This window comes from Lissotriton helveticus, chromosome 10 (assembly GCF_964261635.1).
Source record: "Lissotriton helveticus chromosome 10, aLisHel1.1, whole genome shotgun sequence".
NCBI classification, from domain to species: Eukaryota; Metazoa; Chordata; class Amphibia; order Caudata; family Salamandridae; genus Lissotriton; species Lissotriton helveticus.
Window position 1 is genome coordinate 158,064,602 of NC_136071.1, and position 144,179 is coordinate 158,208,780.

The following is a 144,179-nucleotide window of genomic DNA, read 5'->3' on the forward strand; positions in this document are numbered from 1 at the left end:
ATTCTAGTTGTAACTTCTATGGAATTGTTATGAGCTTAACATTTTCCTGCTTACATTATTGTTTTAATTTACTGTACTCATCTTAGTGAATGTGTGTCAGCTAAAATATATCCAAATACAATGATAACATGTAGCTTAGGAAATAAATAAATGCGTTTTTGGTCAGCACATTCTACAAAGATGACAAGTCAAATGGAATCAAGCGTAAATATAAATGAGCTCTAGTCTAGCTTTACAATGTAATTACGATGGAATTGGGTGTTTACTACAAAAACAGTCACTTTTGAAAAAAAGCACATTTTCTATTTGTTCCTTTCTTTTGGCATTCTCATGTTAACATTTCCACAATTTAAGACACCTATTTAAAGTAAAATATTTCCCGCTCTCCCAGGGAGGTGGCTAAAGGGTCCAGTGTAACTGATTGGAGCATCAGGGGAGATCCTTGCAGCATTATAACCTGTGGCACAGTGGAAACTTTGCTATAGCACCATAGTAGGGTTCCAATATTAGGACTGCCCATGTACGTCATTTAGGGGTCTCCAGAAGTTACAACACCTGTGACACCTGGTGTGCCCCTTGTGACCCCTGGCCCTGCCTTGAAGACACCTAGCCTCTGAGGTACCAAAGGCAATGCCAAGAACAGAACAGAAGTTAAACTATGCTGAATTGTGCTCCGGCTGCAAACTAAGACATTCAACTCTTACCTCTGAAAAACAAATAACTATACAGTAGTGCAATGTATACTCCACTGAACAAAATTAAAAGTTGAAATAAAACATACACATTTTGAAACAAAATGTAGCAGATTTTTAATATTGTGAACACATAGAAAATGATATCTTTGAATAAAAACCGCCGCGGTGTGCTGTAGTTAGTGACAATGCCCTACAAGTGATGCTATTCAAAATGTAAACAATTCTAAGAAACAATTTATATCATGAAACTTGTTCACATTTCACTACATAAAGACATATTTGTGAACAAAACCAACAATGTTTTAAAAATCTTTTTGTGTGTCTTTCTGTAATTTTCAGTCCATTTTATGCTTAAGGTATATTTCAGGTACAGGAATACATTATTACAATTTGAGGTATAAACAATTTGGCTTCCCAGAGTTATTTTGTGTTTTAGTAGCACAAAATGTTCTTTTTTTAACAAACACAGAGTTTTTCATGCAATAAAAAATTTGTAATGCTACTATCATGTCAGAACCCTATTTAAAATGTAGGTAGTATATACAATTGATATTTATCTCAGTAATCTACTTGCATCACTAAACACATTATGTACTTAAGAGTTTTTAACTTAAGCAATGTATGTTATTGTGATGCCATCGGATTTAGGTCATGTGATATTACTTCTTGTGATGTCATTGGGTCAAATAAAGGTTATGTGATGCCACTTCCACTACCCTGGTATTTTGGTGAATTGACACCCTTGGGAATACCCTTACCTCTGTGGGGATTGACTAATATTTCCAGTGCAGGGCCATCACAAGGACAGGCCAGCTGGGGCTCTTTTGTCTGAGCCTATGCATTTTTAGGGCCTCTTGCTCCAGTACAACATTTATTTAAAACAAATTTAACATGGAAGCATGGCCTGTTTTGTGGTGATGCAGCTCTCCGGGCCCCACCACAGGGTGGAACAAAATACTTTGTTTTACCTTTCCCTTGCAAACATTTTTCAGGTCTCGGCTCTAGACAGCGCATCCGGTGTCTTAAAAAAGACATGCTGTATATACTTTGTGGGTTTTAGCCCACCAACAGGCTTTCTATTTGCTGGCTCCATTGTCACTTTCCTAATCGTTCTCCCTATTTGTTCATGGCATGCATTCGTCATGCCTCTTCATGTGTTTAGCCCTCCCCAGAGCATGGATCAACTGCTACTATCTATCCACTCCTCCCATTTAATGACTAGTTTAGGAACTTCTTTTTTCTTTGTTAAAGTGCCTTCCTCGGGAGTGGTAGTGTTTTCACTCGCTCTACGCACAGCACTGTTTCTGTAAACAGCCCTGTAAATCATGTTCTTATCTCGTTTATTGTCCTGTCCCCAAATCACTCCCCTCCCACTGTCTCCTTCTCTATCCTGCACCCCTGTGTCTGCTTGCTATGTTCTTTTAAGACTGTAGTGAAATGCTCTCCCCACTCTTCATTGCTTCTAATCTCGCCCCCCTATCACACTCCTCCTGCTGTTGCTTGCTCCCTCCCATGCCACCATAGCTGCTTGCCTTGTTCTTCACAGACCATAATGGATCAGGCCTGTAAATCATGTTCTTATTATGTTTTTCAAGTCACAGCATGTTTTTCAGTTACCAGGAGAGCATTCGCGGGGAGAGAGTGGCAAAGTCAGCAATTCCCTCCATGGTCTCCATTGGTTTGCAAGGTCTCGTGTCCGCTTAATTTCAGCTGCTCTTCACTCACTCATTCTCACCCCTTCTCACCTCTGAGATAGTTACAAAAAACAGGAACATGTCACAACAAGCTCGCTGTTTACAAATGATCAGTAAAAGGATTACTGGAAGATTAAATAAACAAAGGTATTTTCAACAGACAGCCCTTTGCCGTTGAGAAGTAGGTTTGGTAAATGTTGATGCCAGCACTCAAGTAAATTCTCATTACTCAGATTTTGAAACTGCAACCTACCAGGGCACATCAAAGAGGCACTTTAAAGGTGCACAGTGACTAAGCCCTGTGCAAACCATAATAGCAGTGGTAAAAAATAATACAATACTAGTACGCAACACTTTAAGGCTGACATATCCAAGTACTAGTTACGGTTACACGAATTGACAGAATTAATGTTATCATTTTAGAACATCCAGAGGCCAAATGAGCCTTGCCAGGATCCGGCCATGTGACACAGTGATAAGAGTACAGTGGCCTAATGAGTTGGCTTACCACTTTCTCACAATGGCCTTATCATCTAGGTGGTTATTGTAAATCTGATTTACAGACTGGAAGGGAGATATGGTTAGACCATACCATGTTTATGTCAAACCAAATAGACACAACAGTTACCCGCAAAATACCATGTAGTAGGAAGAGGTAAAAGATTTATTAAAGGATTCCTGATTTGAATCTATGTATGCAATGATCTCTGCATTTTGATGATTGTTGACCCTGCTACTTCTTGCCAGTCAGATAGCTCAGTGGATTGAATGCCTGCAGCAGGCATGTGTGTGTAACATGCAAATCACAAATATGAATTGCAATAAAGCAGACGGTACCTTCTGTTCTTGAGAGGTGAAGAAAATAAGTATCATGATTTTACTAGGTAATTTTGGTAGCACTCATTAAAGGAAATGGACATATGTCAAATTCTGTTTTGCTCTCTGTCAAATGGTAAACTTATTTTAATTTAATTTAAATTCATGTATGCCTGTGGTCAAACAAAAGAGTATTGGTGCATCAGCTGCGAGGACTTGGGTGCTGCATCTGCTTTGGGAACACTTACCACCTGCTATGTAATGCTGAAACACAGTAACATTGACAAAGTCAATAACTCTTGCATTGCTGAGGCCGATTGGCCTTGACAATTATTGTTAATGAGTGGATTAGCTCAGCACCAGGATGCTTTTTTTGCTTTTTGCCTACTTCATAAGTATATTAAATCATGAATTAAACATCAGATCCTTTTCTCGCTAGAGTTTTTACTTCGGGACCCAAAAATGCTTCTGACAATCCTTTTCCAATCTCTTTCTTACCCTAATAGCCAATGTAAATTTACTCTTAAAAAATAAATGCTCAGGCAGTGCATTTTCAGTTGGGTGCACAAAAGAAACAATCGTATTTTTCAGGGATTTTCAGAGATGAGGTTTCTTATGTAGACAATATGTTTGAAATGTAAAAAAAAAGGTTAAGAAAATCAAGATAGCTCACTCATTTATGTAAACTTAATGGTTGTGTATTGTCTGTGGGGACAAACTAGTGACTGTGCACACAATCCGTTGTTGTCAAGTTAAGAGTCTATGTAAACCATAGATATTCACACACTAGTGTGGATTGCTCAGTCTTTTGAAAATCAGCCCAAATTTGGAGTAATACTTGTATAGAAAACTTTAATTGCAAAAGCAAATACAATAAATTATGGCTATTTTAAAAAAGTGATGTGGAAATTTTATGTCTGTGTTATAAAACTTGCTTTGACCGTTAATCTATCTTAATACAAATTCTACATTACTTTTTAATTATGTGTTTAGTGTACTACTTGATTTTTTGAGACAATATGATTGAATTTGTATTAAATTGTATCTTCCACTGGAGGAATCTTAACAACTGGACAATGATAATATGCATTTTCTTGCAGGCGGTGTGGTGGCTACTTGCTGTGCTCATGATGTTACAGTGCAGACAAATCCAAGAGTTCAGCTTTGGGCCCCGAACTCTGAAGGATGCGCTTATCTCCACCAATCCAGCCTTGCAGGAGCTCTACGCGAAAGCCTTCTCTAGTGCCGACAAACTCTTCCTCTCGGAGGCCTACAACCCACAAAGGACGCTGTTCTCTACTCTTCAAATAAGGACAGCTTTTGATTGGCTCATCAGTCACCCAGACGCTCCGCAGGACTTTGAAGATTTTTATTACACTCTCCTGCAGAGAAAAAAGAACCCTTATCGAAAGCACATCTACCTTCAACCGATAGGTAATAGTATAAAGGTACCATGGAAAAAGCATCATAGTGCCTCAGAGAAGATCTGAAATGAGAGACATATCGTAAGGGGTAGATGCATCCTTTTTATAGTTGAAAAATTGCAAAGTTATCTGCATGCGCTTTACCTCCTAGGAATAGAAAGCAGTTGGTTGGTTAAGCCTAAGGTGCACAGGTATACAGGAAAAGCTGAAAGATTGATGGGCAGCACACCTTCTTTCAGTCTTTAACAGAATAATGTAATGATTAGTTGCGGACACTATTTTATTGGACTGAGCTAAAATAAAGTTTCAAAGCAGTACAATAAAGCCAAATCATTGTACAACCATGAAATTTTATTTTCAGTTAGTTCAAATAACGATATTAGTTCCCAGAGTATTTGAAGTGGGTGGCAAACTAAAATCCCTATATTGAACAGGGAAAGATGCTTGCGCAAGCTTGACCAAGTTTATATTTACTCAGGTACTGTATTTCTAGAAATAGGTTTCTGCAATGAGAAGTTTGGGTATAAATCGACTAACCTTTTTCATCATCAAGGCGTTCTTTTTAGGTTTCGCCTACTAGACAGAGTTGGTTCTGTCTGCTGCTCGATGTTTTGGTAGCTTCCAGTGGGTTTTGAGCTCTGCATTGCCTAGCATTACTTTACTCTATTGTCACTCTCATTTGCTTGTTTCTTATTTGTCAGCTTGTGTGGGCTTTTCTTCCTCGTCTTGTGTTTGCCCCTCCCTTGCAGCATTGATGCATTACTTGTGCCCTTCCAGTGCTTGTTTTCCAAGCACTACTTTTTTTTTGTTTAAGCCCTCCACGAGCGTGCATGTGTTTTCCAGCTTTCCTCCTCATGTACTTCTCTCCCCTGCTGTGTTCCTTGTTCTAGCCTCTCGCCCATGTGCTTCTCCCTGCCACTCCACATTGCTCTCTTGCACAGATTTGCTTATCTCCCACATGCATCCTCTGTGTTCCTTCTGACACCCATGAGTACCCTCCAGGTTACTTTGGTGCTCTTTCCCTCTATATTGCTTCCCCCACCTGAGCCCTATGTGTTTCTTCTTCCCCACCCATGCTTTCAGTGTTGCTTCACACCCCCCTCTCCCCTTGTTGCTTCCCCCACAGGGCCCTTCCGTGTTCCTTTCTCCTCCCAAGTTGCTCCCATCCCTTGAGATGTATTACCCCACCCGCTTTAAAAAAGTACGCTTCAAAAAAAGTGGCCCTGCCTTATTAAAGGTGTGTGCATATGAGTTACGTGTGCCAACAAAATGACGTGACCGGCCGCATCAATTTTTTTTTAAAGAAAATTCTTCAGCCATTGTGCACAGCATCAGGGATGCTGCTGTGCAGTTTGGCTAAAAACCACTGGCCAAGCTGAATAAGTCCCAAAGGCAAGACTTATTGACTTTGCCAATGCTTGTTTCTAACAAGCTTTTACGCCTTCTGGGAAAAGTGCTTCTGACCAAGGAAAGAAAGTACATTGGCAGAAAGTATATCACATGGTTGTTTCCCAAACTGGGGTCCGCAGGTCCCCAGGGGTCCGTGACACATTCCCAGGGGGTCCTTAGGCAGTAGTTTCAAAAGCACTGCAAAGTTCCTTGTATAATTAGCAGTTTCCAAGCAACAATAAAAGTGTCAAAATAACGCCAGTGATTAATGTACCTGTTGGAGAGAGTGAGAGTTTTGTCCAGAGGTAGCTTTGGCTTATCTAATGTAGCATAGAGGGTTACTATTCCTACTGCAAAGAACGTGTACCATGCATTTTAAGAAACAGTATTTTACGTGCATAGGTAGGTGTGTTACTGCTTTTGTCACAGAGATTCTTTTGTTACTGTGCAGTTCATAAGTGACAATCGTAATCTACCACAGTGACCTATAAATTGTCATCGAAGAGCTGTATGCAAACTGCATGGTACAAGTTAGTAGCTTATGTTTTTTTTCCAGTCTTTCATTATCCTCACACTGCTAAAAAGGTTTATTTGAGTGGAAATACATTTTAATGGTTAAAGTCCATGCTAACCACTGTGTTATGTTCTGAATCCAATGTGTGTGCTTCTCCTGACGAAGCACTCTTTAAAAATGCCTACCAGTATGAATGACATGTGAATCCTAAACCCTTAAAGTCCCCTTTGCCTTATGTAACATTTTCTATACACTGATTTACACGTATGAATCATGCCTCTATATGTGTGTGATGTAAAGTGCTCTGACATCCTACAATTGTATGAGAGATGCTATAAAACAAATTAAATACATGTGACAGAGGGGCTATGGAGAGATGAGAGGCACTGTTGGAGGGTGATAATAAGGGAATCTTTAAAGAACCCCAACAAAGATTGCGGTTACCTGGTGCATAGTAAGGTCATCATTTACTATTCTTTAAAAGCTAATACAAATCAATATATAATGATAAATGTGTTGTAGAACCATTGTTTCCTAAATTATCTTGGGGGGAGAGACTCCCAAAGCCCCCTTTGTGGTGGTCAGGCTCACTCACTGCACTTGGTGTGCACTGTATGGGGACTGGCCTGAAAACATTTGCCAGGGCTGCTTTGGGCTTCCAGTCTGGCCCTGGCAGGAGCCGGAGCCTTGTACTGCAAAATAAGACCAACCATTTAAATGTTAGTCACAGAGATGCAGCACCAACCTTCCCATTAAAAGTTTTCATTTTTTGCATTCAATATAAAATACTAAACTCCTTAGTAATTAGAGTATTTGTTTTGTGTGCACACGCGTTTATTTTTTTTCAAATTACTGTTTTAATGTTTGAACTTTAAATCATACAAATTGCTTGGGGGTCCCCGGCTTCTAGTGGTGACACAAGGGGGCCATCAGGAGTCAAAAGTTTGGAAACCACTGGTTTATGGTATGTCACTGTTGCAACTTAGTTCATTCTGAAAATCTGTGAATTTCAAGCGAGGCAGAAATTTGTTGCAAAAGTTAAAATAACCATCTCAATCAATTTTCCGAACTTTCTTTATGAACAGTTTGTTTATTATTGTTTGTGATGTCACAGAACACCTCACAATATTACAGCATAGCATACATTAAGTGAAATGATTTCTATGGTAACAGTATGTGGTTTTGTACACTGCCTTTTGCGGTCTCTTTTGTTGTTTTAGTGTTGAATGTCTGCCAAATGGACCATGTATGACTTTTCTTCTGAGTTATAAGATTACAGAATTCTTTTGAAGTGTCTTCACTTAAAATGTATATGTAATCTTCTGAGTTCTTACAAAATAGTACCTATGTTCTGTTTCCCATCTGTTTGGAGGGGATATTGCACATTGATATTGATTAAACTGGTAGCGTTAGAATAAATGATTAGATTTGTTTGTCGTTTTCGAGAAGGCATTTGGAAAATTATTAAGATTTTACATGCTATTGAGATTGATCTTAATTTATGATAAATTAAGACTTTTTTATCTTGAATTGTGAGCAGTCATTATTATTTGCTAGTTCTCATAATTGATGGTATATCATGTTGTCTTACAGAGTTTAATTCTTCTCTGTTGTGGTAATATGCTGAATGGTTTGTTGATGAAAAAAACAATGTATAGAAACTAATCAAACCGTTAATTCTTCTCTTTGTTATTAGGCTAGTGTTTTGTGCTACTTTCCCTTCCCACTATGTTTATTTTTGATGAGGTTTTGTGCAGTATTAAAAATGCCTGTCTGACATTTCTAAATGTATTACAAATAAAAGTTTTTTTTGTTGTTGACATTTTGTAAAGTATTAATGGACAAACGGTGTATTGTAAAACAGAATTAATCTGACATATTGTATTTTTAGCATTTTATGAGTTAGTTATTTTCCTCTTTTTGGCCAATTAAAATGCATGTTAAGTTGTCATGAAAAGAAACATTTAGATAAAAATAGAAGTTTTGTACTTATTCTCTTGAACAATTCAACATGCATTCTGATCTTCTTTTAAACAGTTAATAATTAGAAATCAGTCTTCTTATCAGTTGGCAGTAGAACACTAAAATGAGTTAATTGCTCAGGCAAAAACATACAAAATAGTCAGAGTCAAAATGTTGTACAAGGCAAAATGTGATAGTAAAATGGGGGAAAGATGTTCATAACTACCCTATTAGACGTTAGTTCATCCTGGTGGCACCAACCTATCTGTTAGAGCTATTAGTGTACAGTGGCCTCAGCATATAGTCAGCAAATATTCCTGCTCATTGATGTTTATTTAGAAGTATGAACATTTGTGTCTCTGTACATCTTATCCTCAAAATTCAGACATCCATGAGTTCATAATTTGTTGACTTGCCACCCTGAATTTTGTTTTATTAAGTGTCTATATACAAATCTATACCTTTCCTCTGAAAATTAAGTGCCATTAGACCACTCCTTGCTTCTTATTCTATGGCATTGCTTTCCAGAAAAAGACCGGGTTAGAAGAATGGATATCATACACAACTTTACTTACCCAATGATATTAGACAAAGTGAGGTTTTCCTTTCACTCAGAGGCCTCGTTTTATGAATCTTGTTGTATTTTTAGTCACTAGAGAATTAACAGCAAATTATAGAAATAAGGATCTCAAAGCTGTTAAACCATAAGTGTTTTTAAGAAATAGAAAGAATAAAAACATATTTACATTTTCAACATCTTACAATTTGATTGCTTTAGCTAAAGATTTGTCATTTTGATTACAAAAGTCTACTCCCGTTCAATTGAGCCATGTCATTTACTCCTATAAATGTATAATACTAAATGTATATTCATAACAGGAGCCATTATTTTCCCAGCTGATAATTATTGATGTACACATACCATGAGTCCAGAACATGATTCAGAAATATCACTTTCTGCATCTTTGTAGACTTCCGACAATAATTTAGCTCTCCAAAACTATGTGCTAAGCTTAGTCACTTTAATAAAAGGCCTAATTTCTAGAACGATAAGTCTGCGAAAAAAGGTGTACATTTTTCAATGGAACCTCGAAATGGGTCAAGTAGTGAAGATGTTCCCCTCTGCTTGCTCCTAAATAAGTTTCATAGGGGCCGATTCACAAACTGAATTTTGTAATATATAATGAACTACAGTAAGACTAATTACTGCAACATGCAATTCGCAAACCTGTGATTGGAATTTTCCACCTCTCCCAAATTTTCAGTGACAAGATTTCCTCACTTTCAAGTTTATGTCTTAGTAGCAAATGTGGAGGCAACACAGTGAGTGGCTGGAAAACAGGAGGGGTTTAAGGACATGTAAACAGGAGTTTAGGAACATACATGCTATAACAAACAGCCATCTACAAAAGAGTAAAACCTTTGCTATTCAGACTTTACACTTCTAAAGTTACTACAGCCCAAAAATGTAAAAAAACAGTTCTAAATTTACCCACGCCCACCCTAAGTCTAGCACTACACAACCCAACTCACAGGTATGCAACACAATCCAGTATAAAATAATGGAGGTGGTGACTTAAAATAACACTCTACATGAAATAATATTAAATAAATACAATTATTAATATTACATAAAATGTATATTAAATTAAAATCATGTTTTATGATGTAAAAAAATAATGACCTTACTAAAAAATATTTACATAAAACGTGTAATAAGCATTTAAAATGACTTTAAACTAATTGTAAACAACTTTTTAAAGAATGTACTAAATATTGATCATATGTGAAAATGATAGCAGGTGTGGGATTTGAAAAAATATTTTAAAAATAGTATTTATAAATTGAATATAAATATTTCCTTATTTAATATTTAATAAACATTTGATGAGTTAATGTGCTGTAACATTTTACTTTGTGTTAATAATAATCATTATAAATTAATTTACAATTTTTTTTTACCTTGAGATACTTTTAATATCTTTGTGAAAAAAACCAATAAATTGAATTGATTCAATTTGAATAAACGGTGTCACTTTTCTCTATACTTTACTAGTGGGAATGCTCTGCCCCGGTGATGGAGCTCTCCACCTACGTAACAAAAGTTACTAGTAGTAACTTTACATTTGTAACTTCAGTGTAAGATGTGACAGGTAAGACTACACTTAGGTGTAAAACTATAGTCGGAAATGGTGAATTGCAAATAAAGTGTAGTCCTACATTTACAGTAGAAAATGGTGATTAGCATAAAAGTGTAGATTTATACCCAAGTTTCAAGAGCAAGTTTACATATGAGTACATCTTAATGTGTAACTACCTTTAAGAATAGGGCACTTAGTGTGGCGGAGTAGGTGAGTTATTGATGAGGAGGGGGTAGAAGAGAACAATGGATCGAACAAGACAGTGATGAGAAGGGGTTGTATGCAACAAGGGTAACAACCACCCTCCAGGTCATTACGAACACCATATGCAATATGAAATTTCACCTACTAATCATTGTACTCAGGTCTGTTGGTCTAATGAGTTAAAGTGGAGCAAAGTAACACTACACCACCCAGAATTTATTAGGTTATCGCATGAAGGTCCAGGACTGGAGTTAAGGCAGATAATGACTTGGAGGGAGGTGGAACATTGATTAAATAGAGAGTTGGGCAGTAACTGGTAGTGAGTGGATGGAAATGCAATATACCTGTGTCCCTGGCAATGACAAGAAGGGAACTGAAATGGTGATGCAGGTGGAAGCAGTTCTGAGTTGGGCAGAACGTTTATCGTATAAGGTCTGAGGCAAGATATATTCAGGACCATGATGGGCATATATGTGGAGCATGGCCGGATACTAACAAGGGGAAGTTTGGAGAGATGCAAGGCATTTCCCATCCTCTTTCCCCCATGTGCACTCCTAAGAACGTTCTTGGTGTGTTTACAGAGAGAAGAGCCCTGAAATATCATTTGTAGATGACCATATATGTTTACAGATTAACTGCTTGAAAACTGAAATATAAAAGATATGGAAAAAGCATGAAATTGCCTCTTTGATCCAACTTTTTGCTCAGTCATTACAATGGCGAGAGGAGAGGAGTTGGCCTAACGGCTAGGGCGCTCGACCTCGAATCTGGGTAACTGGGTTCAAGTCTCAGCAACAATGCTGAACATCCTGTGATTCTGGGCAAATCACTTAATCTCCCCATGTGTCCTCATGTAACGCAACTGGTGTTATGTAAAGCGCTCTGATACCCAATACCTTCAGGTCAGGTTCGCTCTATATAAAACTCTGTAAAACAAATGGCACATATAAATGCATGTAACACAGTTTTGGCTAATTCTGGTACTTCTGCTTTCAGATCTGGATGAAGGGTCAGCTTCCATCTCACTACTGGACTCTCTCAGAAGCTGTGTTGAGTCTTTCTTCCTGGGGCTGTGTGTGAAGTGCCTGCCCTCTGTTCCTATCTCTTCCCTTAACTGTCACTCGCGACACAACCAGGGGTCAGGGAAATTACAGATCCATGCAGGTGAGGTGAATAACAATTCAAATGACTTCTGATTTGTTTGGGGGTGGCCACTAAAGAGTCTACTGTTTATCAGCCAATGCAGTTGTACTGATTTTAACATCCGGAGAGTGGTGCAAAGTATGAGTGAATCTTGCTGAGATGCAAACCGGTGTCCAGAAAAATAGACACAGGACTGAGGGGTAGCCTCTCAACCCTTTGGACTATCTATCCACCTTATGTAAGAGCACATTCTTGTTTAGTCCATTTTCTCGAAAAATATATTGTCTAAGTAATATATTAATTGCTGAGTGGCAGATGCCTTACTTCAGAGCACTGGATGCAAAAACATAACTTTGGAAAAAGAAAGAAAAGTACAATGAAATAATAAAATTGGGGTAATTTATCAAAGTGTCTCTGATTGATCAAATGGCAGTGATAACCACAGATACGTTCAGGATAGCATGACCCATATTTCTGAAGAAGTGAGCAATGAAATAATGTTCACAGGGGGGGATATTATTTGTTCTGGAGTTTTTTCTGGACTGCTTTTCTCATCATGCGTGAGCTCCCTCTGAATATTTTGTGTGTCTTTCACCTCTCTGGGAGAAGATGTGTTTACTAGAAGTGACAAGGGGCTGTGGCTAGACACATTTATGACGTTTCTTTTGCCAGTAACATTGGGAACAATTAAATAAATGTTTAAGAGGAAAGTTTGAGGTTCTTCCCTTAGGAATTCATGGAAAGAGATGTGAAAAATGTGTAACTGATGGGCCACTATTGTCGTTTAAACAGGGTTTAAAGACAAGGTGGTATCCTGAAAAACATGTATGTACATTCATGCATTTATGTCTGTGTATGTGATATTGAATATTTGATGGGCAAGTGGTAATTCTGGAGTGTTGGATAGTGACAGGTGGAGGCTGTCCTGCAATATTTGATACTGACATCTGTAGGAAAATGTGGGGCAAGAAGACATACTCCTTCAACTCCCAGTGGTGTGATGGTTATTTTATTGAATAAACATAATTGAAGCTCCTACTGGCATATACATCTCTTTTCATTGGCAATCTGGCTGGCACATTGACACACATCCATTTCACACCTCCTTTGTGACCTGCATGCATAAACGTTTCATGAATCTTTGTGGACATTCCACACATTGATTGCTTGCTTTGCCACTTGCAGGACCCATCTACAAGTACCGGTGCTAGTTGTTTTTTAGGTATCACCTAAGACAGTGCATGCGTTGTTGCTTGCGATACATTGTATTGAGATTTTATGCAGTGTGGTACAATAGGTGTTATCATCAAACACATATGCCAACAGTAGTATTGCCAGTATGGTATAGCATGACTCAGTACATGCAAACATTTGTACATGATGCCATGGCAGTACAGATTTAAGGAACAGAACATAGTAGGCCATCCAATACAGCCCCAATGGGGGGCTTCTATAATCCACAAGCTTCCTAGTGATGGAGCACCGTGGCCTTGGCCCTGCCACATTCGATGGTCGCCAGTTGCCAGTTTTTCGCGATTGGGAGGGCCTGGCCTTCCAGTGCATTGCCATCATAAGTGGTGTCTTTAACAATGCTCGATCAATGAAGCGGGTAGAGGCGCCACCAGCTTTCTGGTGCTTATACAGGCTAGTAGGCTGATGGTCACATTGTTCAGGTCAATGTGACCTGTGGCTCTGGCGAGGACATCCGTCACGTCTTTCCAGCGGAGGAGGACGATGGTGGAATCCAAAAACATATGTAACATGCTGCCTCAGTAGCATAGCAGTGTGGACTGTCGGTGAAAACGCAGGGTAGATTATATGTAGTTTGGCCAGGGTAAGGTATGCTCTGTGGAGAAAGTTATGCTTTATATTTTCAAAGCAGGTATAGCAGCAAACCTTTCGTGGGCATGCTATTATTGTATCTTATTCCTTTTGGGCTAGTTCACGACTGATGTCTTGCTCCCAGGCTTGCCATTGCATCTCTAGGGGATCCTGAGTTTTATGTGAATTGGCCCTAGCAAGCCAGGTGACTAGTCGGCGGCAAGCGCCCATTGTCTAAAATGTATGTGTTAGCGGGTGTGGATCAGACTCTGTGTCCACTCTGCGCCACAGTCGCCCCCGATCTCCCGTTAGTTGTCTATACGCCAAGAATTGGCCCACCGGGGGATCTGGGTGCTTCAATTGATCAAATGGGCTGAGGGCCCCATCATGGAACAGCTCCTCTTGGATGTCCACCCCCACTACTTCCCAGAGTTCCACACCCCGGGCCTTTTTCTGCCCGGGATGCTTTATAGAGCGCAAGGTGATCTCCCGAGAATATTGTGGCATGTCCAGCATGACCCGTGGTGCCCTTATAATGCTCATGTGACACTCTCAGTCCACTAGTGGAAGAGGGTAACACCGAATTGAGAAGTAAGAGTCCTCGGATGAGTTGAAGCGCCCAGTCCTCAGCTCTCAGGCCTATCTCTGCCAAATGGTGTCCTGCCAGTCAGCAGGTGGGCAGTAATGCGCCGCCAGATAGTAATACTCAAACACCAGAGCGCCCAAGCCCCCTCGCTCTGTCAGAAGCTGCAATTTTTAAGGCTACTCTGTGTCTCCCCTAATTTCATATGAGACTACAGAGCATTGCATTCAGTAACCTGAATGTGCTTCAGGAAAAGCTCACTGGCATGTTAGTTAAGTAGTACAGGAGTCTCGGGTGCATCACCATTTTAGATAGACACTTGCCCCTGCATTGTGAGAGGGATTGAGCACCAAAAGATAATTGGGGGCCGGAGGAAGGAGACTGCCTTCATGAGGTTTCCATCGAGTAATTCTTGGGGTGAATGGTATATATTAATGCCCAAATATTGGAAAGTGCGAGGTTCCCAGTGGAAGGCGTGGGTGTCTACTTCAGTATACTGTGTGGGGCAGTCCGGGTCGAGCGGGAATAGGCAATTTGACTCCCAGCCCTGAGGCAGACCTGAAGGGGTCCAGTATTTGTGCAATGTCATCTTTACCCTCGCTGATATACTTAGCATAGGCCAGGACGTCATCAGCATAAAGGGAGACAGAATGACCGTGCCTCAAAAGGGTATACTCCATGTGTGGTCTGGCTGGCAGAGCCACTGCGCCAGCAGCTCCATCGCCAGTGCGAAAAGCAGGGAAAGAAAGAGGGCACCCTGACGTATGCCCCTGCCAACTGGAAAGGGGCTGATATTCTGCTCCCTATCTTAACCTTCACTGTGGGGTTTGTGTATAGGAGATTGATCATGTCCTGCAACCTGCCCCTTAAGCCCATTGTGTTCAATGCCGCAAACATGCAGTCCAAATCTATGGTGTCAAAGGCTTTTTCTAGGTCCAAAACCAAACAGGCAGCATGTGACCAATGATACAGGGTCTCCTCCAATATTCTATGCATTCCTACTGATATTGAGAGTCATATATCTACCCAGTATAAACCCATTTTGGTCCGGGTCAGCATGTGGTCTAGTAACCATGTCGCTATAACTTGCTTAGAATCTTGAAATCGCTGCCCAGTATGGACAATGGTCTGTATGAAACTATCTCAAGAGGGTTGCATCCCAGCTTCAGGGGCCATACAAGCAGTGCTTCTCGTAGAGTTGGGGGTAGGCTCCCAACAGTGCGGATGGCTGTGTATAGCTTAGATCCTGCCCATTAGTTTCCATTGGTTGGCTTCATCATCACTCTCATTTCCTTGTTTCTCATTGGTTAGCGCGTTCCAGTTTCACTTTATCTGTGTGTTTTTTTCCCTTTCATGGAGCATGTACCAACAACTGCTTCATGTTGGCGGCTAGTGTCTTTCCACTGGTGGTACACTTCTAGAAGTACTTTTCTTTAAATTTAATCGGTGGCATTCTGGAAAGTGCATGTGTTTGAAGGCTGTTTCACCTCCTCCTTCTCCAGTTCCACTCCTTGTTGTTGCTTTCCCTTCCCCTGCCAGCATTGTTGCTCAGTCGTCATTTCTTGTCCCATCCACCTCCCCCATTGTTGCTTGATCTAGTTCACCCTTTAACCTCCCCACTCACACTCTATTGTTGTTTGCCCAGTCATCATTCCACCTCCTGCACTGGAGCCATGTCTCCTTGCTTGCCCTGTTCCCTCCCGCATTTTTGCTTGAGCTGTTCCCTGCGACCCACTTCCATCAGTCCCCTTGCCCACCTCCCCATCATTGCTTGCCCCATCCATATTCCTCCTCACCTCCCCTTTGTTGGTCCGTCTCCACACCCTGTCCCCCGTTATTGCTTGCGCCTGCCCAGATCTGGCCACTTCATAGCTCTTTTTTTCCTAAGCATTGGTAAAGGCAATAGGACTTGTCTATGGGAGTGCTACGACACTGTTTGTGTTGACCGCGCTGCAGCGTTTTTTTGTTTACTTTTAGTCATGCTGTACAACATCCACGCTGCTGTACAACATGGGTAGACCCATTGGCTTTGCTAAGGCTTGTCTTAATACTTTATTCATTGCCTGTCTTCAGCTTCTTTAGGCCCATAGATTGCTATATTGCCTTCCTGCGTCCTCCCACATAACAATGTAGCAGCTGTACTGACAGTGTTTTGCAGTCCTTGCTGGTGGAATGCCCAAGGGCAGGACCTAACTACTGCCATGCTCAGGTAGTACACTTGCCTTTCTTCAGATGCCTAGAGCGTGACGACCTTATTGTGTGTGACTCTCTGGTGCTTTGGCAATTCATGCTTTGTCCTACAAATATCTGAAGTTTAAGGCTTCTCGGGCGGCTACTCGGGTCATGAGCATAGACCATAAAAGGATAAAGAATTGAATAGAGATGAGCTAACTGTACGTGACCCCCCCCCCCCCCCACCCCCCCCATGAGCTTAGCTGCCATACTTTGGGATATCATTTTGGAGGACATAAAGTAGTATTGTTGTAGAGTTTAGCATCTAGAATTGGGCCTAAAACATCTCAAATGTGAATAAAATGAGCATTTTCAGGGAGTATTCATATACAGTTATAACACACAGAAAGGGCTGAGCTTTCGTCGCACTTTTCCTAATAGGGAGTTGGACATTTCAGGGCAAATTCACAATGACATGTAAAAGAACATAAAGGACAGAAGAAATGTAAAGGACTGGGGTACTCCTTCCCGTACTGATAAATGCTTTTGTAAATCAGGCCCTGTTGAAGTGGTGGCTGCTATCTAATGCCAGTGGGGGGACGGGTTGCGTGGGGGGGGGGAGGATTTTTTAAAAATGAATTACCTTTGTGCTGGCGCCGCCGACTCTCGGTCCTCTTCGCCCACTTCGCCCGCTTCCAGGGCAGGAACAGGATACACCTAGGCTCCCCATAACAATCACAATTCTGTAATGCAGCCTTGTGATTGGTCTGAACTCCGTTGTTTGGCGCTCAGGCAGGCAGTGGGAGCCTGAGCATGTTCTCCACCCAGGCTGTAATGCCGCCTGGATAGAGAACACGCAAAGGGCATGTAACGGTTTGGCCGGCTCAAGACGGCCTGCCCAAGCATCATGCACACTTGGAGTGGGCAAACCACACCTCCCCTGATAAGCTGTATGCTAAAGACCAGCCTAGAACATGGCCTTATCCTTTGGGAAGTGCATGAAAACTGTATAAAGAAACCCTTAATCTTCAATCCCACTCACTCAATAAGAGCCCAGTCTCAGTAACTTAGGGTAGAGCTCAAGTAGAGTGATGCAGCTGTGATGCTCTTGTTTTAGAGTCCAGTCACTACGATGAGTATCTACCAGATCTGACCGGGTGTCCTGAGAGCCTAAGGCTCAGTATCTTGGATGGGTAGTGGCTGCCCTGCATGGACTGGCTTGCTGGAGCAATATGAGGCAGATTGTAGTTTAGCAACAGTAACCCATGTGGCAGACACTGCAGAGGCATGGAGCACACTGGAGATTGTTCCTAACCATTTCTTCAGCCATGCGATGTGCCTCTTGAAGGTTCTCAAATTATGACTGTGTTTTTCCTAGACCCTAATCTCCCTGCCCATTTGTGCTTAGTAGCAAGGATGCCCTTAGTTGCTTGACAGAGGCTTTCCTTCATGCTTCCAACCTTCCTGGTTTTTGTAGCATTAATTATATATGTATGTGGTTGTGTTTGTATAGCACAAACCAAGTTGAAAGGCAGTGGAGCGCTCTGCAGGGTTAATCGCAAAGATACAGTCAGTGTGTGACTGGAGGGTTTACTTGCTACTAAGAGTGGACATGGCCCCTTTCTTCATTGTTATGTGGTGTTTGTTAAACAGACTGTTTCCTAAATTGGAAAAAGCACATAAAATGGTTACTTCTAGGTAATAAGAAAACGTTTTTAGAAATAAGATACAATCAATGTATTCTTGATCAACCCAAAGTAAAAAACAGTGTTTTAGTGCTTATAAGAGGCAATTAATGAAAATCTATTGGGCACAAGTCAGCCCTTATCCAAAAAGCTGAGTCTGTACAACATGAAAGTGGAATTATGATTTTATCATAAGCAGTGCTTAATTTGAGCCGGTGGTTCCGGTGTTTGACACAGGCACATAATTGTCGACATTGGCTCTTATGACAGCAGGCCACATGGTGGCGCTGTTTGTCTTATTTTTTTGAGGAGTACAACACCTGTTGTTTAATAATTAAATATACATTAAAATCACTATTACCTGCCACCCAAAGCTATGCGATTAGCTTTAGCAGCATGTAGTAGTCATTTTAATATATACACTTGTGTGAGTGTGATGGCTAGGAGTGATAGCATTGTCATTGGCAGTGCTAGTGGGGGCAATTGGTGGTGCAAGATGCTGTGGCCTCCTTACAAGGGCCCTGGCACTTCTTTTTTTGCATATTAAGCATTGAATATGTACAAGTCGGAAAAAGGTTTCATATCATTTGAGAATACAACCATTCTACTGTGAAATATTGGAGTGACGGTGCAGTGCTCTTTTGACAAAAAGTGTGAAGAGTGAGCACAACAACAACAGAAAGGATCAACACAGTGGAGTTGTACCATGAAATAGGTAGCCAGGCTGCCAGGAAAAATTAAATGAGTGTATCTAGTTGACTAGATGAGTTTAGCATGTTTCACAAAGCTTTATTCGACAGTGTTGTCATAAAAGCACATATTACAATACAGTCAAACAATTTATAAATTAGCTAAAAAATGTTAAAATACAATTAAACCATTCTTTAACCATTGAATAAATAATCACACACATATTAAAAACTCTGAGTATAAAAATGTAACCAGTTAATTCATTCGTCGGCCCGTAAACTATTACACAATTTATAGACCAAAAGTGACAAGTAGCGCAGATAGATGACCAGAGCAATATGCAAACATATACCCCGATGAAATTAAAGCAAAAAAGAAGGAAAACACAAAAAAAAGTAGTATTCACTCATCAGAGCCTAGGTGCAATGTGCTCAACCTGATTCGCCAAGCCCACCCCAAGAACTTTGCGACAGCTAGGGAAATTGGAGGTTCAGGATCAGAGCACAATATTCTCAAAGCTATTGCGTGCCTTCTGATTCCCATCACTCTACAAATAGGTTTTAACCAGATTTTACGTGGCACAGTGTACAGCGGGCAGAAGAAAAATATGTGCCCCCACTGTTTCTGATTGGTCAGTACACTTGTGACATTTGTCATTGCTTGCACCCCCCCCCCCCCATCTACAAGTGAATACACGGGTTGGCAATGCCCCTACTCTAAGTTGAAAATACAATTTCCGATCATTTACTTTCTCGATCGTATCCCAATATCTTTCAAAAACTGGGAGAGACTTAAGCTCGAGAAAGCGGCTGTAAGATGGGTTGAGAGGCCTCTGGAGGTTTCTGCTGTAAATACCATTTCCCAATAGCGTTCCTTCAACTTGTCCTTCGAGGGGAATGTTGCATTAGATGGATTGGTCCAAAGTTCAGATAAACCAAGGTTCCTCAAGAGGGATCTGATTTCGTTAAACCATTTTATCTTGTGGGACGAATCAGCTCTTATAACGTCCATAGGACCGCTAGAGTAATGAGTAAGTTCCTCTGTACACCAAAGCCTCCGCCAATAAAGGAGGGGGCGAAGTTTTACAAGATGTTCCACAGGCTTCTTACCAAGGTCAAGTAATAGTGGTCTTAGGGGAGTGCTTTGGGGGAGGCTTGTTATTTTGCCTAAAAACGCATTCTCCAATGTGATCAAACCCTTTAAATTCCCAAACCCCCACAGCTCCGCTCCATAGAGACAAGAGCTCAAAACTTCCGTCCCATAGATATCCAGAACTGGACTGATGGGTTTTGTGAGCGAGGTTTTGAACTTGGTTAAAAGAATTCCAGCCTGTTGTTTATGCGACAAATCTGCCCGGTCTAATTGGCAGTTCCATCGCATATCGCTCTGTAACGTGACCCCCAAGTATGTAAAGGAAGTGACCTGTTCCAGGGGCATATTATCCATAAGTACATTTTCCTTGAACGACTTATGCACGTTAAAGGACATGAACTTTGTTTTTGTGGTGTTCACCTCCAAACCACGCAATTTACAGAATTCTTCGAAGAGCTGGAGGGCTCTTTGCAAGCCACTAGTTGTCTTGGAGATTATTAGGGTATCATCCGCAAACATGAGGATTGGGATGAGTGTTCCTGCCAGCCTCGGGGCATCCGTGGGAGACAGAGTGAGGAAGTCAGCCACCCCGTTGACAAAGAGCGAAAACAGGGTGGGCGCCAAAAGGCAACCCTCACACCCCTGCCAACAGGGAAGTCTTCTGTCACTTCGCCCATGCCCCCCCACCGGACCCGAGCAAAGTTCCCCTCATGTAAACGGATGATTAGGGATAGTAGTTCTGGAGCCATCCCCATTTCCCTCAAGACCTGCAAAAGTTTCCCTCGCGGTACTAAATCGAAAGCTGCCCTTAAGTCGACAAATACCGCGTAAAGGGCACATCTACCTATAACCACCGTCCTCCAATACAGATTGATAAAATGAAATACTTGGTCTATTGTACTGGTTCGAGACCGAAACCCTGCTTGTACAGGACTTAAAATATCAATGAGCTCAATCCAAGTCTGAATCTTTTCTAAAACCAGTCTGCCCATCACCTTCTGCATAGAATCTATTAGACTGATTGGTCTATAATTAGCAGCTAGGGACATGTCGCCCTTTTTAACCACTAGATGAGTTACTATTAATAACAAACAACTAGGAGGTTTTTAGGTGTTCCAGAGTATCTAGGCGCACAACCTGGGTGACCGCAAGGTGATGGTGACAGTAAGTGATCAGTATAGGCAATGAGGCGAACGGTAACCCTCACAACCGCTCTAGGAAGGACCCCAAGGGATCCCCACAGTAACAACAAACAGCAAAGCCCCTGCGCTATACAGTTACAATTAATACTTGGTAATAATGGTATCAAATGAAAGTAGTGAAAGTAATTTGAGCACATCAATATGAAATCTTGGACTTCGAGAATAGGTAAGCATTAGTTTGACATATATCAGTACATAAACGTTCTTTTCTTGATGTAGCATTCTTGTTTATTGTTCCTTTGCATAGGCCAATAATTAGCAGCTAGGGACATGTCGCCCTTTTTAACCACTAGATGAGTTACTATTAATAGTCCAGACTGTTGGTAGTGTCACAATTACCCAGAAGGACCTAGTGTATGAGTGTTTTTTATGGCTTCCCAGGTTCTTAGGGCTAAAGGGCAGCTACTTTTATTTCATACACTTTCCAAATAGACAGCAGTCCTGAGGGATGTTGTTCCAGGGAGAAGAATTCAGGGATAGAACAAGCAGAGCAGGAAGAGTCAAAAGAATGCAGGAGGAGTGTTACTGAGCAAGAAGATGAGAAGAAATAGACCTCTTATAGTGTGTTTTTCCTCTTCCTCTGTAATGCCACTGTGGCTACAGGTTGCTGGGAATACAATTTTGAGGCAATACACTTCCAGCCTTTGCCTGTCTTCTGATGTTTGTGAGCACAGGCAAAGGATCTCCAACTGTGGTAGGAGAAATGGCGGGATTGGAGTTGGAAGACCTCTGTACCACGAATCGCAGCAGTAAATGACAAGACCCTATCCTAAGATAAGTTACAGCAGAGAGTTCATGAACATTGTGAAGTGGAGTAGAGGTCATACTGAGCTACCATGCAGACAATATCTGACCAAGTGAGAAGGATGCTAGACTGACTGTGGTGATACAATGAAGGATTAAAAGCAGTGGCTACTCTGTCCAGTCACCTTGGCTGCAAATGTAGAGATACCAATTAACACTAGATAACCTATAGTGTCATGTGCAGTTTAAAGCTCTAATGCAATATCTTTAACGTAAATAGTCATGATTGTTAGTCTGAGACAGTGATTTTCCAACATCAATTATTTGAAACCATATCCCCTGTGGTAGTGACAAACTCACATTAAAGCTGGATCCTTAAGTACAGTCTACAGCATGGAGTACATGTCTAAATATACCTAAGATGTATGCTACTCAACAGATCAATCTAGGAAATAAGGGTGAATGTGTACTTTTCTGATCCAACAACTTAAACAACATTTAATTCGTGTTTAGAGATTAACACAGTGTTGGACTTGGCCTTTTCTGCAGAGTCATCCCCATTTTCCCTTCAATCCTCCTGTTTGGCTGACTTTGTCTTTGCTGGCTTTAGGACTCTGCGCTCTTTACCACTGCAAACTGGTGCTAAAGTGCTTGTGCTCTCTCATATGGTAGACTTAGCTTATTCCCAATTAACATATTTAATTTGCTTGTAAGTCTCTAGTAAAGCTCACTACCTGTCCTCAGGGCCTGTATATTTTAAAGTTACTAGTGGGTCTCCAGCACCGAGTGTGCCACCCACACGTGTAGCCCGTTAAAAGTGTCTCAGGCCTGCCTTTGCAGACTGTGTGTGCAGTTTTCAAACTGCCATTTCAACCTTGGAAAATAAACCTTTTGCCAGGCCCAAACCTTTCTTTTTAATACATGTAAGTCACCACTTGGGAAAGCCCTGGGCAGTCCAGAGAGCTGGGTGCAGTGTATTTAAAAAGTGGGACATGTACCTTTTAGTTTTAGATGTCCTGGTAGTACAAAACTCTTACATTCGCTTTTCACGTTGCAGTTATCTTATTACATCTAGTAAGTGAAAATTCCAAATGGCAGCAGATAACCAGTTCATATTTTGTGTGCTTGGAATTGTAATGAAAAATCTTCTCTGATGTTGAAGTCGGATTTAAATTACAATTTTGAAAATGCAACTTTAAGAAAGGTGTCATTTTCCTGCCTTAGCCATTCAGTGTCTGCAGCCTGTCTCTGATTGGGTTTGATTGGGCTTTGTGTATTCCTCCTAGAAAGCTGCACACAATAGAGAGCTTTGGTGTACCTGATGTGCCTGGATGAGCCATCACTGACAGGATGGGAGGACGGAGCTTGGCACAGCCCTACTTACACTTGAAAGGGCTTGTCAAGCCTCCACACAAAGGGTTGTAGACCCCCAATAGTTAGTCTGGAGCCAGGATAGGAAAGGCAGGATGCCTGTGGACTTAAAGGGAAACCTCTAGAAGCTTCTCCCACTTCAAAGGTAGGCCCAGGAATAAATATTGGACCCAGACACCAATTCTTCAATACACTTCTGGACCTGTGGATACTCTGTCAGAAAGAAGGACTGCTGTGTTGCTGAAAGGACTGCTACTCTCCTGTACTGCTGCTCTGAAGGACTGATGCTCTGCTGTGCTGACCTGCTGACTGCTGCTCTCTTGCTTGGGTTAGAAGGACTGGACCCCGGACCCCAGAGTGACTCCAAGGGCAAGTTGGCTGGCCTCCTGACTAGATCCTCAGGGGCCAAAGGCTCCCACAACCTTAAACCCAGCACCTGGACTCTGCCATCTGTGATTCATACTCTGCTAAGTGGTGCCACCCCAGTCCTGGACCCTTGGAAGTGGGCCTGAAAGTGCTCTGTCAGCCCATATGTGGATCCAGCAGAACAGACGCATCTCACCTTCTGCGCAAACCTGAGAAGAACTGATGCATCGTCTCTGCTGTGAGGAATCTCTCAATGCAAGGACTCCACATCCACCTCCCAGCCCGCATCGGAAACACCGCTGTGTCAAGCTTCACCAATGCAGGCCCTCAAGTTACAAATCTCTCATCGACAGCAGGCTCAACAACGATGCAGGATCTCGCATTGCAGCTTCGTACCTCTGCGGAACCAATGCACCGCCTTGACTGCACAATGCATCCTTGACGCAGGACTTCGCAACACTCTGTGATCAGCATTTAAGCTGCTCTGGTTTAGTAAGCCTAACTGGGTCTCTGTCACGGTGGGCTTGAACTTATTACTTTGTCCAAGTCCAGCACAACCAGATATCCATAGTGTCATTTTGAGCTTTTTGATGCTGTATTTACTGACATCTTTAAACCTGCATATCTCCGGTTCTACTGGCTGGATTTTGGTAATATTTGTCTTGATTTATTTATTTAAATCTACAGTTTTTTAAATTGGCGTGGGATATTTCTTGTGTTGTGTTTTCACTTTATTACTGTTTGAAGTGCTTCAGAAATACTTCACATATTGCCTCAAGTTAAGTCTTCCTGATCTGTGGCAAGCTACCAGAGGATCTAGCACAGGTTAATTTGGGGATTTGCTTGTGCCTCACCCTGACCAGGATTGTGATTGTTACTTAAGTAGGGTTTTACCCTACTCAATCTGTAACCCAGTTTCTCACATACTAAAACTTTGCTTGCTGGCATTAAATATGTCTGGGTTTCTCCTTTCCCTTACTAGTGTTGTGTAATTACTGTTTTATTATGTACTGGAATTATAATAATCCCAAATGGAGCTCCCCGAGCAGTCCCAACTTTCAAAATTAAAGAATGAGCTAACTAATACACTTTTCTTATATTTTATCAAACTGTTCTGCCTTTTTTAGACAGTATCCTGACTTACCTGAAGAGGAACAAGCCTGTGGATGCTCTTTGCATTTTGGCGCTCACACTGAGTGACCTTTACCCATGTGAAACCTGGAGCTACACCTTCAGCAAATCTCTATTGGGACAAGGTGAATTTCTAATAAAAGGCACCCAACTTTGTCGAATTTTCTGTACAAATAGAGTTTCATTGCTTCTTCAAGATCTGTATGAGGTTTGCTACTGCCAGACACGGCAATACTTATTTAATAAATCTTTCGATCAGTATTTAAAAAATTCGACAGAATGGTGAAATAAGGTATTGACAGAAAACTAGTATGAGATACATGAAATGCAGCATGTTTAAGTGAAAATAAATGTAAGACTATTTACGAGCATAGGAGGGCCAGACGATGAAATGGAATGTGAAGAGGGTCGACTGAGTGAGGTCAACACATTGTTTACAGGGAGGAACTTTAAAGTAACCTGATCTTTTTGAAAGTTTTCATGCTACAGTTCCTATATCTTCTTCTGTTTTGGGGACACCCGTGCACCTCAAAAAGGGCCTTTTCAAGGAGCATGCACTTATTCTTGCCCCAGAACCACCCGTTTAAGATTGGAAGGCAATGGGTCCTCCATTCCTAGCCAATGTCCTTTAGGGTCTAACACCAACAACCCAACCCTTTATTCCAAGCGCCTTGACACCCTTAGGGGTAATTGATCGTGCTTTACAAATACCGGTATTATTAATATTATTATGAAAAAGCTGTTAAAAATATATTTTTCAGCATTTCTAATTACATGTTTGGCCAGTGCTTTTGCAGAATAAAGGTGTGGTTGTAAAACCCATAATACAAAATTCGACAGAAAAGATACTCAATGAATTGAGCCAAATGAAAAAACCCCACTACATTTTCTCAAAGATCCAACTTAAGGACTAACATAAATTATCCTTTTTATTCTTATCACTGTGGATTTCTTACAACCAATTGAAAAAAAAATGTGTCACTTCACATTTCACATGACTAGTATTCTACAGTATTCACCTAACTTTTCAATAAATACTTTCCTGTTTGGAACAACATATTATTCTGGAGAACTGAAATGATTTACCTTTTTACAATGTATGTTAATAAAGCAGTAAATATAATATGGTCTAACCTTGTAGTTCAGGTAATTTTTACAAACTACTCAGACTTGTTTTCCTTGCGTTTATTGACTCCAGAGCCAGGCCGACAATGAACGTCCATAAAACACAAATGTGTACACTGAAGTGTGAGAATGTTCAAAGTACTATACAATGTTCCATATAATATGAAGCCATACACTGACGCATGATACGAAGAAAATCACTTTCAGCTGTTATCTTCTATTTTGTTTGCTTAAATGGTAATGAAGCTAACTGTTCTTGCCCTAAACTTAATCCAATAAAAAATGCACTTAGAATAAAGTTAAACATGGGATCATGTTTAGGCAAAATTATTGTGCTCTACTACTACATCATTTATTCTTTATTGATTCATTTTGAATTGATTTTGATATATATAAGTTTTGAATTGATAATCCATAAAATCAAACACCCATCATACTAATTAAAAAATACACACAATGCATTCTTAAACAAAAATAAATACAATAACAAACTTTAATTCAGTTAATAAGGGACCATTTTGCAAAATGTACATTTTTATCAGAAAATACCATCATAACATAATTGATATCTCTTTTGATGTGCTAAGCACAAACCTTTAGCTCTGTGACACTAGGCCTTTCATATATAATTAAGAATATTGTATTGAATTGCAATACAAATATTAATCATTTCACTACTTACAAGCATACAAGCAATATTTTTAAGAAACATTATGCATATACTACTTCGTTTTTTTATTGTATCGCAGACTTAAAATTATTTAGTGTTGAAATATTATGCACTGGGTTTACAATATATTTCCTCAATGTTTATGATACTTTGTTTAATTCGTTCCCTATAACAAGAGAAGCAGAAACATTACAAAATAGATTTGAATTTTTTACAGTATTCTTATCACATATAATATGATCCATGCTGCCTTAAAAAGTTTACCAGCTGAATGATTCAAAGCAGGGCCCTGGAGTTATGTGGCAATGGGGGACTAAATTTAGGGGCTGGGTTGATTAAAATTTGGGAATCCATATTAAGACTAATTCACAAAGACATTTATGAGTATGTGAAGTAGTAGTCCTCTAGTTCTCTTTTACATATTTATTTATTTATTTATTTAGAAGGTTTTATATAGCGCGAACAAGACTCGTGCGAGTATCAGAGCGCTTTACATGACAAGTAGAAAATATATAGAATATATTACGATATAGTGAACCACGGAATAAGTAAGTTATGCATACATCCAGATCAAGAGAAGACAGTGCTAAACTGGTGCAAAACAGCAAAGATAAACAGAAGGACGAATATGAGCGAAGAAAAGCAAGTAATACAGTGCAGTGAATAGACATAGAGTTCACGTGAATTGAGTCATGAGGATAGCTTTCACTTCTCTTTTGAAGGAGGCAGAGGACGGGTTCATTCTAGTTTCACTGGGCGTTCCATATCCTCGGAGCCATACCGGAGAAGGACCGGTTATACGTTTTTTTCTTAGCAAATCGTTGAGGTTGTAGGAGAAGAGTCTTGCCACTCCTGGAAGCTCTGCTGCCCGCTGAGAGCACCAGTTTCTAAGCTAGGTATTGTGTGGCGTTGTGGTAGAGAGCCTTGTGTGTCGTACAAGCGATTTTTAAATGAATTCTGGCTTCAAACGGTAGCCAGTTGAGGGCTCTCAGGTCTGGGGATATGTGGGCGTTTCTCTTAGAACCTGTGATGAGTCTCGCAGCTGAGTTGATCGTGGCTCTTAGCGGGGCTGTCGATGACCTAGGGAGTCCGCATAAGGTTACTGCTCCGTATTCCAAGCAGAGGATAACTAGGGCTTGAACTGTTTGTTTGAAATCAAAGGCGGGCAGATAGGGTTTCAGTTTTCGCAGGGTCTTTAGTTGGAAGTTGGCTCCCTTTGTTGAGGCGCTGATGTGTTTCTGCATCTAAAGGTTACTGTCCAGCATTACCCCTAGAGATTTTGCTGAGTCGAATATGAGCGGTTGTTCATTGAGAGCTGTTAGGTGCTTCATCCAGTCTATGATAGTGTGAGTTTTGTTCGGGGGAGCGATTACAAGGAATTCTGTTTTGAGGGAGTTAAGTTTCAAGTGGTTTTCGGGCAGCCAAATTTGGGTTTTTTGTAGTGTGGCGTTGAGAGATTTGATGTCTTCCAGAGAGTGGATTTTGATGTATATTTGGGTGTCATCAGCATACATGTGGAAGTGTATCTTGGAGAGGCTGAGAAGATCAGTGAGGGGTTCCATGAAAAGGTTGAATAGGGTGGGAGAGAGGGAGGAGCCTTGTGGAAATACCAGAGTGACAGACGAGGGGATGGACAAGGAATGGTTGACCTTGAATCTTTGGGATCTATTTTGGAGGAAAGAGGCGAACCAGTTAAATACACTTCCAGACAAACCCATTCTGTGTTTCAAGAGATTCAGCAGGTTGTCGTATTTGACGGTGTCAAAAGCTGATGCCAGGTCGAGTAGGATTAGAAGACAGGCTTCATTTTGGTCAAGGATTTTTAGAGCGTCGTCTAATGCATGTGTCATGGCTGATTCTGTGCTGTGACCTGCTCTGAAACCCGATTGAAATTGGTTCAGCAGGTTGAAATGATCAATGTGACTGTTCAGTTGTATGTTAACGCATTTTTCCAGGAGTTTGGCTAACATAGGGATGTTAGAGATCGGGCGATAGTTATTAGGGTCCGCGGGGTCCGCTGTGGGTTTCTTTAGGATAGGCGATACCTGCCCCGTTTTCAAGCTGTCTGGAATGGATCCTTGAAGAAGGGAAGTATTAATGATCTTGGTCCAGAGGGGTAGTAAGAGAGGAGTGAAGTCTTGTATGTAGTTTGCCGGGAGCGGGTCAGTGAAGTGAATGGAGCGCTTCAGCGCGTTTAACGTTTTTAATATGGTATCTTCAATGTAAGTGTTGAAGTGGGACCACGATGCATTGTTTTTTAGTTTAAATAATGGGAGATCATTAGCTGGGGCACCAGCTAGGGACAGTGATGGGCTCTCTTTCAGGTATGAGATGGATATTAGGTCCTTGAGTAGATCTGATTTAATGGATTCTGTCTTAGAGGCGAAGAAGGAGGCAAATTCATCACAAGTGGGAATAGACAGACCCCCCAGGATATAGCGGCATGGATTAGCAAATTTAGCGGCACAAAAATGGAAATTTAGCGGCACAAATATGGAAATGTAGCGGCAATTTTGCGGCATTTTATGTGGCCATTTTTCCTACAACAAACACAGATATCTTAGTTTTTTTAGTTATTTAACAACATGAAGCTATGTATATTTGGTTTCTTTACAATGTAGACACTTTGGGGTAGATTTACAAGCCCCTTGCGCTGCTTTTACGCCACCGTTGCGTCACTTTTGTGATGCAGCGGCGGCGCAAAAGATGCACCATGGTGCGGGGTATTTACTACGTGACGCATCTCCCAGATGCGTCACGTTGCAAAACCCTGCGCCAGAAAAGGCGTACCATTGCAGGTCAGTTTGTGTCTTGCAATAGCCTTAGAGCTTGGTGCCACTGTACCTGCTGCACTAATGATGGCTATACCTATCGCCCCTTTTATTGGTAAGCACGTTAAATAATACAGTGTATTTTGAACACGACCTGATATCCCACCGGATGCCCGTTCGACAGACCTAAACACTGGAGAAAGAGCAGTCAAAACCGCCAAGTGGTCACTTGTTAAACAGTAGCGAACTGCATGTTGGTACTTGTAGTTTCGTTGCAAAATGTCAGCCTGCAAATCGTCTCCGATTTAAAAGCGGGGACTGGTTGAAGTTGACACCCATGACATGGGGCCACTTGACGCCCGTGTTAAATTTCTCGCCTCTAGGATTTTTCCCATGGCTCACTCCCAGGGGGAAATGGTCTGCAATAGGTGAGCTCAACCCTCTGACTTCATCCCTTGTCCAGCGAGCCTCTGGAGATACCCCGTCCCATGTGCGCCTCAGCTCTCTCGGCTGAGTGGTTCTGTCTGTTTATCTTGAGGGACAGACATCTCTGCACGGCGCTCCGTCTCCAAGCCAGCGAATAGGGTGACCAAATGGCATTGGTGCAAATTCAGGACGGTGAGTGTAAAAATTCAGGACAAAGGGTCAAAATTCAGGACACAAATTCAGGACACCAGCTCAAAATTCAGGACAAAACTTCAGGACAATAGGTACGTTTTACAGACACATCAGAGGTCGCGCAATAGTATATAAATAAGCCCAGACATTTCCAAACATATTCAACCGTTTGCAAACCTATCCATCATGTATCCTTCCATCTATCATTTCACTCATCCATCCCTTCATCCATCCCTTCATCCATCCCTTCATCCACATGAAGGCAAAATGGCGGCTGAAGGAGTGCTCTAGTGAGGAGCGCTGGGGCTAGGGATCTCCAAATATGGATTAAATCCCTGCACAACCCCAGAACAACCCCCAATACAGCCCAAGACGAAGCGGAACAACTGCTGCATGTTCCGGAACAAATAAAAAACGAGACGAACAGAGTAGAAACAAGACGCAGGAAAGAATGCAGTACCTGGTCGATGGTCAAGGCTGCCTCCTATCCTCGGACTCCTAGATCGTCGGACCCCATGTGACGCGAACAGCCTGATGGGGAGCGAGCGGAGAAGACCCACAGCGGACATTAAATAAGAAAGGAGCCACCCGATGCCTCCCTGGTTCGCGCTTGGCGGGGGATCTCGGAGGAGCCATCGGCTACAGCTCCGGGGCCGGTAGACACATAGACTGGCCATCACAGAAGACGGAGCTGAGAGACCGCGCTGACCTTCGGAAAAGGTATGGTCATCCTCTCCCCCTGCGCAGCCCCAACAACCGCTTACAACACCCCTAGGACTCGCAAAAGGGAAAACGCGGGATATTAGAAGTGAAGAGGAATGAAAAACGGCTCGCCTGACCCTAAGATGGCGGCCGCGCGAGACGTCTACTGAATCTGAGTCCCTGCAGATCAACAACACAGGGGCACAGACAGAGAAAGAGGACTGACGAGTGGAAGAAAGGAAGTGAATCATCCCAGACCCCCATTAACAAACAAGGAACAGTGACAAGGGACCAACCAAGATCGATTAGAAAGAAAGAAGGGACAAAGAAAAGTGATAAGAGACTAAAACAACTTCAAGGGGGGAAAGAGAGAAAGACCTTTCCCCTCAGGAAATAATATGGGCAGATTCGGCTGACATCCTGCACTGGCCAACTTATCACCAGACAACCCCTTTTTCACAAACAGGGATAGTCAATCAATTAATTAATTTGCTGATGATAGCACCTTAAACTACAAATGATTGATTAGAACAAAATAACACAACTTCAAAGGATTAATTAGAGACTCTTAAGAAAAATCTCTTCACAAATAAGGATAGGAAAGGGTGTAATTAATTACTGTGGATGGCACCATAATTTCAAAGGATTGATTACAATAAGGTAACATAATTACAAAGGACTAATTAGAGGATACCAACTACAAAGAACTACGGAACAATACCGCAGAAGTCACTCCAACCTCTATATCTTCCACGACTACAAATATATAATAAGAGCTAACCAAACTACAAAGAAAGTACATCTACCACTATGAAACAGTAGTACTGGAGTTACCCAGATTCCTATATCCTCCCCGATATACCAGCAGGGAACTACACAGTACAAAGCACCAACAGGGAACTACACAGTACTAATAGTCAAAGGCTTCTGAAGACCCACAACGTGAAGGTGAAGCGGAAATGGAGGAAAGATACCGAGGGTCGACCGGGTCTCATGCAAAGAAGATAGAATATCCTTCCACTCTATCCAAAAATGCTGCCAAAAAATTCAAACATAACACATTGAGAAAAAACCCGGACACTCTGTTCGCTGACCCATATTTCGATAGAGTTAAAGGTGTCATGATGAATGACTTGATATTCTACACAGACAAAACAGCTAAATGGCGCAATGCCCTTACAAAAATGCTGTTCACAAAAACTGTAAAAAACATACCACATGGCACAAAAATAACGACCTCATTAAATAAAAAATGTAATACAGAAGTATGCATTACTATGTATAAAACAGGAATTGTGCTGATACAAGCAACGAACAAAGAACTTGAGAAATTTGAGATAACTTTCCAAACGTTAAAGGAATCCATAGAAAGACCTAATCATCAACAAAACATGACCCCACCAGATATCACAAATGACATAAACAACTCTGTCACCAGAGAAGCCAACCAAACGGACTGCCGGAACGATCATATCCCTAACGCCGGAGATTTACCTGAAACTGCGATGGCCATACCGGAGAAGGAGATTGAAAGGATAGCGGTATCTCCTAACCCTCGAAACAAAGAGAAGAACCAGGCACCAAGGGAAGAGCCGTTGCCGATACCACACGACGCCACAACACCTGAAGAGGGTGGCTCAGCTCCGAGTGAGTCCGCCTATGAAGATAACTACAAAAAGAACAAGGTAGAGGTTATCGACCTTCCCCAATCTCCCTCGAATGCGAGTCTGGAATCCCATAGATCCTTATCCACAAAAACACCCACTACACCTAATAACATAGGAAGCAATGGAGACACCCCATATAAAGTCAAGAATCATAACAAAACTAAGGATACAGCGGTAAAATCGGTGGCAATGAGAACAGACCTTTCACGGAGGAGAGCAAAATGTAGAACGCATACAGCCAGGTCTATCTCACATAAGAAATCTACCCGAACACAAAAAGAAGTCAATGAGCTCAAGAAATTAATAGGCAACCTGGCACAAGACTCGATGAATGTCGCAAAGACAATTGAGAAAATCTGGGAGATGACGATAAATACGCACACGAAGGTCTCACACATCCAGAATCTTGTACTCCGACCCAACAGACCAAACAGGACCAACCCCTTATCACATGAAGAAGCCCTGGCCTTACTTCGATCTTATGAACAACCGGCTAGGGGGAAGGAGGAGTATATCGAAATTGTACCTATTGACTCTAATAGAACGTCCAGAAAGAATGACAGGAAAGCAATCCACCACAACTTACAACATATTCAGGTAACTACAACTGAAACTGAAAATGAAAACCCCGTTAACTCACAGAGAGCCCTGCAATGCCTACTTCTTAACTGTCGTTCGGCAACTAAACATGCGTCAGATATAGCCGCCCTCATCATCAACAAGGAAATCGACTTGGCCATCCTCACGGAAACATGGCTCAGTGAATCATCATCTCCTACCATAGATCTCCTAGTACCACCTCAATATAACATTGTCAGGTTAGACAGACCAAGGAAAGTGGGAGGAGGTATAGCGTGCATTCACCGTTCGGAGATTAAGGTCAACCAATTCCAATCTGACCCCATAGAATCCTGTGAATACCTTGGTCTTAACATAAGATCACTAAATAATCAAAGCTATAACCTGCATGCGTTCTACCACCCACCGGGAGATAACACAAAGTTCACAGAGCAACTAATAGAGATCATAACTGCCAACTCTAACTCGGATGTCAACAACATATTCCTAGGTGACTTTAACCTCCACTGGGACGACGGCAATGACAAAATGGTTAACTCGATTAAAGACTTCCTCAATGAGCTAAATCTTACGCAAGCATGCACCGAGCCCACTCACTCACAAGGAGCGACTCTAGACTGGATTATCTCAAGAAACAAAGAGACTTCAATCCTTGCTATAGACCCCTGTGATTGGTCTGACCATCACGCCATAACATTTGCGATACCCACAATGAAAAAGGGCAGGACCGTGCAACCCCGCAAGTGCAAAAAACTGATTCGAGATACAAAAGAAGCTAATATTGAACTACTGGTTGAAAGATGTGAGAAAGACCTGAAGCCTCGTAACAACAGGCAGAATGTCAATGTCAACGAGCTGACGGATCACTACATATCCTCGATCGGTAATATAGTCAATGACACCTTGCCTCAAAAACTGAAAAGTGTCTCAGAAAAGCCTAAAAATCCTTGGTTTAATGAGGCATTGAACGAGGACAGGCGAAAACTGAGAATGGCTGAAAGGAAATGGAGACAACATCCCTCCTCCCCTGAGCTGAAAGCCCTCAGAAAAACTAGAAAACAATATAACAAAAAGATAATCAACACCAAAAAAGAATTTATAAGGGCTGAACTCGACAATGCCACAAACAGACCAAGAAAACTCTTCGAGATCTTAAAACAACAGTCAAATAAACTAGCCAAAACGACTCAAGAGAACTCAAAAACTCCCATAAGCTGCGAGGAATTCTCTTAATTTTTCACGGAAAAAAACAAACTACTAGAAGTTGAGCTCACAAGTGCAGCAGCTAACCTCATGACCCTTCCTTCACCTATAAATGAGGCGAATGCGACAACTGAAGATCTTCAAACAAAAAATAAAGCAAATTGGGACACATTTGAACTATATGACCAGGGAAAGATCGCCAAAACGCTAGCAGAACTCAGACCGAACAACCACTATCAAGACCCTTTACCGGCAAAGTGTGTAAGAGAAATCAGCCACACCCTAGTTCCTATCTGTACTGAGATAATAAATGCTTCACTTGCACAAGGGACCCTCCCTGACTGCCTAAAAACTGGGCAGGTAGTTCCCATCATCAAAAAACCGGCAGCGGATGCAACAGACCCGAAGAACTATCGACCAGTGACCAACATCCCTTTACTTGCCAAACTCATTGAGAAATGCGTGCAGGGCCAACTGAGTCAACACATCGCTAAGTTCTCATTACTAGATGACTGCCAATCAGGTTTCAGAACCGGACATAGTACTGAAACGGCGATCCTGCATATTGTTGATGACGCCTTACAAGCCCTAGACCAAAATCATGCGTGCCTACTAATCCTACTAGACTTGTCATCAGCATTTGACACTGTAAATCACGAATTATTGATGACCAGGCTACGAGACAGGATGGGTTTATCTGGAAACGTACTGAAATGGTTTAACTCCTTCCTACAGAACAGGACACAACTATTCCTGGTCAACCAAGCAATCTCCTCCCCGTGCCCTAACGCAATAGGGGTCCCGCAAGGCTCAACGTTATCCCCAGATCTATTCCACTTGTATGTAGAACCTCTCACGGAGATTCTTCGAAAATCACAGATCTCCTATCACATGTACGCAGACGACACGCAAATATATATGAAGATCGCCTGTCGGGATGACATTGACCTAATGAATGAAACATTAAAGCGAGCGTTACAATGGCTAACAGCTAATCATCTGAAACTTAATGCCGATAAAACAGAATTCCTACTAATATCACCAGCAAGGAGTCAAACAGAGGTAAAAGAATGGACTAAATTGGTGACTGCGCTAAACTGTACTCCGACCCTAATTAACTCAGCTAAATCACTAGGAATTACGTTAGATGAGAACCTCGACATGAAAGACCACATCAACACAATGGCCAATGGCCCGTTTCCACCTGAACTATCTAAGAAAACTGAATCCCTTTATCTCAGAAGCAGATCTAAAACTGGCTATCCAATCACTAGTGATCTCGAGAATTGAATATGGCTGCACCACGTTAGCTGGCCTACCGAAAACATCCACTGCACCACTAAAAGCCTGTCTCAACGCTGCGGCAAGACTCATCACGGGAACGAGGAAATTCGATCACATATCTCCCCACCTAAAGGCACTAAACTGGCTACCCTACGAAGCTAGAATTAAAATGAAGATGGCCTGTATTACCCACAAAGCGGTTCACTACAACACGCCTATATATCTAGCCAAGAAAATTAAGCTATCGGGAGGTAACAGACCAACTAGAAGCGCTAATGAGTTGCTATTACGACCGGCCTTCTTCTGGAAGAAAAAGACCTATGACCGAGCATTCTCCGGAGCCGCCCCCAGAGTCTGGAATTCACTCCCTCCTAACATCAGGGTGATTCAAAACACTGTAACATTCAAACGGGAACTGAAGAACCACTTGATGAGTAAATACCCTACATAGAGATACCTACCGACCATTAGTATGAATAATCAAGACAAAGAAGATCGGACTCTTCATGAATAATTTGAAGATCAATTAGACAAATGACTGATTCCCGATCAAACCTCGGCTATACACTTCAAGGCTACCTCATATATATGGGATCTCTACACTGTATCTCACACCCATAATGATATAATTCTCTACCCTACTTGGTTTATCTATTTAATCCTTGCGACAAGCTAAACCTATTCAACTCTTATTGCTAATTACTCATGGAATTGTACTGATAATACCATGTAACACTACCTCACCGAACCTGACGATATGACTATGACACAAGCTAAGCCTATGCACCTCCTAATGCTAATGACACAGGCGTTAGGAATATATTTATCTAATCACCCCTGATAGCATATCGCCTACTACCTCATATATGTTTGTTGTTATAATTGGTACTATAATGTCAATCTGTAATCTGTAATCTTTTATGTTAAGCGCTCTGATACCCACGGGTCTTGTCCGCGCTATATAAAACACTATAAATAAATAAATAAATAAATCCATCCTTTCACTCATCTCCATTATCCATCCACCCTTTCACCCTATCCATCTGTACACTTATCCATCCACTCTTCATCCCATCCATCCATTCACTCATCCATTCAGCCATTTACCCTTTCACCAATCCAGCCATCCTTTCACTTACTAATCCTTCCACCCATCCACTATTTTAGTCATCCATCCATCCTCCCTTTCTCTCTCCATCGACCCTTTCACTTAGCCATCCTTCCTTCCATCCATCCTTTCACCCACCCATCATCCATCCATCCATCCATCCATCCATCCATCTGTCGTTCCCCTCATCATCCATCCTTCCCCTCATCACCCATCCATCCTTTGCCCTCATCATCCATCCATCCTTTTCCCTCATCATCCATCCATCCATCTACCCACCCACTCTTCATCCATCCATCCTTCCCCTCATCATCCATCCATCCTTCCCCTCATCATCCATCCTTCCCCTCCATCCATCCATCCATCCTTCTCCTCATCCATCATCCTTCCCCTCATCCATCTTTCCTCTCATCCATCATCCAGGGATGTATGACGTTACAACGCATACTTTTACTCCGCAGACCATTACAACGCGACTTTTACTCCGCATACCGTTACAACGCATAGCGCCTTGGGGCGCTGGATAGTGGTAAGTATAATTTACTATTCTAACTCCAGTCCCCGTGGACCCTAGGGAAGGTGTTGGATAGTAAATTATACTTATTACCTATCCTAGAGCGCCCCCCAGCGCAATGCGTTGTAATGGTATGCGGAGTAATGGTCGCGTTGTAATGGTAGTGCGGAGTAAAAAATGCGTTGTAACAGGTGTATACCATCATCCAGCTACCCTTCCACCCATACATCCAGCTATTTACATTTTCTCTCCATCCTTCCCCTCTCATCAATCCATCCATCCTCTCTCATTATCCATTTATTCAATCTTTCATTCATCCATTCACCCTTTCACTAATTCATCCAGCCATTCACCCATCCCTTCACTTACTTACTCGCCGACCTTTCCATATTAATTTTGAGCTGAGCCCTTTTGAGAAGAGGCCCATCAAGAACTTCACCCTCGCTGCAGGGGCCGTTCCAGGACTGGGACAGAAACCACCCAGGGCGGAGACAGGATCCACCACAGGGGGGGACAAGAGCCATCACAGGTGTAGGTGGACTGGAGCCACAACATGGGGGGACAGGAGCCATCACAGGCGGGGGGTGGACTGGAGCCACCACATGGGGGGACAGGAGCCATCACTGAGGGGAGGGCAAGATCCATCACAGGAGAGGGAACAGGATCCACCAGGGTGGGCACAGGGGTGGGCATGCAGTATTCTAGTATCATCTTGGGCTCCTCGCCCCCTCCTGCACAAGACAACGAGAAGACAGGCTCTCTGTCCAAAATGCCATCCCCCACTGTGATGTACAGTACTTACAGGAGATACTCTAAGAGAACTGATTGAACTGATTGTCCTCCATACTTTGTTAATCAGTGTGGGTGCGATTGTGCCATTTCTTTATTTTCTTACATTATAGACTGCATGTTTGAAGAACCGAGGGTTGCTTACAATTTAGTGACAGTAATTATGCTCTGTGAAGAGAACCACGTGCTGCCTCGGTGTAATCAGGGGTGTAATCTGGCCGAGTCTCGGATGTTTGGGGCCCTGGGTAGAAATGGAATGTGTGAGCCCCCCTCTAAATAGCAGAGACATGACACATTCAGGGCTGTTTGCATGTGAATAGATGTCGCTGCTCCTGAACCTGCAGCCCCTCCCTCTCAGTCACCTTCGAAGCACCTCTTAACAGGTCATCAAGGGCTAGAGGTGTGAGGGTTGCCATCCCGCTGTGCCTCTCCATTGCTGCTGAGTATCCGAGGAGCTTTGGTGCAGCATCGGAATGAAGAATGCTCCATGAATGCTGTGGGCAGACAGGCGTGGCAGTGAAGGCTGGGCGTGATAAACTCAGCCCTGGATGTCTTTGGCTGCTAGCCCAATTTACAGGTGATAGCCACATAAAGCAGACCCCCAGGATATAGCGAAAAATGCCGCGATTTCTACAAAAATGCCGATTTCGCGGGCATTTTTGTAAAAAACGCGGCATTTTTTAATAAGTGCCGATTTCGCGGCAAATCGCGAAATCGCGATATCCTGGGGGGTCTGAATAGAGAGAGGGTTGGTGTTGAGGACCTTAGGTAGGCTCTTGGTTTGGGCTTTGATAAGATTGAAAAGTTTTTGGGGCGGTTCTTAGCTAGGTCTAGTTGAGAACTGAAGAAATCGGTTTTAGATTTTCCGATTTTTCTAAATTAAGCGTTTCTGGAAGTTCTGAGAAGTTTGAGGAGGTCAGTTGAGGGTGTAGCTCTCCAGCGTTGTTAAATTATTCTAAGAGAGCGTCTGTCATTATTTAGCCTCCCAACGTACCATGGTTTGGAATATTTTGAGGAGGTTCTCTTCAGTTGCAATGGGGCAATTTTGTCTAGGAGGTTGTTCATGGAGTGAAAGTAGTGATTTGTCAGCCCCTGAATATCAGCCAGGTCTTCCGGGGGACTAAGAGGGTTTGAGTTATCTAAGGCTGTGAGGTTAGATCCAACATTTTTAAGGTTTCTCTTCCAGATATTGGTTCTCAGGGGTTGTGTAGGGAGTCGTGTGTCTTGTTTCCGAGATTTGGAATGTAATGACATGATGGTCAGACCAGTCGCAAGGGTGTAGCAAGTCGAGCTGGGTGGAGTCCGCTTTGGAGATTATTAGGTCGAGAGTTGCACCCTTGTCGTGTGTTGGGCTGTTACATATTTGGATGAGATTGAGGTCTGCGAGGAAGGATTTGAGGCTGTTTACCCCTGGGTCGTTCTGGTCGTCCCAGTGAAGGTTGAAATCCCCTAAGAAAATTTGCTTAGAATGTTGGTTGTCATTTGAAGCTAGAATGTCCATGAAGTGTTCAATGAAAGTGAGGTTATCTCCCGGAGGATGGTAGAAGGCGTGAAGAGAGCAGATTTGTTTGTTGTTGTTGGCGATGTTTAAGCATAGGTATTCGCACGCTGATATTGCAGGGGTATTGGCATCGAAAATGGGAATAAACTGAAAATATTAATTTACTATCACTATAATTAGAAAGAACCGTGCCCTCTCTGCACTTTTACTAATTGAAGTTGGACACTCATGGCCCATATCACAAGACGTGTAAAAATGGAATGCTCTTGTTACACTACTTCAATAATCATAAATGCTCTGCTGAATTGCCCCCATATTAATTTTGTAGAAAACTACAAATTTTGCGGCAGATGGTGAATCATGTGGCAAGTATGGCAAATCAATAATTATGCAGAAAATACAGCAGAACTGTATGACTCCATTGGCCTTTATTTTCTTACGAATGCCAAATGTGTGTAATTGCAACTTATTTTTTTTAATGTATCACTTGAATGAGACAGCACCTTTAGGTGACATTAGATTGACAAAGTGTTACACGCCCAACTCACTCGATTACCAAATCTTTGTATGGTGTTTTAGATTATAAGAGTTTATCAATACATACAGAACTACGGATTAAGACATACTTCTTTTTTTTTTAGAGGTTGGCGTGTGCAGCTTTGCCAGGATCTCTGATGATTTCCACCAGGGGGTTTCTGAAACAGTGAATCAGCCTACAGAATCTGAAGACGCTCACAGCATTGCTGTGAGTGGAAGAGACGGGACACTGACCTTTGGTGTGGTGGGAATTATCCAGTGCTGCAAGGTGGGGTACCAGAGTCAGGCAGTTGCTCCAAGTAACAAAAAACAATACCTTCTTTGCTAACCATAGATGACTTTAGTCTACCTCATTAGTACGCTTAATGTAGATCAGTGATACTCAAGGTATGGCCTGGGGGCTGCTTGACTTTCACATGTGATCCTTGGTGAACAGCAGCACTGGGATACTGTTTAATTGGGAGAACACTAACATTTAGAAAGATGGTAATTAGTGGGCAAGTATTTATTCACACGCTACTTGAATTGGTGTTGTCTAAAGTACACATACATATAAGGATAGGTAGCATAATAGAACAAGCATTGGCAAAGCCAATAGGTCTGCAGCATTAGCACATTAGAGCGCGACAAAGGAGAGGGACCCAGCAATAAGTAAGTAAGTAATTTATTGTATAAGGTAATAAAAACCTTTACAAAAGGAAATTGTTCAAGATGAATATTCATAAAAGAAATATACTACAATGTCATCATTTATGCAAACAATAAAAGAGGGGGCTATGGGAAAGTTTTATCTAGCCCAGGGTTTACTTTTCAACAAGCTTGTGCCTTCCTCCGACTGAGTGTCTATTTCATCTAATCAGCTTTTGTCGGTCCTTAGTCCCAAACATGTGATATAAAAACCTGTTTAAAAGGAGCTTATGTAAAGCATTTATGAAAAAATAGCAAAAGCATTCATCAGATTAGAGTCAATTATTATAATAGTGATGCTAGAGGTCTGTGGCCATCAAATAAAATGATAAGGCAGATAAATAATCTACTCAGATGAACCAAGACATGATTGCAAAGTCTCAAGCCAAAGCCAAAAAGAAACCCAATGTTGAAAATGGGCAGAGCCAAAGCTCAATCTATGTTTTTTGTTAACGATAGGTCACTAGACAGCTTTGACGGTGCCTTAGAAGATAAGAGTGGTCATGAGCTGAGCACTCCATGGTTAATTTTAACCTTACATTATTAGAAACATTGCATCAGAAATCTCTCACTAAACCCTAGTGCTCGCAGATCTGAACTTGTCATACTATCTCAGCGGTTTGTCAAAGAAATATACTGTGGATGAGGCGTCAGATGTCCTGTAAACCTTACCCTTAGTATTGCTGTAGGAAATGTGGGTGGCAGACTCGGTTTAGCGAAGAGGATAGAGTGTGTGAAACAGTAATTAAAGGGAAGAGAGGGGCAAGAAGGGCTGCTAACAGGGGTGACTTGGAAGGTCTGGGAGTGAAGATGGTCGACCCAGGGCACAAGTCCTATAAAAAGAAGTGGGGGGACTGACAATATGTAAATGACCTCATGACGTCACATGCTTAACGTGTCCCGGTGTCTGAAAATGATACCGGGACACGTTCAGCATATTTCTGAGGGCCCCAGCTTCTTGGCAGGGGGGACAGCGTCCACCCTGTGAAAAGAGTTGGGGGACGCCGTGTACCTGCGTGTACCCCCGACTCGAGCCCTGGTCGACCCTGATTTTAAAATATTGTTGTTTCTGCTTTCATGTAAAGGACACCCTGCCCTGGAGGCCATAACAGTGTTTTTATAAATACATTCATCAAAATAAAAAAATCTTCCAAGTAACATACTTCGGGACAGTGATCGCAAATATACACTGATGGGGTAATTTAAAGGCTGGGGGATGTGGGCCATCTGCCAAAAAGTGGCAGAGATGAGCCCATGATTCTGGCGAGTCTCTCACCTCATCTACAAGTGGAAGGAACCAGATGTTTCCATCTGCAGAGCCCCAGCTGGCTCTGCCAGCAGAAACCCTGAACCTGGCAGCCTGTCAGCCGCGAGATCCAGTGGCGTAACATTAGGCCCGGCAGCCAGGGCTGGATTGGCCGTAGCAGGCACCGGGCGTTTCCCCAATGGGCCACCAGGGTGGAAGACTGTTTTAGACCCCTGGGGGGCTGTCCCTGCTGTGCAGGGGAAGGGGGGCGCGAATCCCAGGGGAATGCCTCAGCACAGTACACTGGGTCTGGGACCAAAGTGGTAGGTGGTGGGCCGGGCTGGGGGCCCTCAAGTTTCGTTACACCGCTGAGAAAGCCACCAGATCAAGGGAGCACAGCTCTGGCTCTTTGGCTGAGCAGATGAATCCAACACCTGGATGTGTCTCTCCACTCTCCCCACTTATCGCTGCTTAAATCCCAAAACACATAGCGAGCCTGCCATAGGAACCATCCATCCCTGTCCAGTGCAAGACACAAGCCGCTCAGCCATCTGCCGGAAACAGGGAGGGGGACAATGTACTTTTTTCTCTACCTGCCTGTCCTCTGTCAGTGCAGCAGGTGCAAGGACTCCCATCCTCAGAGCCAAGTCCTGCCTCCTCATCTCAATGTCCGGCCTTTATCTTTGGGCAAATTAGCTTCTAAAATGCTCCTTTGTGCACAACTGATAAGATGTGTTTGTTTTGGAGATTGACGCACATTGACTTGTACCTGAAAGCTCATTGTGTACACTGGCTTTGTTAGTTGACTGTGATAAGAAAAAGTCAGGGTTTGGTTTGTATTTACTAAGGTTGCATCTTTCTGCAGGACGAATCTGGGATACACTCAGCCTCTGTGCCACTAAATCAGTATGTCGCACTATGTTTTTAGATAAAAAGGTTTATGGGGGGCAGGGTCCCAACAAGAATTGTTTTTGAATGGAGACTAAATTTTGGATTGTAAATCTCATAACAACATTGATTAATAATAAGGGTGGTAAACCAGGATGGCTTTAAATAGGTTAGGGTCAGATGTACCAAAATAGGATTTGCAAAAACTGGTCGCAATTTGCGCACCAGCTGTTTCCGAATCCTGTGTCATTTCGTGAAGACACCTAAGTACTAATAGTGCATTTACAAAATACAAAATCGCAATGGGTCACAGTTTGACCATCTTAATGAATGTTAATGAGATCGGTCGCAAATTGTGAACCACTGCGATTAGCTGCATTCACAGGGATTGTGTACTACTGGAATCAACAGACCTCCATATCTGTGATTGCTTTTAAGCAAAGCAAACTTTATTTTTTTTATTTTTTATTTCAGCCCATTTTCCTTAAATAAAATCAAGATGTTATAAAAAAAAAGAAGCTATTAATAATATTTTTGATGAGTTGGCAGTGGTTCAATGGATCACTACCTATTCCAAAACAAATGTTTTTTTTGACCACTCGCGAATGGGATAGTGTCAGTTTGCGAACGAGTTACCACTTGCTAATAGACTGTAAAATATTATTTGCTACTGGATTTTGCTTGCAAGTTATTAATGCATATTACAAAGTATTGCTATTTTGAAGTGTTGCCCTAAACATGCCGCCTCCAAATAGCAATTCTAACATTCAATAACATGTTAGTACATTCAGAAACACATTTTCTTTTGGTTAACCCTGTGATTTACTGAATTGCGGGGTTTGCTATCAGAAAAAAAGTCATACATCTGGCCCCTAATGTTTGTTTTAACAGCCTCGAAAAGCATTACTACTTTGTGGCCCATTACGAATGGTCCATAGTAATCCCCAGTAATTTCTTCCCTGGGTGTTACCGACACCAGGGGCGTCAATAACTGTAGGGGGTGGGAATGTGACTGTCTTGGGGGCCGATTCGCAGAACTAACTTAAGACAAAATCCTAAATTTACTACATTTGGTATTCACAGAAGTTAGGATTTTGTCTTAAGTTTGTCTTAAGACAAACTTAAGACAGACTTAAAACAAAATCCTAACTTCTGTGAATACCAAAAATAGTACGTTTAGGAGTTTGTCTTAAGTTAGTTCTGTGAATCGGGCCCTTGGGAATCAGACAGAGTTGCCGGGTATTTCCCCTAGATGGCGGCAGATGCTGGATCTGTTGTGTTACCTATTCACCAAAGAATGTTTTCCTTAAACTTAGAAACAGGCCCTCCTCCTATGAACAGCCTGCTTTCGTTTTGTTTGACCCCTCAACCCGCAAAATCTTCTGATATGCCTGATTAGCCCAGGATAGAGAAGAGAACAACCCAGGCAGCTGCTAATAATGACGTAGATGCAACGTCAACGGTCATTAAGTTGTGTCTCACATCTCACCAAGTTCATGACATTGGGCTTGCTCTGCGAACGCCTGACCTGATGCAGGGTCAGTCTCACAGAAGATCCTTACTGATACTGAATTATGCGTAAAGGCCTGAGCAGCCCTGCCAAGTGCCACGCTTCACGCATTAGAATAAAGCATTTTCGGTAATTTATCCGCATTACCGCAATGCCCAAGAACCTTGTCCTGAAGTGCCATATGTAGCAGTGTAGTTCTAGTTTCTCGCTTTGCTGGGACGGATGCATAAAAGCTGGGCTTGTTTTTCAAAGACCACAAGATGGCGCTAGTGTACAATGGGAAGAATAGAATCTCACTATATTATCACGTGGATATATCTGCTATCACAGAAAATCATATGCAAGCCAAACAAACTTCAGAGACTTGAAGATCGGAACACAAAACCACCTAATTAATGTAAAAAAAGCAACAGATATGGATGTTCAGCCGCAAAACAAAGCTTCTAAGTACATGCCAAAACCTGGGCCAGTCTAGCTGCAGTTAAAGAATGGCCTAATTGGAGAACTGGTCAGGGAGAAAATCCTCGCCGTGGCCCCTCCTGTACTTGGTCTCAGGTCCCATGTGGCAGAGAGCTTGAACAGACTCTGTCAATTGATCATGATCTGCCATTAATTTGATTGGTTGCAAGCTAGGGAGGCACAGGCTGGGTAAGGCAGAGAATCTCTGGTTAATTTGTAGTTTCTCTGCTGGCAACAGGTATTCGACCTTTGCAGTGTGCTGCGCCATGCTACTACTAAGTGTGGGTGACATTATACTGTTCGCAAGAAAGTGTCACTCATAGTCGTGGAATGTCACTCATAATTACACTGAAATTATGAAAATGTCACACATAGGCAATCTGAAACCTTGGCAGCTATGCATGCGCGGCTCCTGATGGTCATGGTATAGGCAAGGGCTGTGAGGACTATTAGTTCCCTCAGGCCCCTGCGCAGCCAGAATCATCCTTAGAACTGCACCAAATCAAGGAAGCCTGACATTATCATGAGGTGGAGTCACGCGGCCTGGCGGAGAGGATAGACCACCAGGGGCGGCTTCTCCATTAGGGCGGAGGAGCGTTGCGCCACTACTTTCTCGCAGTGCGAGAAGCAGAAACATAAAATGGTTGTCCCTCTGGGGCCAACCAAACCAGTCATGCGCACTCTATATTTGCTCCATGTAGGTTGCATGCAGCCTACAAAGAGAAAATGGCCCCACTACAGGCGCCCGGCTGGGCGCTGTCCGCACCAATCACAGTGCTGTCATTACAGCATTGTGATTAGCTTAGGGGAGGGAGGCTGCCTTCTTCCTGTTTCTAGCAGCGGGACCCGGCCAGGAGCAGAGGCGGCATGGGACCCGGTAAGGTAAGTTTTATTTTATTAAATTCGCCCCCCCCTCTCCAGTGCACACACCCGTGAGACCCCCAAACCCGCGAGCTATGCGAGCCACGATTGTAGACCACTATGGGCTGCCCCCTGCCACTGGCAGGTGTTGTGTGGAATCACAGTGGTTTAGGCAATTCCACTTTATTGTATTCTCCCCTGTGGAGCTTGGCCTCGCCCAACTCTGCCTGAGAGATGGGGGATTTTCCAGGTCCAGTTCTCCAGGTTTCCCTGCCCTGTCTGTCTGTGTCTCTAGAATCAGGAACATTTTCAGAGACACCGGTCAGTTGAGGACAAGGTTCTGTAAACTGAGACTGTCAGTGAAAATTGGACACCTAGAGGTAACCTAAATTACGAGCCGCCTAAACTTAAATACGGTGGTGTGCACTCCTCTATCAGAAAATACATATCTGGGTGGACATCATCCTCTGGTTCTCTTTGAGACTCAACGCGCCTCTCTGGATGTAAAAGTCCACCCTGCACTCAACGCCCAAGTCACGCGAACCCAGAAGTGATCCCACTGCAGAGATGCACACAACTTTATTCCCTGTGTGAAGCTCAGATTATAATGACTGTGCATACTGACTTCCATAAAATAGATCTCATTATACATTTGCCAGGATTTCCATTACTCTACATGTGGATTGGGCTTGCAATATCAGTTTCCCGTGGGTTTGTCAATGGAAGTGAGCAGGCACAAAGTTCCCACTTTTAGGATTTCATAAACATCGGCCATGCCTTTTTCCACAGTCAGTGCACTTTTAAACTTCAGCCTGCTACAAGTAAGTGGTGTAAGTGCTGCTCTGAGTTTGGGTTGGTGACCCAAACACACCCATTGCATTCAGAGATATAGGAAAAAGAAATTATTTACATGAAGGAAACTTTTTCATCTGAAGTAGCACATATGTGTAATGGCACATTTACGTTAACCCCACAGTTGCAAATTCCTCGCAATGCAAACATCCTGCAGTTGTGATGCTGAGGGGCCAGTGTCGGATTGGTAAAGTGGGCACTCAGGCAATGCCCGAGGGGCCGGGATCCGAATTCCAGCTGTGGGCTGCTTTTTTTAGCAGCCTTGGGGGCCGATTTGGGCAGTTTCTGCTGCCCAGTGGGTGCCTGAGTGGCCTTTCTGGAGGCAGATGGGCGTCCATTGCCTCCCTTTAATCAACGGGACGAGGTGTCACTCCCTTTCTCTCGCTGGGCCAGCCCATTAATATATGCATATTGAGCTGGGGCAGGGGAAGTGGCCTCACTTGTTTTCAGGTGTGTTTCATCTGTGTAAACTAATCTGTGCATTTTTTTAACCCCCCCCCCCTTTTTAAATAAAATTTCGCCGAAGCAGTGTTTTGCAGAAAGGCAATATGCAAATGTAGGCCACTTGTTTTTAGCGTGTCCGGACCGATTTTTAATCCTAATCCAACCCTGTAAGGGGTGACAGGTACATGCCAGGAAATCATGTTTCCCAATGTATTTTGAGAATACCAAAAATAAAGAAATTAACGGAAATCCGTGGTTTACATCTAAACCAGCTGGGGCGCCTCCCTTTTGGAGAATAAGCCTTAACAATTCTACTTTTTGTTGTGTCCTCCTTACATTCTTTAATCTGCAAAGTAAATCCCCAGATAAACAGAACTGTAAGAGGTGTCACTGGTTTCCTGGACATCTGTTGCAAAGACGGCAGTCAAGTTCAGGTAGAACTAGGTGGGAAGGAACTGCAAGAGATAGGATGGGTTGGATAAATTGGGGTAGGATAGGATAGATCAGGATTAGGAACCTTAAAGTCGGAAGGAGTGGGACAATCAAGGGACAAAATTGAAAACAGTTAGTTAGGATAGGATAGGTGAGGGTAGGTTAGGGAAGGGTAGGGTGGGGGGGAGTAGGGTAGTATAGGTAAGAATAGGGATGGGTAGGATAGGATAATATAGGGAAGGGTAGGGTAGGACAGTGAAGGATAGGATAGGGAAGGGTATGATAGGATAGGGAAGGGGAGGGCAGGATAGGATAGGGAAGGATAGGGAAGGATAGATAGGGAAGGGTAGGATAGGATAAGATAGGATAGTATAGGATAGTATAGGATATGGAAGGGGCGGATATGGAACGGTAGAGTAGGATAGGATAGGGAAGGGTAGGGTAGGATAGGGAAGGGTAAGGAAGGATAGGGTAGGGAAGGATAGGGTAGGGTAGCGTAGGCTAGGGTAGGATAGGATAGGATAGGGAAGGGTCGGATAGGATAGGGAAGGATAGGATAGGATAGGGAAGGATAGGAGTGGATGGGATTCGATAGGATAGGGAAGCGTAGGGTCGAGTAGGGTAGGGTAGTATAGGATATGATAGGGAAGGGTAGGATAGGATAGGGAAGGATAGGATATGATAGGATAGGATAGGGAAGGGTAGGAAAGGATAGGATAGGGAAGGGCAGGGAAGGATAGGGAAGGATAGGATAGGATAATAGGATAGGGAAGGATAGGGTAGGGTAGGGTAGGGTATGATAGGAAAGGATAGGCTAGGGAAGGGTAGGATAGGATAGGATAGGGTAGGATAGGATAGGATAGGGAAGGAAAGGATAGGATAGGGAAGGATAGGGTAGGATAGGGAAGGGTAGGATAGGATAGTATAGGGAAGGGTAGGGTAGGAAAGGATAGGGAAGGGTAGAGAAGAATAGGGAATGATAGGATAGAGAAGGGTAGGATAGGGAAGGGGAGGGTAAGATAGGATAGAGAAGGATAGGATAGTGAAGGGTAGGGTAGGATAGGATAGGGAAGGGTAGTGAAGGATAGGGAAGAATAGGATAGGGAAGGGTAGGGTAGGATAGGATAGGATAGAATAGGATAGGGAAGGATAGCGAAGGGTAGGGTAGGGTAGGAAAGGATTGGATGGGGAAGGGTAGAGTAGGGTAGGATAGGGAAGGATAGGATGGGGAAGAGTAGGATAGGATAGGATAGGATAGGGAAGGGTAGGGTAGGGTAGGGTAGTATCGGATATCATAGGGAAGGGTAGGATAGGATAGGGAAGGATAGGATATGATATGATAGGATATGATAGGATAGGATAGGGAAGGGTAGGAAAGGATAGGATAGGATATGGAAGGATAGGGTAGGGTATGATAGGAAAGGATAGGATACGGAAAGGTAGGATAGGATAGGATAGGGAAGGATATAATAAGGAAGGATAGGATAGAATAGGATAGTATAGGATAGGTAAGGGTAGGATAGGCTAGGGAAGGGTAGGAAAGGATAGGGAAGGGTAGAGAAGGATAGGGAATGATAGGATAGAGAAGGGTGGGATAGGGAAGGGTAGGGTAGGATACGGAAGGATAGGATATGATAGGATAGGATAGGGAAGGGTAGGAAAGGATAGGATAGGATAGGGAAGGATAGGGTAGGGTATGATAGGAAAGGATAGGGAAGGGTAGGATAGGATAGGGTAGGGGAGTATAGGATAGGATAGGATAGGATAGGATAGGATAGGATAGAGAAGGGTAGGATAAGGTAGGGAAGGGTAGGGTAGGAAAGGATAGGGAAGGGTAGAGTAGGATAGGGAATGACAGGATAGAGAAGGGTAGGATAGGGAAGGGTAGGGTAGGATAGGCTAGGGAAGGATAGGATAGGGAAGGATAGGGTAGGGAAGGATAGGGAAGGATAGGATAGGGAAGGGTAGGGTAGGATAGGATAGGATAGAATAGGATTGGGAAGGATAGGGGAGGGTAGGGTAGGGTAGGAAAGGATAGGATGGGGAAGGGTAGGGTAGGATAGGGAAGGATAGAATAGGGAAGGGTAGGGTAGGATAGGGAAGGATAGTATAGGGAAGGGTAGGGTAAGAAAGGATAGGATAGGGAAGGGTAGGGTAGGGTAGGAAAGGATAGGATGGGGAAGGGTATGGAAGGATAGGATATTATAGAGAAGGGTAGGTTAGAGTAGGGTAGGAGAGCATAGGAAAGGGGAGGATATGATAGGATAGGATTGGATAGGATAATATACCATAGGATAGGAGACACGATATACGATTGTGCATATTGCTATTGCTAAAAATACTGTGTGGAGTAGTGTGGCTCACTGGTCAGAGGCGGCAGACCCGGGAGCAGAAGTCGGCCTGGGACCAGGGTTCAATTCCCGACGCAGCAGGGTCGTGACCTTGGGTCAGCGGACTCGATAATTCTCGCTTCGGTGCTTATTCTAATCAGGGGTTCCACTCGGCAACTCTGGGCATTAGCTTGCCTAATCTCCACAACGGCCCCATCAATTCCGGGGATGCCTGGCTCCACCTTGGGGACTCCCAGCAGGGACCATCCCACAGGGAAAGCCAGGACAGGTTCCCCAGAGTTATACAGCGCCAGGAAACCTACGGACAGGTAGCAGTGCGCTTTACAAGCTCAAATACATTTACATTTACTGTTATTGTTGCCAGACATTACAGTCCCCTTTTTACTCATTATTGCTGTAGCTCTCCTCTGCCTGTGTTTACCTTCGCATTTGGTGTGTTCCAGGATAACCTTTGGTTCTGTACATTCTAGCTAACCATTAGAAAGACCCGATAAGGGAACGAGGGTGGAAAAAGGTGTTTGTTTGCATTGACGAAGTTTACTACAACAGTATAGGATAGGATAGAATAGCATAGGATAGGACAGGATGGGAATGTACATGATATTATGTATCCAACGTGTCAGTAGAAAAAGTGTACTCAACCGCACTTTATGCAGGTCATAATTCCTGCAAAGTTAGGACAGGATAAAATAAAATAGAATATGATTGAATATCATAGGACAGTGGTTCTTAATCTGTAATCTGGGGACAACAGGGGGTCCGCAAAGCCTACTCAGGAGGTCCGTTACTGCTTAGAAATGTAATAATATTAATAGATTAATTAAGTGTGAATAAGTAAAGAAGTAAAATGTAAAACTGAAGTTTTTAAAACGTTCTGTAACTGTGGAAGAGTTTGATATTGGAGGCAAAAAATTAAGGTAGTATCCTCAGATTAAGTTGTGGGTGCAGTGCAAGTGCATCAAACAGTATATAGTATGGATAGTGAGTGGTCTCAATTGAATTTAGAAAAGCTACAGGCTTCCTATTAAGAATAACTTTGTTGTCTTTTTATATATTTGTTTGTGAATTAAATAAAATGTGTCATCATTTGTGTATTTGTTGGACTAATGCTTGTATTTTTCCAGTAATATATAAGGGGGTCACCAGATTTAAATAACATGTAATAGTGGGGGCAGGGTCGGCTTTACAGCTGATGTCACCTGAAGGACTGGGTTCTTTAAGGCCCAGCGGTGCCAGGGAACAACACCTGAAACCTTCGTGGGTTACCTGCTCTGGCGTACAAGTGACAGAGACACGGGACACTTCCTTCGGCGTCAAAGATCAACGTTTATTACTGCAGGGATACAGAAATCGCAAGAAGTACAACATAGTGTAGGTTCTGAGAGTCTGCTTCAAATTGCATATGTGGAATCGCTCCTTTTATACACATTTTCGTCATTGCACAACGTAACGAACAAAAGGTTACAACTTAGTTCCCACAGTAAACTTCAAAAAGAATTGCATTCATGTTTACAGAAGCCCGGAACATGATTACAGTAACATTGCCGGTTCCCAACTGTAAAAGCACATCATCTCGCCATAAGGCACATTCCACTCTAGTTGTAAACAGGCGAAAGAAAGAGACAGGAACAGGTGCAAGGAAGACAGACAACCGTAACAGAAGAGTGTGGGGCAGTATCGGAGGCGTGATCACAAGATCAAAGGACTCAAACCTAACACATGTAAAGCTGAAACAATAGACCAACACGGCAGAATGAGCCTCGAGCTGAGCCATCTGCCTTTGCCGTGTCATTCCCCCGGTCATAAAGACGACCCCAAAGAATATTCATCTTCCGCCAGAGCTTGGGAATCCCAGGGTCACGAAGCGGACATTGTCCCTTCGCTGGCTACGTGAGGGCAAGATGCAAAATGGATGCCGTATCTAAAATGGAACCCGAGGGTTCAGATGGGAAAACCCGTAAAGGAGACGAACCCTTCTAAGTAGTGTAGCGTAAATGCATACACCTACTAGTCTCGTCATTTACGATTCATAGATACCAAACTCGTCCATATTCGAGCATGCCCAAAACAGCGTAATGATTTTCACAGAACCTCAGACGCTCCTTTTGCCCTCAGGTAGGCAAGCACTAGTCGAAATCAGAATCAATTTCGATATTCATCAGATCATTCAGGTGTTGTTGAAACATCATCCTATCCATCAATGTCTCTTTGGTAACGGATGGCCTTCTTATACACGTTGTAGCACAAAGGCCACATAAGGCAGGACCACACTGCACACAAAGACAACACGTGAACAGAAACGTTATAACAACCCCTATAATCATCAGAAGCTTCCAACCCCAAGTCGACATCAGACCCCAAAACCATCCTAGAAGTGTCCAATCTCCCTCGTCCACGTGTATGGACTCCGAGATTTTATGCAACTTTGAGATGGCTTTATAGACAGTTGGAGCATTATCAGGGATGAAAATGCAGCAGCTCGAATGGATTACCTTACACACACCACCTCTATCTGCAAGTACAACGTCTAGAACCATACGGTTCTGTAGCGTCATAAGTCTATCCGCTTGAAGCTCTGCTGTCAGGTTACCAAGCGCACTTGCAGTGATATTAGCAGTCAATTCTACCACACGAGTCAACTGTCTCAAGTTCCTACTATTAACCATAGGACCCCAAAATGACAGGAAACCCTTAAAGAAGTCCCCTGCCTCTTGACTGGCAGTGTCCTCTTTACTAACGACACCTCTCACAACTCTGGTCTTGTGATAGTTTGAGGCAACTGTAAAGGTCGGTGGTAAAAGATTCGCGATATAGCAGGTGCCTGAAAAGTCACGAGGCAACCATGTATAAGCACGATCGTAACACACAAAATAAGTACCCTTGGCAGTCCGGAAGACAGGGGAAGAGAGCATTGGTAAAACATACGTTTCAGTACAAGCACTCTTCCCAAGCTGAGCTCTCGGATTTCGACCGAGGCCTTGCAGACAAAAATGGCCGAAATGAGGTACAATCCAGATCGGAGATGAGCTCTTAAGCTGTCTATCACTTACTGACATACTATACTCAACCTCACTCAAATCCTTGTAAGCTCGCACCTCTTCCTCTGGGATAATTGTTGCATCAAAAATATCTTTATCTAAATCAGCAATCGCTATCATCAAAGGCTTGTGGTACGGGCCAGGACTAAGGTCTATGGAGCGAGGCTCTCGACGGGGGTAGGAATCTAGTGCACTACGGAACATAGTTTGGAATGCTCGAGCTGACCCCTGGGAGCTGTAAGGAAGAACCAGATACGGAATACCTTTCTCCATAGTATGTGGCATTAACCCACACACCCAACAATTGGTAGTATTCATCACCAACTGGTGCTGATGCAGAAGTTGGACAAAGGAATTGTTCATAAATTCCGCACGTCTGACCTGTTCATGTTGAGGCAGAAGATGAAAGGAATGTGGTGAAATAGTGGAGACAGAATTTAGGTCAAGTGAAAGGGAAAAGGGTGAAATGGAAGGCAATAATAATTGAATTCCAAAGTACACTCCACCCATTAGTAGCATAGAAACAGTCAGGAACAACATAAAAACCTGAAACAAAAAACATTTTGTTCGAAACATCTTATGCAATTTGGATCTTTGTACCGCCATTTTGTCCATTTCCGACAGCTTAGAAAACTCCATCCTCTAAAAACCGTCCGTGACGTTCTTGACGCACTTCGTTCTGAGTAGCGATTATCAATTCCCAGGAGTTCCCAGAAATTGACAAAAGGTAATCGACCTAGTGTCAGAAACCTGCTAAACAGAAGGAGGTACCCGCACGGCCCTACGGCCAACCCAGATGGTAGGTCTAATCAATTTATCTTTTAATTAACTTAAGTCTCCTAGCTGCAAGGAAAAAGGTACGCATGCAATATGCAAAATCACAATATTCATGGCAACTGTAAGGGGTAATGTGAATTCAAAAAACAAATACATTAGTCTTTATTTCGTGATCGAAGAAAATAACGATATCTTCCAGGTCGAGTTTGCTCTTCAAATAACGGTTCCAATGGCAAAACAGTGTTCGATTGTTCAGGTAACAGTTCAGAACTTGAACTCTTCAATGCAGATGACAACGGTATCGCTTTCGATGATTCAACAGGGATGTCTGACTGAACTAAATCGTTCCCTACAGGCTGGGCATCACTAAATGGGACATAGCGCAAGGGGGGTCTCTGTTTCAGTCGAGGCGACTCCTTTCTTTATCCATGTATCTACTGGCAAAGGAAGCGGAACCTTCTTGGTGTGGGTGGCATGCACCCAATGCTTTCTTCCTTCCAGCCGAACTGCAGTCCTCGTCGCCAATAACACCTGGTGGGGACCCACGAATCTTGGCTCAAGATTGCGTTTTCGTCCAAAATTTCGGGTCAAAACCCAGTCGCCAGGTTGGAGCCGATGACCAGGACCTTCTGTTTGTGCCGGTAGAGCCTCGTAAACCTGTTGATGAATCAAACTCAATTTAGCAGTCAGATCATAAAGATAGTCAATCAACATTGGATATTCAAGTCTGTTAAATTCCTTAGGCCTCGGAACTTCCCAAATGTTCGCAGGACGGCCGAACACAATCTCATATGGGCTAAGCCCTACTCGAGAGTGCACAGTCGTCCTGGTCGATAAGAGGGCTAGAGGCAAAGCATCTGGCCATGATAACCCAGTCGTGGCCTGGATTTTGGCAAGTTTCAGTTTCAGGGTACCATTGTATCCTTCCACTAAACCCGCCGACTGAGGATGATTAGCACTATGGTATTTTTGATGGATACCAAGGCCACTGCATACATTTTTCATCATACTTCCCACAAACTCACTTCCGTTATCCAACCATACAATCCGTGGCATGCCATACCTAGGGAAATACTCTTTGAGCAACACTTTTGCTGTAGACAGGGCAGTATTATCTTTAAGGGGGTAAGCCTCAATCCATCTAGAGAATGCACAAACTACAACCAAGACATACTTCAGGTTGTTGCATCTCTCCATGTGGATGAAATCCAACTGAATAATTTCAAAGGGACATGTAGGAGGGGCAAAATGACCAGGTGGAGTAGGGGTGCCCTTGCCAGGATTATACATCAAGCATACCATGCAATTCTTAACCACTCTCTCTGCACACTTAGTAATCCCCTCATTCTTCCATACTGGGGACAACAACTTACATATGCCTTTTGCGCTAATATGTGACGTGCCATGAGCCATAGTAACAACGGCAAGCACATATGCATCCGGTAACATCCATCTCTGCCTTTCTGACAAATCAACCCAACATCCATTCTCATCTAACTTCCCTATGCTTTCTTTCCACTGCATCTTTTCCATCTCGGTAGCCTCATTCTGTATCTCCTTCACACTCTCAACTGCGTCTTCACACATACCAGTCTCCGCTGGCCATCTTACTGAACTCGTAACGTACATTCGATTTGTCAGATCTCTAGCTGTCTCCTTAGCAATCTCATCCGCAAACGCATTACCGCGGCCAACATCATCTGTCACTTTCCGATGCGCACTGCATTTGATTATTGCCACCTGTTTAGGCAATGTAAGTGCATCCAAAAGGTCATTCACAAGTTGTCCATGCTGTATCTTCGTGCCATGCGACGTAAAGAACCCACGTTCTCTCCACAATCGACCAAAACTATGCGCTACACCAAATGCATACTGACTATCGGTAAACACATTCACCCGTTTTCCTCTAGACAACACACACGCTCTCGTCAACGCAATCAATTCAGCCGCTTGGGCCGAATTCTGACTCAATCTCGCAGTTTCCACAACCGTACTCAACGTCACTACAGCATACGCAGTCGTCGTATCACCATTCGGCAACTTGAAGCACGAACCATCAACATACAAAGTACCATCGGGATCTACCAATGGAGTGTTTTTCAGGTCAATGCGACCTTTCGTTTCTTCTTCAGTTCTTAAATAACAATCATGTGGTGCTACATCATCTGATTCCATGTTGATCGGCAACAATGTTGCTGGGTTCAACACATTACAACGCTTTATCCGTATATGACTTGCCAAAAGTGTCAGCTCATAGCCAGACAACCTTGCACTCGTCAAATGTTGAGTTTTTGTTCGGTTCAGAAGAGTATCAACTGCATGCGGAACCATCACCGTAAGCATGTTATCCATGACCAAACCTGCGGACTGTCGAATAGACACCGCAGCTGCCGCTGTTGCTTTCAAACAACTCGGCAATGCTCTAGCTACTGGATCTAAGGTCGAAGAGAAATACGCACATGGGCGTTGTTTGTCGCCAAATTGTTGCGTCAGGACGCTCAATGCACAACCATCCCTTTCGTGAACGTACAGTGTGAACGGCTTACTGTAGTCGGGAGTACGTAACACAGGAGCCGAACACAACGCATCACGTAATTCCGAAAAACTTTGCTGACATTCTGCAGTCCAAGGCAAAGGAGTCGAAACATCCTTGCACGTGAGAGCTAATAATGGCTTCGCTAATAGTGAAAAATTTGGAATCCATTGTCTGCAGTATGATGTAATACCTAGAAAGGCACGCACATCTCTCTGAGTTTTTGGCACAGTCATTCGCGCAATCGCTGCAATTCTTTCTGGGGTCAACCTTCTCCCTTCTTTTGACAATAAGTGACCCAAATAAGTTACTTCTTGACAACAATATTGCAGCTTAGAAGGTGACACCTTGTGATGTAAGTCACATAAATGCTGCAACAATGACACCGTAGTGGTTCTGCAAATTACCTCGGTATCAGCGGCCACTAATAAGTCGTCAACGTACTGAATCAAAGCCGCACCTGTCGGTAATACAAATGCATCCAGTTGACTTTTAAGGGCTTGACTGTAGATCGATGGACTCTCACAATAGCCCTGTGGTGCGCGTTTAAATCTAAAACTGCGACCACCTAATGAGAATCCGAATAGATCTCTGCTTTCCTCAGCAATCGGAATACTAAAGAAAGCATTCTTTAGGTCGATTACCGTGAACCAGGAGGCAGAAGCTGGAATTAAGGTCAACAAGGCCGTGATATCTGGCACCACAGGAAATTGTGGAACCACGATTTTATTCACTTCTCTTAAATCAATCACAAAACGGTACACAGGAGGTTTAGATGGATCAGTTCGTTTCAGAATGGGTAACACAGGACTATTACACACATTTCCCCAAGTTTCTTCAATAACACCCTTTTCGATCAAGTCATAAACGATCGCTAATAGCGCTTGCTCACCATCAAGAGAAATACGATACTGAGGTATACGTGGTAATCGCACATTTGATTTCAACTGGACCACATAAGGTGGAATGTCCAACAAACCTACATCATTGGGGCCCGTGGCCCATAGTGACGCAGGAAGGCAACTCAGTTCCGGTGGGAACTTATCAATCGACAAGTACATAGGAGAGATTATTTTCTGACCTAATGTAAGCTCCACTCCCGCAGGAGAGCAGTACAAAGTCGCATATAACCGTTTTAACAAATCCAAACCCAAAAGATTCTCGCCACAACCAGTCGATAGAATCAATGGAGCTTCCAGCTCACGAGGACCAATCGTAAGGGGCAAAGGGCTGGAGACAGGATTGCTAACAGGGGCGCCAGAGAATCCAATAGAAACATTCGTTAAGCCAGACAAAGGTGCGCCAGGGAGTTTTGAATGCATGATGGAACTTTTTGCTGCACCAGTGTCCAACAGGAAAGGCTCAATTACGCCAGATGTAGCAACTGCGACGTAAGGCCCTCTCTGATCAACCGGAACTGACACTACTCCCTCTCTTTGTCGGTGGCTGTCCTAGTAACGGTCACCTGCCTCAATCTCATGTCCAACGTAATAATCGTCCACGTGGTACTGTGCCGATCTATCGGACCTCACATTCCGCTGGTCAAAACAATTATTCGTATCCAACGAAGTAGGAGAGCGCTCATTCTGATTTTGAGAGTTACCACGACCTCTACCTCGAGATGCCTGTTGGGGACCACCACGTCCCCCTCGAGCCGAAACATGATTATAGCGATCACGTAAAGCGGGACAATTAAATTTGATATGTCCCTCTCCCCTACAATATGCACACTGATTATATCCAAGCATAGATCTAAAGTCAGAGGAGTCAGAACGCGACTGCATCCTAGAAGACTGTGCCTGAGGTCGATACTGCTGTGGCGAATCATTTTGATACGAACGCGGAGGATACGCTTGTTGCAACAAAACCTTCGTTTTAAGCTCCTTCGTTTTCTTATCTGAGCGATCATTTTCTTCTTTTTCCCTATTTTCATAATATTGAGCCGTTGCTAGTATTTGAGCAGTGGTTGAAACGGCCCATGCACTTTCTGAATTTTTCAATTTGTTGCATAGTTCAGGTAACAAATTTAACACAAACTTATCAACAAATAACCGCTGACCTCCCTCCGTACTCATGTCCTGACCACTATGGTCAATGAATGCTTCCTCAAATCTGGTAAAGAAATCGGACACACTCTCGTCCTTCTTTTGCTTACAAGCCGACAATTTGTCCCAATTCACCCTCATCGCTGGCATAAGCGTTTTCATGAGCGTAATGATTCTTTGGGGCAAATCCGTAATTAACTGCTCGGGCTTAGCCCCACCAATTTGTCGTCCATCAGCCGCTAATAGCGTAGTCCAATCACCACCCAACTCAGCTAAATGATTCTCTTGGCGGATTTTTGCCCAAATCGGTTGCGGTACAATATTACCAAACAACATGTCGATGTCAGCAAGGTTCATAATAGAAGCATCCACCAGCTGGGATAACTCCTTATAATAACCTGCCGGATTTTTGCGTGGATCAGGCAAGGATTGTTTCACCTGTAACACTTCTGATCGCTTCCATGGGAGGTGTATCCAAACTCTTTGGAAATACGGCAGAATCACAGGATTAGCGTTCGCATCCCCTGGCATCCAAACTGGCGGAACCTCTCTCATAGGATACTGACCGGAGTTCGCTTTTGGAGTATCGGAATTGTCGTCAAACGACACTCGAGAAGGCACTGTGGACCTAAAGGCTAATAATCGCTCTAATGCACGTCGTACATCTGCACCTACGATCATACCATTCAAAAAACGACTCTGAAGTTCGGTCATCTCGGGCGGTACATCATCTAAGTCATCATTATCCCACTCTTCCCTCAAGGAGTTGCACATTTCTTCAAACACAAATCTCTGTGTTGGCTCATTAAACTGAGAAAATGTATTGAAAACTATGCGTGAGGTGTATTTAGCAGGGTGTCTAATCCATCTACGCGCCATAGTTTCTAACGTCGCTCTCTCCCTTCCACCAGGGATTTGACTTCGTCACTGGGGAGTTTCAGAGACATCGGATTGAAGTAACGATCCGGAAAGTGGGGAGTAGAGGGTAGCAACAGAGTTAGGGATACGATTACGAACAGAAGGAGAAGAGGAAAAAAGAACAGGAGCAACAACATTAGAAGTGGTTGTAGGATCAGTGGGGGTAGCAGGAACAATAGACTGAGAAGGTACAGGCAGTGAAGCAGTAGGAAGAGGAGCAGGTAGAGGAGCAAGAACAGGACCGACAACAGGCTGACCAGCAGCCGCCAAAACAACAGGAGGGGGAACAGGAAGAACTACAGGAGCTGTAGCACCCTGTGCATAAGGAGGTGGTGATTTCAATAAATACGCTAACAAAGGATCCTCTTTCGAGTCTTCCTCCTTTTTATCAAGATTTGACGATAACACCGGATAACATTTATCCGCCCACATGTGATGCAGTCTAACTGAAACTTCCGTTTCTTTATCTGCTTTATCTTGATGGTGACGTTCTGCATCTTGCATTATCGTAATGATACTACTTTCTTTCTTATTTTTCTTAAGCTGTTTGATTTCTTTCTGCCTGGCCTCTTTGCGCCATAACCGAAAGGAATCGAACATAGCCGGCCTAGATTTTCTTTTAAACAGTTTCGCTTCGAGATTATCTAAAATTTTAGTGTCGAAACTTCCATGTGGTGGCCAACTAAGGTCACCATCATTTTTCGTATAACGAATCCAATATTCATTATATATAATAGGGCCCACACCATGTCGACTATAGAGCTCATATATCGGAGTTCCAACTGGAGGTATCGGACACGAGTCCTCCAACCGGGAATCCATACTGTAACATTTAAAGAAACCAAGGAAACCACTATGGCCAGGCATCTTGCACGCTAACCTAGTATCAAACTTCAAGGGTTATCGAAGTACAAAATCTTCGTGAAATACAAAACCCTCGGTTTTTGGCAATTGCAACTGTCAAATAACAACTAAGAACCAACAACTAAGAACCACAAATGCAATGGAACCATGCAAAACGACTAAGCACCAACAACAACCAAGGATACTGGGAGCGACCCACAAATACTTAACTGAGAGCTCAATGGCGTCACCAGGAAAGACCGTCTATCGTCTCGCCTTACAAAGGACTACGCCAGGCGCCGAAACAGGTCGACAGTCAGAGCATCGGTCCGTTGCAACCGTCAGGAGGCGGGGAGCTTCGCAGGAAAAGTCTTCGGACCACTTATTTCGACAACAGGATCGATGAAGCGGGGTGCACCTTTCCTCGGAGATTTCACACGAATTTCCTCACGATCGTCAGGTTATGGACCGGTACCGCTGATGTCGCCCCACGTTGGGCGCCAACTGAAGGACTGGGTTCTTTAAGGCCCAGCGGTGCCAGGGAACAACACCTGAAACCTTCGTGGGTTACCTGCTCTGGCGTACAAGTGACAGAGACACGGGACACTTCCTTCGGCGTCAAAGATCAACGTTTATTACTGCAGGGATACAGAAATCGCAAGAAGTACAACATAGTGTAGGTTCTGAGAGTCTGCTTCAAATTGCATATGTGGAATCGCTCCTTTTATACACATTTTCGTCATTGCACAACGTAACGAACAAAAGGTTACAACTTAGTTCCCACAGTAAACTTCAAAAAGAATTGCATTCATGTTTACAGAAGCCCGGAACATGATTACAGTAACATTGCCGGTTCCCAACTGTAAAAGCACATCATCTCGCCATAAGGCACATTCCACTCTAGTTGTAAACAGGCGAAAGAAAGAGACAGGAACAGGTGCAAGGAAGACAGACAACCGTAACAGAAGAGTGTGGGGCAGTATCGGAGGCGTGATCACAAGATCAAAGGACTCAAACCTAACACATGTAAAGCTGAAACAATAGACCAACACGGCAGAATGAGCCTCGAGCTGAGCCATCTGCCTTTGCCGTGTCATTCCCCTGGTCATAAAGACGACCCCAAAGAATATTCATCTTCCGCCAGAGCTTGGGAATCCCAGGGTCACGAAGCGGACATTGTCCCTTCGCTGGCTACGTGAGGGCAAGATGCAAAATGGATGCCGTATCTAAAATGGAACCCGAGGGTTCAGATGGGAAAACCCGTAAAGGAGACGAACCCTTCTAAGTAGTGTAGCGTAAACGCATACACCTACTAGTCTCGTCATTTACGGTTCATAGATACCAAACTCGTCCATATTCGAGCATGCCCAAAACAGCGTAATGATTTTCACAGAACCTCACACCCGAAGTGTCAATCTTTTTGCCATTCCTCTCCCCCCATGACCTCCTTCTCCACGGATAAATTCACTACAACCCAGAACTTACCCCTCATCTCTCCATAGCCCCTCTCTTACAGGTATTACATGTGTTTTATAGTTGTACTCATACTAGTGTGGGGTGTCAGAGCACTTTACATCACACATACATTAGACAGAGACAATGAATCATACATGTGTAATTGAGCCTATAGGCAATGGTACATAAGACAATGAAGATTTCAAGGTGTACAAATCACAAGCCATCCATACTATTAGGCAGTATATTTTAAGAGTGTTTGGTCTGGATAAGTACAAATCCTGGATTTAAAACTTATCACAGTGGTTGGAGTTGACTTTACTAGTAAGAATGTATTTCTACCCAATCTTAACCCTTTTTTAGTACCATTAGGATCATGAAAGGCTGAGGAAAACATAAGGTTCCAACCTGCAGTTTGCATGCAGCTCTTTGATGACAGTTCATAGGTCACTGTGCCATATCTGGGGGAAAGGACAAGCACCTCTGTTTATTCCTCACTCTCTTGTTGCTATTATCTGGCATCAGTTTTCCCCATCAAACAAGAGATAGTGGTGGTGTTGATCACAAATGCATCATAGTTAATTGCACATGTAGAAGGTAGAGCCTCACTTCCTCTCCTGTCTCGGCTCACAGCCATCTGTAGTATTGTCTAGTTTCTTTAGTCCCCTCCACATTAGCCAGCCACTCCAAGCAGGCCCATGGCCCTATTTCTATTTCAGCACACCAGCAACAACCAGGACATTTACCAATCAAATCATATGTATTTGTACTTCCCACCCATATGGCTGGGAGATTCTTGTGATGGTGGTTATTTCAGTAAAGTTTCAGGTTCGAGTTTACATCAAGCAATCCACCTCTGGTGCCAAGATGTCGATACCACCAAAATGACTGCGTCGCGCACACCACCCCGCAGTACCTCCAATATGCGCAGTGGAGGAGGTAAACTCTCCAATCCCACGGGTAGAACCACAATGCCAAGAGGTCCCCACTGCAGCACAGCCCTTTCAGCCACAGCACCTGTACCCCCTTCACTGCACCTCTTCCGAACCCGTAAAGAGGCCCCCCAGTCGACACAGCAGCGTGAGCATTTTGCAGGTCCAAGGTGCAAAGAGCTCACAACCCACTCAGGCCAAGACTTACCATGACCGACGCATGTGGCGGGTCAAAAGGAGCATTCTTTTTGCCTCAGCACTGCTGCCCTGAGCTTTGTGCCGCAGGCACCCATCTCTCGGCTGGAGCCAGGATGGCAGTAAAAATAGGCTTGAAAACACATCCGCAGGAGCGCGCGAAGAAAACCTTCTACACTCACTGGAACCGGGAGATCGGTACCGCTTCCTGTCCCCCAAAAAACGCGGACTATGATTCGTGAGTTTTCCATTTCTCCTTTGAGGCTCTTCAGATGCCTTACTGGGATTTTAACTTGGCCAGGCATTTTCAGGTTACACTCTTAACTCAGAAGGGGGCAGTGCGGAAATTGGGAAAAACTTTTATAATTTGGAGTTCAGTGCTTGGCAACAAAATGGGGGCGGAGTCATGAAAAGTAGCCTGACAGTCAATATAAACATTTATTATTTTAAAAACTCTGTCACAAAGAAATGGTCAGCAAGGGGCAATACATCTGTTCTGACTAAATGGTTTGCAAAGGCTGCATCTTAAAATATTTTATGAGGTTATGGCAGCTGTTGCAGAGAGCTTGGCTTGTTCAGATCTTTGTTTTGTCTAGTAAGATATTTGATTTACAAAATAGCACGAAGGGTTAATGTGTCTCCAGCCAAGCTCATCCTGCAATATGCAGATGCCAGGTTTTCATTTTATCTGGATAGGTAAGTAGGTTACTGTTTTTGACACACAGATCATGTTATTAGTACAGACCGTCCCAAGCAATGCTCTACGTTTTAAATCCTGAGTTTGTGTTTCTCCTGGCCTTACATTATTAACAAATAACATAATGACATAATGACTGCCATAACCACGGTGGGGACGTCTTTAAAATCCTGAATTGACACATTTGCCACAGAGGTCTCCCTAATAAGAGCCAATATGACTGCAGGCTCTCTAGTTAAAGATACACCCACTCTCCAATAAAGCATTAACAGCCTACAAACCCGTAGTGCTAGGATGGAGGCTCAACTGGATGAATATGCAGGCATTCAAGGCGCAACAACGTGCAAATTCTTAGAGTTCCAGAACGGGCAGAAGGGCAGGCAAGCAGACTTGTTTTTTGAGGAATTGGTCATGAACTATCTAAAGCCCTAAAGACTATCAAGGTTTTTCACTATCGAAAGGGTGCACAGAGTACCAAGGGGTAGACCGCAACCTGATCCCTGCCCATTTCCCTGAAGCCCATAATGACGGGAGTCTTCAACTACAGGGGGCGTGGCTTGGACGATAACTTGTTTGTTCCCATTTAGTACTTTCTTTCTTTTTCTACTTCCTTTGCTCCTATACCCTCTCCCCATAATCTCTCCCCTTGCCTGCTACACTGCCTAGCCCCCTGTCCTTTTGTGCCCTTTGACTAAGCACTCCTTCTCCCCTTGTGGGGAAAGATCAAATATTTATACTCTGGAGTCTCAGCGAACCCACTGAGAGAGTCCACCGAGTCAAGGGAGCCACTCACAGTAGACGTATGGTATGGTACCCCTTGACAAAGCACTCCCTCTTCCCTTTTTTGGGAAGGATCCAGTATGTAGGCCTTGGAGTCTCAGATACCCCTCTGAGAGAGTCCACTGCGTAAAGGGAGCCTCTGGCAACAGAGATGGGGGAATGATACCACCTCCCTGGGATCACAGCTTACAGGACTTTGGACGCAGCTTTGACTCGTCTACCGGTTTGTGTCCCCGTCACCCTCTCCCTTCTTTTTCCATGCTGTGTCTCCCACCCTCCCCTCCTCTTCCCCTCCTTCATTCTGTGTCTACCTCCCCTGCTCCTACCCCCTTCCCCTGAATCTCTCCCCTTACCTGCTTTTTTCCTTAACGTATATGTCCTTTTTGTTTGTCTCGACCTTACATGTAACTATGTTGCTATGCTCTAATAACTGTGTAACCTTTGTAACGATGTAACCTGCAACTATTGTCTGATACTCATGTAAAGCGCTCTGATACCTCCGGGTCTAGCCAGCGCTATATAAAACCTTTAAAATAAATAAAAATAAATATTAGGATTATTATAACTAACAAAAGGATTTCTGTGATAAAAGCCATAACCCACTGAGCTATCCATATAGTTCTGTGGTCTGCATGGTACATGTTCTTTACAGCAGATGTAAATGTAAATGTAAATGTAGTGTACTTGTATAGCGCACGAATCAACCCCAGCTGGGGTATCTCGGCGCTTGTACGAATACCGCTGTGGAACCCTTCCTGCCTTTTCCCTGTGAAGTGCCCACTCCTGGGCACCCCCCAAGGTGAAGCCAGGCATCCTAGCGTTGTGGGGGCTGTTGTGGAGATTAAGCAATCTATTGCCCAGAGTTGCAGAGTGGGAGCCACGATTAGAATAGGCACCGAGACGAGAATTATCAGGTCCGAGGAAATTGAGCCCAAGACCCGCCGAGGCGGGAATTGAACCCTGGTCCCGGGTTAGACCTCTGCATCAGAGTCTGCCGCTCTAACCATTGATGTATTAACCCTCTGTGTTACTTTATGATGAATCAGACTTCCACTAGTTAAAACTCTGATCTCTCTTCAACAGGAACATTTTTATTATTGCCTGAAAACTGTCCTTCACACAAGTAACTCTGCAGCGGGTGGTTTTAAACCCAGAAGTTATTTCCATTAACAGCACCCCCCTCCCCCCCCCCTCCATCCCCTGAAGCCAGTTCCAGTTGCGGCTGCACCGGTCACAATGCCCTAAAGCTGGCCCTGAGTGGGGTCCCTGTGTTCTATTAGTGGTTAGGTTGGAGTTCTCAGAAGTTTAAAGGCTGAGTACCACTGTCATTGGATGAAAAGTTAAAAGAATAGATGGAAAATCAGAGGAATGGCGAGGAGAGGAGAGGATAGGAAAGGGTATAATAGGCTAGCATAATATAGTATAGGATGGCACTGAACAGGCTAGCATATTATAGGACATGACACAATATGGTAGAATGGAACAGAATATGACTGGACAACTCAAGCCATGATGGGAAGAGAGAGTATAGGATTGGATCAGGAGGGATAGTGTAGGGTAAGGTAGGATACAATACAGATTAAATCGTTTTCATACAGATAAACTTGAAAACTTAACTTTGAAATGGTGAAAACCCTGCACAAAACTAACCTTGAGGCATTCTAGACTCTTCTTAACTTAGAAGTGCTCTGGTCTTCCCTCCTTTTGGAAGCTAGTTAAGACTTTCTTGGTAAGCTTGGCTTTCCATTTATTTAACTTTGTTATCCATTATTTCTGTTGAGAAATTCTCAGTTGCTCTAATGCTGTGTATTCTTTCTTTCTCATGATATTTTAATGTTATTGTTCATTTGTATCCCTTCTTTATTTGTATACCATTGATTTATCTAATTTTTGGCATACTTTTGTTGATGTGAGGCACAGCACCCTGTTACTCATAGTGGGGTGGAGGCATCATATAACAGTTTTGATTAAATATATGGACTAGTGTTAAAGTGGCATTTAAAGCCCAGAAGAATTCCAGCAGCAACTTTTCTTTTTATTATTCTTAAGGTCATATGTCATGAAATTAGCTTCCTCATTGGCCTGGGGACGTGCCGCTGGCTACGCTGTCTCATGCAGGGTGCGCTGAGTCTCGATGAGTTGCTTCTGCGGCCACAGGACCTCTGCCCAATTTGCCTGAGAAAACTGCAGTATGTGCTGGGATTCAATCTGCTAGAACGATACAAGGTAAGAAGGGCATGGCTGCAACCCAAGATTCAGTACATGCTAAATGTTTGGAGAACACACAAGCAAACCTGAAACTAGGAAACACCATTGGATTGGAGTTATCGATGCTAATCAGCGTCTTAAGTCATAGACATAAACTGTTTGGGCCTCATTTATGAGGCCCCTTGCGCCATCGGAACGTCACTTTTTGTGACGTTCCATGGTGCAGAAGCCTGCGTGATAATATCAGGCAGCACTAAGCCACTTTTTTTTGTTTAATGCTGCCTGATAAATATCAGTCCCATTAACGCAGTGTTCTGTGTTAAAGGGACGTGCAATGGGTGTTGCTGGGGGCGTTCCCAGCAACATCCATGGCTTTTTGACACTATCCCAGATTTACGAGAAATCGTAAATCTGAGGCAGTGCCAAAAGCTTACGCCTCCCCAGGGTAGGTGTAAGGGAGGTGCAACGGGGAGAAGTATCTTTATTTCTCTCCGTTTCTCCTTTTTCTATGTGTGCTACATTCTGCAGCACACGTAGAAAGAGGAAAAGCCTCTTGTGATTATTTTTGTACAGAAAGGTTTCCCTTCCTGTGCATAAATAATCATCCTCGCAACGCAGGCACCCTTGCACCATTATGCAAAGGTGCCTGCGTTGGCTCAGGCAGCCCATTGTGGGCCGACCCAGGGGAAAAGGACAGGAATGCACCGTATCTTATAGACACAGTGCACTCCTGCCCTTTTCTTTTGCTGTAGGGAAGCGCAGCAGAAAGGCCTGCTGCGCTTCCCTACGGCAAAACCTAATAAATGAGGCCCTCTGTTTTTAAGGAGTTGCAAGCTTTTTGATGTAGTCTTTTATAAAAGTCTAATTTATGGTATAATGCTTTCAAGTGTCCACACCTTAGTTATATTGTGGCACATGTTTAATATTAACTCTGTTACCAAATTCTTTAGAAATTTTCTCTAACGCTGCGAATCGCCAAAAAGCAGCGTTTATGACTAAAAATGCGCAAAACACGATGTATGAGCAAAATCGCATCGCAATATTAAGGAATCGCAAAATTAGCGATCCCTTAAATGCTATGCAACAAGCACCCAAGTTGTGCGATTTCTTCTCAAGAAATCGCAAATTACCACCAACTTCAAGTTGCACTTTTTGGCATTTTTCAAGGTGCCATGTGGCGCACATACTTGCCCTTAGGGCATGTATGTGCGCCATATGCGCACACATGCTAATTTCAGGGGTGCATCAGAGTGTCCTTATGGCATCATTGCACCCTTGAAATTATTCTCAATTTGCGATTCTCAAATTGCGAAACGCAAATTGAGAATGACTTCCCATTCATTCCTATGGGCCTCCTGGCCCATAGGAATGAATGGGAAGGTATTCCTTAATTGCTATTTTGCAATTTGCTAATCGCAATTAAGGAATACTAAGAAATCACAAAAATATTGCCAATATTTAAATACATCCCGTTTTGCAATTCTCAAATAGCGATTCTCAAAAAATCGCTATTTGAGAATCTCAAAAACGGATTTTCATACATATGCCCCCAAATGTCTCTCTGACATACTACTCCTTACCTTTTCTATTACTTTTTCATTTATTTTTTATTTATTTTAGGTTTTTATAAAGCGCGTAGTCACCCGTGAGTATCCCAGCGCTGAACCTAGGCCTCCTAAGGAGAGAGGATGTTAAGATTCAGGGGAAAAGTAGGGTTTTAAGGGACTTCCTGAAACGTAGGAGGTTTGGTTCTGCTCTGAGATTCGGGGGGAGCGCGTTCCATTTTTTTGCTGTGTTGACTGAGAAGCGGCGACCGCCTGCGCGGGCCTTCTTCACCTTAGGGATCGTGATAAGATTTCCATGTTCTGAACGAAGGGCTCTCGTAGGTCTGTAGGGTATGATCCAGTTGTTGAGGATTGGGGGGCCAGCGTTCTGCAAGACCTTATGGGCCAAGCAGAGGGCTTTAAAAGTTACTCTTTCCCTAATTGGGAGCCAGTGTAGTTGCCTCAGTGCAGGTTTGGCTGAGGTTCTGGCTGGGGTATTCGTGAGAAGTCGGGCTGCGGCATTCTGGGACTTTTGCAGTATTTGGAGAGTGGATTCCGGTGCTCCGAGGTAAATGGCGTTGCTGTAATCTATCCTCGATAGAATTAGGCCTTGAATCAGCAGGAGTCGGGACTGGAATGGTAATAAGGGGAGCACCTTTCTACATGACCTAAGTAGGCCATAGCAGATGCCGGCCGTTTTTCTTGCCTGTGTTCTAAAGGTGAGGTCTGTCTCTAGCCACACGCCCAGACTCTTCACCTCCGTCTTGGGGGTAGGGGGTTCGCCCATACAGGCGGGCCAGATGTTGGTAGGAAGGTTCATGGATTTGAATCCTAAGAGCAGGATCTCTGTTTTTGATCCATTCAGTTTCAGAGCTGAATCACTCATCCATTGGTGGATATTGGAGAGGCAGTCATGGAGATTGGAAGGCTCTAGTTTGGGGTGAGAGAGCGTTACCACCAGCTGAGTGTCGTCAGCATAGCTGACGATGGTGACTCCGAATGGTGCGACCAGTTCCTCCAGTGGGGCCATGTACACGTTGAACAACGTGGGGCTTAGTGATGAGCCCTGTGGCACACCACACCGGAGGGGGATGGAAGGGGAGCGACTGTCACCTTCCCAGACTTGGAAGGAGCGTCGGGAGAGAAAGGACGTAAGCCATTTCAACGCACTGTCTTTCACTCCGATGTTATCTAGGCGTTGGGTTAGGACCTGGTGACTGACCGTGTCAAAGGCTGCACTCAGGTCTAGAAGGACCACTGCCACTGATCCTCCTGTGTCGATGATTTCCCTGGTCTTCTCTACTGCTGCCAGGAGGGCGGTGTCAGTGCCCTGACCTGGTCTAAAGCCTGTCTGTGAGTTTTTAAGGAGATGATTTGTTTCTAGGAAGTATGACAGCTTTTTATTTGCTAGCTTCTCGGCAACCTTACCTATCCAGGGGAGGAGCGAAATAGGTCTATAGTTGGATAGATCGGCTGGGTCTAGCGATGGTTTTTTGAGAAGCCCTTTTACGACTGCCTCCTTCCAGCTTAGCGGAACTTCTCCTTGGGCAAGCGAGATGTTAATGAGGGCAGTGAGTTTGGGCGTTATGGTCTGGGTAATGTCTTTGACGAACCGTATGGGAACTGGGTCACTGGGGGCGCCACTCTTAGTAGATGCCAGAGTTGCTGCCACTTCCTCTTCAGTGACTGGACCGAACGACGCTAGGTAGGGCGTATCGGGTTTCTCGGGGGAGATCTCGGCTACGGGGGATGATTCCTTAGCTTTCTCTGTGATGTCGGGATTAGTCGCAGGAAGGGAGGCCAGAATTTTCTTGATTTTTTCGTCAAAAAAGGAGGCCATTAACAGTTAGCTGTCTGATAGCTTGTAATCGTGATTATAAACACCCACCTAGCTAAATGAGAAAACACATCCGCATCCAGTCTTTCAATTTCTCCTGCAAATCCCCAGAATTAAAAGATAACATATATATACATCATTAAAGTACATTTACTTGGAAATAAGCGCAGAATCTCCCTAGATACCTATATATAGGTGCCTTCCCAATATTTTGGTAGTCAAAATTCTGGCCACAATATTTTTGTGGCACAACATTTTTTAATAGATTTTTGTGCAGGATATTCCAGAGAGCCATGTTTGATCTGTCCATGACAAACGACTAGAGTGCCATCAATGCCTCTCCACCACATCCAAGCTCCTTGCAAAAACCTCTGCAGAAATCAGTCGCCTCATGATCTATTAGAGTCTACTTTTGTTCGAAGCACGATACAGAAATACCATAATATGTTTGGGCCTTTAAGCTGTAAGGGGAGCCAATTTAAAATGCATGGCATTTTTATGTAACTTGCAAACTTTATTATACTCCATCTCGCCCTCATAAAATGTACTATACTACATTGGGGACATGTTTTAGATGTAGTAGTTGTAATGGGGATTGGCTCCATATTTGTTTTTCATGCTCGGCTTTAACTGAATTCTGGAAGCAAATTTTTCGCTGTTTTAGCGAAAAGCTTCGAATAGTCCTAATCCCTGAACCCAAAACTGTCCTGTTTGGACTCTTTAATACACTTGACTTAACTATTAGACAGCACAAGACAGCACACAAGGAAAAAGCAAAAACAAGGAAAAATAATGCATTTCTCCTCATTTCGCCAACTTAAGACCAGGATTTAGCTGGTCTTCATTTTGGCGCAGCCTCCTATGTATGCCACCCTTGTCCATAGGGGGCAGCATCAAAATGAATGTGTGTTGCGGTTCAAACGCCCACCGAAACACCCACTGCCCACCCCTTTCACGCTAACCATAGCGCAAAAGGGGGCCTTATGCACAAGGCAGCGTTAAGCCACGTGCCTATCGCTGCCTAGTACATAAGGCGCAGCCCCTATCGCCATCACAATGTCGGTAAAAGTGACGTTGTGGCGGCGATAGGGGCTTGTACATATTCCCATGGGTTCCAGTCCCCGCGTTAGCTCAATATCCTGTGATTCTGCGCAAATCACTTAATCACCCTGTACCTGCAAAAAATGAAAGTGCCTTGTGAAATACAACTGGTGCTCATAAAAAGCGCTTGAGTCTTCGGGTCGAGTTTGTGCTATATAAAACTGCAAAAAAAAGAAACACTTCTGTTTGCAGTTCCCTTCAGGTACTCGTCCTCCCTGCTTATTACCCGCATGGGTAACAAATATAAAACACAATGAAGTCGGGGGCATATTACCAAGGGCCATTATCGCCGCTTTAGCGGAACTTTTTCCCGCTAAAGCGGCGATAATTTTATCGCCCTATTACCAAGCTGTCGCTAACACCAGTTAGCGACAGCTTGTAGGCGATAGCGGGCATTTTGGGGCCCGCTTTGCATGTCAGCGATAATTATCGCTAATGACATGCAAAGTGGGCGTGCCAAAATGTCAGCGACTGAAAACAGTTGCTGCAATCGCTATCGCCTATGATCAACACAGGCGTAGTTTTGGAAATATTCGCGCTAAGCGCGAATATCTCCAAAAGCTAACGCCTGCCCTGACCAGTTCTTAGCCATGTTATCCAATGAGAGGTGGATAACATGGCTAAGAGCATTGTCACGGTAATGCCTGAATATCGCTGTATTGACAGCGATATTCACGCATTTCGCCTGTTTTTTATCGCTTCTGAGATAAACCTTGCTAATAGCAAGGTATCTCAGCGATAAAAACAGGTGAAGGGCGGCGATAGAAATATTCCCGCTAAGCCAACTCAGCGATAATTATCGCTAGTTGTTGGTAATATGCGCCTCGGTTCCCTATTTAGGCGCTACATTATCTTACATTGTGTGCAGTAGCCCCTGTGCACTCCAAATCATTGCGCTGTGCGAGTCTAAGCGCACATAGGGGCATATTATCAAGGACAGGCGATACATTATCGGCAGGAAACTGCCGATAAAGCGGCGATAATGGCCTTGATAATATGCTCTATGAATTCCAATCGAAGCCCATGTTAGATGTGAACACATCTAACATGGGCTTCGATTGGAATTCATAGAGCATATTATCAAGGCCATTATCGCCGCTTTATCGGCAGTTTCCTGCGGCGATAATGGCCTTGATAATATGCTCTATGAATTCCAATCGAAGCCCATGTTAGATGTGAACACATCTAACATGGGCTTCGATTGGAATTCATAGAGCATATTATCAAGGCCATTATCGCCGCTTTATCGGCAGTTTCCTGCCGATAAAAGCGGCGATAATGTATCGCCTGTCCTTGATAATATGCCCCAAAATACGTACAAAACAACATGAATCAAGAAAACAGAGATGTTTTACATGATATGCTGCTACCTGCAGAGCGCCTCACCCTTCCTGGAGCCCGAAAATTCCTCCGGGTATTAACGTGACCTATAAATATAAAGGAACAAATAGTCGGATCCATGGAAACATGAAAGGCAGCGAAGCATACATCTACATAACAGCTAGATATGCATCGACATGGGCGCGCGGGCCCAGAAAAAAACACAATTTATCAGAAATGACAACATGTCAGTTTACAAGCATCTTACGAGAGGAAGCAGCACGCCACCCCACAGCCCAATCACTAGAAAACGCCAGTGAAGTGTCTCAACTCTAAAGAATATAGCATTCTATAAAAACGTATCAGAGCAGCATGGAAAATAATGGTGTCTCGTGTGCTCAGTGTTTTAAGAATTAAACTGTGTGGGTAATTTGGAGTAGTGTGTGTGTTTTTGGGTGGACAAATATGAATGACGACATCTTATGAGGATGCGCAATTAAAAAGCCTCAATGCTATGTCAACCCTCTTTTCTGTTGTAAAATATTATACACTGCTGCCATCTGCTGGACATGTGGCCGCATGAGCACTTGCTACCGATATATTTCTGAAGGTATGGTCCACACGCTAGCTACACACAGACCACCTGTCTAACTGCTTTAGTAACAGTATATTTGTCACGCTCTCAACGGGTTTGGGGGGGGTTGGAGGGCGAAGGGTGAAGCAGCAGCGACTCCTCCGCTATGGCGGAGAAACGTCGCCCTCCCTGTCAGCAGCGTTAAAAAAAACAGACTGGGAGCATTGACAGGTCGTAACCTACCGACAGGTCTTGCGGGCAGCCACGTCCCTTGCTTTGCTTGCTCTCCCCCGCCGCCGCACCTGCCATAGAGGCCGCCGAGAGGGGGGAGCGTTCACCGCTCACCACCACAGCCTGCCTACATTGCCCAGCGTCCCTTGCGAGGGCCCGTGGACGCCGCTTGTTGAGTCACTAGCTAGCGCCAGGAGGCGCATAAAGAACAGCCGCTCCTGTTGGGGAGCGGGGGCCACGAACAGACTGGGAGCATTGACAGGTCGTACCACCTACCGAGAGGTCTTGCAGGCAGCCACGTCCCTTGCTTTGCTTGCTCTCCCCCGCCGCCACACCTGCCATAGCGGCCGCCGAGAGGGGGGAGCGTTCACCGCTCACCACCACAGCCTGCCTACATTGCCCAGCGTCCCTTGCGAGGGCCCGTGGACGCCGCTTGCTGCGTCACTAGCTAGCGCCAGGAGGCGCATAAAGAAAAGCCGTTCCTCCCGCGTCGCGGGACACGCGCGGGCGACGCCGGCCGGAGCCCGGGCAGAGGGCGGGCGGTCTGTGGCCGTCCGGAGCTGTCTGGGGCTGGGCTGGGCCACCCCCCTTGAAAACTGTCAACTGGCTGCAAGGAACCCAGGACTCTTGTAAGTCCACTACCGTTCCAGGACTAAGATTCTCACTGAAGGTACTGTGTCCAGACCCTGCCATCCCCGCCATGTCGATGGCAACTCGATCGGGCAAAAACCTGAGAAAAGGGGGTAGGGGGGAAGAGGGGGGTATGGTCGGCACCATGGATCAGTTTATCACTCGTGTGGCTACTGTCATCGAAAAGGAGATCGCCATGACAGAGCGGCGCCTCTCTCGAGAACGCCTTGTTGACAAACGGTCATCGCTGGGTCCGATAGCTTTGGTACTATCTCCAGTGCGACCTCTTGACCCATTGATCCCTGCCTCACCTCCCCTGGATCACCCCCGGGTGACCGCTCTAAGAGCTAGCATAGATAGGTTGGAGAGTCTGATGGCTGAAGCTCATTTAGTTGAAATCAATGCTGCCCCAGACCCCCTGGTTAGTGAGTCAGTTGCCCCCACACTGTCGCTAGCTATAAATCCTTCTCAGGTGGACACACCTCTCCTACCTGCACTCGTAGTACAGGCACAAATACATCCAGTTCCAATCAAACGAAAAAGAGTGGCTAGCCCACGGAAAGGTAGATTGGTCAAACCATATAAGAGACCCCGGGGTTTTGGTACTAGGACAGGTGGTGCCCAAAAGGTAGCGGGACGAGTCACCAGTACGTTGATGAGAGCGAAGGGGGGGGACCTACCTGGAGGGCCAGTGCCCAATGTCTGTCCAGACCAGATTAGTGACTCTGTAGGGTCTTCACCCTCAGACTCTCTCTCCATCGCAACTTTAGAGAAAATGATGAAACTAATACTCCTCCCTGTGTTAGAGAGAATCCAAGGACTATCAGAGCGGATGGACAAACTAGAGCAGACAACCCTAGATAACTTCTTCTCCCTAAAATCATGTATTAAGTTACAGTTAAGAATTAGGGAGGAGGGGACTGGGGGGGGGACCCGTCAGTAGGCAGACTCCCATAGCCCCACAAGGTCCCACTTCTATACCCAACACTATAGCCGGTCCCGCTCCTGTGGTGCCGGTGGTGACTGTTTCTGCTCCCAACCCTGTGGCTCACTCAGGGGTAGCCAAGAAGCCCGGGTCGCTGGCACCTAATACCGCAGTTAATTTGAAGATTCCTAAGGCTAATACTATTCCAGCCAAAAAGACGGCATGTCCCAGGGCTAATGGCACTCCTGGCCGAGCAAGCATTAACACTCCAGCCACCAGTAATGCCCCATATAATACAAATCCTAAAATAGATAAACTAGTACAAGCCAATGCCTTGCAGTCTGGCAGGGGCCCTAAGGGGGGGATGGTCCCAAATGCTAACTTACCTCCCGACTGCCAGCCTTTTGTGGCAGTATTGACTGGGGTGCCCGAACTTAGTCCAGGCAAACACGAGTCTTTTGTGGAATTGCTGAATAAGACCTTGTTTTGGCTTAAAGAAAATAGACCCTTGCCGGATACCTGGGATGGGCGGGTAATTCATGTAAAGAGAGTTGGCTGGATTGGCATTAGACCAAAAAACTTAAGCGGGGACTGTATCATAGTAAATTTCGAGGACCCAAGGGTGGCCAGTTATGTTTGTTCTTTTCCTACTAGGGAGCACAGCTCACCAGGTAGCGGTGGAGCAATAGGCACACGTGACCTCAGCTTCTTTAATCCCCCAAACTTATTAGCCAGGCCAATTGGAACATCTGTGCGGGAGGAAAGGGGTGGCAGGCAGGTTTGTGGTAATTTCTCCCAATTTAGCCCATTTTGCAATAGCCCGTACCAGCCGCAGGGCCAGTTGTGGCATAGCTATTGACATACTAGTTGCCCCCGATGGGAGAAGCATGTTGAGGCATCTGGGGAGTTATCAAGTGACAGTTCAACCCTTAGTGGGGAAATGGTGAGGCCATCTACTTGTACACTTTGTGTTCCCGCTATGTCTGTGGGTCACCTATCGGTGGATGGTGCTGAAGATCTTGAGCTGGCCCCATGCAGTAGCAATAAAAGAGAGCAATCAATATAGACACAATGGAGACTATATTAAATTGTATGACATGTCCAGCCGGACAGAGGTCAAGAATGTTTACTATACAAAAATCAAGTCACACAGAATACCTTCACAATTCATTAAGAGTAGGGCACAAGCCTGTACCCTAACGCTTACAGATTGGCATGGTGAACAGATAGTAAAGAGAGAGAGAGAGAAAAAGGTATTTAGGCAGAAGCTATGGATTTCTGTAGGTAAAACAATATCAGAAATTCAATTCACACCATTACAAACATATCACATTCGGTATACATTTCACGGTATATGGTGTTATAAAAGGTCGACGGCGTTTCGATCCCATTTACAAGATCAAAGGGATCATCATCAGGACAAAATGTTTGCCTAAACAATATGCGCCACAATAGCCACAGAGCTGGCACTGAGAAATACTGCAGGCAGACTTGGGTAGAGCGATGGGTGTCGTCACGGCATCGAATTCGGACCGGGGTAATAGCACAACCAGCCTGAGCTCAAATTAGCGTGGGTTGTAGCACAAGGAGGGCGAACAGCGTAGGCTTCGTCCTTGGTACAGACAGTACGTTGTAAGGAAAGATAAACACCAGAGCCGTTTATAGGCTACCCACGATTGGGGGTATGGAGGTCACGTGCCGGCTGGATGCTGGGTCGCGTTTCAGGGGGCCGTGTAGTAGGCCTTCGGATGTCTTCCCTGGCAGGGAAGACATCCGAAGGCCTACCATCGTGGGTAGCCTATAAACGGCTCTGGTGTTTATCTTTCCTTACAACGTACTGTCTGTACCAAGGACGAAGCCTACGCTGTTCGCCCTCCTTGTGCTACAACCCATGCTAATTTGAGCTCAGGCTGGTTGTGCTATTACCCCGGTCCGAATTCGATGCCGTGACGACACCCATCGCTCTACCCAAGTCTGCCTGCAGTATTTCTCAGTGCCAGCTCTGTGGCTATTGTGGCGCATATTGTTTAGGCAAACATTTTGTCCTGATGATGATCCCTTTGATCTTGTAAATGGGATCGAAACGCCGTCGACCTTTTATAACACCATATACCGTGAAATGTATACCGAATGTGATATGTTTGTAATGGTGTGAATTGAATTTCTGATATTGTTTTACCTACAGAAATCCCTAGCTTCTGCCTAAATACCTTTTTCTCTCTCTCTCTCTTTACTATCTGTTCACCATGCCAATCTGTAAGCGTTGGGGTACAGGCTTGTGCCCTACTCTTAATGAATTATGAAGGTATTCTGTGTGACTTGATTTTTGTATAGTAAACATTCTTGACCTCTGTCCGGCTAGACATGTCATACAATTTAATATAGTCTCCATTGTGTCTATATTGATTGCTCTCTTTCATTGCTACTGCATGGGACCACTGTTGTTATAAAAAATATGTTCCCCGAGGTCCTGTGTTGACTTGTACGGGTGCACTTGTTGTGTTAGATACACGAAGATCTTGAGCTTGCACGGTCCCCCTTGGAGGTCCATGGGGGGGAAGCTTTATCCTTGGTCTCGGAGGAGACCCCTAGCACTGTGCATGACCCCCTTGCGAGCGAATTTGTGCTAGGATAGGGAGGAGCTGGTGGTGTAGCCCTGAAGGTGGTACATAGCGGGTCTTGCACGGAATACCGGCATACCTGAATGGAATTCATTTGTTGAATCTTTCGGGATTTGCCTGTTTCAGGAAACTTGGTGCCTGGAACCACGTCACAAGGTGGGTTATACTACCTACTTTGTTTCTGCATTACAATCGCCTGGTGGGAAGGGCCGCCCCTCTGGCGGTCTACTAATTTGGCAAGTATTTCCCTGGGTTTCTCCATCAGGTCTATAGCCACCAAATCACCAGATCTGCAGAGAATAACAGTTAGAGGACCACGTGGGAGGAGGGTGCTCGAAGTCTTTAATATCTATGTAAGAGGAACAAGGGGTGGCACATCCACACTGTCCCTTACGGGCATCGACGAGGAACTTAGATCTAGTGGTGCTGACTCCCTTGTCATACTGGCTGGGGACTTCAATTGCACATTTGAACCCCTTGCTAGGGAGGATATATTGGGTACCCTGGAGGACGATGCAAGGAGAGGCATCCCCCGCCTCACACTATCCCCAATTAGAAGCTGGACCCAAAGTGCCAATGATCTTAATGCCCTTTGCCTGGAACATGGCCTTAGGGCAACCAACGGCAGATCAAACTCAGACCCTACCGGGGCACATACGTTCAACAGAGTAGGCCATTCCTCACAAATTGACTTTATTCTCTTGAACTATAGACTTTGGGCCCATTTGATAGACATGGTGGTTTTACTGTCCACTGACAGTGACCACAATCCTTTATCTCTGTCCCTGTCCCCTTTTTGGGCGGAAGTGACCCCAGCTCCTACTCCACATGTATGGAGAACAACACATGAAGTATGCCCCTCTAACTGTGGCAGGCGCCTGAAATGGAATACCATTGCTGCCAACGAGGGGAAGATCCTGGAAGTAAAATCCATAATGTCTAATATCATGCCCCGTTTAGACTCCCTCGCACTCAGCACGCATGAGGTTCCCGCTTTGTTTGCCGAAACCATCAACGCCTTAGGTGAATTGTTTTTAGTTCGTCCTGTAGGCACAAGGGGCAACGCAAGAAGTGGACTCATGGGCAATGTGGGTTGGTTCTCCTCTGCCTGTCGTGTTGCCAAAAGGGAGCTAACCAAGGCGGTGAAAGCCAAGGATGGAGGCCTGATTAGCATTGCAAGGAGTAATTATAGAAGGGCAATATCTAAGGCCAAGGCCGAGCATGAGAACCAGTTTTGGTATGATCTGAAGGTGGCAAGCTCAAGGAAGGACTCGAAGGGATTTTGGGACCTAATAAGAGCTAGGGACAAACCCGTGGACTCGCTTATAACATGCAATATAGCGGAGGGCGTGTGGTTTGACCACTTCTCCCAGCTCTACACAATGGCTCCGGGTATTGAGGTAACCCTGATTGAACAGCACCCCATAGATTGCACTGAGCTTAATGAGGAACTCCTGTTTACATCCAAGGAAGTGGTGGGGGCGATTAAGTGTCTTGTCCCCAATAAGGCAGCGGGCCCTGATGGCCTTCCAGGAGACTTGCTCCGCATTAATCCAGATGAGTGGGGGAGACTCATTGCTTCCTTACTGAATGCTGGCTTGGCTGGTGCGGCTCTCCCGGATTCATGGAAGGGCGCAGAGGTCGTCTCAATCTTTAAGAAAGGGAGTCGGGACGACCCTGCTAACTATCGCCCTATAAGCCTCCTGGATTCCACACAGAAGGTGGCAGGTAAATTGGTTTTAGGAAGGGTCTTGCAATGGGTAGAGGAGAAGCATATTCTTTCAGACTTCCAGGCAGGCTTCAGATCAGGTATGGGGACTATAGAGCAATCATTCCGGTTAATGATGCTTTTTTGGAAAGTGGTTGTACTGGGCAAAGGCAGTCTGTACCTTGCATTCATAGATCTACGGACTGCCTTTGACCTGGTCCCACGTAGCCAACTTTGGAGTGTGCTTGATGCACTGGGAATTCCCCCATACTTATTAAACATGCTGATAAAGTTACATGCAGATAACTTCGCACAGATCAGGTGGGGTAGCCAGGGACAAAAAACATCACGAATTCCTGTAAATAGAGGTGTCCGCCAGGGATGTGTGCTAGCCCCACTCTGTTTTCATTGTTTGTCAACGGAGTGGTGGAGCACTTGCTACAACATCCTGCAGACGCACCATCCCTGGCTGGTAGGAGAATACCTACCCTCCTATTTGCAGATGATGCCCTCCTGATCTCCAAAACCCCAGCGGGCCTGCAGAGTCTTCTAACTAGTTTTAAGACCTTCTGTGACTCAAGGGGACTAGTTATTAACACAGGGAAGAATAAGTTCCTGGTCCTAAACCCCCCGAAGAAGACCGTCAAACCACCTACCCTAGAATCAGTTCCACTCGAGAGGGTCAAGGAGTTCGATTACCTCGGCATTCGTCTCTGCGACTCTATGAGCTGGAAATGTCATCACCAAAAGATGCTGCTGACCCACAAGGGGGTGGTGGGGGCCCTCCTTAACGAACAGCGTGCCTCATCCCTCAAACCCATTGCACCGGTACTTGACATCTACAGGGCAAGAGGTGTCAGTGCAGCTCTTTATGGGGCAGAACTCTGGGGTGTACAGAATGTGGACCAGTTGTCTCGCTCCGAAAACAAATTTCATAAGGACTTAATGGGCCTCCCCTACAGTACGCCAACTCTTCCACTCCTCCTAGATATGGGTACTCGGCCCATTAGTGACCAGGCGAGGCTGCGTCCCCTCCTCTTGTGGGCGCGTATTTGGAGAGTCCCAGAAATGTCCAGCTATGCAGAAGGTCTAAAAGAGGTTCTATTAACGCCTGGCTGGTCTAAGGTCCGCTGGTTAAGGGAAGTCAAGCGCCTTCTTATAGACCTGGGCCTTGAAGACGCTTGGAATACTAGAACTGCCCCACCCAAGCCAGCCCTGAAGAAGTTATACTGGAGTTGGGTGATTGATGGCAGAAACAGTAATGCTAATTTGTGTAAGACCACTGTGGAATTCCTTTTGGTTAAGGAGGTGCACTTTTGTGAGCCGTATCTGGATATTATTTTAAAACCCTGGGACAGGCCTCTATATTTCAAATTTAGGGTAGGCTTACTTCCAGTTGGGAATCTGACTTCTAGGTGGAAGGTCCCGGCACAGACAATTCCCTTCTGCCCCTTTTGTGTGAACAGGATAGAGTCAGTTCCCCACCTGTTGTTTGAATGCCCGGCCTATGTAGTTCCTCGCCGCAGATGGTTGAAACCACTCTGTAGAGAGCTTGGGACTAGATCCCATAAGGAGGCCTTACGAATTTTGAAAACGGACCCGCGGCCCCTGTTCGCATGTGGACTGGCGAAATTTCTAGGTTGGTATGGCGCATTAGATCTACTAGGCTTTTGTATCTTGTTTAATATGTATTTTAGACTGTTTTTATGTAAATTATTCGTGCCACTTGTAATATGAATTGTACGTTATTATCTATGCATTGGCTTTTATTGTTTTTATGTATATGTACTGCTTTTTAAGATATGCACCATATCGAAATAAAGCCTAACTAACTAACTAAAATTTAAAAAACGATAATAAATAAACCCCGGTTTATTATTGTTTTATTTTGTTTGTAAGGCCGAGTCTCTGGGGCGGGGCTAGGAGGATGAGAGTGATCGAAGGAAGTGGTGGCGCTCAGGCCAATCCTGAAGCTGTTCGCATGCATGAGAGCAGCTACAGGATTGGCCGCAGGGGAGGCTGGGAGCATGTGCCTGCAGTGGAGCCACGAGAGGAGCAGAAGACCAGCGATGTGGCGTGCTGCAGGCAGCAGGTAAGTTCTTTTTTTTGTTGTGGTCGTCTCCCCCTCCCGCTCCGTCCCTCTCCTCCGAGACCGGCCGCTACTGAAAAGCATATAAATTCAGTTTGCTTTTGAACTTTGTATCCTTATTGTGTGGAAAGTCCAAACAAATAGATGCGTAATTATCATTGCACTTTATACTAGGTCGCATCTTTCCAACCTTGCATACCAAATATAAACTTCAAGCCATCATCATGCTTGTAATCTCCAGGCTTGACTATGCCAACCGCCTACACCTAGGTGTACCCGCAGAATTCAGACGTAAAATACAACTCATCCAAAATGCTGCTACAAGGCTTATTTTTTGCCTTCAGCCAAGAGAATGCATGACACCAGTCCTGCAATCTCTCAATTCGCTCCATGGCTAAAAGGGCAATGTTCAAGGCACTCCACATTTTATACAGAGCCTCCCAAGGAAAGGGACCACCATACCTGCACGTTAAATTCAAGCAGTGCTTAATTTGGAAAAAAAATTGGCAGCACCCTCATCAGAAGGCCACTTCCGCGTGCATCACCCATTGCCCCTGTCTGCGCTGCCAATGACAGTATCAACACAAATACTAACCATCACACTTCTACAAGTGAGACAATTGAGGCTGTTCCAGGTGACCAAATCTAGAAGAATGGCTTGTTTGGCAGGTATTAGTCCCTTTTAATATATATTGAATTAATAAATATCTATTGATGTGCTCATTTCTAAATTAGACGGATAGCACCACCTTGTGGCAGCTGTAATAAGTGCCAGTGCTCACAAAAGCAATACAAAGCAAACAGAGCACTGCATTCCAGAATTGCATTACTTATTATTTTACCACCTCACCATAAGAAATCAGTAGGAGGCACTTATTTCCAGTACAAGATGTCAAGCTCTGGAACTCACTAATAGCCAGTATTAGAAGCAAATAGGACTATGTGCACTTCCGAAGACAGTTGAAAAAGTGGCTATTTTCTAGATAAATGCACCACCAGCATCTCGACAACATAGCCCAGAAAATAGCTGCACCCTCAAGAGCAATCTTCAGCTTACAAACCATGAATTGCAAACAACTCAACCAGCAAACTTCTTTCATTAGGCAGGTGAGCAAAAAAAGGGATGACCTACGGTTCTCCGTCGCATGAAGGGAGTAAAGCAGGCTCCCTGCAGCCCCTGTGGCGCAGGGTGACACACCCTTTAGGGGGGTCCCAACCCTTCTGGGGGCTGCCATTGAGCCCAGGACCAATGATTATCTGTGAGATATGGGAGACTCAGGAGCCCCTCATCACATTCTGGAAGGGGCCCCATTATTTTATGTTATGCCACTGGTGGCGTTATATAGTTATAAGGTTAAATATGAGTTATTTCCCCAAATAATATTAAAACCATAATAGTGAGCAGTCAGCAACAAATTGTAACATCCCTATTCAATTCTTATGACATATTGTCTCTCACCATCACTGTACAGCCAATTATCACCAAATTAATAACTGAAGAGATCTGTCACATATTAGTGAACAATTTTGAAGTGCTTTAATATAGTCTATTCACTCCAGGTCCAAAATAGCTACACAAGCTGACCTGTTCGATACACGTATATATCTCACATAGACACTCATATATGGGATGATAATAAAAAATATCCAACTCAATAGGTTGATCCACTTCTCTCCCCCTCCGGCCATGCCACCTCAGGATCATGACTGTACACACAATCTCAGATTGGACAACCCAGTGCAGTAACTAGATAAACACACTGTATCATACGAAATACCCCAAAGAGACCTGCAGAGCTGTTGCAAGCTACCAGCATGCTGAAAACTATAAAACTGTGTGTCTGTCGCTAACATTTCATAATCCAGCACGCTGCTACGTGCTGTGTCCCATAACACGATAACTGCACCTCGGTGGCCATCACTCATGACATGGAACATTTTCCAACCGTACATTCTACTTTGTGTTGTGTGGTACTCATGTAGGCAAGTTCTTCAGCACCCTACATAGGGGTAGTAAGCTCTATGTAAGGGCAACAATACAATACAATAAAGCGCTTCTCATAATCCTAACCTGACCTAAATTGCTATCTCAGTTGCTGAGTAACTATATGGACTGAAGGGCTGAAGGTACTGAAAGATCTCCTAAAAAAGGCAACAATACTTCAAGTGACCTCAAACAATGGCCCAACTGTGACACACACAGCCAACATGGATGTTGGAAGGAACCAGTCAATTTAGCAGACACTTGAAATGGCATCTTGGGAGAAAAGCCAAGACAAAAACATTGCCCTGTGTCCAGAGAGGGAAAAACCTGCCATTGCTGGGCCTCACTCATCCCTCTGAAGTTTTTGTTCTGCAGTAACTCAGAAATGTTGCAGCTGCAACAAGGAAAACCACCGTGTGAGCATGTGCAAAGCAAGTTCTGGTGAACTTGAAAATGGTGCTTGAGAGAAGGGAGCATAGCTCCTCTCAATGTGCTCACCACAGACTGTATTAAACATAGGGTGCACTGTCCCTTTTATGCTCGGACTCACCTTCAAAATGATGTGTCGGGCACAAACAGGCCCTATTTCTGATAATGCACTGCCCCCAGGGTAGACCAAACTTGTGACTGCCCTGGGGAAGCACTTTAGAGAAAAGACAGAGCAGTTGCTTTAAGCAGCTTTTCTGTCTCTCAGTGTGTACATTGCACCTGCCTGCACTTCAAAGAGGAGCCAGAGATCCCCTTGCAGGCGGGTCAGTGAGTGATTGCAACAACAAGAAAGAAGTCAAGAAAACAGCATCCATTGCTTTTCAGAAAGACATCACACCACCACTTTTGCTTGGGACACTGAAACTACCTGCATTATTAGGTGGGCCTCGGAATCTGTCAAGAGGTCAGTAAAGCCAAATACTGTTGCCATCCAATGTAGACCTGTTCAAGGAGGGTGTGTGCCATCTAGTGAGCAATCTAAGAAAATGCTGCAAACCTCTCACCTATGGCATGTCATCACTTCAAGAGGAAGTTCACATGGGCAAGGGTCTGGTGCCTGCCCCAAGTCTCCTCAGCAATGTCAAGGCACATCTTATGGGCCTAATAGTTATGAGAGTCATTATGTTATCACAACATTGCATCCTTAGCATGGTTCCAGCCATGCTCAGTGGCCTAGGGAAACTGAAGGACATGCATGTCACATTCTGCATAAATAAACGTATAGATCCGGTGGCTCAAAACTGTTGGACACCAGTGCAATTACAGTATCGATTAGTGGAGGAAATAGAAAGCCCGCGATACCGAGTAATCATTGAGGTAGCTACTGAACCTACACTGTGCATTTCCTCAGTGTAACTGTACCCAAATGGAACACAAACATGATAGTCTTATGTTGACATGTGCGTACCAAACACTATAATTGAAAGGGAGAGACACCTAGGTCCTCACCTGACTGACATGATCAAGAACCTGAGTTGGGCCTCTATGTTTTTCAAAGTGGACCTCTACATTCTCCGCGCACATGGGACTGTTCTATTTCAAATACTTCAGTTTTGGGGTACCGTCAGCAGATGACATTTTCCAAGAAGTTAACAAGTTTTATTTGACCCATAAATAAAAACCTTAAGTTATGCTGGTGATAAACCTATTTTTGACCGCACCAAAGAAGGGCAAGATTTTATGCTGACAGAAGTATGTACGAGCTCAGAGGCAGCCGGAGTCACCCTGAACACTATCAAGTGTGAGTTGGAAAAGGATGAGTTCACGTTTATCTGCCACATCTTTTCCTGCATCAGCAACCGGACCCGACTGAAGTGATACTGCTAAATAAGATGCCCACCAATACAGCCGACGTGAGATCAATCCTAGGGATGGTGAGCTAGTGTTCTAGATACATCAAAGACTTTGCCACCATCAACACTCCATTCACTAGACTAGGCCAACCCTTCACTTGGTCTCCCGAGTGCACAGGTGCGTTTCAGGAGATGAAAGAGAGGATCACACCAGTTGATGATCTAGTATATTTCAGACCCAACTTGTGCACAATACTGATGGTGGATGCCAGCTCAGTTGGCTGAGGCAGTATCCAGGCTGAGCTCAAACCAGATCGAGCCTCAGCAAGACAGATTCACCTCTTAAGCCAGTCAAAATCTTACTGAGACCGAGGACCTATTCCAATCCTGAGAAGGAAAACATGGCTTGAGTACGAGATTTTGAGAATTGATGCCTGTTCTTGTACCAGAAACCATTCACTATTCTGCTGGATCACCAAGCATTCCCAATAATCAATGCAAAAAGATTTAACCACCAAATATAGACATGGGGAATATGCTTAATGAAATATGACTTCAAGGACAATCACAAGCCTGGACAATCTGGGAGACTATGCCTTGAGCCACTGCGTCCCTGTTACTAAAAGAAAACCACAGCTTTTGGGGAAATATTTAAACTTTGAACTATGCCAGTATATCCATGAACAAACCTCTTTGGATGAACTGGATCATGAATCCTCACAAGTAAAACAGACCATGGAGAGGCAGAGTTGAGATATGTCAGCAGTAACAGGAAATGCCCTGCAGAGATCAGCGGAGACCAAATAACGGGATTCAAACTTGCAAGAAGAGCTATCATACAAAGTCCAAGGAATGGATCCGGAGTGATAATTCCAAGGTATTACATGGAAGGATGGTGGACATGGTCCATGAGAGCTACAGGTGCATGGTGGCCACAAAGAAACTGCTAAGAGAGAAAGTTTAGTGCTGAGGATTGCATGGCCTATTGGAGGATACTGTCAAAGTGTGTAATTTGTGTCAAGGCACAGGGATGTTGTGGGGAAGGTCCCACAACCAGAACAGTTAGTAATAACCAGAATTTCCATTAAAGTGGTGTCTGCAGTAGCAGAAGCTTTCTGTGGGCCCCCGGACTCTGCTCAGTAGCTCTTGGTGGTCATCGAAGAATATTCTGTATTTCCACTGGTTCTTAGAGTCTCTTTCACTTCAGCCTCAGCTACACTACTCTTATTGGATGACATTTTGCTACATAGGACATCCCAGGAATGCTGAAATCTAACAACAGTCTCACCTTTCTCCAGTAAGGAGTGTCACCATTTCATGGTCTAGCTAAGAATTACTTGCTGAAAGATGTTCTGGCCTTAAGCGGATGGTGTGCCTCAAACGTTCTTGTCCATGATCAACAATACAGCTCACCTTTCAAGTCCTCACGGTCTATGGTAACATTTCCCCAGTGGTTCTTCAGGAAAGGGTTCTTCAGAACTGGTGTTCAGGAAATCTATCCAGACACTACATCCCCAGATAGAAAATGACTCCCAAGCAGAGCATATCATCATCATGGCCATTAACAAGAAGAAAAAGGCTATATGAGGTGGTGCGCTAACCACAGTTGTTGAGCTACCACCATCACCGTGGCTCCCAGAGATCTGGTTCTGGTACTTCAACGTCAGGAGAAGAATGGCTGAGTCTCATTCCTGGCTACCCCAGTGTGAGTGACGTGTGTCAGCCATGTCTGACCAAAAATCCATCAAAAGGAATATCTCACACATTAAGAAGTACCGCTCCAACATAGTCAAGCAAAAAGAGTTATCTTCGAGGGACAACGATCATCAAGCTTGAAGCACTCCAACCCACGGGGATGCCAACATTTGAGGACATCATCCATCACTACCAAATAGCAATGGGCACGTGGATGCCGTCAGTCCAAAAAACATCAACACTGCCTGTCGCTGGGCTGCCCGGATCACCCAACTGGCTTATCGAAGAAGTGTGACTGCTCCATGTTTTGTCTGTCCCACTCTCTCTTCTCTTACTATCTTTAGGGATTTTTTCCCAGAAAAATGGGCACCTGATATATCTGACTCGGAGTACTCCATCCTGTATCAGTGTGCCTACGTTTCAAGTTAGAGTCTGTGAATACAAATGAGTCATGATACCTCACTGTTAGAAACGGGTGTCACTAGTTGGCAAGGGCTTGCACCTTTGTCCAAATAGGGACTCTTCTTCCTAGTCAGGATAAGGGAGTTACACTTCTAAAATAACCCCTGCTCACCCCCTTGGTAGCTTGGCAAGAGCAGTCAGGCTTATCTTAGAGGCGATGTGTAAAGCATTTGCACATAACCAACAATAATACAGTGTAAGCACTACAAAAGGACACCACACCAGTTTAGAAAAATATCCAATATTTTTTATATATTTAAGACAAGACCAAAATGATAAAAATCCACCATACAGGACTTAAATGATCAATTATCAAAATACGCTTGAAAAACAGTTCCTTGATGTCAATAGCTCCGTCCGGGACTATCACAGCGTCGTGAGCAAACAAATCCAAACAGTTCTGGCTGACCGCGGTGTTATGGGCCAGCAACGGTATCGGGAAGACCTGCAAACAGTACTGTCTAAAAATACCGGGCGTGAGCAACCTCTCATTGAGCTTCCGAAAGCACGGCGTCTGCAGGCATCGGTTCCGGAGGTCGGTGCAGGAGTCGTCGGGGTCCTCAAGGTCACACACGTTGCAGATCCATCTCCTCTCTGTTGGAGTCAAGAGCGCTGGCTTCAGCAGGCATCGGGTGCTGCGCTGCGAAGTGTAGCGGTTCGGCGTGTGGTGCCCTCAGGTGCAGTGCGAGCAGCGGCTCGGTGGTGGCGTTAGATGGCGTCGTCAGTGAGACCAGTGTTGCAGTGCGAGATGAAGGCGGTGCTCGTCGCGTTGCTAGCTGGTCACAGTGCAAGCAGCGCTGTCGTCGTTGCGGAAGCCCTGTCGTCGGCTGACAAACTGGAGTCGATGGCACCGGCGTCTGTAGGCCGGGGCTGCGGTGCAAGATGAGGGCGGTGCGTTGTGCGACTTTACGAACGGTGCCCTTGAACCACAGTGCAAGCAGCTACATCAATTTCGGCGTGGAGCGTCGTAGTTGGGGATTCCAAGGTATCGTCATGAAGCAAGGCAGTGCGGTGCCCACAGGTCGCGGTGCGAGCAGCGGCTCAGTGACGGTGTCAGCAGCCATCATCGGTGAGACCAGGGTAGCGGTGCGCCTTTGCAGCGGTGCCCTCTGCAGTGCCTGGAGTCGGCAGTGGCGTCATAGACGTCATCGGGTTGCTTTTCTTTTGTTGCAGCACAAAACACACAGTCCCCAGTGCTGGAGGCAGAAGAGCTGGAAGTCTTTGCGGTTCCTGAGACTTCTTGAACAGGGGCCAAGCTCTAATTCAAGCCCCTGGAAAAAACTCACAGGGTAGATTGCAGAAAGTTCAGTCCAGTCCTTTCACTGCCCAAGACAGAAGCAGCCACTGCAGGCCAACACAGCAAAGCACACAGCAAAGTGGTAGTTCCTCCTCACAGCTTCTCCGGCTCTTCTTCTTGGCAGTCGTCTTGGTCCAAAAGAGTTCTAAAGTTCAGGGGTCTGGGCCACAGTATTTATATCCCAAAATCCTTTGATCTCTTAGGCAGAGAGCATCTGTGCCCAGCTAGAACCAGTTCTGCCTTCTCTGGTGTGACTTCCTGGCAGGAGGTGGAGGTGGCAAGGTCAGAGGCAGACCATACCCTTTGAGGTGCAAGGAAATCTCCTCCCCCTTCCCCAATTGCAGCCCAGGTCTATTCAACCCTTTCCTGACACACTTAGACTATCTGGAGCCACTCCTGCTCCCCAGTCTTCTGTCATCCCAAACCCAGACAGGCAATCCACATTCCAGCAGAGGCACACGGGATGACTGAGCAAGAAAATACCTACTTTCTAAAAGTGGTATTTTCAAACACAGAATGTAAAAATCATCTTCACTAAAAGATGCATCTTTAGATTCTGAGGTCCGGCATACTAAACTTTATTTTCCTACCTAGTTCCCCGATCAAGTTATGTTTATAAGATGTTATAAACAAACTCCCCATTCTGTCCTACGGGGAACAGGTAGCCTTGCAATAGCAAAAAACGAGATTGGTGTAATTTACTATCAGGACATGCCACACACACCTGGGCATGTCCTACCTTTCACATACACTGCACCCGGCCCACAGAGGTACCTTGGGCCTACCTTAGGGGTGGCTGACATGTAAGAAAAGGGAAGGTGATGGACTGGCAAGTGTGTGCACTGGCCAAGTCGATGTGGCAGTTACAAACTGCGTGCAGACTCCTCAATGGCGAGTCTGAGTTACCTTTTCAGGGCTACTCACGTGGGTGGCACAATCAGTGCTGCAGGCCCATGAGTAGCATTTGATTCGCAGTCTCGGCACACTTTACTAAGGCCTGACAAGTAAATAAAATATCCAATCATGGAAACACCAATCCATACCGCAATTTACCACAGGAGCACTTGCACTTTACCACTGATCAGCAGTGAGAAAGGTGCGCAGAAACACTACGCCAGCAAAAGCAGAGTAAAAACCGGGAGGTCAGAAAGCAAAAACTCAGGGGAAACACGCCAGCAGATGCCAAGTCTAACAATCACTGTGGGGCTTATTTACAAGCCCCTTGTGCCGCTGGTGCGTTACTTTTAATATGGGAAAAAGTGACGTACCAGCGGTGCAAGGAGCTTGTAAATAAGCTGTTTGTTATCTCTTTCATGGAGGGACCACTTTCTAATACCTGTACCAATACCAGCAAGCATGTTCACTTGAGTTTACCCCAAGTGGTAGTGCCCAGGAATTTCAGTCTATCTTTTTACGTACGTTATAGAGATCCTTTTCGTCCACTTTGTATGTTTTTTAACTTATACATTTGTGTTTACATTTATCATTCTTTAAGCCTTGTTACAGTGAAGAGTGTATGCATACTAGCTCGGGGGATTAGGTTAAGAGACTCCCAGTATACACCTGTAGAAGGTGCCACATTCTGTCTCCTTACCGAGGTATGAATATCATTACCCCATGGCCCCAGTACACTATTTTCCAGAAAATTATTTTCAGATGCTTGATTCCAGTTGGTTGAAGTCAACTAAACCAAGTCATGGCCCAGTGACATGACTTCATCTGGTAACCCTATTCCCATGACACCAGACATTGCCATCAGGTCAAACCCCCGTCATTAACAATGAAAGATCCAGACATTGGCAGCACACCAAAACTGGGCTAGCATTAAACCATAGACGTAGGATGTCCTGATTATGGTTGAGGAGACTTTTCCCTGGCAGAGATTTTGGGAGGCAAATCAATTTATTGTGCTTTGGGGTTCCTTAACTTTAGGTGATGGTATGTTATGATAAAATTACTAGAGTCTTGGCATCTACTGACATTGACTGGAAATTCTGTAAGCTCTTCTACTGTCATTGTATGTCTTCTCAAGTGATCTAGAACCTATATCAATGTTTAACGTTAAATATAAATATTTTTTATTCCGTAGAAACTTTTTGCTTGGACAGAAACTCTTCTATCTGCCTGGTCTGGCCAGGGTTCAGCTGACCATTCCGTATCAGAAGACATCCTTCCGCTCAGCTCCGACTCTGGAATGTGCGGCGAGAATGAGTCTGAGCTGTTGACTTCTCTATCTGAAGCTTGGACGCCCGACACTTGCACTCCAGTCCTTTCCTTCAGACACGAGATAGAGCAAAGTGAGCCAATGTGTTCTATGGAAGATATGAGCAGCCAGCAGGGAGCCTGTGGGGATGTCAGGGACATCCTCAAAAGACATGAGGATTGGCTTGGACGCTGCATCAGTGCTCTGGAGCGAGAGGTGTCAGAAGAAGAGCTGGCTGCACTGGACAGAAGTGTGGATGCCCTCACAAGGTGGGACATGTTCACTGGTCAGCTGCCCATCCTAAAAAAGGATCTGCAGTTGACCAGAGACAAGACAGGGTTTAGAAGGACCCTGGGGGACAGGTTCTCATCCTTCAGAAGAAGACTGAGCTCAAGAAGGCTCTCGAAGGATGGATGCTCGCCCCAGCGATGGGACTGGGGGGACAGCTAGCAGAACCCTTGCACTCCAGTGCAAGTGGAACAGTCCCAGTGAACACCTATGACTGGAATTTTTCCTCTATCCCTTTTCAGCGATTTGTCATGATTTAAGTGACAACAAGAGGTTTCCTAATAAAAGTTAGGCAGATGTGGCGAATTGCAAGGCACATCTGAATAATTTCTACAATTTACTGAACAAAACTATTGGTACTAGTTAAATGGCTGGCCTGAAATTCAGTTTAAGTGTAACTATACAGAATTTGAAATACCCTACAGGTGCACCATGTTTCATTGTTACGTTGAGTTGCTAAAGTGTTGGCATCAATTCTTCGACTTCCAAAGAGATCGGAAAGTGTAGCTGATACGGCGAAATAATGAAATATACAAATAACCTATCCATTGTATGGCTGTCTAATTCGTTTCTGACTGGTCCCTAGCGGATGGATTGCTAGAGGGATGCTTTTGATGAGGGATCTAGAGAATGTTCAATGAAGGATAGAACTGCCCTTTTGCTGATGTATTCTGCCTTTCTCAGTTTGTCCACTACTGCTCAAAGCACACTGCTCGTTCTCTTCCTACTGCAGTGAAATCAGCTTAAAATGATGAACTAAAAAGATGGAGCATTTGATTATTAGAATTGCTTGAGTTGTGTGTTGAGGTGGCTATGTAGCTAACGCTACTAGTCATTAGAAAGCGGGAGACCTGAGTAGCCATTATGATGACTCAGTAGCCAGTGGGATGTTCACCAAGATGCCAGTGTGGAAGCACAGTAGCCAGTATGAGAGCTGAGTAGCCAGTGTGATAGCTTGAGGTCAGTGACTGGTAGGATGCTGGCTAAGGAACCTTTGTGATAGCTCAGTGGCCAGGAGAATATCAACTAAGATACTTATGTGGCTCAATGGTTAGAGCGGCAGACCCTGATGCAGAGGTGTAGCCTGGGACCAGGGTTCAATTCCCCGCCTTGGCGGGTCTTGGGCTCAAAAATTCCACGGACCTGATAATTCTCGCCTCGGTGCCTATTCCAATCATGGAGTCCCACTCTGCAACTCTGGGCAATAGCTTGCTTAATCTCCACAACGGCCCCCACAACGCTAAGGATGCCTGGCCTCCACCTTGGGGGTGCCCAGGAGTGGACACCTCACAGGGAAAGCCAGGATGGGTTCCACAGCGGTATTCGTACAAGCGCCTTGAGACCCTTGCGGGTGAGTAGTGCGCTATACAAGTATCAATTTATGTGGTAGTTCAGTTGCTGATGGGCTGACAGTTCAGTAGTCAGTAGGATAGTTCAGTGCATAGAAAGATGTGTGCTTAGCAGTCAATGGAAGGAAAAATCATAAGCCAACATGATAGCTCAGTAGCCTAGGGAATGACAGGTTATTAGCCAGTGGGGCAATACCTCACATTCTAGACTTGTAGCTCAGTAGGTGAAACCTTGAGTATTAGTGTGGTATAAGTAGCCAGTGGAATAAACAATCAAACTGGAGAAATTACTCAGGCTAAATAAATAGAATAGATCAATATTCAGTGGGAGGCTAGTTGAGTCACCAGTCTGTTGCTAACTCAGATTCAAGTGTAAAGGCACAGTATCCAGTGTAATAGATCAGTAGTTGGTGGGATAAATAGCTCAGAAGGTGGTTTGACCGCTCTGTAAATTCTAAAACAGCCTAGTAGCCCGTGAGGTCATAGCTGAGGTCTTAATTAACCTCATGAAGTCCTGGCTAAGATGGAAGGTCATCTTTCAGACATGCATAGCTTAGTCATAAATAGTAATATAAAATAGCCTAAAAGGGTGGAAGCTGATTTTCTTAATTATTTTTAAAAGTCAGCACCAGCAAATGTTTTCTGAGACTTTTGTGAGAGTTGCAAACTAACCACAGCCATCCTGATTTACTTACAAGTTAATCACTGACACCAATACTTTTTTCTGAAGTTCAATATTTGTAGGAAAAATCCACAAAGTATTAAAGCCTAGATCTTCAACTGGATGCAAGTCATTTTTTTTATGCAACACCCTTCTGTCTGTTTTTCAGATAATGCCACAGTCAATAGCGCTGTGAAGATATTTCATAAACAGGTGGGTTATCAAAAAAAACAACATAAAATAAATGTGAATAAACACACCTGATATATATACTTTGAACTGTTAATCTTTTGTTGATCGGGACCTGATGCTCATTCAGAGAAGTGAGAGATAAATGTCATTGTTCCCCTTCTCTTCTTTAAGACATGAGGACATAGTCTGGCCAATTTGTTTTTCTTGAATGTTTGCTGTGTACAAGTGTTTGAAACTTTATAAGTCGTATGTCCCAGCCTATGAGAGACCCCCATGCTGTCGATTTTGACTTATAAACTCTTAAGATCCATGAACGTTTGTCATTTCAACTCAGGCAACACATAGTCAGCCTGACGGGTGTCATTTTTTAAGTCTAACTTGATCATTTTGTAAGACTCACCTGATAATTTTGTGTCACTTGAGTAGGATCCTGGCAGTTCACCCATGAGTCTATAATCTTAGCGTCTACCTCTCTGCTTATTGCTCCACTACAAGAATGAGTGACTCATATAATTAGTCAAGAGACGGGAGCCTTTTCATGCTTATCCTAGTAGACCATAATGCTTTAACTAAGAGATACTACCATGACAACTTCAGTAAACAACAGCTTCTCCAGGAAAGTCTGAGAGGAAAGAAGCCCTCAACACCTTCCACCTTCCGCTCCTAATATTCAGCTGTCTGAATCAAAACCAGTACCAAGTGCCTTAAGCTCTCCCTGTGACATCACAAGCACTAGCCTGCATGACAAAAGTCACATGGAAACTGCAACTACAGCACAGCTGGTGCATTAAGTCATACATACACACAAAGAGTATCCCACCTAAGGTATTTTATATGGGGTGCTGGGCAATGATAGTCCTTAGTATGGCACCGCCTTCCTAGAAGTGGGGAAGGAAAGAATTCAGGGGCATATTAGCAAGAACCTCATTAAAATTATTGCAGTTTTAGCAGCAGGAAACTGCCGCTAAAATGGCGATAATGGGCTTGCTAATATGCGTTATTGAATTCCAATAGATTCCAGGTTAGATGTCCTCCACATCTAACCTGGGCTTCTATTGGAATTCTATAACGCATATTGACAAGCCCATTATTGTCGTTTTATAAAACGGCGATAATTTTAACGAGGTTCTTGGTAATATACCCACTCTAGTAGTGTCATGCTTCATCATCGGGCTCACCCTGATTCCTAAAGGCCAGGGTGGGCTTAACCATCTTCCAGGGAGCACTTGAAAGAAAAGACCAGAGGGTGTAAAGACTACAAATCCTTCGACTTACTCCAAGGTATCCCTTTATTACTGGAGTAGTCAGGGATGTTAAAACTAAAAATATATGTAGGGTATTGAGGTTATGATGGTCCTATGACCCTATACCAACATGTTGGGGGGATACTCTTTGTGTGTATGAATAATTCGGGAGGACGTATCCCTACTATTCTTCTTCCGTAGAGTTGAAGAGCCTCTCTACCCTCTGGGTCTGAGAAAAGGATAACCCCACCCTCTCCCAGATTCTAGTATATAAGCATTCAGTCATACACCTAAAATGGATTCCCTGGAGTGACATGCAGCGTCCAGTGATGCAAAACAAAACCGTGAAAAGATTTCAAACGCCAATACTGAACAATGCACATAGTATAGGCATTGACTCCCACTGCTACATCACTGAATCTGTCCCACACAGAGGGGCAGATTTACTAAGATTTTATGCCATGTTTGTATCACAAAAGTGATGCAAATCGGCACAAAATCATTTTGTCCAATTTTCTTTCCAGTGTTAAACTTGTTTAGCACTGGAAATAATGTGAAAGTAATGCAAAGTAGCGCTTAGCGCTGCTTTGCATCACTTAACGCCAAGGGTGCGTACCGTGGATGCTGCGTGGCCAGTCCCAGCAACCACCCTTCAACCAAGCGCTAGGCAGTAGAAATGCTTATTTTATCCTTTATTTTCCGACTTTGCATGTGTGCTGCATTGTACAGCACCCATACAATGTGGAAAAATGTTTAAAATTAGTCTAAGAATTGTATTTTGTACTGGTAGGGCATCCTTCTAGTACAAAACCTATGCTTGACTCACGGAGACACCCTTGCACTATGGCGTAAAGGTCTCTCCGTGGCGCACAGCAGCTCATTACAGCGCCGGCGGTAGGGAGAGGTGAGGAGAGTGCTATATTTCAGTCGATTTCCCGCTCTCCTGTTCTCTCCTTCTCAAGCAGCGCAGCATGTGCACGTCTACAACTCAAACTTTTGCACAACTTGGTGAACGTTGCAAATCTTGCTTGTTATGCAGTTTTTAAATTCGTTTTTACAAGTTCTGACTTATATTTGCCATGCCAGTATCGCTGTTGGCCCACTTTCCTTAATATTGGAAATAACTTCCCTCTCCATGCAGAATACTGTAGCTCTTTCTTTTAGGGTACAGTGATGGTTTTTTTTTGCCCTCTCCTTGTTGCACATTCAAGGGCAGTAATGCTCTTTATAAACCATGATGTGTTTGAATTAACTCCAAAATTCAGCAACTGTGTAAGGTAAGTGAACCTGGCCCTTTCCAGAGGAGTCGGGGAGGGATCAGCCTTCCCCAAGACATTTTTGAAAATGGGTCCATTTAGTGCTCTTTACAGCACAATTTTTACATACATCGAAAAGAAGCTTTAATAGGGTATGAAGGGGCACTCGTGACTTATTACAATACTTGTACCGAGAAAGCCGGGGGTGTTCGGCGCTCTCCCTACCCAAGAAAACCTTTACAAATGGTGACAAAATGATGCCCTTTCAACTCACTTTTCATAACAATTGGTTAAAAAGTCCAAATGTATTAAAGGTATGTAAAAACAATCTAGGTATGCAATTTCATAAGCTCTTTTTTTCAAAATGTATAGTTTCTTTCTACACTCTGCATTCCACTTAGCTTCATTTTTCCCCTTTTTAGGCCGAGCATTTGAGACCTCTTCTTTTTAGTATATACTTATATGTGTATGTACTTTGTAAGCTCTAGAGATCAGCCCTAGGACTTGTCTGCTTCAGTTTAGGGACTTTTTTTCTGTTCAGCTGCCTTTATTTAACTGTTTTGATAGAAAACGACCGGTAGAGGTCAGTAATATACCAGAATTGCTTTCTGCTGAGGGACTTTCTTTTTTAAAAAATTCTAGCAACTGTCTCTAATTAAGTTTCTTGATAGAAAACGACCAGCAGAGGTCAGTAAAATACCAGAATCACTTTAGCTTTCTCTATATTCCAGTAAGAAGTTGTCCTCCACAAGCACTCGTAGACAATAATATTGTTTTTCAAATCTTGTATTTTCAGTGATATCACCACCGAAGGCCCTGATTCTATATTAAAAACAGAGCTTTGGACTATACCATTTCCTGGGGAAAGGCAACATTTCTCTCCATGTGTTCCCATAGCTGGTGTGTCACGCAGGTTGGGGCTTACTTTTCCTCCATGTTAAAGAACAGTAGGTGTTTCAGCACTCAGGCTAATGTGCTGCATAGCTAAATACATATAAGGTCTCAAAGGCGAGACCGATTGCATTGCAAATGCTTGTTAATACGTTGTGATGGGAAATCTACTTGAGAGTGGCAGGATGGTAAAATTAAAAATTACACCAATCTTGCAATCTCAGGCTATTGACGTCAGAGTTAACATATCCTAACCTTCCGAGGCAACACAGTTCTACCTTTGTTACAAATTCCTTATCGATTCACACACAGCAACTATCTTGCCGGTTTGGGCCTCTGAAGCCAGTAAAGATGTAATAAATCTTTATCAATGGAGACAAGAAGGCCTACACAGGAGGCCACCTAATAAATGCCCGCTGGCACCAATGAAACAATATCAGCAATCATTTTCGATGGTCACCATAAATTATTTCTCAAACATTCACTATTATATTTTGGCACTACACTTATTTTTCTGGCCAACTTCAGCTTTCCTGTTTCTAAAAATACACACATCTTTCCATCAAGAACAGGCTCGGCATTTTTGGGAAAAGAAACTCAATACACAGATTTTATGTTTCTGAAAAATAGTATTTTCGTCCTGAAATGCAAGTTTTTTTTTTAGTAAATAAGCATTTGATCCTCAAACATCAGCTTGTCATGTTTATTACATTTTCTGATGCATTACTATCGCTCATGGACCCATTGCTATGTATCACCAGCACATGGCTTGGCTACTTCTGCCACTCTGTATGGATAGGCACAATTGTGTTGTGAACAACCTCAACTTGCCATGAAGGTGCACCATTATATGAGAGATGGACGGTATAATGACTGGAACACTATCAATCTGCGAAGACTGACTTCCATTATGGCTGGGACAGCATTGTGCCAAAGACAAGGGGGCATATTATCAAGGGGGTTTATCTCCGCTTTTTTGGCTTTAAAAGCCAAGAAAGCGGAGATAAAATTATCTCCCTATTACCAAGCTGTCGCTAACACCAGTTAGCGACAGCTAATAGGAGATAGCGACCATCTTGGGCCCCGCTTTGCATGTCAGTGATATTTATCACTAATGACATGCAAAGTGGGCGTGCCAAGATGTTAGCGACTGGAAACAGTCGCTAACATCGCTATCTCCTATTACCAACTTTTGGAGATATTCGCGCTAAGCGCGAATATCTCCAAAAGCTAACACCTGCCCTGAGCAGTTCTTAGCCATGTTAACCAATGGGAGGTGGATAACATGGCTAAGAGCATTTGCTCGATAATGCATGAATATCGCTGACTTTTCAGCGATATTCATGCATTGCGGCCGTTTTTTATCGCATTTGCGATAAACCTTGCTAATAGCAAGGTTTATCTGCGATAAAAATCGCCGATGTGCGGCGATAATTTTTGTCTCTAAACAAGTTAGAGACAAAAATTATCTCTATTGGTTGGTAATATGCCCCAAGCTTCCTAATTCCAAGGAAGGCTTGAATTGTGCTGGAACTTCGCACAATCATCCCAGGTATTCCGCCACTATGCCAAGATTGGCTCACTATACGAGGAGTGGCACAATCATGGCACGGATTCATATGATATGCAACGAATGACCACCATTATGCCGGAGATCAATTTTGTAATGTCAAAGATGTCATTCATGGCAAAAGTGGGCATCTTGATAACACGTTTGCTCGCAATATCCCACGAGGAACCATTTTTATGGAGGTGTCAGTAAGTCAGAGGAGGCCATAATGTTCCATGAATAGACACCATTCTGCCAGCAATGGTCTCTCCGACTCCTCAACTTAGTAGCATGTGCCCATTTGTATAGGGGCTCTTATGCCAGGGTCAGCATTATGCGAGAGATGGGGATGTCAGCATTCCAAGAATATCTAACATTTTCACATTGTGATCACCAGTCTGATAGTGATACCTCCAATATCCCACAACCAACAGATGCAGTGGGTGGTTATCAAGAGGGACACAATCTACACACACACTCTCTGGCAAACACCCACCCACCCAAGTGCACGCCTATAAATGCACACACTTTGCAACCTGTATTCCTCTCAAATTCAATAGATAATGGTCTGTGTTCAGCTGCCTTGCACCTTCACTTCCACACTGGCTGGCTCCTGATTGGTTATTGTGATGAAATGTTGGTAATACAATGCAGACTCCCACAAAATATGACTGACACCGCAGTGCTTGTCTAGCTGGCTCATAATACTGGTCGTCTTTATCTCAGTCTTAAAATCAGACCTATTTGCCAATAGTAACTGTGATGCCACCGCCCACCATGGAGTTGCAATTGGTGATCACCTTTGTTGCCTATATGGCGAGACTGCCCCATGGCGGTGCTGAGAACCAATGCTACCCCTGCAAAAACTGCAAACCAGCTTCAAGTAGCACATAAGGAGCATAGACAATAAGCATGAACCCCTCTGGAGCATTGACTTCATTTGGGGGTAGGCAGGGGTCACAGCTGCGACCTCTAGCTTGCTCCCTGCTACTCCTTGCACTTCCTTTGCGACCCTTGACCTCAGAGGAGGCCAACGTGTTGTCCCCTCTGAGGCCAGTGGTCGCAAAGGGAGTGCCAGGAGTAGCAGGGAGCAAGCTAGAGGTCGCAGCTGCGACCCCTGCCTACCCCCAAATGACATCCATGCTCTAGAGAGAGGGAGATCAAGGCAGAATACCCAAGAAAACATTTTAAAACGTGGCCAAATGATGCACTTTACAGCACACATTTTCAAAAGTTATTAATTAAAATGTCATATGATTTAGAGGCAGATAGCAAAACTAGCGGACTTTTCCAATTCTTAAGGCTGTATATCTGAAGCAATCCTTCTTTTAAGTACACAATCTTCTTGGTGCTATAAATAAACTATATGCTGGATGCAAAGCAACTGTATGCAGTACACACTGCAGATACCGTGCCTTAAAGGTGCAGTGTACCCAATTGATAAATAGTCTTGCAAAATTCCATGCAGTATAAATAGAGCCAGTTTTACATTTTGCGGCAGAACCTTATGACCCTCACTGATATTGTGCCAGTTAATAAAAGTAACATGTATGTGCTGTAAAGCAGACTTTGTTCATTGATACCCAAATCAATGGTACTCAGTTTAATGGCATAAGAAGAGTGGATGGCTCAGTGGACATGGTGGGATTTGAACCTGTGAAGTTAGGATCAATACAGATGTGTGCGGTGGCAGCATTAAGTCTCTGGGTCATGGCAGGAAACTGATGCTGCTCATTATATGATACTATAGATCCCACTATGCAACATCCGCCAATCAAAATTCCAGGTGAACAGAAGTGACCACTGATGGTCAGAGGTTGATGGTTTTGCTAGTGCTGTTGCTCAGGGTGATGGTACCTGTGCAGTTAACTAATGTCTGAGATTCAGGACCGAGATAATTGTGTTAGCCTTTACTTTACGGGTTGGCCATGATTCCAGTTTCCGCATGTCTCATGTACGAGCCTCAATCACTATTGTTACTCCAGGATCCACAATACCCAAATATGTACTTGAACCACTCTCATGCCAGAAGTAACGTTGCACCGATTAAAATCACCTCCTAACACTATAGGAATAGTATATTGTTGCAGATAACTTTCTAGTTTATGTAAGAAACAAGGATTATCCTCATTTGGACCATAGTAGACCCCACATAAAAGTTTTACTGCACTTATTGAAACTACTGCGGCCAACCACCTTCCTGACTGATCTGTGGCCCAATCGTGAATAACAATTCCTTTATTAGCACAAATTATAATTGCCACCCCTCTCGTGGTGCCAGATTGTTTAGAACAAAAAATGTCTTGAACCCACTTCTGCTTAATAAAAATATTTCTACATTCTTTTGCTTCCAAATGAGTTTCTTGCAAGAAAATTAACGAAGCTCCAGCATTTTCTAAAAAGTGAGATACATTAAATTGTTTTTTACAACTCCCTAAGCCATTCACATCCAGGAGAGGATTGTAGTATGCCTAGCCTGAGACATTCAAAAAATTCAATTTTCGATTGTGGCTAATAACAAAGCGCAATAACCTATAGTGGTAATAAACAGAAAGAAAATACACTTTTATGGTGCATAAGGACATTTTGACACCTTATGTGGGGGCGAAAAGTCCGCCAACTTGTGGTCAGCATTGAGTGCATGGAGTGAAAAATAAACCAATAGTCCAATGATTATGCCAGAGGTCAGTGGTCCTGTCCTTCCTAAGCAGCAAGTACTACTACGAGAGGAAGTTGGACGGGTAACGACCATACCTCTGGGCAATCTTCTATGGCTATCCACAAACACAAGGGCTGGGAAGGATAGTTTGTGTCAGTGGCTTGAAGAGCGCCTATTTAGAGCATTTATTTACTGGTGGCATGTATGAGGACAAAGAAAAAAAAAAAAAAAAAAAGAAGTAACGTTGCACCAAATTCATATAGGAGACCAAATTGCCCTGGTATGCAAAACTCAAATTCAATGCAAGTACAATTGTCAATTTGATACCCACCTCCCAACACCGCTCCCTTCCCTGCATTTACTCCACCAACCTAGCCACAGCAGCCATTGCTGTAATGGGTATCAGGGGTGTTTGAGCTGCGTCTGAATGCACCTGGAGCTGCAGGGGATAGCCACCTACACTGAGCGTAAGTGCCAGCCCTTTAGAAAGCTGCTGCAAAGTAGGATAAAAGCTAGTGCTCCCACTTTATTTATTTATTTATTTGGGAGATTTATTGAGCACACAAATACCCGTGGATGTCTCGGCGCCTCACCGATCAGACAACGCAAACTTTCTCTTGGTTAAAAGACCTAGGGGCATATATACAAGCCCGTACCGCCTCCGGAGCATCAGTTTGTTTTACGCTCCAGTGGTGGTTTGCCCTGCACCATATTTACAAAGTGGTGTTAAACCACTTTTTGCAGCTTAACGCCGCTTTGTAAATATGCTACCCTTTCACACAGATATTTGCATGAAGGAGGTGTGCAACGGGTGTTGCTATTGGTGTTACACTGCAACACCCATTGCTTTTTGATGCTGCCCCAGATTTACAAGGATGGGCAAATCTGAGGCAGTGCCAAAAACTAATGCCATGCAAGAGCAGGTGTTAGAATGGTGATACGAAGAGAAATGCTTGTATTTCTTATCGTTTTTTCAATTCCTCTGAATTAGTTAAAGCTAGTAAATAAGACAGGGTTGTTTCAGACAGCTTGTCCTAAAAGAGCATTCTGGATTTGTACAGTCAGCAGGTGCGGTGCGATCGGTGCCACCGCACCGGGTGCTGACTTCACATTGGGGCGTCTGTTTGCTAGTTTATATTGTGCTTAAAAGCTCCTGCTGCCGTGTACCTGGCTCTTCAGCAATTTTCAGGCAATAATTAAAATGTCAAGAAAACGCTGGTGATTAATGTTCTGCCTGGCGCGGAGTTTTGTCTAGTAGAAGTTTTGACTCGTGGAAGTTTTGATTCATGGTAAGGTAGCGTAGATGGTTAATATGCCTGCTGCAAAGAATATGTACCATGCAGATCACAAAGTGAATATAATGTAAACAGGTCAGTGGGTTACTGCTTTTGTCAGAGACTTCCTTTTGTGAGTTGCAGTTTACAGTGAGTTATTAACTGCCACAAAAGAACTGCGTGCACACTTCAAGGTATGGATGTATGGATTTTTTCCCAAAACTTTCATTATTCTAATGTTGCAAAAAGGGTTCATTTGAGTACAAATCAGTTCTTGTTATTAAATAGAGCCCCAATTCATTTTGTTACATTTTAAATTCAGAGTTTGTGCTTCTCCAGACCAAGTACTCTTCAACTATACTGCCTAACCTGTATGGATGATATGTGAATCCACCCCTTGTTGTCCTCTATCTTATGTAACATTTTCTATACACTGATTTGCACACCTATGATTGATTGTCTCTGTGTAATGTGTGTGTTATGTAAAGTGCTCCGACACCCTTCACTTCTATGAGTGATGCAATAAAATTAATTAAATGCATCTGAGAGAGAGAGTGGTTATGGAGACTGTTAAAGGGTGGTAGGGAGGGAATCCGTGGTGGAGGTGGTCATTGTGTGTGTGCTAAAAAACATTGTCACACAGGGCGCCACCAGTGCTAAAGCCAGCCCTGACAGCCAGGGTGAACTGACATATTCCTCCAGGACTAAACACATTATTAGCAGTTACCTCTCATGTTTTTGCATTTTTTTTTTACGGAAAATGTCTCGCATTTTCTACTGTTGATTTATAAAACGTATCACTTTTTTGTGATTAAATTAGTCAAAATTAATGCCGGCACCAGTGAATTAATTAGTCATTCAATGCTCGTGATGTCACTTTTAGGACTGCTGTGATTTCTATTTAAATGAACCATTGAAACTTTGTGGGTGTTCAAAAACGTTTGGAAGGCGAGTCAATAGGTGCACCCCATATACATGTAGGCACCCAATGTGGCCCACTCAGCATTCCATCCTTCTTAGGTCAGTAAATTGACTATCAATAAACTTTGTAACTGATACACCCGGTATTTAAGGCACTTAAAAACAAAAGAAATATGGTATTAAGTGGTATATAAAAGCAAGTCATTGCTATTTCTCTATTGCACGTAGAAGGTTTTCCAATGTAAAAATAGTTTCCGCATGGAGAAATAAATTTATGATTCGCTCATGAAGGTTTACAACCTAGAGGACATTTTGTCCCCTAGAAGTGGTCTAGAAAATCTATGACTGTCAGAGCATGCCTAGGATTCTTTGTGTATTGCCAGAAAGTTGATCCAAATGTATCAGGAAGCCTACAGAATGCTTCCAAATATCAAATATTATAGCCCTGTACCTTCAAACACACAGTGTGGGATTGTCCGTCTATGCAGGGTTTCCGGCGACGGGTGACATCCTGCCTTGCTGAGGTTCTTTCCTGGAAGATCCCACTAGATCCCAAATTATTTCTTCTCAATAGCACAGAGGGTCTTGGCAGGAACCGCCGCTATGAGCGACATTTATCATTCCTGGGCTTACATTGGCCAAACGAGACATTGCCGAAGTATGTAAAGCGAGCTCCCCACCATCCCTTGGCACAATGAAAAGAGGCTTGGTCCACTGTATGGGTCTGAAAATAGCAGTATTCCAGGCCAGGGGTTGTCCTCACAATCACTCAAAGATATGGCAGTGCTGGGCCGAATACAGGGGTATGGTCCTAGCCCAGGCGGGCACTTTAGCTGCCCAATGGATACTCAGATACGAATCTATGGGGCTACTGTTTAGCGTCGTTGACCTTCTGCATAAATACTCTCACTATGGGGGACTTACTGTAGACTTTCCAGGGTTTCGGGGGGGGGGCAGGGCAGGGAGGGAATGTGCCAGTTTGTTTGTTTATCTGTTTATTAAGGGGATGTGTCCTATTACATGCTATCTTATTATGCAGGCCGCAATCGCCTTACTTCATTGTAAAACCCAATAAAATGTGTTTACAAAAACATATATATATTATAGTCCTAATATGTGAGTTTGGCCCTTTGTGATTAGGGTGAGAATACTTTCAAGATACTGAGTAGAATTAGATCCAGGCCCTTCTAGGACTATCCATGGGACACCCGCTGTCCAGAAGCATTTTGGAACAAGTACTGAAAGACGTTGCACTGCAGAACTGAAAGAATGATCCAATTTTTTTAACTTTATGCAATGCTGATCACAGGTACTAACAGTCAGGCCACAATTAGTGGGCGCAAATTGTGGAACAAGTTATTGTGACGTGTTAATTTTTGCAATTCAACCTTTGTGCTAATAGGTTGCCTGGCAAAATTCCCATTTGCAGGGGGTCACAGAACAACCCGCCCACTAAATATTAATTAGTCATGTTGCTATTTTCGACTGCATGCGATTGGCTACAGACACATTGATGGTGGCCTGAAAGGGACTGTAGACCATATTCCCTTCCTTCACATTGCTAAATGGGAAACACTTTGTATAGAAGCCCATGTTACTTCAAGGAACAGGTGATGCTTTAAAATAATAATGTTTCCTGTCTGGGTAGGCACTGGGGGAACAGGCATATGCCTCCCAACACAATTAAAAAAAAAGGGAAGCTTCGCTTTTGCACATGAGTTTCCACCTCCTTGAGATGACAGTGACTTTTGAGTAGTTTGCAACTGCAATTGCGGTCATAAACCATTGACCCATCTCATTGTGAATCTGAAATAGGAAAGGGTGCCCCTTTCACAAACCCCTCCTAATTGCGGTTCAGAACAAGCCACAAAACTCCTTTTGTGGTTCAAAAAGGCTTTTCTGAATCACAAAAGGAGTTTAGTACACTGTAAATCTCCCTTTAGCGGTCTCAAACCCTGTCATGTTGCCAGTCACAGTGTGTGTGTGACCAAAAAAGGGTTTTTACATCTGCCTCTACTTTTCTTTTGCTGTAGAGCACAGGTTGAACCTCTCTCATCCTAATTTGATGGGAAATGGGCAGACACCACACTGTAAACACGCTTACGATAAACATATTCATGCTGTGCACATCTTTCTAAATGAGAAAGAGCTTCTATACAATACATCCTGATTCACATAAGACATTGGAGAACTGGGACATGTAAGTTTACACCCTCACATGGGTACAGAATTATGAATATCAGAAATGCACAATCTTTTCCAAAGGTACTCCTGGAAAAGGGCAACAGTCAAGGCTTTCCAGGACTCCTCTAGGAAATGTTTTGAGAGTTGCTAATTGCATTTCTAGGAAAGGCATTGCAAAGGAATAATCAAACCCACTGTTTAAATGTACTTGGAAATGTTATCATGCCATTGTAATTATCCACTGCAAAATGCAGTATAAACAAAGAGCTCTGCTGTAAGCTTGTCTTATCTGAGTTTTCAACCTGTCATGCCGAGGGCGCCCATTTGACCTTGGCGCCTGGTGCGATGGCACCAATTGCAGTACCATTGGCAGATTGTGAGTTCAAAGCCTGTCATCCGGGTCAGCCTTCCATCCCCATCCAAATGTAGGTAGTTGACTACCATCATTTGGGCAAAATTAACATTTTTAATTTACAGGCTTGCAAACAACAGAAGTGCAGTTTGAAGCCCACATAAAAACAACTTATTAAGTTTAGGGGACAGAAAATACCATGCTGAGTTATAATATGGGCATCTGAAGCTGCATCTTACGTTTACAGCGATAAATTCTTAAATTATTTTGTGGACCGAAATGTGGCAAAGCTTCTCTCATTGAACTCCAGTTGATTGTTTCAGTCCTATCCTGAGTTTGTTGGGATGGTGCTACTTTCTCCTCCCTTCACCATCCCTGTTGCTACCTCCCATCACCTCTGCAGCAGACGGTGAAATCCACTGCCCAATTCAGAAGTGAATATAGGCGATGAAAAGCAATAATTCCATAGTCATCTTGATGGGAGGTGGGGAACTTGGAAAATTCCCCAGTAGTCTATTGGGCAGGCACTGCCCCAACCAAACCTCTGGCTCCTTGCACTTATTGATGACCATATATGCCCGTTTGATGCCGCAACAGTTCTGCCTGCCAGGTAGATCCCCATATTTTGCCCCTTTTGTCGAACCAGCCTTAAAATGGTGACCACAAGGCTAAGCACAGTGGTAACCTAGCATAGAGGTCAAAGAGTACTTCGCACAACAAAGAAAATGTATTCTTCTGCAACGAGCCCCCCACAGCTAGCAGAGGGGCTTAATTAGTAACAACTCTATGGAGGGTTGAGGGCCACCCTCTTTGGTCTGGCACTGCCCCCTTATTTTGGAATATCCATCCAATCCTCCCAAGTCCCATGTCTGAGGATTCTGAGTGAGCGGCAGCAGTCATAAGTATGAGACAGAGAGATTAAGTCAGGGGTTTATAAGGTTGGATCATTCAAGAAGCATCCTCTTGGTCCCTCGAAACTCAGGGAGGTGCAGGTCTCCAGATGGAGAGTATGCAGGCTCCCACACGCACACCTGGATGGGTTTCGAGAATCTCCATTGTTTAAGAGCACCCAACTTAACCAGTGTTAGTGGGGCAATGCACTTTTGCACTGAGAATAATTCCGATCAGGAGATTTTTCAGGAACATCAGTAGGGTCAAGTCTGGCCTGAAGGAGGAGAACCATTACACATGGCTTTTTGTTCTTCGATGGTTAGAGATGACCATCACATTTGGGACCAATTCATGCAAGAGTTTAATAGCGCAGTCATCTGGCCTCATCCAGCCGCATCTAAAGATCTGGGGGCTTATTTACAAGTCCCTTGCGCCGCTGGTGCGTCACTTTTAATATAGGAAAATGGACTTAACGCCCTGCCCACTCTCTGCCCATATTTGTCATTGGCTTGTTGTGTCATTGTCCTTCGTAAATGTTGCCTTCTGATTCGTTAATAGGCTTGTTAGTGCCTCCTTAGTATTGCCTTGCTTTATTTGTGATCTGCCATAAGGACTTCCCATTTTACTTCGGTTGTTACACAGTACATCTTATTTAGTTTGTAAGCACTATTTTTAGGTCTCGCCTACGCAGCGTGCAAGCGTTGCTTAGGAGGGACCTCTTGGCATCGGTCTGTACTTTCTTGGAAACTCGTGCATGTTTTGCACTGTTTCCAATGAGTACTCGTGCATGCAGAGCATTTACCTTGCGGGAGCGAGCAGCGGCGCCATCTGTTCGCAATTATCGCGCCTGCCGCTGCTCGCTCCCACAAGGCAAACACTCTGCAAGCACAAGTACTCTTTTAACTTTCGCGGCCGCAGAGCCGCGCTTGTCTTTCAGCACTTGTTAAGATTTACATGGTGCTATTGAGTTGGGTGATAAACCTACCATTTTTTACAGAACCACTTCCCTACAAACAGTGATAACAAATTACTCTCACCGTGCTACAAAAGCTATCTATAGTCCATACAAGGCCAAATCCCGATGCACTCATAAATTCGGATTCTGTGCGTGTTTTACTGCCCCGGGCTTTAAGGTCTGTGAAACATTCCTTTTAAGCCCATCGCTGTCTCTTTGTGGGCAGGGCTTGTTGAGGGTTGTTTTCATCTCTGATCGGCATTGACAATAGTGCTAAAGGGGGCCTGGGCACTGCGACAGCCGGGTTGCAGACAGGGAGCCTGTTAATGCAGCCATGGCCGCTCCGCTGGCCCAGTTCGATGAGGACTGGCAGGACTTCTACGAGTTTAGACCCGCGGTCTCCGCCCTGGACTAGGTAAACTCCAACACCTCAAGCTCCCCATGGTCACAGCAGCTGCCGGAGCCCGCCGACCCCCTGGTCACGGTGCCCTTCTGAGGGCTGTAGGACTTCTTGGAGCTGGATAACAGCTTCTAAACTACCCTTCGTATACGTCCTCTACATTGTGCACTTCTGCTATCGACTAGCATGACCTTGTGGCCCTCCCTACCGTGTAAATTCATGTGTACCTCTGTACTCACGGGCATCGATGCACCAGTCTCACCCCCACTTCAGCTACCGACTACCATTCTGCGAGTCCCCACCACAAACCGGTTACCCCTCTGCATGTGGATAGCTTTCCTACAAGAAACTCTTCTCTCTATAAGCTACCCATCACTCACCCACTGCCCAACGGTGGATACTCCTCTATACATCTAGCATTGATCTCTTCCCCCTACTCCTATGCGTCCCTTTATACACCCCGTTTTCACCATGGCATTATCTGCCTAGAAGCACCCACTACAGTGAGCCCTCTCACAGGTGAGCATCCTTTCCTCCCACAATAAAAACAGCCCTACTCTCCTTATCTGTAACCCAGCCACCTGAAATCTCCAGAATTGTACCCACTCGCCTCCGAAAGCTTTGTACTGAAAAACAACTTCTGCCCACACAGAGACCAATCTTTATCATTTTATTATGTCCCTTATTCTGGCAGCAGACAATCTTAATATCCGACCATTCTGAGAGCTCTTGTTCTTCCTCACTGAGCACTCCTTGCCAGAACAGACAGTGATAGTGACAGCCCTTTCTAATTCCCGCTGTATGCTTCCCCCCTACTTCTGGGCGCTTTCCAACAACTACTTCCCTTTTCTGTGCTCTGGCAGCCGCTTAAGTTTTAAGTTGAACCATTCAGTTGGTTGCATAGTTCATGAGTGATGCGAAAGCATGACGCATTTCGGATTGATGGTTAATATATACTGCCGCCATGTGATTATCTGGTACATAATCCATGAGCATGCAGCCCACAAACATTAAATATATAGATTTCCTAGAGTATTTGCTTTATAATGATCTTTCCCATGGACTATTTTTTTAGATTTATACGCTGCGTACTCGTCTTCTTTGGCACATGCGTAGACTTTGGCACCGAATAAATCTAGTTCTTCCAAAGTAGCATTGCCAAGGTGGCAAAGTGCTTTGAATGGGAATGGTGATTTAAGACGCCAAGCTTCAGCCTTCACTATGAATGATGCATTTATGTCCATGAGCGAGAGCTTGGTGTTTGTTGTTGTTGATGTGTGTGGTCGGCACTGCTGTGTGCTGTTTATATTGTGGTGATGCTTCCCAAAAATACTTTATAATTTCAGGGTACTGGCTCGGGCTCTCTTAACGTTGTTAGATGTATAGGTCAGAATGCTTCCCCGCCTGGGTTAGTTTGTTAGCTTAAAAGATCCACCATATCCGAAGGGATGAGGTACAGTATTTTTTTCATCTCATTGTTTTTTGTTTTTGTCAACCTCACCAGGGTTAGAATAAATAGTATATAAGAGGCAGGTTGTGGTGGTAGACATTAATAACATATGAAAACATATATTTGGACTATACTGTTTAAATTTGAATGTAATTATTCCATTAGGTACTCCACGTGCCAAATCTTCTCCCTGACTGATGTTCTAGTTGAATAGCTGTATGCTTTAAAATATTTGTTGCTAGCCTCTAACTTAACTTATATGAAGAACATCTTCATTCCAGTTACATTTTGGAACATGAGGCTGTCAATTGGGTTTCGTTGGTATTTACATGTAACCAGTAGAGTTGTCCTTGTGTTTTTCCATTACTCATACGTAGGTCACCTTCCAAAACACATCTGCCGCAACTGAATCCTGCATAAACCATTGGTAAACATGTTGATCAAGAAATATGAGTTATTTTATTTTTAAAGCCTCTTTTTGGTTCAGCTAGTGCTTAGCAAGTCCTTTGGTGTTGGGATATTTCGCTTCCTATGGTACTTCGTAGCTTGATGATGTTGAGCTAGGCCGCTTTAAAATGTTGTTGGTTCACAGTTCTTTGGGAAGTGTGGACTGACACTTTTAAAGTGCTCTGAAAAAGTAACCAGAAAAGATCATATTCCACAGGCAGATCATTTTTACTGGTAATAGTTATTGTTCTCTTCTTTAAACTCTTCTTTAAATCACCCTCCAGGTGTGGGATCAGTGGAACATTACCCTTAAACTCCCCAACATAGATGTCGACATTGAGAATAAGAAATGGCTAGCTAAAGCTCAAATCAGCCCTGCTTCGTTAAAAACCATTTTGTTCGGGAAGACACAAATCTACATCTGACTAAAACTTATGATTTAAATGGAAGGTTCAGATTAGTAGTTATATAACGTTTTCGATGTGTCTTGTTGCCTGCACAGTGCCTAATTTGTAAAAGAATGAATGTCAGTGCCCAAAGATCTGCTCAGAAGTCTGTGGAGGGCTAACGAATACTAAGGCCGGGGTAGTCTGTAATTTACCTTGTGCCTATTTAATTTCCACCAGACACCCCCTACCCTTGTATCTCACTCGTGCAGGTTTCTGCTTTATCCCTTTGAACAGTTTTCCGTCTTTCTCTTCCTTCTCCTTTCCCCTTTCTTTTCCTTTTCTAACTCTTGGGAAATGTCCAATAAGGAACAAGCATTGGCATAGCCAATAGGTCTTGGCTTTGGGACTTTAAAAGTGTTTAGCCATGCAATAGTTGATGTTGTTGCACCAAGGATATTGTGCTGGATAACTACACACTTATAAGGTCCCAAAGGCGAGACCTATTGGCTATGCCAATGCTTGTTTTTAATCAGTTTCTCCTACTGCAGTCACCACATGCTTTCCTGCAACATTCAGGGAGCCATGCACACTTTCACTTTCCAAGCAATAGGTCTCGCATTCACAAGAGTTTGAACTATTGCCATTGTACAGTCTTTTAATTACGTGTTAATTATCAAAACATATATATATATATATATATATATATATATATATATATATATATATATATATATATATATAGATAGCATTGTCATTTACAATGGCAATAGCTTAAACTGAATGTATGACGTTACAACGAATTCCGTTGCAACGCATGCCTTTACCACGCATGCGTTACAACGGAATTCCTTTACCACGCATAACATTTACCTCGATTGTTTGCGTGGTGACGTCATACGTCGTTAAGAGAAAGCGGAAGTTTATTTTCCGTTTTCTCTTAAACGACGCTGATTAAATACATAACCCGACGTGACTTCAGGTGAGTTTTTTTTGGGGGGGGAGACCCCCCCAAGCCCCCCTTTTTTTAGGTTTCGCCTATTATCATTGGCTTGCGAATGTAATAGGTGAAAATTCAAGGGCTCAATCGACTAGTGAAACCACTGCGGTTTCTTCACAGTGCATGTGAGTCACGTGACCACAAAAGCGGGTCACGTGACCACACAAGCACGCGCATCTCCCTAATCCGCCTGCCTCCCCTCGCTCGCATTCACGCCCCCCCCACCAGGCTCTCCCGCCCCCATCCGGCTTCCCTCCTAATCCACCTGCCTCCCCTCGCTCGCATTCCCGCCCCAGGCTCTCCCGCCCCCATCCGGCTTCCCTCCGCGCACATAAAACATCTCGCGCGATGGCTGTAAAATGCTGAAGTCAGCATTACTACAGAGCTGCGGTCACAGGGCATTGTGCGCCTTGTGACAGATAGCTACGAACAGAGTGATAGGTCTGAACAACAGCCTCTCTCTTTGCCACACACACATCTCTCTTCGTACTGTTCGTCTCTGTACTCTCATTCACCTTCAAATTAATTTAAATGTCATGCTATCTTTCTTACCAACTGAACGAAATTGCTACTTCCAGGGCTCGTCTTCCTGAACACGCCCACCTTAAAGGCAGGCTGGGCTCGCACCCATCTACAGAAACAACATTGTCGCTCACCCCACCAGGCTCTCCCGCCCCCATCCGGCTTCCCTCCTAATCCGCCTGCCTCCCCTCGCTCGCATTCCCGCCCCCCCACCAGGCTCTCCCGCCCCCATCCGGCTTCCCTCCTAATCCGCCTGCCTCCCCTCGCTCGCATTCCCGCCCCCCCACCAGGCTCTCCCGCCCCCATCTGGCTTCCCTCCGCGCACATACGTTGCCAATAGGTTTCGCATTTTCTGATCTACGACCGCTGGTGTACTCTATGGATTGTGACATTTGAAGCATGATTTGATCGCGTGAGCTGATACACATTCTCATTGGCTTGTCTCCATTAAATTGTAATGCAAAAAATGGTTGTACTGAAAAAAAAGAGATTCACCTCTTTTTTTAATTCTGGTCTTTTGAAGCAAAATAAGAGAATATCGTCTCTAAAATAACACAGCACAGACCATACTTTGAAACACGCTTTTCGCTCGCATCTCATTCTCACTAGGGGATTCCATACAGAGGGGCTTATTTTTTCGAGCTGAACATTGAACCACAACGCACTCACCCGACAGCGTGCGAAAACAAGCACTGGCGTTGCCAATAAGTTTCGCATTTGGAAAGTTGGAGCTATTGGTTTTGTAAATGACATTTTATATTTATATATTGTAATTGACAATGCCAATAACGATATATAAATATAAAATGTCATTTACAAAACCAATAGCTCCAACTTTCCAAATGCGAAACCTATTGGCAACGCCAGTGCTTGTTACTTTTTACCTTTACCACATATACCTTTACTACAAACCTCGTAGTAAAGGTATGCGTGGTAAAGGCTTTAGTGGTAACCATGCATGCGTTGTACTGCATGCGTGGTTAACGATTTCGTGGAAACGGCTTCGTTGTAATGGCCGTTTCCCGCTTAAACTCTTGCGAATGCGAAACATTTGCATTGCAAATGCTTGTTTTACATTACCGCTGGCAACACTACCTGATGCACTTAAGTGATCACTCCAGGTACTCTTGCATGGAAGTAGCTACTAATGTAATCTTGTCTGATGTGGTTGTTTTTACCACACTAATATTTTGAACAGCTCAGTATGATTTTATTTAGATGCAGCTCTATTTACAGAAAAGGTTGGTGACCCCTTGTCTAGCCTAATAACTTTGTGGAGTTTAGGATTTCACAGCTGGGTGCTGTGTAGCGGGCTGATGTATGTGTTTTTCCAAATTATTTCACAGGTGTCCATGCTCGGAAATAGTTTGCCAGTGATGCAAGATTAGGCCAACGGCGTTCTGGAGGGCTCTTTTCTCGAGAAACTATGAGACAGACAAGTAGTTATTACTAAATGAATGTGACCTATAGTCCCCGCAGGCAGTTTGTTTGATAAATATTATTCTCTCCGATAAGACTCGTTGACTCAAAAGTAACCTTCAATTTTTGGGGCACCTTTTGAAGACGAGTTGCTTCCTGTGTACCAGTTCAGCGAAACAAAAACACAAAGCATGCGCTGTCCGACACTTATCGCTGCGTCACACGCTCAGTGAAGTGACGCACCCCACGCAAACTGCCTGCCAGATGGGTTGTTTATGCGGACTCTGGTTTAGTCCGCTTGTGGCGGTAAAAAATACGCTAAAAAGAGGAAAAGGGATCATATTTGTTTATTACTGGAAGAGGCGGCACCTAGTTCTTTAGGAAATATTGGCTTGAAAATAAACCCAACTTGACAGGAGCTGAGTGGGACGTTGAATCTCTGGCGCTGGCCCCGGATGCAGACGCTGAACTATCGCTCCCACTTCCTCACTGTTTTCGTGTCTCAATAGCGAGATGAGGCAGGATTTTTTTTCAGAAGCTTGGAAGGACGTGAAGTTTTTTTTATTTCGAAGCTATGAGGCATTCACAAGGCCAACAGACCCCTTCTCGAAAAGCTATTGGTTTTCCCAATGTTTTTTGAATTGGCAGACGCTAATAAATGCATGTATCTTAACGCGATCTTGCAATGGGCTTTCTGCTTTCTAAAAAAGAAAACGCCTTCAAGGATAGCTGGTGGTGTATAGACATGAGTCATGACACATTCGTGCATCGTGACACTTCGGCATACTTTCGCCATGGTGAGTGTATGTACATGCGCCATGACGCACAGAGGACATTTTAATTTACCTTTTAATATGGCAGATGTCCTTGTTCGAGCGATAACTAAAAAAGTAAAATGTAAACAAAAAAAACCTGTGTACACCAACACAAAAAGGAAGTGAGTGGCCCAGTAGCAGTTTATAGCTGCTGAGCTCATGCAAAAAAAATCTACGTGGCGGAATCACCTTTAAATTGCAGGCAATGAAATTGCAGGCCTCGCTTTTCCTATGCTGCTAGGAATTTTTATTGGAAGTTGTTGCTGAACTTAGAAATTGGGTGGCCATCTTGTGGATGCACCAAGCTAGCCCCCTCCTCACGCCGCACCTGGTCACTCAGACCCTGGTGTGAAGTGCAAGTCCAAAAACATCCCAAAGCAAATACCATTTACAACAGGTAGTCCACACCGCATGCTCTCTTCTGTCCCATGACTCAAATGAGTCCTCACTAAAGCCATAGGCATAATCAAGCCAAAAGACGTTGGGGCATTCATTTTTAATCTACTCACAAAGACAACTACCATAAATCCATGACAGCCCATATGAAATTTGTACGTGATGCTAAAGTCTCATTCTGAGGTAGGTCTGGCCTACAGGGCAACCAGACTGTGCCCGAGGGGCTGGTGTGATAGGTCACTGTGTGTGCCTGTTTTTGAGGTTTATGGGCCTGCTTATGGTCTGGTGGGATGGTTTTACAGTTGATATCTCAGATATTACCACAACCATTGCCTGTAGCATGCAGAAATGCCTGCCGTCTCCCATAACTTGTAAAACACCTATGGAACTGAACTTTACAAGTTCAAACCTGCCCTGTTTCCAAATGTGGGCCATTTTTTTTTTAGCTATCTGATGCACTAATGGGGGACACTTCTATTTTGATGCCTGGGCCTATTTTTTGCCCCAGTCCAACCTTGCTCATTCCACAAAATTTTCACTGATGTCAATGCCTCCAATTACTCACTAAAAGTACCCAGTCCTCGTGCTGCTTCTACAACCTCTCGGTCTCCTCAGGCTCTCTGCAGTGAATTCTCTGATGAACTGCTGAAAATAATGTATTCTGTTCTTCAAACTGAAATACATCTTCTTTTTGTGGTTCTTTAAGTGTTGTACCCAAAGCGAGATCCGCGTCTCCTTCGGCCCTTTCAAATAGCTTTCTGCTTTCCCCCCTGCAAAATAACCTCAAGTTATTACCAAAGTTCTCTATCAAATCTGAATTATTTTTGCTATATGGATCACAAAAACTGATAAAACCAGTGTTGTACCTATCTTGACAACCCTCTCTTACCTTTCTTTGACGGAAGCCAGTATGACAGCCAATGTCCCCTCTTGCTGGAAGAGGGCTATAGTTGTTTCTCTCCTGAAAACGCCCAATGCTAACACCACCACCCTCTCCAACTTTCAGCCCATGAGTTTTCTCACTTTCATTGCTAAAGTGACTGAGGGTCTAGGGTCGCCCGGGTCTGAACAATTGATAATATTCAGATGTCTTTGGCTGGGGGGATGGTTTGCTCTCATCCTCCTTGATCTGTGAATGGCCTTTGACACTGTCTCTCATTGGGATGGGGGTAAACAAGAGTGTTCTTGAGTGACCATACTCTTCGCACAGACAGGTTCTATGCTGTATCTTTCCCTATGTCCATGTCTCTCTCTTGTGGGGTTCCCCGGGGCTCTGCCCTCCCCATCTCTGTTCAGTTTTTATGTGATAGCTTCCATAGTTCTAGTTATAGATTTGTAGAGCTCCAGCTGCGAGTAGGTGACATTACTCAGTCTTAAAAACAGGGAAAATATATGGCCCATTCCTAAAACTATCTAAACTAGTTATCATCTTTAATTCTAGTGAGTGTGGCTTACTGCTCTTTCTGGCTTTTCTTTTAAACCGTCATGTCTTCAGACAACCCTTGCCCTGAGACCTCACAGTAGGGTTTCAGCCTTGATATGTAATAGTCCATCTTGCTTAATAAATGCATTTATAGATGATCGCCAAGGCGCAGAACTTTACTAGGCCAATATTGTGGCCACAGACAAGTCTTCTAATAATTGTGCTATACTATTTAAATATGAGTGTAATTATTCCATTAGGTACTCCACGTGCCAAATCCTCTCCCTGGCTGATGTTCTAGTTGAATAGATATATGCCTTAAAATATTTGTATATGAAGAACATCGTCATTCCAGTTACATTTTGGAACATGAGGCTGTCAATTGGGTTTCATTGGTATTTACATGTAATCAGTAGAGTTGTCCTTGTGTTTTTCCATTACTCATACGTAGGTCACTTTCCAAAACACATCTGCCGCAACTGAATCCTGTATAAACTATTGGTAAACATCTTGATCATGAAATATGCATTATTTTATTTTTAAAGCCTCTTTTTGGTTCAGCTAGTGCTTAGCAAGTCCTTTGGTGTTGGGATATTTCGCTTCCTATGGTACTTCATAGCTTGATGATGTTGCGCTAGACCACTTTAAAATGTTGTTGGTTCACAGCTCTTTGAGAAGTGTGGACTGAGCACTTTCAAAGTGCTCTGAAAAAGTAACCAGAAAAGATCTTATTCCACAGGCTGATACATTTTATTGGTAATAGTTATTGTTCTCTTATTTAAACTCTTCTTTCAATCACCCTCCAGGTGTGGGATCAGTGGAACATTACCCTTAAACTCCTCAAAATAGATGTCGACATTGAGAATACGAAATGGCTAGCTAAAGCTCCAACCAGCCTTGTAGCCTTATTCATCAACGGGCCGTTTTGCGAGCCCCTAATAGCGATTCCTAGCGAATCGCTATTAAGGACTCGCAAAACGGTATTCATGTAGGAATTGCTAAATAAATAGCGATTCCTACACATTCCTTATTTGCGAGTAGCAAATTGCTAATCGCAAATAAGGAATAACTCCCCATTCATTCCTATGGGCCAAAAGGCCCATAGGAATGAATGGGGTGTATTCCTTATTTGCGATTAGCAATTTGCTACTCGCAAATAAGATAGCGATTGAAAGGGTGCCAGGGGTGTCCAAAGGACACCCTGTAGCACCCCTGAAATACAAATTGAAACAGGTGTTGCGCACACACATGTCCAAGGGACATGTGTGTGTGCAACATTCAACTTAGAAAAATGCTTTTAAAAGCATTTTTCTAAGTTTTTGCTATTTACCGAGAGGTCTGACCTCTCGGTAAATAGCTGCCCAAAATTGCATTTTCGCAATTTTTAAATGCTTCATGAATTGCATTTAAGGAATCTCAAATAGAGATTCCTTAAATGTAATTCCTCGCAATTTAGCGAATTAGCAATTACCGATTTTTGCATTTGGGATGATGAATCCCAAATGCAAAAATTGCGCTTGCAAAGGGCCAGATTCTGAGAATCTGGCCCTTTGCGAGCGCTATTACGCTTGATGAATCAGGCTGTTGCTCCCTTAAAAACCATTTTGGTTAAGATGACACAAATCTACATATGACTAAAACGTATGCTTTAAAAGGAATGTTCAGATTAGTAGTTATGTAACGTTTTCGATGTGTCTTGTTGCCTGCTACAGTGCTTAATTTGTAAAAGAATGAGTGTCAGTGCCCAAAGATCTGCTCAGAAGCCTGTGGAGGGCTAACGAATACTAAGGCCGGGGTAGTCTGTAATTCACCTTGTGCCTTTTTAATTTCCACTTGTGCAGGTTTCTGCTTTCTCCCTTTGAACAGTTTTCCGTCTTTCTCTTCCTCCTCCTTTCCCCTTTCTTTTCTCCTCTAGCTCTTGGGAAATGTCCAACAAGGAACAAGTATTGGCATAGCCAATAAGTCTCGGCTTTGGGACCTTATAAGTAATTAGCCATGCAAGAGTTGATGCCGTTGCACCAAGGATATTGTGCTGGATAACCAAACACTTAAAAGGTCCGAAAGGCAAGACCTATTGGCTGTGCCAGTGCTTGTTTTTAATGAGTTTCTCCTACTGCAGTCACCACATGCTTTCCTGCAACATTCAGGGAACCATGCATACTTTCACTTTCCAAGCAATAGCTCTCAGATTCACAAGAGTTTGGACTATTGCCATTGTACATGACAGTCTTTTAATTATGTGTTAATTATCAAAACATATATATAAAAGCATTGTCATTTACAATGGCAATAACTTAAACTCTCGCAATTGCGAAACCTTTGCATTGCAAATGCTTGTTTTACATTACCGCTGGCAACACTACCTGATGCACTTAAGTGATCACTCCAGGTACTCTTGCATGGAAGTAGCTACTAATGTAATCTTGTCTGATGTGGTTGTTTTTACCACACTAATATTATGAACAGCTCAGTATGATTTTATTTAGATGCAGCTCTATTTACAGAAAAGGTTGGTGACCCCTTGTCTAGCCTAATAACTTTGTGGAGTTTAGGATTTCACAGCTGGGTGCTGTGTAGCGGGCTGATGTATGTGTTTTTCCAAATTATTTCACAGGTGTCCATGTTTGGAAATAATTTGCCAGTGATGCAAGATTAGGCCAACGGCGTTCTGGAGGGCTCTTTTCTCGAGAAACTATGAGTCAGTCAAGTAGTTATTACTAAATGAATGTGACCTATAGTCCCCGCAGGCAATTTGTTTGATAAATATTATTCTCTCCGATAAGACTCGTTGACTCAAAAGTAACCTTCAATTTTTGGGGCACCTTTTGAAGATGAGTTGCTTCCTGTGTACCAGTTCAGCGAAAAACAAACACAAAGCATGCGCTGTCCGACACTTATCGCTGCGTCACACGCTCAGTGAAGTGACGCACCCCACGCAAACTGCCTGCCAGATGGGTTGTTTATGCGGACTCTGCGTTAGTCCGCTTGTGGCGGTAAAAAATACGCTAAAAAGAGGAAAAGGGATCATATTTGTTTATTACTGGAAGAGGCGGCACCTAGGGGCATATTATCAACAAAGGCGATAAAATTATCGCTGCTTTTATCGGCAAAAAACTGCCGCTAAAGCCGCTTTTGCGGCAGAAAACTGCCGCTAAAGCGGCTTTTGCGGCAGTTTTCTGCCGATAAAAGCAGCGATAATTTTATCGCCTGTGTTGATAATATGCCCCCTAGTTCTTTAGGAAATATTGGCTTGAAAATAAACCCAACTTGACAGGAGCTGAGTGGGACGTTGAATCTCTGGCGCTGGCCCCGGATGCAGACGCTGAACTATCGCTCCCACTTCCTCACTGTTTTCGTGTCTCAATAGCGAGATGAGGCAGGATTTTTTTTCAGAAGCTTGGAAGGACGTGAAGTTTTTTTATTTCGAAGCTATGAGGCATTCACAAGGCCAACAGACCCCTTCTCGAAAAGCAATTGGTTTTCCCAATGTTTTTTTAAATGGCAGACGCTAATAAATGCATGTATCTTAACGCGATCTTGCAATGGGCTTTCTGCTTTCTAAAAAAGAAAACACCTACAAGGATAGGTGGTGGTGTATAGACATGAGTCATGACACATTCGTGCATCGTGACACTTAGGCATACTTTCGCCATGGTGCGTGTATGTACATGCGCCATGACGCACAGAGGACATTTTAATTTACCTTTTTAATATGGCAGATGGCCTTGTTCGAGCGATAACTAAAAAAGTAAAATGTAAACAAAAAAAACTGTGTACACCAACACAAAAAGGAAGTGAGTGGCCCAGTAGCAGTTTATAGCTGCTGAGCTTATGCAAAAAAAATCTACGTGGCGGAATCACCTTTAAATTCCAGGCAATGAAATTGCAGGCCTCGCTTTTCCTATGCTGCTAGGAATTTTTATTGGAAGTTGTTGCTGAACTTAGAAATTGGGTGGCCATCTTGTGGATGCACCAAGCTAGCCCCCTCCTCACGCCGCACCTGGTCACTCAGACCCTGGTATGAAGTGCAAGTCCAAAAACATCCCAAAGCAAATACCATTTACAACAGGTAGTCCACACAGCATGCTCTCTTCTGTCCCATGACTCAAATGAGTCCTCACTAAAGCCATAGGCATAATCAAGCCAAAAGACTTTGGGGCATTCATTTTTAATCTACTCACAAAGACAACTACCATAAATCCATGACAGCCCATATGAAATTTGTACGTGATGCTAAAGTCTCATTCTGAGGTAGGTCTGGCCTACAGGGCAACCAGACTGTGCCCGAGGGGCTGGTGTGATAGGTCACTGTGTGTGCCTGTTTTTGAGGTTTATGGGCCTGCTTATGGTCTGGTGGGATGGTTTTACAGTTGATTTCTCAGATATTACTACAACCATTGCCTGTAGCATGCAGAAATGCCTGCCGTCTCCCATAACTTGTAAAACACCTATGGAACGTAACTTTACAAGTTCAAACCTGCCCTGTTTCCAAATGCGGGCCATTTTTTTTAGCTATCTGATGCACTAATGGGGGACACTGCTATTTTGATGCCTGGGCCTATTTTTTGCCCCAGTCCAACCTTGCTCATTCCACAAAATTTTCACTGATGTCAATGCCTCCAATTACTCACTAAAAGTACCCAGTCCTCGTGCTGCTTCTACAACCTCTCGGTCTCCTCAGACTCTCTGCAGTGAATTCTCTGATGAACTGCTGAAAATAATGTATTCTGTTCTTCAAACTGAAATACATCTTCTTTTTGTGGTTCTTTAAGTGCTGTACCCAAAGCGAGATCCGCGTCTCCTTCGGCCCTTTCAAATAGCTTTCTGCTTTCCCCCCTGCAAAATAACCTCAAGTTATTACCAAAGTTCTCTATCAAATCTGAATTATGTTTGCTATATGGATCACAAAAACTGATAAAACCAGTGTTGTACCTATCTTGACAACCCTCTCTTACCTTTCTTTGACGGAAGCCAGTATGACAGCCAATGTCCCCTCTTGCTGGAAGAGGGCTATAGTGGTTTCTCTCCTGAAAACGCCCAATGCTAACACCACCCTCTCCAACTTTCAGCCCATGAGTCTTCTCACTTTCATTGCTAAAGTGACTGAGGGTCTAGGGTCGCCCGGGTCTGAACAATTGATAATATTCAGATGTCTTTGACTGGGGGGATGGTTTGCTCTCATCCTCCTTGATCTGTCAATGGCCTTTGACACTGTCTCTCATTGGGATGGGGGTAAAGAAGAGTGTTCTTGAGTGACCATACTCTTCGCACAGACAGGTTCTATGCTGTATCTTTCCCTATGTCCATGTCTCTCTCTTGTGGGGTTCCCCGGGGCTCTGCCCTCCCCATCTCTGTTCAGTTTTTATGTGATAGCTGCCATAGTTCTAGTTATAGATTTGTAGAGCTCCAGCTGCGAGTAGGTGACATTACTCAGTCTTAAAAACAGGGGAAATATTTGGCCCATTCCTAAAACTATCTAAACTAGTTATCATCTTTAATTCTAGTGAGTGTGGCTTACTGCTCTTTCTGGCTTTTCTTTTAAACCGTCATGTCTTCAGACAACCCTTGCCCTGAGACCTCACAGTAGGGTTTCAGCCTTGATATCTAATAGTCCATCTTGCTTAATAAATGCATTTATAGATGATCGCCAAGGCGCAGAACTTTACTAGGCCAATATTGTGGCCACAGACAAGACTTCCAATAATTGTGCTATACTGTTTAAATATGAGTGTAATTATTCCATTAGGTACTCCACGTGCCAAATCCTCTCCCTGGCTGATGTTCTAGTTGAATAGATATATGCCTTAAAATATTTGTATATGAAGAACATCTTCATTCCAGTTGCATTTTGGAACATGAGGCTGTCAATTGGGTTTCATTGGTATTTACATGTAATCAGTAGAGTTGTCCTTGTGTTTTTCCATTACTCCTACGTAGGTCACTTTCCAAAACACATCTGCCGCAACTGAATCCTGTATAAACTATTGGTAAACATCTTGATCATGAAATATGCATTATTTTATTTTTAAAGCCTCTTTTTGGTTCAGCTAGTGCTTAGCAAGTCCTTTGGTGTTGGGATATTTTGCTTCCTATGGTACTTCATAGCTTGATGATGTTGCGCTAGACCGCTTTAAAATGTTGTTGGTTCACAGCTCTTTGAGAAGTGTGGACTGAGCACTTTCAAAGTGCTCTGAAAAAGTAACCAGAAAAGATCTTATTCCACAGGCTGATACATTTTATTGGTAATAGTTATTGTTCTCTTATTTAAACTCTTCTTTAAATCACCCTCCAGGTGTGGGATCAGTGAAACATTACCCTTAAACTCCTCAAAATAGATGTCGACATTGAGAATACGAAATGGCTAGCTAATGCTCCAACCAGCCTTGCTCCCTTAAAAACCATTTTGGTTTGGATAACACAAATCTACATATGACTAAAACGTATGCTTTAAAAGGAATGTTCAGATTAGTAGTTATGTAAATTTTTCGATGTGTCTTGTTGCCTGCTACAGTGCTTAATTTGTAAAAGAATGAGTGTCAGTGCCCAAAGATATGCTCAGAAGCCTGTGGAGGGCTAACGAATACTAAGGCCGGGGTAGTCTGTAATTCACCTTGTGCCTTTTTAATTTCCACTTGTGCAGGTTTCTGCTATCTCCCTTTGAACAGTTTTCCGTCTTTCTCTTCCTCCTCCTTTCCCCTTTCTTTTCTTCTCTAGCTCTTGGGAAATGTCCAATAAGGAACAAGTATTGGCATAGCCAATAAGTCTCGGCTTTGGGACCTTATAAGTAATTAGCCATGCAACAGTTGGTGCTGTTGCACCAAGGATATTGTGCTGGATAACCAAACACTTAAAAGGTCCCAAAGGCAAGACCTATTGGCTGTGCCAGTGCTTGTTTTTAATGAGTGTCTCCTACTGCAGTCACCACATGCTTTCCTGCACCATTCAGGGAACCATGCATAATTTCACTTTCCAAGCAATTGCTCTCAGATTCACAAGAGTTTGGACATAGCCATTGTACATGACAGTCTTTTAATTATGTGTTAATTATCAAAACATATATATATAAAAGCATTGTCATTTACAATGGCAATAGCTTAAACTCTCGCAAATGCGAAACCTTTGCATTGCAAATGCTTGTTTTACATTACCGCTGGCAACACTACCTGATGCACTTAAGTGATCACTCCTGGTAATCTTGCATGGGAGTAGCTACTAATGTAATCTTGTCTGATGTGGTTGTTTTTACCACACTAATATTATGAACAGCTCAGTATGATTTTATTTAGATGCAGCTCTATTTACAGAAAAGGTTGGTGACCCCTTGTCTAGCCTAATAACTTTGTGGAGTTTAGGATTTCACAGCTGGGTGCTGTGTAGCGGGCTGATGTATGTGTTTTTCCAAATTATTTCACAGGTGTCCATGCTCGGAAATAGTTTGCCAGTGATGCAAGATTAGGCCAACGGCGTTCTGGAGGGCTCTTTTCTCGAGAAACTATGAGACAGACAAGTAGTTATTACTAAATGAATGTGACCTATAGTCCCCGCAGGCAGTTTGTTTGATAAATATTATTCTCTCCGATAAGACTCGTTGACTCAAAAGTAACCTTCAATTTTTGGGGCACCTTTTGAAGACGAGTTGCTTCCTGTGTACCAGTTCAGCGAAACAAAAACACAAAGCATGCGCTGTCCGACACTTATCGCTGCGTCACACGCTCAGTGAAGTGACGCACCCCACGCAAACTGCCTGACTCTGGTTTAGTCCGCTTGTGGCGGTAAAAAATACGCTAAAAAGAGGAAAAGGGATCATATTTGTTTATTACTGGAAGAGGCGGCACCTAGTTCTTTAGGAAATATTGGCTTGAAAATAAACCCAACTTGACAGGAGCTGAGTGGGACGTTGAATCTCTGGCGCTGGCCCCGGATGCAGACGCTGAACTATCGCTCCCACTTCCTCACTGTTTTCGTGTCTCAATAGCGAGATGAGGCAGGATTTTTTTTCAGAAGCTTGGAAGGACGTGAAGTTTTTTTATTTCGAAGCTATGCGGCATTCACAAGGCCAACAGACCCCTTCTCGAAAAGCAATTGGTTTTCCCAATGTTTTTTTAAATGGCAGACGCTAATAAATGCATGTATCTTAACGCGATCTTGCAATGGGCTTTCTGCTTTCTAAAAAAGAAAACACCTTCAAGGATAGGTGGTGGTGTATAGACATGAGTCATGACACATTCGTGCATCGTGACACTTAGGCATACTTTCGCCATGGTGCGTGTATGTACATGCGCCATGACGCACAGAGGACATTTTAATTTACCTTTTTAATATGGCAGATGGCCTTGTTCGAGCGATAACTAAAAAAGTAAAATGTAAACAAAAAAAACTGTGTACACCAACACAAAAAGGAAGTGAGTGGCCCAGTAGCAGTTTATAGCTGCTGAGCTTATGGAAAAAAAATCTACGTGGCGGAATCACCTTTAAATTCCAGGCAATGAAATTGCAGGCCTCGCTTTTCCTATGCTGCTAGGAATTTTTATTGGAAGTTGTTGCTGAACTTAGAAATTGGGTGGCCATCTTGTGGATGCACCAAGCTAGCCCCCTCCTCACGCCGCACCTGGTCACTCAGACCCTGGTGTGAAGTGCAAGTCCAAAAACATCCCAAAGCAAATACCATTTACAACAGGTAGTCCGCTCTCTTCTGTCCCATGACTCAAATGAGTCCTCACTAAAGCCATAGGCATATTCAAGCCAAAAGACTTTGGGGCATTCATTTTTAATCTACTCACAAAGACAACTACCATAAATCCATGACAGCCCATATGAAATTTGTACGTGATGCTAAAGTCTCATTCTGAGGTAGGTCTGGCCTACAGGGCAACCAGACTGTGCCCAAGGGGCTGGTGTGATAGGTCACTGTGTGTGCCTGTTTTTGAGGTTTATGGGCCTGCTTATGGTCTGGTGGGATGGTTTTACAGTTGATTTCTCAGATATTACTACAACCATTGCCTGTAGCATGCAGAAATGCCTGCCGTCTCCCATAACTTGTAAAACACCTATGGAACGTAACTTTACAAGTTCAAACCTGCCCTGTTTCCAAATGTGGGCCATTTTTTTTAGCTATCTGATGCACTAATGGGGGACACTGCTATTTTGATGCCTGGGCCTATTTTTTGCCCCAGTCCAACCTTGCTCATTCCACAAAATTTTCACTGATGTCAATGCCTCCAATTACTCACTAAAAGTACCCAGTCCTCGTGCTGCTTCTACAACCTCTCGGTCTCCTCAGACTCTCTGCAGTGAATTCTCTGATGAACTTGAGGAAAATTCACCGCATTGTCCCCGTTTCTAGGCCTCAAAGGGCCCGGACACCAGATTCAAGCTACAGTCTCCTGAACCCACTCCGAGGAGTGAAGCAGCCCCCACCTGCATCCCTGACCCTTCACTTACTTCCTGCCGCGCAGCGCGGTGCCCGGCCTGGCTCTGCCTGCCTGTCTGCCAAGAGTATGTTATGCCTCTAGTTATCAGTTCAGCTCTCCTTCTTCGCATTCCTAAGCTACTGAACCGCATAAACATCTCCAGCTATGGTCTAGTCTTTCTGTCTCCATGCAAGTGAATTACTGTATTAATATTCATAGAAGATTCATTGCACACGCAATACATGTAGAATATATGCATGCACCAGCCTTAGTGTCAAGTAGCCTTTGCCCTGATAACTTTTAGATTCTATCAACATGTACTCCAAACACCAGATACCAGATATGCTATAGGTACATGTCGTCCTGACACCGCAGACTTTAGTCTCCTCTTCTAGTGCAGAAGTCATAGCCCCCAGTTCTCCCCGGTAATACGTCATTGCCCGTTTGCGCGCACCACTAGGTTAAAGGTCCCAGCTGCTCAGGTAGCCCCCTCCATGTTTCCGCCCATTCATGACACTTCTGTGACGTTCTCATCACATGTCTACGTGCACGCCCTGTGCACGCCTTCTTTTCACGCCCATGTGTTCTTATCTTACGCTTGTCACTAGTTACGCCTACTGTATGCACTGTAATTGAAATGTCTTACTATATATACTTTGTACTGTTGATGAAACGTTGCAGCTGCCTCTCTATTTTATTTCAGGCTGTCCCGATTCTGTCCCTTCCCTTTTGCCTGAATAAAGCCCGTTCGACTCAGATTCCTCGGATCCTGCCTCTTATTTATTGAGCTATCTGTTATTATTAATGTATTCAAAAATAGTACCGGTATTTAATTATTTATTTACCACATAAATGGCGCCTGAATAGGGACGTGCCCTTTCCCCACGCGCTGGCGATGTAACGCAGGCCCCCTGACCCTCTGCAGCCGTGACGGAACTCTACCGTGCACGTGCAGATATTTCTGCTTCAAGTCTCCCTCAGGCCCACGGAGGAGACGGAGACTGCGGTCCGGCATCCAGACGAAGCGGTGTGGAATGCGGTTCGTCCCGACCAGAGCCCAAGCCGAGAAAGCAAGGTCCGAGGTATCCGGAGGCCCACCTGTTTCTGAAGTCCGAAGTTCGTAGTCCGACGTCGTAGCAGTCCAGTCCAGTCCGAGGCCTTCCAGTTTCTGCTTCCCGGTGAGTACCGTTGCGGGGGAAGTATCTAGACAGGATCATTAGTTTGTTCCTGGTCCGTTAGGTTTGGGTACACAGATCCAGTCCGAAGTATTCACCTAGGTGGATACGGTATGACGTGTCTCTTTATGAGACCGGTATGTTCTGTACTGTTTTAGCAGTGCATCCAGTAATTCTAGTAAGTCCGTTCTCGAGAAATTCAAGTGTTATGTTTTCAGTGTATCAGGTAGTATTTCTGTTCGAACTGTTATTAATGTATTTCTATGTCGTGGTATGAGTGATTTGTTTGCCATTTCATTACTGTGATTATTGTGTATTGTGTTCGCAAGTAGAATTCCGAAATGCCTCTGTTCTCGAAATTACGTCAGATAAAAACCAGAAAAGGGTTACTCCAAGAAGCAGTTCCTGTCCCCCCTAGGGACAGTCCTGGACATTTCATGTATCACAAGCATGGCTTAGATGCCATATTATATCTAGATTTATGGGCGGATTATACTAAAGATCTTGAAGAGAAATATAGATGGCCTGTATCAGGTACATGGGATGCCGAGTGCATCATGTGAGTAGAAGAAGCATTATGGAAAAAGAAAGCCAGACAGTCCCAGAAAGATGCCATCGAGTTATGGCGCAAAGAATCTCATAAAAGAACCGAAAAAGAATTCAGAAAAACAGAATTAAGTAGGGAATCCTCAGAAAAAGCCCAAGAAAGGGAATTAATAGAAGAAGGTGAACGAGTTAGAGCAGAACAGTCAGACAGACAGAGAAATGCCCTTATTAAAGGCATGTATCCTCTTCTTGCCGAGGGCTTGCCGAAGGCAACCCCAGAAGTACCCTGTAATTTACCGCCACCATTGGTCCCGATTAACCCCTTCCACACTCATGACGAGCTGGGCTCGTCATGAGGTAGCCTCCTCGCACGCTCATGACGAGCCCAGCTCGTCATGAAACAATGGGAATCAACAAATACCAGCACAGGAGGGGAATATGCTGAGCATCGATGTGGTTAAGCAACGTCATAAACCGACCGCAGCTGAAATTTTTCTCTCGTCCTACTTGGACGACACAGTCCCAGAATATGCAAATCCTATCCCGCCTGTTCACCCTCAGCCTCCTGTTAATAATGTAATTCCTGTTCCTCCAGCCACTGGTCCCGGGGGCCAGGTTAATGTGCCAGCACCCCCGGACCAGCCCACAGTAAATGTACCCGTTGTGCCAGTCACTTTACCAGCACATCCGGTATTAACCGACGATTCTGGTTCAGGAGCAGTGGGGGGGAGTGCTCCTATCACCCCGCCTCAAGGAAGACGACTGACGCCGCATGACGCAGCGTTACAGCGTACGCCAAAACTGGCTACACACGCAGACCTTAAGCGACTTCTTACTGACTGTATATATGATCCAGTCCCAGGCGAAGATAACATGGTAATATATTCATTACGTTTAAGACGGGTTGCCACCTTTCTGGCCACCCTGCCCGATATGAGGGAACATCTAGACAGAATATATCGTTTTATCCGTACAGGAGAGAATCCAGCAAGTATTCACGAAGCTATGGCATACAGAAAAACCGAGACTCAACATATGATTTTACAGTTCTTGATTAACTGTTTAATAAGAGAACAAGATTATCCTGATAAAGATAAAGAAGAGATGAAAGGTCTGACTAAGTGGAGTGATAATATAGCCGAGGGAAAACACAAGACACAAGGTAGTGTAGACAGTATGTACAAGAAAATTCGTAAGGAAATTATAAGTATACACCAGAAAGAGAAAGCAAAAAGAGAAACCGAGAAAGAGTATGACTCTTCTAATGAAGAGGTAGATAGCGAGAATCCTTCCAGAATAGCGTATGTAGGTAGAACTAGACTTTCCGACCGACATTCACGCCTAGATTACAAGAAAGTTTTTCCTCCTCCAGCACCAGAACAGTGTTCTCTTGAACAAGTATTCCAGGCCACCGATCAGATTCTGAAATCACGAATAGGTTATAGCGAGCTTAGTACAATGCATGAACAAGAACTAGCCCGATCAGCAGTCCGATGGACTAGTGATTCTACCACGTTTCCAGATGAAATAGTGGCCCAAACGTTTCTGAAGCTGCCCCCAGCCGAGCAACGTCTGGTGGGTACGTATATGATCCAGCACCTCATTACACTGTATGAGGATCAGCATTCTGATCCAGGTCCTCTACATGATGTATTAAACGAGTTACTCCTAAACAGATGGAAAGGTCTAGGTACCGATTTAATTAGTGTTATATTAGAACAGCGCCACAAATACAGAACGTTTCTGAATCCACATTTTGTTCCCGTCTCACCCCCAGAAAGAAAATCATTCTACATAGACAGACAGAATCCGTTACGAGAAGTACATCCAGTAAAGAGAGAGGGGGGTGGTCTAGAACGAGTATTTGTTTACACCCCTATCACGAAAATAGAACTCTTGGAAATGAAAAAGTTAATTCCCTGTCACGACAAAGATCCAGCAGGGTTCCACCGTGAATTAAAGGACATGCTCCGTATGGGAGAATACACGTATCCTGATATCATTAAAATGTTAAAGGTCCTGTTGCCTGCGGGCATATATGAAAAACTAAAAGAAAAAGAATGGGAGGTGGGAGAGAAAAAGATAGATTGGACAGCATTAGAAACTGAAGATAATACACGAGTACCAGGTACCGGTCTTGGGGATAAAGCTAAAGCTTTGCCCGAATTGTTAATACAAGTTTTGCCAAGATTACTAGCCACGAAAAAGGAAGATTGGGATGCCATCTCAGCCTGTAAACAGAAACAAGACGAAGACACTAGTGATTTTTATTCTAGATTTGAGAAATGTTTCATTATTAATAGTGGTCTGAAAACAAGTAGTGAATCGTATCCCCATCTTTTTGTTACCAAACTAGTTGAGAATTCAAGTCCACAAGTTAAAAATCGAGTACTGAAAGTCGAAAGTACCTGGCAAGCTAATACTCCGTCACAGATGCTCCAGATGCTACAGTACCACCAGAACAGAATTAGGGAGGAGCAGGAACACGAAAGGAGACGTATGAAAGACACAAAAATGAAAGTACTAGTTGCACAGTCTGTTCCGCAAGACAGTCAGAAGAGGGGTCCGAATCAAGCCAGTCATCCTGCAGCTCCCGTTAAGGGGACATGCAATTACTGTAAACAGCCAGGTCATTATATAAACGAATGTGCAGTTCTGAAACATAACATAGCTACTGGTAAAATGAAAGAAAGATCACGTCCGCCTAGACAAGAACAAGTCTCACAGACTTCCCAGTCACCGCAGACTGCACAACAGACAGTTACAGTACCGCAGCCTATAGCTGCAACACAACACGTTACACAGCAGATGTACCAGTATGCACAGTCAGAGTATCCAGATTATCAGCCATATTCATGAAACAGCCTAGAGAGGGAGGTTGGCTTGCCTCTCATCGAGATTCCTGTAGATCAAGAGGGTCCCTATGTACACAGTCAAGTATTAGGGAAAGACAGAAAGTTTCTGATTGATACAGGGGCAAGTAGGACTACCATCAGTCATGACGAGGTTCCAGGGGCTCCACTCTCAGGCTCTAGAAATGTTTCCCTTGGATTTTCAGGAAAGCCTATTGTTAATGAAATATCGAAACCAGTTACTCTAGAAGTTGGTCCATTGTCCCGAACTACAGACTTGTTACTTACGAAATCATGTCCAGAAAATGTATTAGGCATTAGAACCCTGAAAGAATTAGGGGCAGTCATATGCTGCTCCCCAGAAGGGGTGCGACTGTTTCTGAGGGATTTTAAAGGTCATTATGTATTACGTGATTTTGATCCAAGATTATTGAATGTACCACAGCATTTATGGGTGCAAGGTCCAACTGATGTAGGTTGTATGCATATCACACCCCATCGTGTTACCCTGAAGAAAGGTGTTGTATTACCACGAATCCGACAGTACAAATTGCCACCTGAGGCTGTAGCAGCCTTATCCAAAATTATTGACGAGCTCATTGTTCAAGGAGTAGTTGTAGAAACTGACTCCAATGTATGTAATTCTCCTATCATCCCGATTCTGAAACGTACTGATCCAAATGCACCTCCAGTTTATCGATTAGTGATTGACCTTCGAGAACTTAATAAATGTATCATACCCCAGTACCCAGTGGTTCCAGATATTTCTTCCCTATTGACAGCCATCGATTCCGAAGCTACGTTCTTTACAGTTATCGATCTCAAGAACGCCTTCTTTAGTGTCCCCATTCATCCAGACAGCCAGTTCCTTTTCGGATTCTGTTTAAATGGAAGAAGCTATAAATTCACACGAGCACCTCAAGGTTTCACAGAAAGTCCTAGCATTTACAGTCAAGCACTGAAAAGACAACTAGACAATATTCACATGCCAACTGACACTGCTCTGCTCCAGTATGTCGATGATCTACTGATCACAGCCCGTTCTGAACGTGACTGCGAACGTGCGTCACTTACAGTCTTGTATTTCCTGGCCGAGATGGGGCACAAGGTGTCCCCTTCCAAATTGCAATTCTGTGTCCAGCAAGTGGTCTACCTTGGACACTTACTGTCCAAGAGGGGTAGGCAGTTGACACCAGACCGTATCCAGTTAATAGCACATCTTCCACAGCCCAAGACTCAGAAGGAGGTACGAGCTTTTATCGGCCTCACTTCTTACTGCAGACAATGGATTCCTCAGTACGCATTTCTAGCCAAGCCACTGATACAGTTAACGACACAGGAGGCAGCCGTATCGACTGTCCTCCCTTGGACCCAAGAACATACACTTGTTTTCAATGAGTTAAAGAAAGCTTTATGTAATGCACCTGTTCTAGCAACACCAAACTACAGTAAGCCTTTTACACTTTTTGTTACTGAACGTGATGGTACTGCATTATCTGTTCTCACACAAGATCAAGCAGGACAATACAAGCCCTGTGCTTATTTTTCTAGCACATTAGATCCGGTGGCCCAGGCTCTGCCTGCGTGCCTCAAGTCAGTTGCAGCCACAGCTCTAGCTATCAGACAAAGTGATTCCATAGTGTTAGGACACTCCCTGACAGTACAAGTTCCACACTCCGTGGAAGTTCTTTTAAACCGAACACAGACTCAGCACTTGACAATTGCACGTTTAACAGGTTATGAACTGACACTGTTTCAGCCACACATAGAAATCAGACGCTGCAACATTTTAAATCCAGCTACACTGTTACCGTCAGTTACTTCAAATCCTGCCACACATGACTGTGTGGAAGTTGTTAACACCATGACAAAGCCAAGACAAGACTTGACAGACATTGCATTACCAGATCCCGACCTGACACTTTATGTGGATGGTTCATGTATGAGAACAAGCACAGGAGAACTAGTAGCCGCGTATGCAGTGACTACTGAAACCAAAGTTATAGAAACACATCGTATTGACACCCTGTCTGCTCAAGCAGCAGAGCTTGTCGCTCTGACCCAAGCCTGCATACGTGCCAAGAACCTGAAAGTTAACATATACACAGATTCACGTTATGCATTCGGAGTCGTACACGACTTTGGCGTGCTCTGGCAAGAAAGAGGTTTTATGACTTCTCATGGAACCAAGATTCAGCATGGCCCCCTCATTCAAGCTCTGTTAGATGCAATACATTTACCGACAGCTATCGCTATCATGAAGTGCAAAGCACATACGAAAGCCACTGATATCATTTCCCAGGGTAACGACCTGGCAGATCGAACAGCCAAGCTTACAGCTCAGACTCCAGACATTCCAGTTAACACGACACAGACAGACATTCCAGATCAGACTACTTGTATGACAGTTAAGGACCCTACACAAGATGTAATAGATATACAGTTACATGCCACTCCTGATGAAATCAAGAAATGGTCCGAACAAGGAGGGGTCCAGACAGATCAGGGATGGTTGACGAAGGGAAAAGCCACATGGTTTCTCCCCGACTCTATGGTTCAAGTCATTATTAACACCGCACATAGTCCAGCACACTTAGGAGAAAAAGCCATGTTAGACAGCATTCAGAACCTCTGGTTCAACAAGCATTTACGAGCAGCAGCTAAACAGAAAGTACGTACCTGCATGATCTGTTGTCAGTTCAATCCAGGTAAAAGTGTCCCGGTGGAACAAGGTGGATTCCTTCCTCCTGACCACCCTTTTGAAGTCCTCCAGATGGATTATATTCAGATGGAGCGATGTCGAGGTTTCAAGTATGTCCTTCTAGTTGTATGCGCTTTGTCCAGGTGGACAGAAGCATATCCAGTTCCAGATTACACAGCTGCGACCACTGCCAGGCAGTTGGTTCGTGAGTATTTTCCCCGCTATGGATTGCCTAGGGTCGTGTATTCAGATAACGGCCAGCCATTCTCATCCGAGCTCATGAAACAAGTATCTCTTCTGTTAGGGTACCAGTGGAAGTTCCATTGTGTACGACATCCTGAAGCAGCCGGTCTCGTAGAGAGACATAACCAGACTTTGAAAATCCGAATCGCCAAAATATGTGCAGAGAAAGGTGTAGATTGGATGGTAGCACTGCCAGTCGCCCTTTTCTATATGAGAATGGTCGCTCATTCCCGTTCAGGTCTTTCCCCGTATGAGGTAGTGTTCGGTCGTCCCCCAAATATGTGGGGTACACCTAGACCACGTACAATTACAGATGTTGACAGTAATATGCTGACAGATTACCTTGCCTCCTTGATGTCTGCACTACAATCTTGTCGTTCACAGGTTGCCGCTGCTTTTCCAGACAACACCGAAGTGAAACCGCACGAGGTCATACCAGGGGATCTGGTACTTGTGAGGAACTTTGATCGTTCAAGTCCGCTGGAGCCCCGCTGGAAGGAGCCCCGCCTTGTACTACTTACAACCAGGACGGCCGTGAAGATTGAAGGAAGGAAGGGGTGGCTACACTCCAGTCATGTAAAGAAATTCCATGGACTCAAACCAAAGACTTTTCTCAAAGACTGCCCCGTTCTCAAGGACTGCCCAGACACTGAATCTAAACTCCCCCTGTTAGAGAAAACTCCGCAGCAGGAGTATAAAGACAAGCTCCGGTCTAGTAAGTCAGCCAGTTTAATTGTCTAAGTCCCTCTCGGGTGAAACGGTTAGACAGGTTCCTGACATGTATGAGATAGACCCACACAGTGAGAGAGTTAGTCAAAACTCTAAGAGAATACGTTATCAAAAGAATCTTCGAAGTAGATGTATCGTTACATTGTTTTTTCTGATATTTCTGAGTCTTATGGTTACTTGTATAAGTTATGCCTTACATTTATGTTTTCCTATTTCACATGTACATATGTTTTCTAATGTTACAGTAGAGCACACTTTTAGTGACCTGCCTCCTCACGAGTTATCCTATCGTCTTGCTATGCGTAATAATACTTTTATCCGAATGATGCACTATTCACACCAGACCAGCAATGCCACTAATTGTTGGGTGTGTGGTCGACTCCCCCCTTTCCAGACACCGAATGGAGTTCTGCCACTCTTTCCCTATCCGTTTTCACATAATGGTTCGTGTGGAGCATGGTCCACGTTAACGTCATCCTCAAATGATATGTCCCTTCTGAATCGAACATGTTTCCCAGACAAGGAAGGACTTTCCCATAGAACAGGGTTAGATCTAGAAAATGAAGTATATGATCTAGGTAATTATTCTTCGAATTTCATGGTTTTGAATGTTCAGTCCGAGACTACTCCAGATTTGCCTGCTATCTCAGTTCTACCCGTCAAAGGCGAATTATGTGTCAGAAAGAATGGTTCCGCACATGTAGGTCATAGTGATTGTACTACTGTGGTCGAGTATAGAGACAGTGGGAAATCCATTTTCAAAGCCTCACGTCATTCTTATTTTGTTTGCGGCCAGACCGCATATGTTCGTCTGCCCCTCGATTGGGATGGAACGTGTTACATTGCCTTCCTACTGCCACCAGTTTTCCTAGCCCCATCCGATTATCACAGAAACACACATCTAGTACACATTAGACATAGAAGAGAGACCGAGTCCCCAATTGTCGACCAAACTGAAACTGCCTTAGAACAGTATCAAGACTTCAATAAAGGTTTCTTTTTCTTCATAGGTCCTGTCCAGAATAGTAAGTTAATACGTAGGCTAACCAGAACCCTTGAAGCAGTAGTGAATGAGACTACTTCCGCTCTAGGTAACTTAACTGAAGAGCAATCTGCTATGAGATTTGTCGTGCTCCAAAATCGTCTCGTTCTTGACGTCATACTGGCCGATAGAGGAGGAGCTTGTAGAGTCATCGGATCTAGTTGCTGCATTTTCATTCCTAATAACGCGCCGTCTGTTTATTCAGCTATAACCAGACTTCATAAAATTGCCCATCAGTTACACCAGAATCCAGGCACCTGGACATGGTCCGGTTGGCTCTGGAGTATAATATCTGCCTGGGGATGGAAAGTATTGTCATTCCTAGGTATAGCAGTAATGATCATATTCAGTTGCTGCCTCTGTTTACAATGTGGCCCTGCGATTTGCGGCTTGTGTGCTACCTCTTGTATTCCTAGTCCTAAGTCCCGTTCCAAGACAATTCGAGACGAGCAAATGATGCTATATGAACAGATAGATGGTATCATGAATATTGATGTTTCCTGATGGAAACGTAGGGCACAAGGAGGGAATGAGGAAAATTGAATTTTGCCTTGCCATATGTGCCTACGTGTTCCCCATCCTATGTTATATGTGCATGATCGATATGCATATATCCCCCTATGATCGATTAAAAGACGCAATTGTAGTTGTGTCCAACTCTAGTATGCCAGTATCCAGTTCTCGTGAAAGCAACGAGTATTAGGCCTATGTTGCCACGTTTTACAGTATGCACGTTAATTCACCGCATTGTCCCCGTTTCTAGGCCTCAAAGGGCCCGGACACCAGATTCAAGCTACAGTCTCCTGAACCCACTCCGAGGAGTGAAGCAGCCCCCACCTGCATCCCTGACCCTTCACTTACTTCCTGCCGCGCAGCGCGGTGCCCGGCCTGGCTCTGCCTGCCTGTCTGCCAAGAGTATGTTATGCCTCTAGTTATCAGTTCAGCTCTCCTTCTTCGCATTCCTAAGCTACTGAACCGCATAAACATCTCCAGCTATGGTCTAGTCTTTCTGTCTCCATGCAAGTGAATTACTGTATTAATATTCATAGAAGATTCATTGCACACGCAATACATGTAGAATATATGCATGCACCAGCCTTAGTGTCAAGTAGCCTTTGCCCTGATAACTTTTAGATTCTATCAACATGTACTCCAAACACCAGATACCAGATATGCTATAGGTACATGTCGTCCTGACACCGCAGACTTTAGTCTCCTCTTCTAGTGCAGAAGTCATAGCCCCCAGTTCTCCCCGGTAATACGTCATTGCCCGTTTGCGCGCACCACTAGGTTAAAGGTCCCAGCTGCTCAGGTAGCCCCCTCCATGTTTCTGCCCATTCATGACACTTCTGTGACGTTCTCATCACATGTCTACGTGCACGCCCTGTGCACGCCTTCTTTTCACGCCCATGTGTTCTTATCTTACGCTTGTCACTAGTTACGCCTACTGTATGCACTGTAATTGAAATGTCTTACTATATATACTTTGTACTGTTGATGAAACGTTGCAGCTGCCTCTCTATTTTATTTCAGGCTGTCCCGATTCTGTCCCTTCCCTTTTGCCTGAATAAAGCCCGTTCGACTCAGATTCCTCGGATCCTGCCTCTTATTTATTGAGCTATCTGTTATTATTAATGTATTCAAAAATAGTACCGGTATTTAATTATTTATTTACCACAAACTGCTGAAAATAATGTATTCTGTTCTTCAAACTGAAATACATCTTCTTTTTGTGGTTCTTTAAGTGCTGTACCCAAAGCGAGATCCGCGTCTCCTTCGGCCCTTTCAAATAGCTTTCTGCTTTCCCCCCTGCAAAATAACCTCAAGTTATTACCAAAGTTCTCTATCAAATCTGAATTATTTTTGCTATATGGATCACAAAAACTGATAAAACCAGTGTTGTACCTATCTTGACAACATTCTCTTACCTTTCTTTGACGGAAGCCAGTATGACAGCCAATGTCCCCTCTTGCTGGAAGAGGGCTATAGTGGTTTCTCTCCTGAAAACGCCCAATGCTAACACCACCACCCTCTCCAACTTTCAGCCCATGAGTCTTCTCACTTTCATTGCTAAAGTGACTGAGGGTCTAGGGTCGCCCGGGTCTGAACAATTGATAATATTCAGATGTCTTTGACTGGGGGGGATGGTTTGCTCTCATCCTCCTTGATCTGTCAATGGCCTTTGACACTGTCTCTCATTGGGATGGGGGTAAAGAAGAGTGTTCTTGAGTGACCATACTCTTCGCACAGACAGGTTCTATGCTGTATCTTTTCCTATGTCCATGTCTCTCTCTTGTGGGGTTCCCCGGGGCTCTGCCCTCCCCATCTCTGTTCAGTTTTTATGTGATAGCTGCCATAGTTCTAGTTATAGATTTGTAGAGCTCCAGCTGCGAGTAGGTGACATTACTCAGTCCTAAAAACAGGGAAAATATTTGGCCCATTCCTAAAACTATCTAAACTAGTTATCATCTTTAATTCTAGTGAGTGTGGCTTACTGCTCTTTCTGGCTTTTCTTTTAAACCGTCATGTCTTCAGACAACCCTTGCCCTGAGACCTCACAGTAGGGTTTCAGCCTTGATATGTAATAGTCCATCTTGCTTAATAAATGCATTTATAGATGATCGCCAAGGCGCAGAACTTTACTAGGCCAATATTGTGGCCACAGACAAGTCTTCCAATAATTGTGCTATACTGTTTAAATATGAGTGTAATTATTCCATTAGGTACTCCACGTGCCAAATCCTCTCCCTGGCTGATGTTCTAGTTGAATAGATATATGCCTTAAAATATTTGTATATGAAGAACATCTTCATTCCAGTTGCATTTTGGAACATGAGGCTGTCAATTGGGTTTCATTGGTATTTACATGTAATCAGTAGAGTTGTCCTTGTGTTTTTCCATTACTCATACGTAGGTCACTTTCCAAAACACATCTGCCGCAACTGAATCCTGTATAAACTATTGGTAAACATCTTGATCATGAAATATGCATTATTTTATTTTTAAAGCCTCTTTTTGGTTCAGCTAGTGCTTAGCAAGTCCTTTGGTGTTGGGATATTTTGCTTCCTATGGTACTTCATAGCTTGATGATGTTGCGCTAGACCGCTTTAAAATGTTGTTGGTTCACAGCTCTTTGAGAAGTGTGGACTAAGCACTTTCAAAGTGCTCTGAAAAAGTAACCAGAAAATATCTTATTCCACAGGCTGATACATTTTATTGGTAATAGTTATTGTTCTCTTATTTAAACTCTTCTTTAAATCACCCTCCAGGTGTGGGATCAGTGAAACATTACCCTTAAACTCCTCAAAATAGATGTCGACATTGAGAATACGAAATGGCTAGCTAAAGCTCCAACCAGCCTTGCTCCCTTAAAAACCATTTTGGTTTGGATAACACAAATCTACATATGACTAAAACGTATGCTTTAAAAGGAATGTTCAGATTAGTAGTTATGTAAAGTTTTCGATGTGTCTTGTTGCCTGCTACAGTGCTTAATTTGTAAAAGAATGAGTGTCAGTGCCCAAAGATCTGCTCAGAAGCCTGTGGAGGGCTAACGAATACTAAGGCCGGGGTAGTCTGTAATTCACCTTGTGCCTTTTTAATTTCCACTTGTGCAGGTTTCTGCTATCTCCCTTTGAACAGTTTTCCGTCTTTCTCTTCCTCCTCCTTTCCCCTTTCTTTTCTTCTCTAGCTCTTGGGAAATGTCCAATAAGGAACAAGTATTGGCATAGCCAATAAGTCTCGGCTTTGGGACCTTATAAGTAATTAGCCATGCAACAGTTGGTGCTGTTGCACCAAGGATATTGTGCTGGATAACCAAACACTTAAAAGGTCCCAAAGGCAAGACCTATTGGCTGTGCCAGTGCTTGTTTTTAATGAGTGTCTCCTACTGCAGTCACCACATGCTTTCCTGCACCATTCAGGGAACCATGCATAATTTCACTTTCCAAGCAATTGCTCTCAGATTCACAAGAGAACATAGCCATTGTACATGACAGTCTTTTAATGATGTGTTAATTATCAAAACATATATATATAAAAGCATTGTCATTTACAATGGCAATAGCTTAAACTCTCGCAAATGCGAAACCTTTGCATTGCAAATGCTTGTTTTACATTACCGCTGGCAACACTACCTGATGCACTTAAGTGATCACTCCTGGTAATCTTGCATGGGAGTAGCTACTAATGTAATCTTGTCTGATGTGGTTGTTTTTACCACACTAATATTACGAACAGCTCAGTATGATTTTATTTAGATGCAGCTCTATTTACAGAAAAGGTTGGTGACCCCTTGTCTAGCCTAATAACTTTGTGGAGTTTAGGATTTCACAGCTGGGTGCTGTGTAGCGGGCTGATGTATGTGTTTTTCCAAATTATTTCACAGGTGTCCATGCTCGGAAATAGTTTGCCAGTGATGCAAGATTAGGCCAACGACGTTCTGGAGGCCTCTTTTCTCGAGAAACTATGAGACAGACAAGTAGTTATTACTAAATGAATGTGACCTATAGTCCCCGCAGGCAGTTTGTTTGATAAATATTATTCTCTCCGATAAGACTCGTTGACTCAAAAGTAACCTTCAATTTTTGGGGCACCTTTTGAAGACGAGTTGCTTCCTGTGTACCAGTTCAGCGAAAAAAACCACAAAGCATGCGCTGCCTGACGCTTATCGCTGCGTCACACGCTCAGTGAAGTGACGCACCCCACGCAAACTGCCTGCCAGATGGGTTGTTTATGCGGACTCTGGTTTAGTCCGCTTGTGGCGGTAAAAAATACGCTAAAAAGAGGAAAAGGGATCATATTTGTTTATTACTGGAAGAGGCGGCACCTAGTTCTTTAGGAAATATTGGCTTGAAAATAAACCCAACTTGACAGGAGCTGAGTGGGACGTTGAATCTCTGGCGCTGGCCCCGGATGCAGACGCTGAACTATCGCTCCCACTTCCTCACTGTTTTTGTGTCTCAATAGCGAGATGAGGCAGGATTTATTTTCAGAAGCTTGGAAGGACGTGAAGTTTTTTAGGGCGAGGCCTCCGCCCACGTAAGTGGGAGGAGTTTCGAGATCCTAATGTTAAAGAAGAGAAAAAAAAAGTATCTCCTAGGGCTTTGGCGAGACAAATTCCACACATTCCTTAGTGTGTTCTGTCATCTGGCCAGTGATTCGTCTTCGTTGTGTTGTCGTTTTAATAGGCTTGAAGTGATAGGGTAAATGTAGTTTTGTTCCGCCATCTTGGGCATTTTTCGTTCGTGCTCGCGCAAAGAAGTACATTAATTATAATTAGGAGCTGTCAGGGTGCCTCCGTAAGTGAATCCAGATGGCCGGGCGCGTTCACCATTCAGCAGCGCTCAGCGCGCAGCTGCTGCATGCCAGGCCGGGAATCCGGAGTACATTCAAGCCTTTAGTAAGCTTTCCATCCAATATCCAACTGCAGTGCGCCGTATTAGATGGTAAGACTCGGTTACTACTCAAGACAACTGAGCTTTATTTGAAGTAGCCACTGGACTTTAACTGTGAAACTTCTACCATTGGCTACAGGGGCTTTGTTTCCCACAGGGTAAGATAAAATATCCTGGCTATTAGTTTTTGAGTGTGGACCGTTCGGTGTTGCGTCTTTTAATACACCCTTTAAACTCCCATGCTGTCTCCCTGCCTCCATGACGCCCCCTCTAGCATCTTTTGGTAGAGCCCAGTCAGCTCTCGTGCGCCGTGCCTAGACGCAGAGCTCCCATGTGCCAGTCACTCAGATCAGCAGGTTCCTCATATTAGGATGATTAATGACTGTTAATGCTGCGATTTCTTCCTGGCAGGGGAGGGACACGGGCAGTGGGCAGGCAAAAGCCCCCATCTTTGGGGTTTGGTAAGGAGGAGGTTCCCCGCCCCCTCCTGGAGCCGCTCAGACTCAGCAGCAGCTTACTCCAGGAGTGTCCCTTTCATGTCGCTGCTGCTGGAGCCTGCAAACAGCCATCCACCAGAGCCCCCTCCCTCCGCCTGCGCTCCCTCCCTCCAGCTACAGAGACGCATACCGCAAGGCACAGCAATACTGTGTTCAGAAATGCACACTCTCAGGGGCTAGGTTCTCACCCTCTGACGAGAGTGATTGTAGCGGGGTGGGGGCATTATTATTTTGGGGCAGTGCTATAATTGGTAAAAAAGAGACAGAGAGGCCAAATTCACTCAGTACCTATCCCTTATACACCTAAACACTTGTATTATCAGACTTTGTTACGTGTTCCACAACCTACGTTTGTTAATTTAATTAATTTTATTGTCTCTAAACCATTCACGTCCATGGTATACTATCTCAGGGGGATTTGCGGGGCAAGGAACAAGGCAAGACAACTCAGCAAGTTAAGCGCTTGTTGGTGACATTTAATGTGACATATACATAAAAAAGAATCTAATGTGACCTGTAGGTGACAACGTGGTAGAGACCTACTCAGCCGTTCAACGCTGTTTTTTAAAGTTCTTAAAAGGTACCACTGCAGTATGATGCGCTATGTACAAAAATAGCCATTGTGATTGTACACGTGCAATGAAAGCGAGGGCTCACAAAGGAACCCAGTAACCATATCAAGACTACATTTCTAGGGCCTCAGAATTGAGTGTTATTTTTCGTACCCAATAATTAACGAGATCTTGTGGTATACTATTTATCGAATGAAATACATAATGCCATTTGCGAGTTTCCCTATTGAAATGGGGAATAACACTCAGCTCGTGTCCCACATTTCAGCAAATTCCACATCCTACCCCCTACGAAGCATTTTTCACCCAGTAAATTTCAGCAGGTTTAAACCGATTGTCTGATTTTTCTGACACACTCATAATTCTGACACCCATTGCAAACCATCATTTATGTGGGTTTCAGAAGTTTCTGAGACATTTATATGTGCGGGCTTTGTGCCCATTACCATGCCTTACATGGTATGGGGACAAAAAGATGCCGGTAGGGGGGGCCCCGCTGGGATATACGGAACTTCCACCCGCCTTTCACAATTCCAATCCCAAACACAAGTGCACAAGTTCTTGCTGCTGAATTTTGAAAAGGCACGTGAAGTGGGAATCAGAGTGCAGAATCAGAGTGCAGTTTGAGAGTGCAGAATGCAGTTTGAGAGTTGAGACTGCAGTATGAGAGTGCAGTATGAGAGTTGAGAGTGCAGATTGAGAGTGCAGTTTGAGAGTGCAGATTGAGAGTGCATTTTGAGAGTGCAGAATCAGAGTGCAGAGTGCAGATTGCAGTTTGAGAGTGCAGTTTGAGAGTGCAGAGTGCAGTTTGAGAGTGGAGAGTGCAGATTGAGAGTGCAGATTGAGAGTGCATTTTTAGAGTGCAGTTTGAGAGTGCAGAGTGGCAGTGAGTGCAGACTGAGTGCAGAGTGACAGCGAGTGCAGACTGAGTGCAGAGTGACAGTGAGTGCAGAGTGACAGTGAGTGCAGAGTGACAGTGAGTGCAGAGTGAGTGCAGAGTGAGTGCAGAGTGAGTGCAGAGTGAGTGCAGAGTGAGTGCAGAGTGAGTGCAGAGTGGCAGTGAGTGCAGAGTGGCAGTGAGTGCAGAGTGACAGTGAGTGCAGAGTGGCAGTGAGTGCAGAGTGGCAGTGAGTGCAGAGTGGCAGTGAGTGCAGAGTGACAGTGAGTGCAGAGTGACAGTGAGTGCAGAGTGACAGTGAGTGCAGAGTGACAGTGAGTGCAGAGTGACAGTGAGTGCAGACTGACAGTGAGTGCAGAGTGACAGTGAGTGCAGAGTGACTGTAGAGTGAGTGCAGAGTGACAGTGAGTGCAGAGTGAGTGCAGAGTGACAGTGAGTGCAGAGTGACTGTAGAGTGCAGAGTGACTGTAGAGTGCAGAGTGACTGTAGAGTGCAGAGTGACTGTAGAGTGCAGAGTGACAGTGAGTGCAGAGTGACAGTGAGTGCAGAGTGGCAGTGAGTGCAGAGTGGCAGTGAGTGCAGAGTGACAGTGAGTGCAGAGTGACAGTGAGTGCAGAGTGACAGTGAGTGCAGAGTGACAGTGAGTGCAGACTGACAGTGAGTGCAGAGTGACAGTGAGTGCAGAGTGACTGTAGAGTGAGTGCAGAGTGAGTGCAGAGTGGCAGTGAGTGCAGAGTGGCAGTGAGTGCAGAGTGACAGTGAGTGCAGAGTGACAGTGAGTGCAGAGTGACAGTGAGTGCAGAGTGACAGTGAGTGCAGACTGACAGTGAGTGCAGAGTGACAGTGAGTGCAGACTGACTGTAGAGTGAGTGCAGAGTGACAGTGAGTGCAGAGTGACTGTAGAGTGAGTGCAGAGTGAGTGCAGAGTGGCAGTGAGTGCAGAGTGGCAGTGAGTGCAGAGTGACAGTGAGTGCAGAGTGACAGTGAGTGCAGAGTGACAGTGAGTGCAGAGTGACAGTGAGTGCAGAGTGACAGCAGAGTGACAGTGAGTGCAGAGTGACAGTGAGTGCAGAGTGACAGCAGAGTGACAGTGAGTGCAGAGTGACAGCAGAGTGACAGTGAGTGCAGAGTGACAGTGAGTGCAGAGTGACAGCAGAGTGACAGTGAGTGCAGAGTGACAGTGAGTGCAGAGTGACAGCAGAGTGACAGTGAGTGCAGAGTGACAGTGAGTGCAGAGTGACAGCAGAGTGACAGTGAGTGCAGAGTGACAGTGAGGGCATAGTGACAGTGAGGGCATAGTGACAGTGAGTGCAGAGTGACTGTAGAGTGCAGAGTGACTGTAGAGTGCAGAGTGACTGTAGAGTGCAGAGTGACAGTGAGTGCAGAGTGACAGTGAGTGCAGAGTGACAGTGAGTGCAGAGTGGCAGTGAGTGCAGAGTGACAGTGAGTGCAGAGTGACAGTGAGTGCAGAGTGACAGCAGAGTGACAGTGAGTGCAGAGTGACAGTGAGTGCAGAGTGACAGCAGAGTGACAGTGAGTGCAGAGTGACAGTGAGTGCAGAGTGACAGCAGAGTGACAGTGAGTGCAGAGTGACAGTGAGTGCAGAGTGACAGCAGAGTGACAGTGAGTGCAGAGTGACAGTGAGGGCATAGTGACAGTGAGGGCATAGTGACAGTGAGTGCAGAGTGACAGTGAGTGCAGAGTGACAGTGAGTGCAGAGTGACAGCAGAGTGACATTGAGTGCAGAGTGACAGTGAGTGCAGAGTGAGTGCAGAGTGACAGTGAGTGCAGAGTGACAGTGAGTGCAGAGTGACTGCAGAGACAGTGTGTCAGGGTGCACATTGTGTGAGTGTGCAGAATGAGTGTGCAGGGTAAACAGTGTGTGACTATGCAGGGTGACATTGGGAGTGTGCGGGTGAGCAGTGTGTGAATGTGTAGGGGCAGTGTGTGAGTGTGCAGAAAACACCACACACATATACACCACACACACATAACGCACACACAAACCACACACCTCAGTCTCTCAACACCACACACTTGTCACCTCTCAACACAACACACTCACCACCACACTCACTCCCCAGGCTCACCCCCACAGACTCACCACCACACACTCACCAGCACACAGAAAACAACACACACAACAACACACCCCCAGCCGTCAATGAATGCTTTCACCATGCACAAACACCATCAACCATCATCCATATGTGCACGCTTTTACCAAGCACACACCCACCAGCCGTCAGTGCACCCTTCCACCAGGCACACACACCTCCAGCCGGCAGTGCACTTTTCCACCAAGCAATCGCAGTATGGTACACTTTACTTTTAAACATATTCATATAAAGCACAGCATGCCACCATTGGTAAAATTACAATTCAACCAACATACTTCCACTACACACCACATGCACACACTCCATAACACATGGCAAAAAGACATTGGCATTTACAATGCCATTAGCTCAAACTCAAATAAATCCTAGCCCGATTGCATTTCTAATGCTTGTTTATTTCGAAGCTATGAGGCATTCACAAGGCCAACAGACCCCTTCTCGAAAAGCAATTGGTTTTCCCAATGTTTTTTTAAATGGCAGACGCTAATAAATGCATGTATCTTAACGCGATCTTGCAATGGGCTTTCTGCTTTCTAAAAAAGAAAACACCTTCAAGGATAGGTGGTGGTGTATAGACATGAGTCATGACACATTCGTGCATCGTGACACTTAGGCATACTTTCGCCATGGTGCGTGTATGTACATGCGCCATGACGCACAGAGGACATTTTAATTTACCTTTTTAATATGGCAGATGGCCTTGTTCGAGCGATAACTAAAAAAGTAAAATGTAAACAAAAAAAACTGTGTACACCAACACAAAAAGGAAGTGAGTGGCCCAGTAGCAGTTTATAGCTGCTGAGCTTATGCAAAAAAAATCTACGTGGCGGAATCACCTTTAAATTCCAGGCAATGAAATTGCAGGCCTCGCTTTTCCTATGCTGCTAGGAATTTTTATTGGAAGTTGTTGCTGAACTTAGAAATTGGGTGGCCATCTTGTGGATGCACCAAGCTAGCCCCCTCCTCACGCCGCACCTGGTCACTCAGACCCTGGTGTGAAGTGCAAGTCCAAAA

At 44.1% G+C, this 144,179-nt stretch overlaps 1 protein-coding gene across 2 annotated transcripts; it reads left to right on the top strand.

The window, feature by feature from the left end:
* Positions 1–4,010: 4,010 nt before the first annotated feature.
* On the top strand, positions 4,011–90,510 carry AMZ1 (archaelysin family metallopeptidase 1). Of its 2 annotated transcripts, none has more exons than XM_078664199.1 (6): positions 4,011–4,639; positions 11,836–12,003; positions 24,836–24,964; positions 40,012–40,175; positions 65,900–66,076; positions 89,947–90,510. In XM_078664199.1, exons 1-6 carry the CDS (start codon positions 4,225–4,227, stop codon positions 90,508–90,510), a joined length of 1,617 nt encoding a protein of 538 aa, XP_078520325.1. In that variant the 5' UTR covers positions 4,011–4,224. The 2 variants fall into 2 exon arrangements, with proteins under 2 accessions (XP_078520325.1, XP_078520326.1); XM_078664200.1 differs by having other exon boundaries at positions 65,969–66,076.
* Positions 90,511–144,179: the final 53,669 nt, after the last annotated feature.

Bases quoted from the DNA above. Each gene is read 5' to 3' on its own strand.
- AMZ1 (XM_078664199.1), top strand. From the start codon at position 4,225: ATGATTGAATTTGTATTAAATTGTATCTTCCACTGGAGGAATCTTAAC. The intron at 12,004-24,835 runs GTGAGGTGAATA...TGCCTTTTTTAG, and splicing joins GAAATTACAGATCCATGCAG to ACAGTATCCTGACTTACCTG. The intron at 66,077-89,946 runs GTAAGAAGGGCA...TTTATTCCGTAG, and splicing joins ATCTGCTAGAACGATACAAG to AAACTTTTTGCTTGGACAGA.